The sequence below is a fragment of the Acomys russatus genome, chromosome 21 (assembly GCF_903995435.1).
Source record: "Acomys russatus chromosome 21, mAcoRus1.1, whole genome shotgun sequence".
Taxonomy (NCBI): domain Eukaryota; kingdom Metazoa; phylum Chordata; class Mammalia; order Rodentia; family Muridae; genus Acomys; species Acomys russatus.
Window position 1 is genome coordinate 35,266,887 of NC_067157.1, and position 144,179 is coordinate 35,411,065.

General features: G+C 41.0%; 2 protein-coding genes, 1 non-coding gene and 2 pseudogenes across 3 annotated transcripts in view; 3 read left to right on the forward strand and 2 right to left on the reverse strand.

Annotated features, from left to right (window-relative positions):
* The first annotated feature begins 9,981 nt into the window (after positions 1-9,981).
* On the forward strand, positions 9,982-24,405 carry Abracl (ABRA C-terminal like). Its single transcript, XM_051164473.1, has 3 exons — positions 9,982-10,294; positions 15,095-15,161; positions 24,208-24,405. The coding sequence occupies exons 2-3, from the start codon at positions 15,101-15,103 to the stop codon at positions 24,390-24,392; spliced, it is 246 nt and encodes an 81-aa protein (XP_051020430.1). The 5' UTR covers positions 9,982-10,294; positions 15,095-15,100; the 3' UTR covers positions 24,393-24,405.
* Positions 21,691-21,817, reverse strand: LOC127205409 (small nucleolar RNA SNORA17). The gene has a single exon (XR_007832624.1). It is a non-coding gene; the product is annotated as a small nucleolar RNA SNORA17 (small nucleolar RNA).
* A 9,871-nt stretch (positions 24,406-34,276) lies between the features above and the next one.
* Positions 34,277-49,819, reverse strand: LOC127205156 (histone deacetylase 1-like; annotated as a pseudogene).
* Positions 49,820-54,180: 4,361 nt separating this feature from the next.
* LOC127205233 (60S ribosomal protein L26-like) lies at positions 54,181-54,616 on the forward strand (annotated as a pseudogene).
* A 52,017-nt stretch (positions 54,617-106,633) lies between these two features.
* Positions 106,634-144,179, forward strand: part of Heca (hdc homolog, cell cycle regulator) — a 43,745-nt gene continuing 6,199 nt past the window's right edge. Inside the window, exons 1-2 of the mRNA XM_051164594.1 lie at positions 106,634-107,022; positions 136,279-137,319. Of these exons, the coding sequence (XP_051020551.1) occupies positions 106,752-107,022; positions 136,279-137,319 (1,312 nt within the window). The 5' untranslated portion in view covers positions 106,634-106,751. The remainder of the gene's footprint in view (positions 107,023-136,278; positions 137,320-144,179) is intronic.

Below are 144,179 nucleotides of genomic sequence, written 5' to 3' on the forward strand. Positions count from 1 at the left end.
ACAGTTAAAAATACTATATTTGCTGTCATAGATAGATCCTTAAACTCTATGTTAAGAAAATATCAAGCTGTATTTTTGTTGGGCTTTTTTTCTCTAAAGATTTTCTCAGGAGTGAAGATGTTCCCTCAGAAAGCATTAATATGTATGTATTATGAATGCTTATTAATAACTGAGTATTCAATGGCAAGTTTCTTGAAGAATTTCACATACAATTAATACTTAAAATTCATGTCACATTGTAAATTATTATAGCAATGGAATTTTCATTGCTATAAGTGCCTGCCACTTTAGCCCCTTAAAATACATTCAATTAATTTTTACATGTTGAAGTAGATTATTTCAATTAAATATACTCTAGAGGCAGTAAGGGCACTGATATTAGATTTCAATCTTACAGTAAAAGACAGTGGAAACTAAATACAATGTTCAATATTATAAAGAACAAATACTCTATGCATACTGCTTAGGGACCTCTAGAGTAGGGGCTCTCAACCTGTGGGTTGTGACCCCTTCAGGGTTGGAACAATCCTTTTACAGGGGTTGAATATCAGATATCCTGCATATCAGATAGCAACATTACAATTCATAACAGTATCAAAACTATAGTTATAAGGTAGCAATTAAAATAATTTTATGGGTAGGGTTAACACAACAGGAGGAACTGTAACAAAGAGTCACAGCATTAGGACGAATGAGAACTACTACTCTAGAGGAAATATATATATATTAGAATGGCTTACTGGCTGATTTTTCAGCTAGTCCAACAATGCCCATCTACTAGTGGAAGGCCAAAGAATCCAGTAGTTCAGTGCACAAGCCTGGTTGTCCCCATTGGTCTTCAGTAGATGCCAGAATCCCAGAGAAGGAAGCTTTATGCCGATGAGGGAATGGACTTGCTAGCAAGAACGAGCAGGCGAAGAGTGAAAGTGTCTTTCTTCTATGTCTTTTGTGTTGACTGTCACCGGAAGGTGTGGCCTAGACTAAAGGTGGATCTTCCCACCTCAAAAGGTCAGGATCAAAAGTGGGTCTTCCCAGGTCACATGATTTAATCAAGAAAAAAAATCTCTTAGGTTTTATTTCATTTCAGATGTTGTCAAGTTGACAACCAAGAATCACTAATAATAATAATAATAATAATAATAATAATAATAATTGAGACCAGGTATCGATTGTAGCTCTGCTGTCTTGAAACTCACTATGTAGATCAGGCTGGCCTTTAACTCACAGAGATTCACCTGCCTCTGCCTCTGGAGTAGTGGGATTAAAGGTGTGCCACGACACCTTTTGTATATCAAAAATTTTTTAAATGGTCTCTTCCTTAGAAGCCTGCTTAAGATGACTCAGCAGATTAAACCCCTGGGGACCTGTTTAATGAAAGGAGAGGACTGATTTCTGCACGCTCTCTTCCACATATAAACTATGGCATAGGCTCATATGTGTGCACACAACACACAAATAGATGTGATGTAAAAGAGCTTTTTAAAAATAGAAATTTGTTTAAATTTTAGTGAAGATTTAAAAAGTGATTCTGTATAAAATGGAAATTACATTTTGTCTAGTCTTTCATTTGAAATAGCCTAGAAGAGATAGTTTAAGAGGTTAGATAGCCCATCTTTGATCTGTTCAACTAAGTAATTATGGATAATAATAATTGTAATGGGGTTAAAGGAGTGCACCCATTCCCTGCCAGCGTTAGTGCCAAACTTTGAAAAGAATATTAAGATACTGTCTATCCTGGAAACTTTTATAGTCCACTACGGAGGAATTGCTATGATATAATTTCCAACACAAAGTTAGTTAATGCATTCTTTAAAACAATAAATGTGCTATGCATGGTGACAGCTGCCTATAACTCAACCACTCAGCCACCAGAGGCAGAAGAATCCTGAGTTCACGGTTGGTATAGGCTACAGGGGAGACAGTGTCTCAAAGAACAAAACCACAAAACCAGATGGTATGGACTTCTGTCCTCAAGAGTGTCACTGTGACTCTTATCACTGGGAAAAAACCAGCTGCCGCTAAGCTTACTTGACTGATGGCATCAGTGGTGGAGAGAGACAAGAGAAAAAGAAGAAAATGAAAATAGTTAAAGTTCAACCAGGTCCCCCCAATTACCCTCCACCCCCCAACCCCCAGATAGGGTCTGGCTGTCTGGAACTCACTCTGTAGACCAGGCTGGCCTAGAATTTAGAGACCTGCCTGCCTCTGCCTCCAAGTGCTGTGATTAAAGGTGTGTGCTATCACCACCAGGGCATTTCTTATTCTTTTGTAAATTGTTTGTTCTGTTCTTCTCTAATGTAAGTTGACATTTTGTGTGTGTGTGTGTGTGTGTGTGTGTGTGTGTGTGTGTGTTCTCATATTGTATACCTGTATGTCCATGTGGCAGCACCTGTGGAAACTGAAAAACAATCTCTATGTCATCCCTTAGATACCACCCACACTTTTTAAGACACAGTTCTCACTGGCTCAGAGCTCATTAACTGGAGTAGACTGAGTGGGTGGTGTTATCCTCTCCTATTGTAGAGTCAGACACTTCCATGAGCACAAGTGAAGCTTCAATGGCTTGGACAAGAGTGATCTTCATGTCTTAAAAAAAAAAGTAATCCAGATAAATGTTATCACCATAACCTACATGTCAGAAGTGCTATCTGCAAGAACGCTAGTGGGAGACTAATACTGTGACACTTAGCTACATGACTTCCAAAGTCGGGGATTTTAAAAGTCAACAAAATGTAAGCAGAGCTAAAGTTTATTTAGATTTTTCTCTCAGTCCCAGTAGCTTTTCCAAGAACATGTCTTATCAAGGCTCAAGGCAACATGAGTGTCTGGGTCACTTCTGTTTCATGACAGAGCTGGCACAAAGTTAGCTTTGGATTTCAGTAGGCGAAGACTCAATGGGGCCAAGAACTCAGAGGCAGAGGGGACAATCAGAGCAAAGACAAGAAGACATTAAATAAACATTTACAGACCAAAACTGACCTCCACCCAAAACTAGACTTTGAGGCAGACTCAGGGACAGAGTGTACTAGTCAGTGTGACTGATCTGGGGCTCTCACAGATGGTGCTGGAGGATGAAGAATCTGGACGAGTGGGGAACAAGCTCTAGAAGCTTTTAAAAGGCATAGTGGAAATTTTGCACATTCTTTAATAGAGATGAGATGCTAAAGACTTTGGTGGGGGGTTTCACATGATAAAAACTGTGCTTTCAGCAGGATGCCATTGGAGACTGGTGAAGTGTTGGTGTACTTTTAAAACACTATTTTTATATTGGGCTCCTTGTATCTCTTCATCCCTTTTCCACTGCAGTTTCTCCCAACACCCCAACACCAGGTAGGAGAGAGAGCATAGTTTTCCTTAGCTGCTTCCTGCTGTTCAGGCTTGTCAAGTTCCATGGGGCAAATCCAACCATCATCTCAGTACATCTCCAGCTACTTGTCAAACTGCATCAACAGCAACCAGGAGCATCAGGGGCAGGGACACACCAGCCGCCTTCTTCTTTCTCAGCGCTTCCAGTCTCTCTTTGTGTCTGGTTTTTATCCCCACTGACAAAGACCACACCCTAGCAAGAGGTAGTTCACATCTAACAAACGTCATGTGCCCTCTCAGGAGGCAGTTATCAGCTATGGACAAACTAGAGCAGGCCCCGTATCTCACACCTGGGGTTAAAAAATAAAACATGGTTACATATAATCCAAAACTTCTGCAACAGTGAAGGAAGGCACGGAGCACCTCCAGCTGAAAGTAAAGTGGACTCAGACGCTTTTCCTATGTCTGAAACTGTGTAGTGCTGACACAATCTCTCCCTTTAAGATTCCCATGCTATCCTGTTTTGCTTTCTATTGCTGTAGTGAACACCATAACCAAAGGCAACTTGGAGAGAAAAGGGTTTACTTCACTTCACATGTCCATTATGATGGGAAGCCAGGACCAGAGCTCTAGGAAGGGACCTGGAGGCATCAATGGAAGCCGAGGCCATGGAGGAAAATTGCTTCCTGGCTTGCTCCCCATGGCTAGTTCAGCCTGTTGTTGTTTGGGTTTGTTATTATTTGCTTGATGCTTGATTTTGGGTTGTTTTGTTTTGTTTGAGACAGAGTTTCTCTGTGTAGCCCTGGCTGTCCTGGAACTTGCCCTGCAGACCAGGCTGGCCTCGAACTCAGAAATCCACCTCCCTCTGCATCCCCAGTGCTGGGATTAAAGCTGTGCGTCACCAACTGTCCAGTCAGCCTGTTTCTTATACCACCCAGGACTACCTGCACAGGAGTAAAACAAACCACAGTGGACTGGGCTCTCCTTCATCAATTATTGATCAAGAAAATGACCACACAGACTTGCCCAAAGGTAAATGTAATGCAGATATTTTCTCAGTTGCGGTTCCATCTTCCCAGGTGAGTCTAGTTTATGTTAAGTCGAAAAACAAGAACTAACCAGCACACAGGCATTAGGCTGGAAAGGGCTCAGGGGCCTGATGCTTGCAGCTATAAGTTTTCTTTGTTTAGGGAAAGTAGAGTAATAGAAGAGTAAGCATGGGGTTGCTCTTTGTCTCTCAGCTCTATCTGCAGGACTTCTTTAATTATCACAGAGGGAACCTGTGCACACTAGCTACTAGTCTTTAGTATCCTAACTGGTAACAACAATAAGTCTACCTGTTTTCCCTGTGGTCTTACGCTTTCTGGCTATCTATCTATCTATCTATCTATCTATCTATCTATCTGGGTTTTTTTGTTGTTGTTGTTTTGTTTTGTTTTGAGACAGGGTTTCTATGTGTAGCCATGGCTGTCCTGGAACTCACTCTGTAGACCAGGCTGGCTTTGAACTCATAAAGATCTGCCTGCCTCTGCCTCCTGAGTGCTGGGATTAAAGGCATGTATCCCCCACCCCCATGCTTTTCTGGACATTTTATACAAATAGAATTATACAATGTGTAGCTTTTTGTTCCTAGATTTTTCCCTCTTAGCATAATGTTTTAAGATTCTTCTATACTATAACATGAATCAGTGCCCATTCTTTCATATGAATAATAGCTTATTGCATTAGTTATACCATGTTGTAGCTATCTATTTCTGAGTTGCATTGTTCTCTACTTTAGGCTATTAGGAGTAATGCTGTTGCCAACACTTATGTACTAGTTTTTTTACTCTTAGGGATATAGAAATAGCATTATTCTGTTTATTAAACTGCTTACAGCTCACAAAAGCTGTGCATTTTTACATTCTTATAAGCAATGTGTAAGTGTTCAACTTCCCTACATCCCCACAAACACTTTTTATTTAAGTAACCCTACTGCTGGACATGAAGAGGCATCTTACTACACTTTGGTTCTTGTGGCGGTATTTGAATGCCTGGCCTTGTGTATGCCACTGAGTCACACTTCAGGCCTTCGTGTGTGTGTGTGTGTGTGTGTGTGTGTGTGTGTGTGTGTGTGTATGTATGTGTGTAACTATGTAACTGAGGATGAGCCTGAACATCTGGTTCTCCTCACTCCAATTCCTGAGATTTAGTATTACAGGCTTGTATCACCACACCTGAAGAAAGTCCCTCTTGCCAAATGACTCTAAGTTGTCACAAGCTGTCAAAAAACAAAATGAAACAGAACAACAACAAAACAACCTGATGATTATATTACCAAAAACAATGTGAAGACTTGATATAATCGCTATAAAAATGGAATTAGTTTCATAGCTAGGGAAAAAAAGTCCTAAAAATTCACATGGAGGCACAAGCCCTAAGCAGAAAGAAGAATCCTCTTGCTACATGATTTCAAATGACACCAGGGAATCATCGGGAAACAAAAGATAATCAAACAGCCTAGCATGACATTGGCACAAAGCAGACATATAGACCAATGGAGTAGAATGGAAGACCCATAAATAAATATGCATATTAAAAAAGTACTAAAAACCCCCACTGGAGACTTGCTGGCAATACTCCCATTAAGCCAAGAGTCTGAAGATTCTACCTTTTAGTGTGAAGTTCTATAGAGTGTTAAATTCAGATTTTTCCTGCCTTGCCCCATACCGTTCTGTAAGCTCAGTTTTGAACTTGGTTACAGGCATTCACACTTGAATCTTATGTCCTGATGGCTTATACATAGCTGTAAAAAGAAAAACTTTTCTGATGCTTTGAGCATAGCTTTGGAACATAGTTTGACTTTATTTCCTCCGTCATCTCTTACTGTCACACTATTTTACAACAAGATTTCTGTCATTAAATCATATTGTTTATTATATAACTTTAACAATTAAGTTGATCTATTTAAAATATAAGTATACTTGAGTTAAAAATAAGCTTTTTAAAATGTATTATATTTATAACACATTTACTATAAATAGAATAAAGACATACTATTCACTGTAAAAACAAAACAAAACAAGCAAATAAACAAATAAACAAACAAACACTCACTAGAGAAAAGACAGTCTCTTTAACAAATGGTGCTGGAAAAATGATATTTCCACATACAGAATAGTAAAACTGGATATATGCTTTTTACACTGGATAAAAATCAACTCAGAATGGATTCAAAGACCTTAATGTGAGACCCCAAACTCTAAAGTGCTAGAGGGCAACAGGCAGGAACTTTTCAGGTTATGAGCATAGGCAATGGCTTTCTCAGAAGGACTCTGATAGCTCAGGAAAAATTAACAAATGGGGTTGCATGGAAGTAGAAAGCAAACAAGCCACTGGGCAAAATGTCCTCATTTCTGCTACAGACAGAATTCAGCCTAAAAGTGGGCAAGCTTAAATGCAGGCAGAGTCAATGGCCAATCTCTGCCTAGACAGGCAAAGCAAGTCCTGAGTAGTTCCTGCCTCACAAATATCTGTCAGATATATTGGGCCCGAAGGCTGAAGATGATGTTCCAACATTATAGAGAGTTTTGTGTGACTGATCAGGCAGCTAACTGTCTCTGTCTTTTTTTTTTTTTTTTTTTCATTTTGGAAGCTACTTACCTCCACCTCCAGTTTACTCAGATATTTAAGTTTTATTCCTTCTCAAGTCTCTGATGGGGTTGAAGACCAGATAGTTGAGTTTTACAATCAAGCTTAGTTGTTTAGGGGGTAAGTTATTTTTAGGTCTCGCTAGATGTTTTAAGCTAATAGAGATGAGATATGATAGATATCGATTTACATTCAGAATCTTAGACTCACCAAGATAGGAAAGATGTTTTCTTCAAGGTTGCCAAATACAAATAACCAAAACATTATAAATGTAACATTTATATAATTCTTAATGGTTTTGTGGTTCTTGTTGTATGTAGTGTACTGTATTTATGTTAAAAAAAAACCTTTTTAAAAGCCTCTGTCAGAAAAGGAAGCAGCAAAGTTAAGTACCATTCCAAGACCAGGAGGAAAGTCTTTGCCAGCTATATATCTGACAGGGGATTAAAACCTAAAAACAAAGAAACACCCCAACTCCCAAACATCAAATCATAAGTGGGCAAATGAATTAAATAAAAAGCTCTCAGAAGAAATAAAAACAACCAATGTACATATTAAAAACATTCGAAGCCCTTAGCTACAGGGAAATGCAACCCAAAACTTCACTGAGCTTTGTTTCTCAGTTCAAGTGGCTGTTTGGAGGGTAACAGCTGACTGGCTGCAAAGGTTGCTGAGGACTCGGGGAAGGCGAGCACATCATATGCCACTGGTGGGAATGCAAACTAGTGCAGCTGTTGTATGCAAGTATAGTCTGGTGGCTACCCAAAAAGCTAAAAATAGAACTATAGTATGAACTGTCAATACCACTCATGAGAATCTACCTGAAGGAATCGAAGTCATAATTCCACAGAGATACTTTCTCATTCGCACTTATTGTACCTACTGACAAGAGCCACCTAGACAATCAGTTTTGATGCCTCTCAACAGATGAATGGATAAAGGAAATATGGAACAGATACAATGGAGTTTCATGGGGGCTGTAATGAAGAAGGCAATCACGTTATCTGCAGAGACATAGCTGCAACTGGAGACCATCATGTTTGGTAAAATAAGGCAGGCTCAGAAAGAAAACAATCACACTTTTTCTTATATGCAAAAATCTAGGACAAAAAGTAAACATATATGGCATGTGTCTCAGTTAGAATTTCTATGGCTGCAATAAAACACCATGAGCAAAAGGCAAGGGAGGAAATGGTTTCTTTGTTTTAACACTGCCCCATCATAGTTCATCACCAGAGGAAGTCAGCACCGGAACTCAAGCAGGTCAGGAACCTGGAGGCAAGAACTGACTCAGAGGCCATGGAGGGTGCTGCTTACTGGTTGCTGCCCGTGGCTTGCTCAGCTTGCTTTCTTATAGGACCCAAGAGTAAGAAGGGAGTAAGTTACTTCCTACCTTATTTATATACTTTTTGAGACTGGCTTCCACTTGGCTTGTGCTTGAGATTGACCTTGGATTCCTGATCCTCCTATTTCCTCCTGCCTGCTGCTAGGCTTACATGTGTGTACCACTACACCAGGCTGAGAGTAAGTCATGTTTCAAAGTAACAATTTTTATTACTTAATTAAAATAATCTATTTTATTTTTTCCCTTCATCACAGAGTATTGGGAAATTGCCTCTTAAGAAGTGATTCTACAGTGTAGGTAGCCTTGCAGTGTTGGCCTTGCTTGAGGAATTGATAAATACCGTATTTTTCACTAACAGTAAGTTTTTGCGTTGCATATGCTTTGAGAGACATGAATTATAACTTTTCAGTTTCTATTTCAGAGAGCAAACATAGGCCTTGAAGGATCTTGCACTCACCTCAATCCTCACCTAACATGAGAACTGTAAGTAAGCATTTCCTGGTTTGCCAGACTTTACAGAACGACCCATTCAGGCTCAAGTTCACATGACAGACCTTGACCTTGTAGGGCAAATAGGTCACCGCTTGGGGGAGTGCCTGTAACCAGCACAGCTTCGGGGACCTGCCTACTCCCACAGCCCCGGAAACCGGAAACCGGGCATTTGTGACCTTCGTACTATCACAACCTCAGCTTCTCACAGATTGTCCTTCAACCTCCCCATCTCCCCAACCCCTCCACCCGTCTCCACCCACCTTCCAATCTACCCCCTCCCTCTCCTTTTTTTCTGGTTTCTGCAAGGTTAACTTTCTTGCTTTACGAACGTCCGTACTGGACCTCTGTCTGGACCTGGCCTTTTTCAGCCTTAGCACAGAGGACTCAATCCTCTACGTTTACCATTTTAAATTTCTAAGAGGGACTGGATTGGTCCACGTGACCAAAGTTTCACCAGCGTTGTGGGATAACTGCTAAACGTCCTGTTTGGTGAGAGTTGGCAAAGACTGGGTACATAGCTCTGGCTGTCCTGGAACTCTCAATGTCGTCGACCAGGCTGGCCCCAAGCTCACCAAGATCCGCCTGGCCTGCTTCAATAGCTTAGGTCACCACGCCCAACTCTTGGACACTTTTAACTAATTGGGAGTGGCAAGAGAAATTTCCCTCGTGGTTACATATGCAACTATTATAAAAATAATTTGGTTTGACTTTCTTTTTTGAAGACTCTGGGTAGGTCAAGTACAAGTGATGGAAATAAAGATAATATGCATAATTTGAATTACAAAAGAAATGTAGCAAAGCGAGTCCAGGACAGCCAAGGCCACACAGAGAAAACCTGTCTCGAAAAACCAAAAAAAAGAAAAGAAAAGAAGCATAGGAAGCAATGAAGAGAAACAAATCTGTTCTGACCCAGGATCAAGAACTAGATTACTAGATTTGTCCAATGGTAGTGTTCAGGATAATTAAACTTATTATTATTTTTTTTAAATAAGTGTAGAACAAACTGGCCTTGAAGAACGCAGTTGTTTGCAAATCGAGTCTTTTTTTTTTTTTTTTTTTTTTTTTTTTTTTTTTAGGTTCATACTCTTAACATACAGAAACCATATGAGGCACAGTTTTCCTAGGAGACCCCAGTATTTAGCCCTTTTGCGGGCGCTTTCTTTCTTGGTGGGTAAGATATTCTGGCAGGAAATCAATAGTATCAGAAGCTTTAAGCTACCGGGCCTGACTGAGTAGGATGGAGAGTGGAGATGGTACTTTGTGTCCGCATTCCTAGAAGCCGGGCGTCTGCTCTAGTTTCCTCCCCCTAGGCGTGTCCTGGGAGATTTGGGCCGCCCTTTTCCAGAGAGCACTTAGTCTCACTTGCTCCCCACGCCTCTCCTTTTCCCCACCCTCCTCCACCGGAGCCTTTCTCTTCCCCCCGGGCCACTTCCTTCTTCAGCCTTAGGACGCGGAAGCAGAGAACCCGGTTCAGACCCACTCGGCATCAGCTCTTCAGTGAAGGAAGAAGCAATCGTAGAGGTGAGCAATTCTGGGGAGGAGGTGACGCTGGGGAAAGGTTGGACCCGAAACCTGGGGAGGCTGAGCCCCAGGGGGAGGGCGGGGACCCCAGGGTACCCAGATGCAGCTGGAGGGGCCGTGGGCATTGCGCCCCCTGTACCCCACTCGCGGCCACCCCACTCGGCCTGCACACTTCCGCACGGGGCTCACGTGACGTTTTGCCGGCCGGGGGTGGACCGGGAAAGGCGCTGCCCTAACAGAGGTTTGCAGCGGTGCACTGCACTTGGCGTAGGTTTGAGGGGGTTGGGAGTGGGGTGCGGTTCTGCAGACCTGGATGGGAAAGGGCTGGAGGGGGCTTCCCGGAGGAAGTAGGGTCAGGACAGTGCCTTCTGTAGTGCTGAGGGCGAGTGAGTTAGGGTTCGCCGGAATCGTCGGGCCCCGGAGCAGTGCCCTCCAATGGGCTGGCTATGGGGGACCGTGGGAGGGTGAGTTGCATAGACAAAGGCCTCCCTGACGAAGTCCTTGACTCTGCAGGTCATGGACTCTGCAGCCATGTGCCACCAGTTTAGGGGTGAGTGAGTGGGTGCACACGAGCCCCAGGATTTAGGGACCCGTATTTGGCAAGACCTCACATTGGTAGGAGGGATGACCAAATATGGAGAATGCTCGCTCGAGCCAGCGAATAGTGAGAAAGGTACCGGGGTTAGCCTTTGACCCGCACCAGCTGTTAGTGATAGAATTGGGACTGGAAGTGCGCCCAGCTCGCGTGAAAAGTTGGCTGCCGGTCCCCAGGGGAGGCGACTTCAGTAGACTTTATTTCCTTGGCCTATTGCCTCAAGAATTTTAAAACATAGCTAGAAAACGCTCCTGACCTAGCTTTCCAGACATGTATTGATGGAGCTTTCTAGCCTGTGTCCCAGCTCTTCTCTTTGTGAGTTCCATTCAGACAGCCTAATTAGAGCCTGTGACAGATAGACCGCTTGGCTCACATCTGCCACTCCTATTCTTCCGGCCTGGCAGACAGGCTCTTTTTTTTTTTTTTTTTTTTTCCTTAGGCTTGCTCTGCTTATGACTTCTCATTGTTCTTAATCTCTCTCAGTCCAGTCTAAGGTTTCTCTCCTGCTTTTAGACTGCCACGGATCTTCCAAAGAATGTCTAATGTGAATGTTTTCTCCTCTGTCCTCTCCCATAATAAATGGCTAAAACATGCCAAGTTGTGTATGCAATAGTAAACCTGTTATTCTCCCATCCATAGGGGTCCAGACAGGGAGCTTTTTTTTTTCTTTGTAAATGATCTCTCTTAGTAAGTACTCAGTATATGATATTACATAAGAATTCATTTGCGTAACAGTAAAAGAAGAGGAAGAATTTCATGAATTGGGGTAGCTGGATGGGTCAGTGGGTGGAGGCACTTGCTACCAAGCCTGATGACCAGGTTTTGATCCCTGTGACCCACATGGAAAACCCACAAGTTGTGTCTGGCCTTTACATTCACACCCTCTCAAAATAAATAAATAAATAACAAACGTAAAACAGATTTTTAAAAAGAATTGTGAATTAACTCAGATAAGGAATCTGGTATGTCATTAATTATAAAGAAATGCCCTTTGCCTTCTCTTCTTAAAACTGGATGAGTGCTCATTTCAATGAAAGCAGTTATGCATACTGCGCGTAACAGAGGGCCTTTCTCTTTGTTTCCTGCTGTAGGAATCTAAGGTATCTTCCTGGTGTCATTTAGAAGTAGAGAGTGGGAGAGAATGACATTGAAGAGAGAGATATTCAGGCAGGAGATTAGAGAGGTCCCTAACCTTGGCGTTCTTTTTTTGTTTGTTTGTTTGTTTGTTTACATTCTCACAGAGCTTGACTTCCTGAAACAGGACAGTTTTATAGAGGATTTTTATATGACTCAAATATCTGGTTGTGTCCCCCAACCCCCGAATAATGTGTGGGCATGCCTATGCATGCGTATGCATCTTGAAAGTGTGTGTGTACAGGTGCACATGTAAGTGTACGTGCTTGAGCATGTATGTCCTCAGGTGTCCACCAGAATGCCAGTCCCCTCCTTTAAGAAAGCTTCTCTTAATGGCCTGGCGCTCACTATTAATGGCACTAGACTGGATGGCCATGGAGCAGGATGCCACCTCTCTCTGTCTCCCAAGCTCTGGGATCACAGTCATAAGTGCTACTGCAGCCAACATTTTTTATGCAGGTTCTGGGTCTCAATCTCAGGAACCTCATGCTTGCAAAGCAAATATTTTACCAATGGAACCATCCCCTAGCTTCCCGATCTGCTTTTCTGTTGTATCTGTTCATCTTCACTAACAGAACAATGCCAAACAAGACTAAGACTATGTGGATGTACATTACAAGGGTGCTAACTGTGTTTTATTTGTTTTTAAATAACAGATTATTAAGCTAACTTCTTGGGTCAATAATTCTTTAGCATGCAAGTAACTCATACAAACCACTACACATTATAAACAGGAAAAATATCATTGTTCATAGAACCAGAAGATATAGGATCAGGGACAGGCCGATTTATTTATTTATTTATTAATGCCTAGACTTCCTGTTGGATTTCCTATCTGGGTCTTCCCATAGGGTAACCATTTACATCAGGCTCAAAAACTCACGTCTCAGAACCAGTGGAAAGGATGTTATTAATTAATAGTCTAGCAAAATCCTGAGGCTGAACTTGACTGTTTCGGATGAGAGCACTTGTCCTCAGACCTCAACATGTGTGCACCCCCATGTTTTTTGTTTGTTTTGTTTTGTCTTTTGTTTTTTGAGACAGGGTTTCGCTATGTAGTCTTAGCTGTCCTAGACTAGCCCCAGCTCCCCCTCACCCCACACAGTGCGCTACCACACCCGGCTCTCTTTTTAAACTTAAAAATCAAAGAAGTATTGGAATTGACCCAGATTAGGAGCTTGGTGCCTCTGACCAATCCTGCTGACTCTGGGTCACTTCTGGAGCTGAGGGTAACAGTCTGTCCACATACATGGATTTAGAGTAAAGAGGGAAGTGCTGTCCCCAAACAAAACTCAGACTTCAGGGTGGGAAAACAGTAGTGGGCCCATAAAACAGCAGCTGGCCACCACTGACACGGACGTGCTCACTTCCACCATTATTCTGTATCCTCAGGAGATATTTTTACCGTTTTAGTGCCTTGAAATGACACAATTATGCTTTCACCAACACAAGAGCACCCAATGCAGTTGGAGAGTATAATTTTTGATTAAAAAAAAAAAAAGTCTTAGAGAGCTGCATTTAATTGAAGATTTTGTATTTTGCTGCAACGTCAGCCCCTTCAATTATAAAATGCTCATGCAAATAACAGCAGATGGTCGTGGCCATCTTAATTATTAGCTAATAGAAAATCTGGTGTCCCCCCTCAGTATCACTTAAGCAGGTGGTATATACTCGTAGATGTCACTCTTACCAGGGATTAGTAATAATCCATCTGGATGAAGTTGTTTCTTTCAAGTCATCACCGTAAAGGAAACAGTAACACAGCTCCAGCTCGTGGATTCCAACCGCAGACTTTGTCTTGTGCAAGCAGGTTGAACAGATGCCTCTCCTGCTCAGGTGCTCATACCTGCTAGTCTCCGCTGGTGGTGGTCCATCCACCCCATCAGCCCTTTGTTTTTGTTAGGGTGTGAAACAGCATTTGTTTAACTTCTCCTCCTGGTGACAGCCATGCTAACAAGGAGTATTTAAGTCAGATCCGTGTAGAGAGACATTTACCTTCTAGTGAGGAAAGGCCAGAAATCGGCAGTCCCACCTGAGTGAAATGAAAGAGGCATACAGTGCTATGGGAACACCCAGTAGGGGAGCTCTCCTCAAATTGGGGAATGCTTTCTGAGGATGTTACATCCAAGCTGGCAGCAGCTGGAGCAGAAGAAAGGATGGGAAGGAGGCTGCCTGTGTTGCCGGGGATGGCTAGAAAGACTCAAGTAACCGCAGGTTAGCACTCAAGCGCACATTGGAGGAGACTGGAGCAGAGGTCGGAATCCAGCCTGTGGAAGACTTAGCAAGACTTAGCAGGCTCAGCTCTTACTGTTCTGGACTGTTCTTGATGGGAGCATGAATGGGCCTCACTACAAGCTATGCAAAACCAGTCCGTTTTCATGGGCAGAATGCAGAGAAGGGTGTGATATTCTTGTATGTGAACTGGACGTTATCACTGCACTGACCTGAGGGTGTTCAGGTGGCTTTGGTATGAGTCTGTATAGACCTCAGGCTCCTGCAGAGCAGGGCACATGCTGGTTATCTTGGCACCTCCATCTCTTAGTTCAGGGCCTGTGAACCGTGCCTTGTGCCTCCTCTTTGTCCCCATGATACTCCATTTGCTCTTACCTTTGTATAGAGTGCCCTTTTCCACTTGTCCACTTGATCCACCTTCCCAGCGATCTCCAATGTAATGCCTTAGACCCCACCATCCAGAGAGTCCTCGCCACATTGCAGTTCATTGGAGACTTCTCTCTGCCTTGAGCATGGATCCTGTGACCTTTTACAGTTTTGGTGCTCAGCAGGGATCTGTGACAAGACCTGCATGGAGTAGTACTGTTGTGAGGACGAAGGTTATCTTCTTCCTAGTAGCCATTCTTGGCCCAAGACAGAGGCAACAGACAGAGAAGTTCTATGAGTAGGGGTAGACTCATGGAGATATATTCGTGAGCTAAGCTTCATACACATGGAAAATGGGCACGGTCAATAATGGTGACAAATCCTGCATGAAAAAGAGAAAGGGCCCTTGGATTGGTGTGTGCCTGATAGGGTATAAAAATGTCCGTAACATATAGACGTCTTTTCTCTTTCAGTCAGCAATGAATGTGGATCATGAGGTTAACCTCCTAGTGGAGGAAATTCATCGTCTGGGTTCCAAGAGTAAGTATTTTAATGCAGAGTGTTTCTTCTCAGTGTACCCCGAGACTCTCTTTTCAGAGAAGCAGTTCAGAACTGAGAACAGAGTGACACTCTCAACCCACAGCCTAAGGTGCTGCTCTTAGCCAGCAGGGGATGTTTGGGGCACATGGATGTTTGAGTACCAGGTTTCTGAGGCAGAGAATAGTTGAAATGTTTTATTATTATTTTTCAAGGTAACAAAGAAAATGTGTGATGTTTGTTTCAATTAAGTCTATTTAACAGTAACATATAAATCAACGAAATGAAGCCGGGCGCAGTGACACATGCCTGTAATCCCAGCACTCAGGAGGCAGAGGCAGGTGGATTGCTGTGAGTTCAAGGCAAGCCTGCTTACAAGGCGAGTCTAGGACAGCCATGGCCATGCAGAGAAACCCTGTCTTGAACACTTCCCCCCAATCAGTGAAATAATGTAAAATTTTAATTTTTTGATTTATCTTATATCCTGATTGCAGCTTCCCTTCTGTCCTCTCCTCCCAGTCCCACTCTCTCACCTTGCTTCACCACCTTCCTCCTTTCCTTCCTCCCCTTCTCAGAAAAGAGAAACCTCTGTGGATACCAGCCAGCCTTGTCATATCAAGTTGCAACAAAATTAGGTGTATCTTCTTCTGTTGAGGCTACACAAAGCAGCCCAGTTAAGAGAAAGAGATCCAAAGACAGACAAAGTAGTCAGAGACATCCACTGTTCCCACTTTAGGAGTCCCATAGGAGGACCCAGCTGTACAACTGTCACATATGTGCAGAGGTCCTGAGTCCATCCCATTCCTGCTGTCTGGTTGGCAGTTCAGTCTCTATGAGCCCCTATGGGCCCAGGTTAGTTGATTCTGTGAGTTTTCTTGTTGTGTCCTTAACACTCTGGCTCCTTCAGTCTTTCCACCCCCTCTTCCGCAGGATTCCCCGAAGCTCTACTTAATGCTTGGCTGTGGGTCTCTGTATCAGTTTTCATCAGTTGCTGGGTGAAGCCTCTCTGGTGACATTTATGCTAGGCTCCTGTCTACGAGTATGGCAGAATATCATTAATAGTGTCCAGGGTAGCCTCCCTCTCATGGCATGGGTCCTCAAGCTGGGCAGGTCATTGGTTGGCCCTTCTCTCAAATTCTGCTTCATCTTTTATACCTTGTAGGCAGGACAAATTGTGGGTCTAAGGTTTTGTGGCTGGGTTGGTGTCTTAATCCTTCTGTTGGAAGTCTTGCCTGGTTATAGGAGATGTCAAGTTCAGGCTCCATATACCTCCATTGGTATAAGTCTTAGCTAGGGTCATCCTCATAGACTCCTGGGAATTTCCATTTCCTAGGTTTCTAGCTTGTTCCAAAGATGCCACCAGTCCAGTTGTCTCTCTCTCTCTGCCCTCCTCTTCCCTCATCCCACCTGTAACCCTCCCTACTCCACCCCAAGTTCATTCCTTCCATCCATCGCCCAACCTCATGTCTATTCTATTTCTCCTACTCAGTGAGATTCAAGCATCCCCCTTTGGGTCTTCTCTGTTACTTACCTTTTTTGGGTCTGTGGTTTATAACATGGTTATCCTGTGCTTTATGGCTAGTATCCACTTATGAATACATACCAGGGTTATCTTTCTGGGTCTGGGTTGCCTCACTCAGAATGATGTTTTCTAGCTCTGTCCATTTGCCTCCAGATTGCATGATGTCATTATTTTTAGGGGCTGAGTAATATTCCATTGTGTAAATGTGCCACATTTTCTTTATCCATTCTTCAGTTGAAGGACATCTAGGTTGTTTCCAGTTTCTGACTATTATGAATAAATCTTCTATGAACATAGTGGAGCAAGTGTCCTTGTGGTATGGTGAAGCTTCTTTTAAGTATATGGTCAGGAATGGAATAGCTGGGTCTTGAGGTAGAACTATTCCCAATTTTCTGAGAAACCACCAAATTGATTTCCAAAGAGGTTGTACAAGTTTGCACTCCCATGAACAATGGAGGAGTGTTCCCCTTTCTCCACATTCTTGCCAGCATGTGCTGTCACTTGACTTTTGATGTTAGCTATTCTGATGGTGTAACATAAAATCTCAGAGTTGTTTTGATTTGCATTTCCCTGATGACTAAGGACATTGAGCATTTAAGTGTTTCTTGGCCATTCGACATTCCTCTGTTGAGAATTCTGTTTAGCTCTGTACCCCATTTTAACTGGGTTATTTGGCTTGCTGATCTCTAGTTTCTTGAGTCTTTATAAATTTAGGATGTTAGCCCCGTGTCAGATGTGCAGATGCGTGTGATAAAAGTCTTTTCCCATTCTGTGGGTTGCTGTTTTGACCTTTTGACGATGTCCTTTGCCTTACAGAAATTTTTCAGTTTCATGAGGTGGCATTTATTAATTGTTAATCTTGGTGCCTGGTGGTTGATGTTTAGTTCAGGAAGTTGTCTACTGTGCCAATGCTTTGAAAGCTCTTCCCCACTTTCTCTTCTGTCAGATTTAGTGTATAGGGTTTTGTGTTGAGGTCTTTGATCCATGTGAACTTGAGTTTTGTGTGGGTCATAGATGTGGATCTATTTGCATTCTTCTACATGCAGACATCCAGTTCAGCCAGCATCATTTGTTCAAGATGATTTCTTTTGTCCATTGTGTAGTTTTTGGTTCTTTGTTAAAATTCAAGTCTCAGTAGGTGTGTGGGTTTACTTCTGGTTCTTTGATTCAATTCTATTGATCAACCTGTCTTTTTATACCAGTACCATGTGGTTTTTATTAGCATAGCTCTGTAATACAGTTTGAAATCAGGGATGGTGATACCTCCAGAAGTTCTTTATCTTCCTATGTGCATATGACAGATAGGTTGAGAAAGAACTTAAGGAAGCAACACCCTTCACAATAGCCACAAATAATATAAAAATCTTAGTGCAACTCTAACCAATCAAATCAAAGACCTGTATGACAAGAATTTAAAATCTTTGAAGATCACTTGTGTCCTCCCATTCCTCCCTCCCTCTTTCATCCTACTCCCCTTCCCTAGGTCTGTGACTGAAGACCCATGATATAGCCACAATCTATCATGTCTCATCTTGGTAGCCTGCTTATCCTTTCTTTGAGTGCCACCAGGTGTCCCCACCAAAAGGAAGTGGTCAAAATGGGGCATCAGAGTTCATGTCAGAGTCAGTCCCCACTCTGCACACAACTGTGGAGAATGTGCACCCCATTTTCTAATGTGGGTTTTGGTGATTGAATTCAAGTTCCCATGCTTGTCTGGCAGGTGCTTTATCCATTCAGCTATCTCCTCAGGCCCTGCATGTTTCTTATTCTTATTGTTACCAGCTACTACAGATTTAGCAACGGTAAAGCAAGATTTTTAATACCAGCACACATTTCTGGTCTTATAGTTCAAGCATCCGATGAGGATCTTTCCAGGTTCAGATTCTGGTCCTGGCTGGCTCTAGTCCTTTCTGGAGGAATTTGAGGCGACTGTAGTTCTAGCTTCTAATTCAGTTTATGTTCTGGAGCTGCCTGCATTCCTTGGCGCTTGACTCTCTTTCTCTGTCTTCAAAACCAGCACCAGTGTGGGGAGTTGGGTGGCCTCCCACCGCCCTACTCTGCCTTCCTCTTCCATTCTTAAGAACACTTGATTCCATTAATCAGACCCAGATAATCCAGAATAATGCCCCATTTTAGAGCTTTCACATAATCACATTTGAAAAATTCCTTTTGCCGTGTAAGGTAAGATTTTCACACGTTCTACAGATTAGAACACGGGCATCTCTGGGTGGTAGTATTCTTCCTGCACCCTTTGGTGGTCCTAGGATAGGATTCATGTTCTCAGGTGCTCCATCACTCAGCCACTCCAGCCTCTTCTCCCGTGAGTATTTTCTAGGCACTTTATTTGACATCAGAAATGTTAAAATAGAGACATACGGAAATGCTGTGGAGGTCGTAGCCACATGATCTTAGTCATCTTGTCACTGACTGATGTGGCTCTCCCATATGTGCCAAGCCCTACACAAAGTATAAGTGACATAGGCATGTTCGTTTTCCGTTAGCATCTTCTTACTTAATTGATGAAATAGATTAAAAAAAAAATTGATGAGGCAATTATCAGGGAAAAAAGGCTTGTTATACTGTGAGCTGTTGCCTCTCTAGCTCCAGTAAGGTCCTTTTACTTGGAATTAGTATGTTGTTTAGATTGTTTAGAGCATATTTCTAAAACTTTGTAGGCTGTTCTTATTCATATCAGCCTGTTGTTCATTGGTCAGGTTCGGCTAGCTTTAAAACTCTAACCTTTGCACTCCTGAAGGAGTGTCTGTGTTCTACTTGGGCAATCTGAAGTTCCTCTTCAAAATGAGCAACTTTACAAATTAGAAGACAAGATAACTATCATACTATCCATATGCATGAAAATACTTAAAGCCTCACAGCTTCACCAGGACACCTTGACTTTATTGTTGGCAAACGATGACTTATTGAATTGGAAAGCACATGTGGAACACAGCCATTTTCTGACATGCTATAGTTAATTATTTAACTTGAGCCTGGAGTGATTTTGACTAGTCTATCTATGATGTATGAGCTCTAGCTGGAAACTGATGAAAGTTTATCCGTTTCTTTTAAAATCTAAACCTTTAAAGTCTCATTTTTCATCCAGTTAGAAAAGATGGAATGGAGAATATGACTGCTTGGAGATCTAAATTCTTTCACCCAATAAGGATTCTTGAATTCCTGTTTGGGCTCACATATAGAGATAATAGAAGTTTAAAAAAGAAAGAAAGAAAGAAATTCTCAGTCCTTAATGTCTTCTTGTGGCAGCTGGAAGATGAACAGACTGGAGGTGTCCCGGGAAGAGGTTTAGAGTATGGGCGTGGCTAGTTGTGAAGATTACCTCCCTGTAATCCCAGCCCTTGTTAGCTCAAGGCTATCTTGGATTAATGAGACCTGTCTAAAAACATTTTTTTAACTTAACTTTTTATCTTTTTCTTTTAAATGGATTTCACACCATGCACCGCAATCCCACTCATCTCCTGCTCCACTCCTACCCAGTCTCCACCCTTGAAACCTCCCCCCAACAGAAGAAAAAGGATCTCATTGTGGAAGCTGTAGTGTGTCATAGTGTGTTCCACAGTATATCCTTTTTTCCACACTTCTTTTCTTGCAAATATTGATTGCAATGACTCGTTGGTCTGGTACATGGCCTCTGGCTTCTGTTACTCTATCCATACTGGAACCCCATTGGGACTCCTCTCCGGTATCCTGTTGTTGCCATGTGTCATGGAGACCCTATAGTTTGGGATCTGTATGACCAGCTCCTTTGTGCACTCCTGAAATTGAATCAGAGGGTAGATGTTGGGGTGGACCAATTTAAAGCCCTGGATCTAAGCCTGAGAGGTATCTGAGCTAGTGAGCCCACTAGCTCTCTCACTCTCATATCCTTTGGGCTGTCTCACCAGCAACTCTGAAACCAGGGCCAGCTTGACCCTGTTGCCCAGGCAATATGCCGGGCCCATTCTTCTCAGTGTTGTAGGCGTGAGGGACATGGCTAGTTCTTCCACTCTCATGACTCTGAGGCCAGCTCTCCCACCTGCCATAGAAGGCAAGGGAGAGAAAGAGGGCATCTGTCCCTCATCTGTACCATGATCCAGCAGACAAGAGGCAGGGCCAGCTCTTCTACTCTCATGACCCCAGGACCAGGTCTCCTTCCTGCCGCAGGTAGTTGGGGGTGGGCAAGCTTTCTCTCCCTTGTCCATGCCACCATAGGGAGATAAGTGGAGGGGCCAGCTCTCCCATGCTCATATTCTCAGGGCAGGCTCCTCTACAACTCCTGCAATATGTGGGGCCCGCTCTTCTGAGTACTGCAGCTGGCTAGAGGCAGGGTCAGCTCTCCTGCTCTCATGCCCCCAGGTCCAGGTCTTCCATGATGCCTAGGTAAGGGGTGGGGCCAGTTCTACACAGTCCTTAGACATCAACATGTCCCTGGGCAGCAGCCCAGACCAGAGATGTCTGCCTGGCCTTTGGTGGTAACAGACCCATGCTGCTGCAGGGCCACAGACCCAAACGTGGCCTGAAGTGGCAGCACAGGACAGGACCCCATCACGGTCCCAGATGGCATCACCACCTATTCACATCAGGCTGTTTCTCACTACCCTCAAGTCTCCCGTTCTGCGTCTTTTCATTGTGCCCACATCCTTCTGTATCTCTTTCTCTTCCATTTCACCACCTTACTTGCTCCTTTTAGTGGCATCTGGGGCCTTTGTGTGTCTGGGGTCATCTCAGGGGTGCTATGCCCTGCTTTGTACATTATGGTGCCTGGCAGGGGTCATCTTAGGCATGTCTGCTGAAGGCCTGTGTGGTGCTGGTTTGGTGGTCTTCTCAGGCTCCCTCCTTGACTAGCCCACTCAGTTGGTCCCCACAGGAGGGTTGTCTATCACGGCCTCATTCCCACCTGGGAATGGTCCCAAGTAGGATCCTTCTAGTCTCTGACTTGCTTCGTGTCCTGGGAGCCTGTCTGGGCCTGCCTGGCACTGGACTGGTAGTCTCTCAGGCTTGCTTTTTTCAGGGAATGTTAGCCTACTAATCATTCAGATGTTCATAGATCAGAAAATGAGTGTAGAAATAGCCTCTCACCTCTCTTCCGCCTACTGACATATGACATTGCAGCCACATTTGCAGTGCCTCTAAGGGCAAGTAACTATTATTATTATTATTATTATTATTATTATTATTATTATTACTACTACTACTATTATTTTCAAGACAGGGTTTCTCTGTGTAGCCTTGGCTATTCTGGTCTCTTTTTGTATACCAGGCTGGCCTCAAACTCACAAACATCTACCTGCCTCTGCTGGGATTACAGGTGTGCGCCACCGCGCCTGGCTGTAAAAACATTTTTAAAGAAGGTAAAACAGAAATATGGACTCCTATTAGACTTTCTGAGAATGAATCTTGTTCCCTTCAAACTTGCTGGAGGATCTTGTGTCTTTTATCACATGTTTCTTTTTCTTGGTTTTCCTTATTTGTGTAGTAGTAGTAGTAGTAGTAGTAATAATAATAATAATAATAATAATAATAATAATAATGTTTCAGTAATTTAGACACTTTTTGCATTTTAAAGTCTCTAAAATAGAATGTATCATAATGTTGCTCTGCTTTAACTTGGCAGTTTAATTGGATATAAAGTAATGGTGCTTCTTGAAGCCATTGGTGTCTTTTCTAACATGAAATGAAGACTGGATGCATTTTAATGACTATAAAGTTCACTTAACAGCCTGAGGAACATAGCAAATACTCCGTAAATGTTGGCTATTGTTACTATAGTTTATGGCATGCGCTTTGATAGACACGCCCCCAGTTTAGTTAGAAGAGACAACTAATGATCAAGAGAATTGTGAAGGTGGTCTTAGGAAGGGTACAGTTGACTCTCTTGAGTACAGTATTTCAGTTGGGACCAGGGTCTAGGATGCTGGCCTGATCCCTCAACATAGGTACAGTTACAAAAACCAGATTTCTCATGGCACTTTGGGCAAGAGCAGATAGTTCATTATGACTAATTCCAAACATGGAGTGAAGACCAGGCAAGCACTGGATGCTCTGCCCAGAGGAGCAAAGAGAGGCTGATGCTCTTCACTTTACTTTGAAGGTGATGGGAGTCCATTGAAAGATTAACATAGAATGGTATTTATCAGATTTGCATCTAACAAAATATATTCAGTAGTTTTACTTTGGGGACAAAAATAGGGAAAGGAAGACTGGTGTGGAGTAGACAGTCACAGCCTGATGTCACCTGGGTAAGAAACAGTTAGGGCTTCAACTCAGCAATGCATGCTCATCAGAGATGAGCGGATGGAATTGCAAAGACGCTTTGTAGTTCTGGGCATTTGTCAGACTGAAGGATAAGAGGGAAGTAGGACTCTAGGATCTTAACCAAGTTTCTGCTTTTGGTGCCTCCAAAGGGGGGAAAATGTACTGTAAATTTGGATTTACTATTCTGGGAGCTTTTAACTTTCCTGATATCTGTTAATCCTGGGGACATTCCTGTCAGGCACTTTCATCTTCATTAGCTGCATGTGGTAACAGAAGCCAGCACTAAAAGGCTGCCTACCACCTTTACTTATAGCCAACCATCAACAGTTGCTTAAACAGTAGATCTACTTTTCATATACCTTATTTTTTAAAAATATATATCTTATTGCTTGCTAGCACCCAAGCAAGATAATCTTGTGAAAATAACTTTTGGGCCTCCCTACGGGAACTGAGATTCAGTGGTCATAATAGGTAAAAGAATGTGGCTTGTTTTGAGACTTTCACTGCAACCCTCACAGGCTGAGTGTGTTCAGAGCGTGCTTTTTCCCTTCCATTTGTTGTCCTAATTAATCTAATAACTAGGCTAATTTTACTTTTATTTATTTTTCAGAAAGATTTGCTTGTTTAGTTTTTATTTTTAAATATAAGTTGTATAGATGTTTTGCCAGCATGCATGTCTGTGTGCCTCATATATTCCTCGTGCCCATGGAGGTCAGGAGAGGACATCAGGTCCCCTAGAACTGGAGTAATAAACAGTTATGAGTTCCCAGTGGGCGCTGGGAATCGATCCCTGGCCTGCCTGGAAGAACAGCCAGTGTTCTTCACTGCTGAGCTATCTCTCTAGTCCCACCTAACAATTTTGAAAATGAAAATTGAGAGAATTTTTGTCTATAACCTTAGTGCCATAGCATACTCATTTTAATTTTTTTTAAAACTTTGAGACAGGGTCTCTAGGTGTAGCCCTGGGTGGTTTGAAATTTGCTATGTAGACTGACCTAGCTTTGAACTCACAAAGATTTGCCTGCCTCTGTCTCTTGAGTGCTGGGATTAAAGCCACCACGACAGAAAACATTCACCTTGATTGAGGACTTCTTCTTGTCCTTTCAGACTTTGTCTCGAAAACACACTGTGTCTGTTCTGTTCCTTCAGTGTAGGAAAAGATTAAGTGTTGAGTTTTAACCTTGTTTACCCCCAGGGTAGATGTTTCTGGGAGATGTTCCAAGGTTGCCATCCATTGAGGCAAGGCATTTATTAATGTTGTGTTTCTCTAATTAGATGCTGATGGAAAGCTAAGTGTGAAGTTTGGGGTCCTCTTCCGAGATGACAGATGTGCCAATCTCTTTGAAGCATTGGTTGGGACCCTGAAGGCCGCGAAGCGAAGAAAGATTGTTACGTACACGGGAGAGCTACTTTTGCAAGGTGTTCACGATGAGGTTGACATTGTGTTGCTGCAAGATTAGTGTGATTTGCATGTCTTAGTGTTGGCTGTTAAACTGGAATAATTAAGTCAGTAAACAAACACGAGCTTCCTTATGTATTTTTATAGAACTTTGTAAACAAAAGGGACTCATTGAGAAGTCCTGTTTTTTTTATACCGTCAAAGAAAACATTACACTGTAAAATAAACAAAACCTATTATTTTTCTTAAGAAGGTAATTGGAAAATGTAGGCAATAAAACATTTTTTTTTTTTTGGAGGCGTGAAAGGGTTTTTGTTTTCTTAATTCATTCTTAGACAATTTCTACAGGCGCTTGACATTCCGTCAAAACAAGAAGCAAACTGAAGACCAGCTGCCATGAGGGATGTTATGTTATGTAATAAAAATATGTAACTGCCTTTAAATTTCCTGATGGCTGTGTTTTGTGCATCTTGCAATTGAGTTTTTGTATCATAATTAGGTCACTATAGTAAAAAAGACATCAATTTAGAAAATACTTAAAACCACAAAATTAAACAACTAATGGCTAGTATTCTTATCTGATATGGATGCAAAATTAGCCCTGAGTTAGGGGATAAGCAAAAAATAAAATAAAATAAAATGAAATAAACCTTTTAACCTAGTTAGGACTCAAACAATATGAGGCCATCTATGATTGAATATTACAGCCAGGGTAAACAATTGAAGAAAATGGAGAACAACAACAACAAAAAAAGGTAAAATTAGTGAATATCCAGAGCATGCATCATAGAGGAAGCAAAATATATATTGAGAAGTGATAGAAACTGATTACTTAGAAGGGAACGGTGGGACAAATAAAGTTAATTACCGCAATGGCAAGGGTGTGTGTTAGCAAGGCAGGACCTTGTGAAAAGTAAGCCCTGCCCCTGTTAGGAAAGGACACAGGGAGAGGTATTTCAGAATAGATAATCTCATTGGAAACTCAGAAACCAAAAGATAGGAGTCAACCAAAATTGGAACCAGAAACCAAGCATAGTTGCACATACTTGCAAAATTCAGTAACTGGGGTTTGAGCTAGGAGGATCAAGAATTTGAGGCCAGCCTGGGGTACATAGAGAAACACTGTCTCCAAAAACAAACAAACAAACAAACAAAAACAAAACCAAAAGTTGGAACATGGGCTTCTCATGATGACTGTGATGTTTTTGTGACATGACGGTCAGAGCAGCTGCCCTGGCAAAGGTGGTTAAGCTCATGGTGCAGTATAGGAGGAGTTGGACTGAGAAGAATTACCCAAGCATCCTGTAGAAGGAATGACTAACAGAAGGCAAAGGAGAAATGTCGTCTAAGCATATTTTTTAAGAAAAACTAAACTCTAAAGTGGTTTTCTGTTGTGACAGGACCACAACTCAAACTTGCCATGGCTACTGTTAAGAAAGTTGGCCAACTAGCATTCTTTTTTTAAAAATTATTTTATTTTTGTACACATATATAATTTGTACTTAAATAATTACACATATATACAGCAGATTACCTATGGCAAGAAGAACCGTGTCACAATCAGGAATTAGTGTTTTGGCTATTTCCAACTATCATTCTTTTTTTTTTTTTTTTTTTTTTAAGATTTATTTATTATTTATACAGTATTCTGCCCACACAAGAAAGCACCAGATCTCATTACAAGTGGTTGTAAGCCACTATATGGTTGCTGGGAATTGAACTCAGGACCTTTGGAAGAACAGAGGTGCTCTTAACCTCTGAGCCATCTCTCCAGCTCCTAACTAACATTCTTATATACACTGATACCGACAGTTTCCCTTTAAATTCCTTCCTTCTTTCCTTTTGAGACAGTTATCCTGGAACTCACGCTGTAGACCAGGCTGGCCTTGAACTCACAGAGTTTCAGGCGTCTGCTTCCCTAGTACTAGGGTTAAAGGCATGAGCTGCCACCACGTGGCTGGCCCTTTCTTTCTTTCTTTTTTTTTAACAACTTTATATATCTTAGTTGGATCATTCAGACTTATAAATTTAATTTATTTTTAGTCAGATTTCCAATTAAACACCTTAGTAATATGCTTAGCCCCCCTCTCCTGGGTGGCACCACCCACAGTGTGCTAGGTCTTCCTACATCAGTCACTAACTGAGAACATGCCCCATCTGGGCTTGGTGACCCAGGCCTGTAATCCCAGCACTCAGGGAGGCAGAGGCAGGTGAATCTCTGAGTTCGGAGGCCAGCCTGGCCTACAAAGCAAGTCCAGGACAGCCAAGGCTACACAGAGAAACCTTGTGTAGAAAAACCAACCAACCAACCAACCAACCAACCAACCAACCAACCAACCAACCAACCAAATTCCCCATAGACAAGCCTACATGCTAATCAGCCAATCTGATGTGGGTAATTCCTCAATGGAGAGTTCCTCTTCCCTGGTGACTAGTTTGTGTTAAGTTGCCATCACTAACCAAGCACACAAGGATTCTAGCTGTAGAGTTGTCACTTCATAGAAAGGCATAGAAATCAAGAAACTCGAGGAAAAATGAGTCACTTTCAAGGTTTGCACTGCAAAGGAGGTCTCGACCATTATTTTGAATTCTGTTTGTTTGTTTGTTTGTTTGTTTGTTTTTTGAGACAGGGTTTCTCTGTGTTAACAGTCCTGGCTGTTTGGAAATTCCAGACCAGGCTTGCTTCAAACTTACAGAGATCCGCCTGTCTCTGCCTCGTGAGTGCTGGGATTAAAGGTGTGCACCACCACCCCTGGTGCTGAATTTTTAAGGTATATCAATTCTAAGTTTACTGTCTTTAAAGTGGATCATAAAGAACAGCAAGACACCACTTGATAAGCACCACTAATTATGCAGTAACTTTTTCAAGTTCTACAATAGCATCTTCTTATGTATTGAAATTATACGGCAATCTAATTATAGCTTGTTGTCGAGATGGCCAATGGCTGTTAATTGAATACTGACTAAAGCTGCATATGACTTTTGCATATGCAAATTTCCTTTTGTTCCCATCACAGAAGATCCAACCACGCCTTGGTGTTCTGGAGTCATATTTTAAAAATAAGCTTAAAGAGCTGATTTGAGGGATTTAATTGAACCACTAACATCCAGGTTTTCCTGGTGTCTGGAATATGCCCATGGGTCCAGACAATACGGTGGGGGACCTGAGTTGACAAATTATAAAAGCACATGATAGCACAGGAACAAGCCAGCTTCCCTGTGTGGCCTGGATTATTGGGTTCATCATAGTCCCCTCTAGAGAAAGCCAAGAGAAATGTCACATCTTTAATTTATATATAGGCAAACAATCTTGGGGTTTCCTTTTATTTTAAAAAAAAGTTATAAATAACTCTTCAGAGAAAATCAGCTCCTCAGGAGGCTTTGCTGGTGAGAAATCCGAAACAAACCTGCTTTTCTGGAAGATGACTCAGTGTGAAAACCCCATGCAGTCTTTATCTCTGGCAGCCTCAACAAAATTTCCTTTAAAACATATTTGTTTTTACATGTCTCCTATGAACTGCTACTTATTTAGATACCTGTATTTAGATGGAATGGAAATCCACTTAGCTGTGAAAAGGGGCTAATTCTTAGGGCGGACATGGGACATTTAAGAAGGCAGCAGACCTCACGAAATCCATAAGGCAGCCACTCAGAGGAGGGCTCCCTACCAGAGCGTATCTGAATGGCTTTCGCAGCTTTTACTCCCCTCCCCCCCACCATTTTGTAGTTTTCAACACCTAAATACCCTGGATATTTGATTCTGTAGGTCCAGTTATAGCCCGAGCACTTTTAAGAGTGTGCACGTACCCTTTCACTGCACTGGGGGCTGCCACGTTGACGCCACCCTGCCATTTGCATAGATTCAAGCTTTCTCTTGGCTTAGCCTCCCATTCTCCCATCCTTTCTCTACCTCAGCTTCTGCTTTATCTTGATTTCCCGGTGTTTGAGTCCTTGCTGACAGCCATTTCCTATAGTGTCCAGTGTATGTCTCTATGTCTGAGTTCAAATGCCCGAGAAAAGCGCTGGTCAATGGGCAAAGTGTTGCTATTAGATGGTAAAGATAGTTTCTAATGTTTCTGCTATACAGTGTGTGGCTATAATTAACTGTATCATATTAAGTACTTGAAAATAATGAGAAGAGAGGATTTTAAAAAATGTTTTCACCACAAAGAAATGAGAAGTGGCTGAAGTACTAATCGTCTTGATTTAATAATTACACAATGCATGTATTAAAATATCACAGTGTACCCTATAAATGTGCACTATTATCATCTGCTAATTAAAGCTAAACTAAAACAGATGCTCAATAGATGTTCAGGAGGCTCAGTTTGACCATAACTGACAACTTTTTGTGCCAAGCCACCTTGCGGGTCAGGGCCAGCCAAAGATTGATGGGGCCAGCTGGCTAACCCTGTTCTAATTAGTCATGGCTGTAGATGTGGTGAGGCTAGGCAGATAGTGCAGAATGGTGGTGAGCATAGGCGTCCAATTCAGAGTGTAGCTAGACTTACTAGAGGTCTAGAGTTTCCGCACAGGGTCTCAGTGCCGAGATGGTTAAAAGGCTTGTCGATTTGGCAGGCAGAGCGACTGCATTCTAACAGGCCTTTCCTTATAGTTTCTTTGTGATTTATGACAGTAACTTCTAATGGAGAGGACATGGTCACTCATTTTAAACAACAACAAAAATTATTGCTCCCAAGGTTCTGATAAATTTTATGTATGTATGACTAAGAAACTATACTATAGATAGAATATAAAAATTCAACACCTAGCTTCAGCAGAGGTTTCAAATGAATTTACATCTTAGTCACAAAGACAGAAGTTCTATTTTAAAGACAAGAGTGTGTTATGTAGAAAAGGCATGTTTTTCTTCAGTGTATAGAAAAATGCTGGATCCACACAGTTTCCTGGATCCCTTAAAGTGTCCCTTCACTGCACTGTGGCTTCTCATGGCTGCTTAGCCTACAAGTTAGGAACAGTTTTGTGGTGTAATAGCACATTCCTGGATTAGAGAAGCCACATTTGGGACTGAGGGGTTTGTTCAGTAACTACTTCTTGGAGCTGTTCTAGCTAACATTTCTTCTTTTTTAACCTGGGCAGGTGTCCTGGCTAATTTTGTGTCCTATTGACAGAAGCTAGAGTTATCTGAAAGGAGGCAACCTTAATTGAGAACGTGCCTCCATAATATCTAGCTGTAAGGCATCTTCTTAGTAACTGCCGGTGGGAGGGCCCAGCCCACTGTGGGTGGTGCCATCCCTGGTCTGGTTGTCTTGGGTTCTATAGGAAAGCAGGCTGAGCAACCCTTGAGGAGCAAGCCAGTAAGCAGATGCCCTCCATCATGTCTTCTGCATCAGCTCGTGCCTCTAGGTTCCTGCTCTGTGTGAGTTCCTATCCTGACTTCCTTTGATGATGAACAGTGATATGAAAGTGTAAGCCAAGCCAGCACTTGGGAGGCAGGGGCAGGTAGATTGCTGTGAGTTCGAGGCCAGCTTGGTCTACAAAGCCAGTCCAGGACAGTCAAGAGTACACAGAGAAACCCTGGCTCAAAACAAAACAAAACAAAACAAAACACCAACCAACCAAACAAAACAAAAACAACACCCCCCCCCCAAAAAAAAGCCGGGTGTTGTAGCTCATGCCTCTAATCCCAGCACTCGGGAGGCAGAGGCAGGTGGATCTCTGTGAATTTGAGGCCAGCCTGGTCTACAAAGCAAGTCCAGGACAGCCAAGGCTACACAGAGAAACCCTGTCTCAAAAAAACCAAAACAAAATAAAAAAACAAAAAAAGAAAGAGTAAGCCAAACAAACAAACAAAAAAACTCCAACCCAAACAAAAACAGAAATCCCCTTTCCTCCCTTACTTGCTTTTTGGTCATGGTGTTTCACTGCAATAGAAACCCTAGCCAAGACAGTAAGCTTAAACTACTTTAAAAGAAAAGACTAGAACCATCTAGTGTTTTTTGAGGCTAATTCATAAATAGCTATGGAGTAGCTATGAGGCACATGGAATGGAATGTGGAAAGGCTTTGAGCTGGGTTTGGTAGAGATCATGTCCTTGAACTCCTGGCTTTCTCCCTTTCTCCCCTTTCTTTTGTTCCTCATTTGTTTGCTTTTTATTTTTGTTTTTGTTTTGAGACAGGGTTTCATTTTCACTCCATACCTCAGCCTTGCCTTACACATGCAGTGATCCTCCTGTTGTATCCTCCTAAGTGCTGGGCTCACAGGCCTGCTCCACCACCAGGTTCTATTTCTTCTTTTTAGCTTCTGCAATGTCAGCTTCATTTATTTCTGAGTCTGGTTTTCTTCTTGGTCAAAAAAAAAAAAAAAGCTGCCAACACCATTTAGGGTAATCTGATTCCTTGCATAAAAATGGAGGAGGGGTGGGGGAGGGTTTGGGGAGGGTGGGGGGTAGTGGGGGGGGGAGAAGAAGAGGGAGAGCAGCCCAGCTGGCCAGGAGTCTCTTAAGGATCCGCCCCATTTTCATCTCCTTGGTTTTGGCTTTGCAGACGTGCACTGTCCCACCCACTTTTTTGTGTGGTGCTGGGGATCTGAACCCCGGTCCTCATGTTTGTGTGGCATGCACTTTTCCAACTCAGCTGCCTCTCCAACCCCTTGAGTTTTAATATAATCAGATGACAGGTAAGTTTTCCTCGTGAAGACCTCAAATACCAAAATTGTAGTTTTGTCCCTCGCACCCCTATACTTCCCTGAAGCCCTTCACTTTCTCCTGGAAAGAGCTCAGTCATTATCGACTTTATCTCATGAGTGCTGAGATTCTGGAAGCAATTACGGAAGTGACTGAGGCACTGTTCCAGCCAGTAGACTTTCCCCTTCTGTGTTCAGCCCTGGCCATCACACTTGTCTGATATGCTTGGGGCTCTCTGGTAAGGAACTACTTCCTCTCCAGGTTCTCAGACAACTAGCGTTGTCTGTATAGCGCAGAGGAAGAGTCCTTGTCTACTTCGTTATCAGCTCAGCAGACAGATGACTAACCAACCCCCCTCGTTTCCTTCACACACCCTATTGCTCTCTTAAAGGAATGGCCCAGCTGAGCCTCTCTCCCGCCAGGTAGTCAGAGCTTGATGAACTCCTGCTGGTGTCTTATGCACAGGTGCTCAGGGCATGCTTTCTCAGGGGTTGCTTCTCTGCTATAGACTCTCCAGTCTCTACAAGGTGATTCAGATTGCCTCTTTCATACTCTTTGCCCTTGGGAATTTGTGATTTTTATTTACTGCACTGGAGAATGAGCTCAAGAATATTTTAAAAGTTGATGGCAGCTGGGCAGCGGTGGTGGTGCACGCCTCTAATCTCAGTACTGAGGAAGCAGAGGCAGTCAGATCGCTGTGAGTTCGAGGCCAGCCTGGTCAACAAAGTTAATCCAGGACAGCCAAGGCTACACAGAGAAACCCTGTCTCAGAAAAAATTTTTTAAAAGTTGATGGCTTTACCACTTTGACTGGGAAACCTCCCTTTGTCTTATGTGTGTGTGTGTGTGTGTGTGTGTGTGTGTGTGTGTATGTGTGTGTGTGTGTACATACACACATATATAGTCTTTATCATATATATATATATGATAATTTTTGCTGTACTTGTTGTTTCCCTAAGACTCTCAAATTGTGAATGCTGGAAATCTGGAACTCACTTTAAGCTCTACTGTGCCATCCCGTATGGTGGAGGTAACTGTTAATTATCTCCCCATATGTGATAAACTTGTGGTCTTCTCAAAGTCAGGTTTACTTAACTTGTGTTGTATCTCGGCAGCCTCCAGGCAGAGATGAGGATCAGGGAAGGGGTAGTACACCAGGAAGAAAAAGCCCAGAAGGATCTGTGTCCTGAGGAATATAGGACTCGGGCCCTTGCTAAACACAATCTAGGCTCGTAATTTATTTCACTTGAGTTCTGAAGAAACTAAAGTGTAAGAAGCCAAGGAGAAATCACAGCTTACCAGCCAGAAGTGATAAATCTTACAAAATAAAAATAACACAACAACACAGAAAACAATGTGGGGGTTGATTACAGATTTATTGGTACAACTTTATCTAATTGCTAGGCAATTTAGGAACAATTATGTGCCATCTTAAATAGGTATCAAATTAACTTTGTGAAGTGCACTATTTGATTAGAATAGTAAACAGTCTGTACATGTATTCAATATTTGTCTGTTGATGTTCTAATCAGATGAAAAAAGCTTACTAATTGCTGGATACAAGAGGAGAAAAGAACATCCATAAAGCATCCATGATAAAGGTAAGGTGCTTTGGATCTCAGCTCAGTGACAAATCTGTAGTGACTACAATAACACCAACACACTAATAGGTGCTTAATAACTAACTGTTGGCTAGATGGATATATGGATGGATAGATAGATAGATGATAGATAGATAGATAGATGGTAGATGAATAGGTTGATAAATAGGGAGATGGAAATAAAGGTGGATTCATGGGTAAGTGGGTGGGGTGAATGAATAGGTAGGCGAAGATTTTAATAGAGCTTTGTTGCTCCTATTAACACTAAAATCTCATGTACCTTGATTAATTACAACTTTAAAATAATAGAGGACATAGGCTAGTAATTGCATTTATCTGCTTGGGGAATGAGTTATAGGATTTGTAAAACATCAATATTTTGGCAGCTTTTATCATAAAGTGTTTAGATGACAAATGATTGCTTATGTATTGAGAGGCAACATACAATTTCTGTATTTTATGAAATAAATAGTTTCAAGTGTGGACTTTGAGGTTATGTCTTATATTGAGGGACCAAAACAAGCCTTTGCAAGGTTGTTCTGGAAGTAGAAAATTATGGATGAAGCCACTGTGAGCTAGTCTCAGGTGTCACAGGGGATCAGAGTCCCCGCTCTCCCCCACCCTATAGGAACTGTGTTACAGGAGGGACAACAACAACTGTCTCCCGAGGGCTCTACCGCGGCACAGGCCTGCCTGAGGCGGTTCGCTATTGAGAAGAATGTTCCCGTGTACGTAGAGAGTACGAGCAATGAAGGTAAACTTTGGAGAGGGAGTGGAGAGATGGGTAGTGACAGAGAACTAGAAAGCACAACACAGGATGGGAGTGGAGAGTCGGTGGAGGCTGAGAGAGCAGTGAAGGAGGAAGAAGGCCGCACATGGCCCTACGTAGCGATTTGTCTGACTGTTCTAGACCTATATGATATGATGGTTTTCAAAAAGGGGTCCATGCGCTTTGGCGCTTCAAAACTGAGACTACCACTACCATAATTTTGGAGCCAAATTTGAAGCAAGCTTTATTAATATGCCTACCAGGATGATGGACGCTGACCAGGTTCATACCCAGGATTCCCAGAGAGTGGCTGCAAATTATGTCAGTCTGGTGTTTATAATGGCAAAAACCCAACATGGTTACCTACTTCCTGCCTTTGTCCAACTGGGGGCAAGCGTACACCCTGATGTACTTCCTACCTAAGTGCCTCCCACATACATGTGATCAAGCACGTCTCCCGCAGTTGTGGAAACCAACCTTGTTTACAAGGTTGCTGCCTTACAGGAACAACAGCCCCCAGCATTCCAGGAAATGACCTGTCCTTGCCTACGTAGGGTTTATAGGTTAGAGGCATGCTGCCCCCTCCCCCAAGTATAGAAATGTGCTATTTTATTACGAAGAGTTAAAAAAAAAATGAAAATATCTTTAAAAGGAAGCTAAGCTAACAACCTCCACCTGCAGAATTGGGGAAAGACTGGGAATAAGATTTTCTAATTGCTTGAGACTAGTGGGAAGGTATAAACAGGACCAATCTAAAAATGGCTGATAGTACTTAAGCCTGAATTAAGGGGTCCCGGAAGACCCAGTCACCCCGTCTAGAAAGCTTAATGAAGGTGTCTTAACAGAGCTCCTAAGCAGACACTTGACAGTTCAGGATCTTGTCTTCCTTCTGGTTGTTTTCTTTCCACGTAGACCCTACATTGTTCAAGACTAAAACCCGGGGCAGATGGACCAAACGACATCATAGATGGAATAGCCACCTCCTCCCAGCATTGGCTTAGGCAAGTTGAAACTCTTGATGAACTGCACACATTTGACATGCCCTCTGATGGTCAGATTGAAGCAACCTAACCGGTCCCCAGACAGAGATTCTGCGCCACACTGTAAGACCACCACACTAAGCCGGCCATGGTGGCGCACGCCTTTAATCCCAGCACTTGGGAGGCAGAGGCAGGCAGATCGCTGTGAGTTTGAGGCCAGCCTGGTCTACAAAGCAAGTGCAGGATAGCCAAGGCTACACAGAGAAACCCTGGCTCAAAAAAACAAAACAAAACAAAACAAAACAAAAAAGCCACTGCACTAGGCTGGAATAATTCCATTACTTTGGACATGGCTGGTGTGAAAATGGCTTCATAAGACCCATCATCAATACCATCTCCGAGGGGGTAGTTAACAGCATATGACTTGCTTTTGCCAGCCCCGATATCCCATAGGTCTCCGGTTCCTGGGAAATACTCTCCGTATTTATGAAAAGACACAATCATGACCCGGTCTGAGGTGTAGAAGGCCTCTTCCACGCTGTCATCCGTGGAGCTTTAAGAGTTCCAGGATGACCAGGACGTATCATTAGCGATGTCAATCTGCAGCTTATTAAGTCTCATTGCACTTGCCACAGAGCCAGCAGTAGACAACTGACAAAACTCAAACACCGGTGTGGAATCTCTGCATCTGCTTGCCGTACTCAGGCGTTGTCTGGGCGGTGCGCACTTCGTTGCATGAACTTGCAGAAGCCAGAGGAGGATATTGGACAGCCCACTTTACTGCTCTCCACCCCGTTCCTTGGCACAGGATTTCTCACTGAGCCTGCAGCCTTTAAATTTTAATTAATTAATTAATTTATTTATTGCTAGACTGACAGCTGGCAAGTTTCAGAGATCCACCTATCTCTGCCCCCACAGCATTGACGCTGCAGATGGGTAAATCCACCCAAGCTTTTCACGTTTGGTGTTGGATATTCGAATGCAGTTCTTCATCCCTATGCAGCAAACTTTTATTCATTGAAGTCAGATATTTCTTTGGTGATTTCCACTTACAAAGGGCTAAGAGGGGCTCTACTACTCAGAAAGCTGAGGGTTGCCAGACTTATTTTTATAAGCAAAATTCAACAGTTACCGTTGATGAAAAATCTAGTTCATCTGACATATGAGGTTGGTTTTGGCATAACACTTGTACATGGTACAACTAGCATTACATAGCGCAGGGTGATGGTTGAATTCCCACACATATTTTTTTTTTTAGTTTTGTATTTTAATTTTATTCGCTTTATACTCCTATCTCAGCTCCCTCCCTCTTCTCTCTTTCCTCCCTACCCTTCTCCTCAGAAAAGGGGAGCACTGTCCCACCACCAACCCACCCCAGTACACCAAGTCTCATCAGTACAAAGCATATCTTCTCCCACTGAGGCCAGACAAGGCACCCTAGCTAGGGGACAGCGATCCACAAGCAGGCAACAGAGTCCATGTCAGAGTCAGGCCCCGTTCTAATTGCTAGAGGACCCTCATGAGGACCAAGCTGCCCATCAGCTACATACACGTAGGGGCCCTAAGTCCAGTCAATGCATGCAGTTTGGTTGGTGGTTCAGTCTCTGTGAGCCCCCCCATGGTCCTCAGTTAGTTGACTCTGTTGGTCTTTTCGTGGCGTTCTGGTCCTCTCCGGGTCCCTCTAGCCTTCCCCCAGCTCTTCCACAATACTTTCCAAGTTCTACCTAATATTTGACTGTGGGTCTCTGCATCTGTTTCAATCAGTGGCTGGGTGGAGCCTTTCAGAGGACAGTTATGCCAGTCACCTCTTTGCAAGCATAGCAGGGTATCATTAACAGTGTCAGGGGTTGCTCTCTCCCATGGGCTGGGTCTGAAGTCAGGCCATTCATTGTTTGTCCCTTCCCTCAATCTCTGCTCCATCTTTATCCCTGCATACCTTGTCGGCAGGGTAAATTTTGGGTCAGTCGAAGTGGGTGGGTTGGTATTCTTGTCTCTCCACTGAAAGTTTGGCCTGGCAGCCGAGTGTGGTGGCGCATGCCTTTAATCCCAGCACTCAGGAGGCAGAGGCAGGTGGATCACTGTGAGTTCAAGGCTAGCTTGGTCTACAAAAGCGAGTCCAGGATAGCCAGGACTGTAACACAGAGAAACCCTGTCTCAAAAAACCTAAAAAACAAAAACCAAACAACAGTAACAAAAAAAATCAACAACAACAACAACAAAACTCCCAAAAACAAAAGTCTGGCCTGGCTATAGGAGGTCTCTAATCTTCAGCTACAGTCATCCCCATATGCTCCCACTAGCCTACTCTGTCTTGGGTCTCCAGCTTGTCCCAGAGATGCCCCCTCATCAGTTTCCCTTCTCTTTCCCAGCCCTCTCACCTCCCGCTCTGACTTTCCTCCAACCTGATCCCCACCCTTGCTCTCTTTCCCACCTCCTGTCCCGCCCATTTCTCTTTCATCATCCACTTCCTAGGTCTATTTTATTTCCCCTTCAGAGGGCAATCTAAGCTTCCTCCCTTGGGCCCTGCTTGTTACTTACCTTCTTTAGGTCTGTGGATTGTAGTGTGGTTACCCTGTACTTTATGGCTAATATCTACTTATAAGTGAGTACGTACTCTGTGTGTCTCTCTGGGTCTGCCTTACATCACTCAGGATGATCTTTTCTAGTTCTATCATTTGCCTGCACATTGCATAATTTCCTCTGTTGTTGTTGTTTTTGTTTTTTGAGACAGGGTTTCTCTGTGTAGCCCTGGCTGTCCTAGAACTTTCTTTGTAGACCAAGCTGGCTTCACACTCACAGAGATCCTCCTGCCTCTGCCTCTCTAGTGCTGGGATTAAAAGCATGTGCCACCATACCCAGCATGATTTCCTTGTTTTTAAGAGCTGAGTAGTATTCCATTGTGTAAATGTACCACTGTTTCTTCATCCATTCTTCGGCTTTTCTGGCCTTGTGGTATCGGGGAACATCTTTGAGGTATATGCTCAGGAATGGTATAGCTGGGTCTCGAGGCAGAGCTATTCCTAATTTTCTGAGAAAGCAACAAATTGATTTCCAAAGTGGTTGTGCAAGTTTGCACTTCCACCAACAATATAGGAATATTCCTTTTTCCACATTCTTGTCAGCAAGTGCATCACTTGAGTTTTAGATCTTAGCTCTTATGATATGTGTAAGGTGGAATCTCAGAGTTGTTTTGATTTGCATTTCCCTGATGACTAACAATGTTGAGCATTTCTTTCTTTCTTTTTTTTTAAAGATTTATTTATTTATTTTTATTATGTATACAGTATTCTACCTACATGAACAACATTAGGCCAGAAGAGAGCATCAGATCACATTATAAATGATTGTGAGTCACCATGTGGTTGTTGGGAATTGAACTCAGGACCTCTGGAAGAGTAAGCAGTGCTATTAACCTCTGAGCCATCTCTCCAGCCCTGTTGAGCATTTTTTTAAAAAGTGCTTTTTAGCCATTAGAGAGTCCTCTGATGAAAATTATTGGTTTTTCTCTGTATCCTCTTTTTAAATTGAACTAGTTGGTTTGTTGGTGTTTAATTTCTTGAGGTCTTTATATATTTTGGATATTAGCTCTCTGTCAGATGTAGGGTCAGTTAAGTTTTTTTTCCCAATCTACTGGCTGCCATTTGGTTCTATTGACAGTGTCCTTTGCCTTACGGATGCTTTTCAGTTTCATGAGGTCCCAATTATTAATTGTTAATCTTAGAGCCTGAGCGGTTAGTATTCTGTTCAGGAAGTTGTCTCCTTTGCCAATGCATTCAAGCCTCTTCCTCATTTTCTTTTCTATTCTTTCTATAGATTTAGTGTGTCTGGTTTTAGGTTGAAGTCTTTGATGCACTGGACTTGAGTTTTGTGCAGGGTGATAAATATGGATCTATCTGCATTTTCCTACATGTAGACATCCAGTTAGACCAGCACCATTCGTTGCCTCAGTTTTGGTTTTCTTTATTGTGGTCTATTTCCATTTTCCAGCTCATAAACAATTTTATTCATTTCCTTCTCTTATTTAAGTGTATTTTCCTGTGTTTGTTTGAGGAGTTTATTCATTTCCTCTTTAAAGGTCTCTTCATTTTCATAAGATTAGATTTAAGGTCATTGCTTACTCTCCAGGGCTTGCTGTGGTAGGACAGATGGGCTCTGGTGAGGCCATATTGCACTGGGGTTTGTCGCATGTGGATTTGTTTGTTTGTTTGTTTTTTGTTTTGCTGGCCTTTAGCCATCTGGTTATCCCTGGTGCTGGTAGTTCCTGGTTGCAGTAGGCCTCTGGGATTGCAGGTAGAACTGGTAAACCCTGATGGCTCCAGACCTCTGGTGATCCCTGATGGTTGACTGCCTCTGGTAGTCCCTGGTGCCTGCTTGTCTCTGGGATTTCAGGCAGAGCTGAGGCCTGGGAAATGACGCATGGAGGGCACTGGACAGACCTCACAGCTGCTGGGTTTGCTGGGAGGAACCCAGCAAACAAGAGATTCCCACACATATTTTTAAGGAATTCTTTGAACAGTATATCGTCAGTGTCTTCATGAACGATCTGCGACTTTAAGTTGCTGTGATTCCAGTTATCTAATAATTGTATATTCAGCTTCATTAGTCAAAGTTTGTTGACTGTATAATTAGAATATTTGCAAGTAGTGATATCTGACACTCATTTGTAGCAGTGGCATTTATGATCTGTAGTTTGATCAAATTAGACTTTGAAATACAAACCATTCAGTCTTTTGCTACAGAATTATGCAGAAGGCTATAGTGTTTAGCCAGGCCAGGTGGTATACACCTATTAGCTGCAGCACTCTGAAGGTTGCAACAAGGTGCATTTATTGCTAGTCCTGGGCAAGCCTAGGTTAGACGGGTCTGAGCCTGAATGTCTAAGGCTCGCAATTATTTCTGAATAAGGTTGGATGCTTTGAGTGTGAATGTTACTCTTTGTGTGCTTTGTTTTGTTTTAATTAAGACTCATAGAAGAGGGAGGAGAGAAGGAAAGAGTAGAAAAAGATCCCCCTCTACCAGACAACTCCCTACCCTGTTTTTCTAGGTTAGATATTAAATTCTACACCAGCCTGGACGAAAGTTTCAAAACAAAACAAAACAAAACTCTCAATCAACTAACCATCTAACCAAACACTGAAACTAAGAAGCTATACTTTATCTCTTAGTTCTTTCTCCTACTGGGAAATCAAACCTGTCAATACTTTGTGTGTGTGTGTGTGTGTGTTGTGTGTGTGTGTAGGAGGCTTCTACATATTTAAGTGATCAATAGTCTAAAAATTTTGAGTTGTAATATTTAAAAAATAGCTTGTTAAAACCAAAGGGCAACCATTTCCTGTATTTGAGTGACATTAAGAAAAATATTCTAAAGAGCCAAAATTCACTTGGATCATTAGGTCATGGCAAGAATATCAACTTCTGTTCTAGAATCAAATAGTTGAAAGCAGAAGTATTGTGAAATGGCAAGGTCTGGTGCATGTGCTGACAGACCCTGGGCTGTGGTGGTGGTGGTGGTGGGGGTGGTGGTGGGGGTGGTGGTGGTGGTATGTGCTAGGATGAGGTCACAAACAATGATCAGATAATCCAAGGGCTTGTGAAGTTAAACATTTCTATCACTCCAGGTTTCTCAGAGGTTGTCAAGGTATCTGAATTGGATGGAAAATCCAAGCTGACCCAATCTATACAGTTCAGAGAGGTTGACACTGAGGGATATTAAACATTAATCTAGATTCTTAGAACTTTTTGTTTGTTTATTTTTAGAGACAGGGTTTCTCTGTGTACCCTTGGTTGTCCTGGATTCTGGACCAGGATGGCCTCAAACTCACAGAGATCTGACTGCCTCTACCTCCCTGAGTAGATTGTAGGTGTGAGCCACTGTGCCAGCCTGATCCCTAGATCTTGAACGAGAGAGAAAGCATACATGGCCTAAGATTATTTATAATCCAGGTCTCACTGCACCCCACTGTGTTAGCATGTTTTTGGGGGCTCCCCCAATCCAAAATCTGAAAGGGATACATTAGAAGAACTAGAAAGTGGTCTAGGATGAAGGTCCAAGGCTGGGAGATATTTCTGAATGGGGTTATATGCTTTGAGTATGTTATTTATTTATTTATTTTTGTTATTTACTTTGTTCTGTTTTAATTAAGACATAAAGACTCATGGAAGAAGGAGGAGAAAAGGAAAGACTACAAAAAGATTGCTTCCCCCCACCTCCCCCTCCCCAAACTTCCTTTCCTGTTTTTCTAGATTTGGTCATAGTCCAATACGATTCAAATTATACATTTTGGGCTAGATTTTGATTGCTACTATAATAAGACAGATTGTGAAAGACACAAAGAGAGAAGAGATGTTAATGGGTCCTTTCTTCGTTTTGTTTGTCTTTTTTGGTTGTGATCCTAGCTTTTAAAGGCTGAACTATCTCTATAGCTCTTGTTTTTCTTTTTTCTTTTTGTTGTTGTTGTTTAAAATTTTTTTGTGTGTTGTTTTGGTTTTTTGTTTGTTTATTTTTTGAGACAAAGTTTCTCTGTGTAGCCTCAGCTGTCCTGGATTCATTCTGTAGACCAGGCTGGCTTCGAACTCACAACAATCCACCTACCTCTGCCTCCCCTGGGATTCCATGCATGAGCCACCATGCCCAGTTTCTTCCTTTTGTTTTTCAAGTTAAATATCAAATAGTCAAGCATTAGTCACATGGATTTCCACCTTCTGCCTAATGTGGATGAAACTGTCAGGTTTGTGCCCTAGGGGAGGTGCAGCTCATTAAAAAGGGAGTGAACACAGTAGCTTTCCCACCTCCAGCTGAGACAGGACGATTATGATCTCTGTTATTGTCTCCCCTGGAGCAGAGATCAGTGGCCCACGTGACATTGCATCTGTATTTTTAAAACTTTGAGGTTAAAAACAACAACTGGAGATATTTTTCCCTGTTGTTTATAGAGTCACAAATGCCAAAAGAACAAGTATTTCTTTAAAGAAGTATTAAGCATGATATTATTTATTCAGTTGCACCCTTTCATCGGTGCAGTCTTGTTCCAGAGAGAGTATGACAAAATCTTGGCACACTTCTTTCACTAGCATGGCCACAGCCCATCTGGGAGGAAAAACTCAGTGGGCCACACTGCCAGATACCTCAGGAAGCAGTCAGGTTCTCTAGGGCTCCAGTGTTTTTTCCTGGGGGGTCTAAGCTCTCTCCCCACACATGAGCCTATACAAAGCCAGGAAGAGTCAATTTACTTTAGGAAGATAAAACAGATGTGTATGAGACAGTCTCTCTGCTGCCTTTATCAGACCTTTGTCTTCCATTCAGAGCACAGGAACCACCCAAGGGAAAATGCAGATTCTGGAGTGAGCCACAAAGCACGGCAGATATCATAAACTTATGGGTGATATCTTTAGGACTGGCCCTAGACCATGCCTTGACCAGGTACGGGCTGTCTTCTCTTCCCATGACCTCATGCCAAACACAGCTGTTGTTGGAGACTGTTAAAGCATGCCACCATGTATTCTTGTCACAATCAAGAAAGCAGATACATGTAGTTGGTATATATTATAAAATTATATTTTATTATACCGAGGGCCATCACACAAGATTCCCACTCTGTTCCTAACTATAATTCTAAGCCTGTCTCCCCAAGGTTGCTCACCTGTGCAATATATCTTAGCCAAAGGTCAGGTTCTTCTCACAGCAGTCTGCTGTTCCAGGGTCATGATCCTGGGGGAGACTCTTCAGGCCCAGGGCAGATCAAGGTGGCATTTCTCCAGATGTGCAGAGCAGAACATTGCTCTTGGTCTCTTCTTTTATCCTGTCCAGTGGATGTTGTGATGCTGTAGTCATTTGTTTGGTTATCTTGAGTGAGTGATGTCACTGGGTTCTGGTTCTCAGGTGTAGCGTTGGGTGTAATGGGGGATGGGGTTCCTGAATAAGCTGTTTTTTACTCGTCTAAAAGGCTCATCACAGGTCTTTACCTCTTGTGAGATAACACTTTCCTGGCCATTATCTTTTGGAGAATGCTAAGGATTGAAGCTAGTGCCTGATATGCATTTTGTTGGCACTCTGCCCCTGAGCTATACCCCTAACCCCCGTAAGTTACTCTTCACTTAGGGTTTTTATTAAAGTGGTCTGTTTTTTTAAAAATGGAAATACATTTATTTTAAGTATTATTGATTTTTCTAAAGTGTACGTTTCGAACCCCATAGAATCTTCCATCCACATAAGCATGTGCACGTGCACATTTTGCATTGCAGCCCTCCACCCCTCACAGCTATCTGCAGAGCGAGATGCAAACTGTCTTTGCTGAGCCAGGGGTGGTGGAATGTGCATGTGATCCCAGCTCTCAGGAGGTCAAGCTAGGAGCTCGAGGATAGCCTGCGCAACACTGAAATACCTCATCTGGAAAATTTGTTGCCCCTGGACACAGAATGTTTCCTCATGCCCCTTAGCAGTGAATACCAACTCCCCCAAGTCACCACCATGCTGTTACCTATCACCCACATTCTAGTTTTGCTGCTTAAAATTCCTAAAATTGGAACCACGCATCTCATAGTCTTTTGTATCTGCTCGATTTGTTTATCCCAATGCCTGAAAGGTTCATCCACATTGTTGCACAGAAGAGCATCAGTAATCTACTACTTTTTTTTTTTCTGAGCCAGGGTTTCTCCGTGTAGCCTTCGCTGTCAAGGAATTGCTTTGTAGACCACACTAGCCTTAAACTCAGAGATCTGCCCTAGTGCTGGGATTAAAGGCGTGCGCCACCATGCCTGGCATAGAGATCTGCTCTTTTTAATCAGCATGTAGATTCTATTAACATTCTAAAATTTATTTATGCATTGTATAGCTGATCACAGTTTATGATATCCAAAATTTAATAGCTGTTACTAAAACTTGTGGTTGTGACTGCTATGTGGTGATTATTTACATAGAAGTACATTGCTGGACATATGTAGGTGTGTTTAGCTTTGGACATATGTAGGTGTGTTTAGCTTTGGAACTGTGTTTTTATAAAGCAACTTATATTATGGACCTTTAATATACTAGTTATTTTTCCTAATACATGTTAAAAATAAAAACATTAATCTTCACTATTGTATGACCTAAACATTTTCATATACTACTTCAGGAATAATTGGCATCTATAGAAAAGGCATCAGCTATGGAATGGGACTGATGCAATCGCTACTTTGCCATTCCTGAGTCTCGGATTAAGGAGCTGCAATTTTATGTTAACATTGCAATGAGTCTTACAAAGATAAAGGTTGAGGGTAAGAAACTGGATCCCAGAGTACACATTGTACAATTCCTTTGCTATTGGATTCTCAGGATTGTACATTTCCAAAACTGTAGTGAGTCTATGGGCGACACCGCCCTAAGCACACTCAGCCTCAGTACACTGGACTAACTAGACTCAGGAGAATCTCCTGGGATGCTGGAAATGTTTGTGTCTCATGTATTTATATGTATAAATTACAGTTATGTGCCACATCATGATGTCTCTCTCATGAAGGACTGCATGAGCAACCACAGTAGTGTCATAGTTTAGTTTGTATATCTATGATGTTCATACAAGGATGAAATCATGGTGATGACATGTTTCTTAGGCATCCTTCTTGCTGAGCAGCACACGACTGCACTTACATTCACATACATAAGCTCATGTATATTTACGTATACAATCTCAGCATAATATCCAGGAATAATTTTTTCAGGGTGTTGATTATGTTTCTTGACTCAGGTGCTGACTAAATAAATGTGCCTGCATTGTAAAACTTTATCATGCTATACATACGTGATAAACTGTGCATGTGTGCTTTTGAAAAAAAAATGGATATCTTAATAAATATAATGCCTGCTTCCAAGTTTATTGAAGTAGAAAAGGGGTTACTACTACAAGAATTTCTCTTCAGGAGACACAGTGTTGTAGCACTCTTCATAAGGTCCTGGGGACAAGTTCAAGTATAGTTCTGCCAAAGTTCATCCTGGAGATACAGTGAGGTTTGAGCTATCTTTGGAGGTTAGGGGTTACTGGCAGGAAAGTGGGTGACCCTCCCCGCCTTCCCAACAACTGAAAAGTCTTCACGCGGCATAGATGATGGCTTTCTATAGCTACACAGTCAGTTAAGCCTTTTTCGTTTATGTAAGCTAGCACTTCCACGTAGCCCCAGGATGCCACCTACAGTTAGGGTAGAGTTGCATACAAACATCCTCTGAAGGCGCGTTAACAGTCAACAGGCCCTCTCCTGATGGCCTCCTGATGGGTAGGCACAGCTGACCTGGTGAAGATGGTGTCTGTTTTCTCAGAGGACTGTGGTCTACAGCAGTTGTCAAAGCCTATTTTCCCGAGGTACCACCCACTGTAGACTTAGAACTTGCGGTAGGAAATTAGCTACTTTATGAAGACTTGGCTTTGTCTTGTTCACAGTTTATCAGAGGGAGCCTTCCAGTAAAGAACCAAAGCTTCAGAGTGGAACTAATGAATAGGTAGGAGAGACTACTGACTGGAAGACTCTCCAGACTTGTATATATCCTACCTATGTTTCTGTTGTACATGTGTGGTGTTTGCATACATGTATGCAAAGTATATGCACGACCAGAGGGCATTGGCATCCTTTTCTGTCTTTCTGTCCTGTTCCCTTGAGACAGTCTTTTACTGAACCTGGATAGGCTGGTGGCCAGAAAGCCCAGCAATATTTTCGTCTAACCCTATCCACAGCACCAGGGACGCAGGTGCAGACAGGGTTTGAATTCAAGCCTTCATGCTTGTATAGCAATTGCTCTTACCCATTGTCCTATCTCCTCCATTGTATCTTTTGTTTGTTTGTTTGTTTGAGACAGGGCTTCTCTGTGTAGCCTTGGCTCTCCTAGACTCATTTTGTAGACCAGGCTGGCCTCGAACTGACAGAGATCTGCCTGCCTCTGCCTCCCAAGTGCTGGGATTAAAGGCGTGCGCCACCACTCCTGGCTATCTTTCTTTCTTTCTTTTTTTTTTTTAAATACGGCAAAACCGCTGAATTCTAACAAGTCTTGAGGCAAAATTCTTTCCTCATTCCTTCCTCTTAAGACCTTCAATGATTAGATGAGACCTACACACACACACACTGTAAAAGGTAATCTTTTTTACTTAAAGCTCAGTAGGTGTGTTAGTCACATCAAAATGCCTTCATAGCTGCCTCAAAATGTTTGATGCTCTATAGCCTAATCAAGTTGATGCATAAATTAGACATCATCTTGTTTAAAGCTAGACTTATGCTTAGTTAAAATGACCCTGATTATATGTTCACTGAGAGCCTATTAATCTTTGAAAAGCATTTTCATTTTGCTTCAAGTGATGTGTTATCTTCGGGTTTAGTGTCACATGGGCCACAGACAGTGCTACTAAATCTTGGCTGAAGAATCTTAGTTATAAAGACGATCAGATATCTGTGTTTTATCAGCAGAGCCAGATAGATATATCTTTGGGAAGTATCCAAAATCTCATTAAACATATTCCAAAAAAAGACCTCTCTTATCAAAATACCAGATAAGGTGGTATGCTCCAATCAGCACGGGCTTGAACGTTGTTAGTGAATGTTAGTGAAGCTTGTGCTGTGTTTCCTCCAAATAACGTCCTAAATGGTGGGTGCCCATAACCCTCGATATTATCCAAATTTGTACATTTTAACCATTTCCTTAGACAATTTCATTTCCCAACTGCCTCTTCTACTTTCCTGTACCTCTCAAAATATTTGAAATGAGTGATCGGGTCTTTTTGTTACAGTTAAGTGGCAATGAATTTTTAAAAACTAACTAGAAGATGGACTCATGAATTACGTCTGACTTTACTGAAGTATTTCGTGTTGACCTATGTTTAAATTACAGCATTTAAAAACTGTTTTAAAATGGTGTTTAAAGCTGGGCGTCGTGGCACACGCCTTTAATCCCAGCACTCGGGAGGCAGAGGGAGGTGGATTGCTGTGAGTTTGAGGCCAGTCTGGTCTACAAAGGGAGTCTAAGATAGCCAAGGGCTACACAGAGAAACACTGTCTCAAAAAAACAAAAACAAAAACAAAAAAACAAAACAAAAACAAACCCCCTCAAAAAATAAATAAAATAAAAAGAATGTCAATGTTGCTATGTAAAAAGCAACAAGTTTCCTTTCAAAACACAGGAGTATGTTACTCCTTCCATGTGTGTTGTGGTGGGTGTCCCTGGGCACCTCTCTTTACCTCTTTCTCTCCCTCTGACTTTCTGCACTCTTTGTCCTCATCATCTGTAGTCTGCGTCAACTTCCCTCCCTCGTCAGTGTTGCCCAGCCTGGAGCTCTAACCCAGTAACTTCCTTGGGATCCACTCCTGTCTTCTTAGCTCAGGTTTGGGCTTTTTTCCCTACACCATGAGCTCTTCCCTGTTGTCTTCTGTCCAGCATAAGGTCATAGCCATGTTCAATGCCATCTTGGCCCCATCCATTCCCACCAAGATTCCCTTCTCCTTCTGAGGATCCCAACCTGTCAGCTTCCACCTTGCCTTGGAAGGTTCTCTGAAATGCTAACCCCTTCCCCCCCCCCCAAACATCTGCATTTAAAGGCACCCAAAGTGTCACTTCCTCAGTAAAATTCTGTGCTCTTCTTTCATTAACAATTGAGTTTTTCCCCTTAGCAGGCTCAGAGTTTCAGGCAGGACCCAATCCATAGGGTTTGAGTTGTGTCACCCAGGTAGATGCTAGCACAACCTACCAGAGTTCTAGGACCTTCTGCTACTCCCCACATCACCTCACATGCTTCTGTATACACTTCATTTTGTTTTTTATGGTTTCTGAAGCAATTCAAATTCTTAATTACGTCCTTAAATGAACATAAAAATTGAAGTGCAAGACCTTTAAAAAAAGATTTCTGGCCAGTGGGCAGTGGGTGGTGGTATATGTCTTTAATCCCAGCACTAGGGAGACAGAGGCATGTGGCTCTCTGTAAGTTTGAGGCCAGCCTGGCCTACAGAGGGAGTTCCAGCATAACCAGGGCTGCACAAACAAACCCTGTATTGAAAAACAAAAACAAACAGAAAAGATTTCTAGATTTTCTTAAAATTTAAACCAACCAGAGATCTGGTAATAAATACTAGGGCAGGATTATGCATGACAAACACAGAAAGGAAGAAAGTAATGGTAGTCCCTGGCACCTGTGTCCCAGTTCACAGGGGTGTCTTCCCTGTTGTGCCATCAGCACTGTCCTATAGGTGACATTGTCATTTCTGAAGTATCTCACAGTTGTCCTCTGGCCAAAGCTATGATCCATTGTCTGCCACCTGGGCTTTAAGGCCTTCCTTTCTGTCATCCTATAGCCATGAAGACGACTGTATGGTCCCTGCTCCAAAGGACTTAGGCTGACGAGTACACGAGTGGAGTCCCCCCAATGATTCTCATGGGTTTTGGAGGAGAATGGCCTCATTCCCCTGGGATCAGCTGCCACCTTTCCCTCTCTTCTCTGTCAGTCTCTTGCTTCCTTTCTTCCTCCTTCCTGTTTCTGCTTTTGCTTTGCTTTCCCTTGCTATGCCCTTTCTCTTCTCCCCTTTCTTCTTCATCCCTCCCCATTCTCCCCCTCCTTCCTGTCAGCCTGGCTTCAGGTCTGTCTCCCAGCAAGGAAGGCACAGAGAGCAGGTCTTCAGCTGATGGCGAAATGAAGCTAGGCTGGTCCAGTGTGGTCATGTCTGAAGATGGGGTGGGAGGAAGGGGAATGGAAGCCACTCCCCTTCCTTTTCTAGCCCTTCCATAGTCTTCCAGACCTCCTCTCTTCCCAGAGAGGGTAACCTGGGAGAACCACTTAGCATGAGGATAAGTCTCCCTTTTCTTCTTCTTGCTTCTTCCAGCTTCCTGGAGCAGCTCACTCTGCTTCTCCCTCCTATTGGTTTCCAGCTTCCTAGTAATCTAGTGGTTCTTGTTCCCAGGGTGGAATTGGGAGGGATTGAAAGCAGGGACTGTGCGGAGTGGAGACAGTATGCTGCAGATGGCTCTCTCTGGAAGGCAGGAGGATAAGAAAATTCCACCAGATGCTGAAGAGGAAGTCCTTTCTGACCCAGCCTTTCCAGATGCAGGTTCATACTATTTGTGCCGAGAGTGTGAAGGCAAATGCTTTCAGTTCCCTTGTGTGTCTGCTACCAGATTCTGGCACAGTGTACATTTTTGCAGGTACACCCTAAACAATTGACTAACATGCTAGTTAAAAATAAGAGCCTGGGCTGGAGAGATGGCTCAGTGGTTAAGAGCACCCACCTGTCTTCCAAAGGTCCTGAGATCAATTCCCAGCAACCACATGGTGGTTCACAACCATCTGTAATGTGACCTGATGCCCTCTTCTGGCCTACATGCAGGCAGAATACTGTATACATAATAATAAATAAATCTTAAAAATAAAATAAGAGCCCAATGAAATTAAGGAAGGCGTTCTCAAGATCAGTCTCCTTTAAAGTAGTACATCATGTCAAGTGTTTTAGAAATTAAAGAAAGAATCTTAAATATATATACTAGGGCTAGCAAGATGGCTTGCCTTTAAGATGGGCAGCCTGAGTTAGATCCCAGGACCCATATGGTGGATGGGAGGAACCTACTTCTGAAAGTTTTCATCTGACCTTCATGTGCGAGCTGTGTGATGTATACACAGACATACACACAGACACATATGCATGTAAAAAGCAAAAATTGGGAGAGGATGCAGCTCTGTGGCAGAACACTTACCTAACACACACAAGACACTGGATTTCTCCAGCACTAAAGAGAGGGAGGGGCTGAATACAACCAATAAAATAAAATAAAAAGAGGAAGCTACAGTTGGGATAGATCCCATCCAGCCCATAGCCACACACCCAAGTCATCCTGCTTTCCCCCGATGCCATCTCTGCCCACAGGTAAAACACCAAGTATATATTCTGTGTCCTTGTCAAAAAATGATTTTATGACGTTAAACCGAAAGGGTCTTAGACAAACCAGCTTCAACAAGTCAGCTTCCCTTGCAGGAAAAGTCTTAATGTGCAAGAGCCAATCATGAAAAAGGTCAAACCACTTCCTTGGTTTATAAACAACGTGGTAGTGATGTGTGCTGGGTTCTTACCGGTTTTTGTTTGAGGTCTTTTATTTTGCAGACTAGTGTGTGTGTGTGTGAGAGACGATTAAATTTGTACAATTTTAAATTGTGATGCGGTTTTATTTTTGGGGTCAACAAAGCTACAGAATCCACTCATAATTATACAACCATGAAACTACAGTTTGGGCTACCATTAATATATATGGTGTGATATAAACTGATCGTGAATTCTTCAGAGAGCATTTCCTCAGACTCATCACACAGAAGCTATTACCTGGGTTTTGCCAAGGCTGCGTCTCAAGCAGGCAGCTAAATTTGATTATCTGTAAAAACTCTCCCACGGTTGCTGCTTCAGGTAGCGTGAGAACTGCAGAGTTAAGGGGCTGTGGAGAGTGGCTGGGGCACCGAGAGAAGCTGGGATTTGCTACTGGTGTTTGCACAGCTGCGGTAGCCATGACGTCACAGGGGTAGAGGTGTCACAGGGAAAAGGTGTGTCTTTGTACCAGGAGACAGGGTCAGATTCTCCAAAGAGGGGACAGGAAGACAACGGAGACCCAGTTATACCAGAGATGCCAGGCTTGTAAGATGACCACCAATGGCAGCAAAAGTTGTGGAGTGGAGGAGCTGGAGCTGCCAAAGTCCTGGGAGCCCTCAAGATAATGAGTTTCAGATATTGGACAATGAAGAATATATATATAGTGATAAAGTTTGGTTTTACTTTAATTTGATTGTGACTGTACCAGGTCCTTTTCTATTGGAGTAAGAAAATATTTAACTTGTTTGTTTGTTTTCAGAGCCTACATTTCAGACTTTGGTTGCTAAAAACCTTCAGTATTTTAAAAGGTGAACATTCATGAATTCACAGCACCTATAGTTGCCTGAACAATACGGGCTTGATTTCAACATAGGCGACATTCTACCATGGTGAAGTTCTTCACATTTTTAAACGTATGTTTGGTTTTTTTTTTTTTTTTTTCATTTACTGGTGAATCAAGGATAAGTCATTGTATTTCATATTAAAACATAGGTTACATGTAAATTTTCACTTAGTTATCTTTTATAGATCTCATTTGTCCTATGAAGATACTGTAGTGGGTAAAAATTGTCAATAAGATAAATAGCCATTTTAACATGGAATTATTTTAATCTTGAAATAAATTTAGCAAAATCTTCCTAAAAAAAAAAAAAAGAAATTAAGTTTGGGCTATAATTAATATATATGATATAATATAAACTGATAAAATGAATTCATTCATAAAGTTCATGTGCTACATGATTTATGTATTATTTATTTATTTAGGTTTTTCAAGACAGGGATTCTCTGTATAGCCATGGGTATCCTGGACTCACTTTGTAGACCAGGCTGGCCTCGAACTCACAGAGGTCAGCCTGCCTCTGCCTGCCTGAGGGCTGGGTCTAGAGGTGTGTACCACCATGCCTACCTGAGTTGCTTGATTTATATCAAGAATAAAATGTAATGAAGAACTGGACTGGGTAGAGGTATGCCTTCCACTCTAAGGTGAGAACTGGACTTCCAGAGAGCAGATGTCAGATGCCAAGACTTTCTAAACATGCTGGCTACCTGTCAGGCAGGCCAGTGTGTATGGGGTTTGAGAACTGAGAAACTGAGCTCCTTAAAACAGTGCTCACATGATCCTTGGAATGCTTCAGGAACCCCAGAGTACACAAGTTTGAAAATCACTGCCTCTAAGAGCCAGTTGACCTGTTAGACCCTTAAAGGAACAAAAAGCAGTAACAATTATATTACATATTATACATATTTATATGTAATTATATTACATATAAAATGATCTTTCTATATCCAGGCAAATGTTACCATTTTCATCAATATTTTCTCAAAACTAAAATATTCGTTATTCTATTAAATCCACTGACTGCCTCTCCTTATTTGTTTCCTTGAAGCAGGAGAATCAGAACAGCCTGCAAGAGTTAGACTGGGTGTGACACAGTCACACAGCCACACCTAGGAGGCTAAAGTAGGAGAACAGTGAGCTACAGGTAACTCAGGCTACATAACAAGACCTCGTATCCACAAAACAAAACAAGTGAAGGAACAACAAAAGCAAGCTGGGCCAGGTGGTGTAGACCTGTTTATTGCAGGAAGACGTATGTCTTACATGTTTTATAATATTTTTTTAGAACACAATAAGCTTGTGAATTTTTTTCTTTTTTAAAAAAAATTGAAAATAGATTTTTTTCATGAAATATATTATAATCACATTTTCTCCTCCATCAACTCCTCCCAGATCCTTCCCACCCACTCAAATCCACACCCTTTCTTTCTTATTATGAAACATAGAGACAACAACAACAACTGAATAAGACAAAACAAACAAAAAAGAAAAAAAAAAAAAACGCCAAAGAAAAAGCTTAAAGACACAGACACACATGTTTGCATACATAGGAATCCCAGAAAAACACAAAATCAGAAAATATAATATATAAGCAAAAGACTTCCAAGGTTAACAACAACAACAGCCCAGACAAAGCATTAGGAGACAGAAAGCCTTCAAGAATATCACTGAGTTTGCTTTATGCTGGCCATCTACTGACAGGAAAGGGGCCTGTTCTTAAGTGTGGTTTGTTGTACCCAGTAAGACTTGTTGGAGAAAACGAATTCTTTTCTTTGCAAGGGATTGCTAATTAGAGATAACTTCTGGGCTAGGGATGGGGGGCTCGTGTCTACTTGCCCTCTCAGTTCTGGGAACCTATTTGGCTTAGACCTGTGGTAGTCCAAAGCCACAGGTGTAAAGTTTCCTGGTGGAAATTTTAGGGTCAGTTATGTATAAAATCATAAAGATACTTTGACTTCTTCCTTTCCTATTTGTGTCCTCTTGGTCTTCAGTTGTCTTGTTCTAGCTAAGACTTCAAGTACTGTATTGAATAGTTATGGAGAGAGTGTTTCTGATTTTCATGGACCTGGTTTGAATTTTTCTCCATTTAGTTTGATGTTGGCTATGAATTATTTTTATTATGTTGAGGTATGGCCCTTGTATCCTTAGTCTCTCCAGGACTTTTAGCAGAAAGAAGTATTAGATTTTGTCAAATGTTTTTTTCTACATCTAATGAGATGATCATTTGGTTTTTATCTTTGTATAGGAGTTCTTAAGCTGGGTGAATTTTGCCTCATTGAACTAAACAGTGGTTTGGTTAATGAGGAATGATTATTGTATAGAAAAAGAAGGGCTTTCTATAGGTCATAAGGTGAATGCTAGTTTAATAATCTGGTGCAAGAAATGCAGGCTGAGTAGCAGGTCTTGGTGGAAAGACAGTAAACTTAGGTGTTACTTTGAATGTTACTGAGTCATCCAGTCAAAGCTGAAGAAGCAAGGCTGTGTCTTAGGTTTCTAGCTTGTCTCAGAGATACTGCACCCTCCCCCCCAAATCCAGTCATCTCTCCCAGTAACCTCTCTCCCTCTCCATCCTCCCCCCACCTCATCCCTTCTGTTTCCTTTGCCACACCCTCCCCCACCTAGTCCCCTATGTCTAATCTATTTTCTCTTCTAAGTGAGATTTAAACATCCCCTTTGGGCCTTTTTGTACTTAGCTTATTTGAATCTCTGTTTTGGAGCATGTGGTTTGTAGCCTGATAACCATGGTAGTGTGGGTTTTTGGCTTTTCCATACGAAGTTAAGGATAGTTCTTTCAAGGTCTGTAAAGGATTGTGTTGGAATATTGGTGAGACTTGTGTTGAAACTATAGATTGCTTTTGGTAAGATGGCCATTTTTACTATGTTAATCCTACCGATCCATGAGCATAGAAGGTCTTTCCATCTTCTGAGATCATCTTCAGTTTTTTTTTTTTTTCTTCAAAGATTTGAAGTTCTGGTCATACAGGTCTTGGACTTTCTTGGCTAGACTTGTACCAAGATACTTTATATTATTTGTGGCTATTATGAATGGTGTTGTTTCCCCAATTTTCTTTCTCAGCCCACTTGTCATTTGTATATAGGAGGGCCACTGTTTTTTTTTTTTTAAGTTAATTTTGTATCCAGCCACTATGCTAAAGATGTTTATCAGCTATAGGAGCTCCCTGATAGAATTTTTGGGTCATTTATGTATACTATCATATCATGTGTGAATAGCAGTATTTTGACTTCTTCCTTTTCAATTTATATCCCCTTGTTCTCCTTTAGTTGTCCTTTTGCTCTAGCCCAAACTTCTTCAGTACTATATTAAATAAATATGGAGAGAGTGGGCAGCCTTGTCTTGTCCCTGATTTTAGTGGAATTGCTTTAAATTTCTCTCCTTTGATTTGATGTTGGCTTCTTGGCTTGCTGTATATTTCTTTTATTGTGTTTAGATATATACCTTGTATCCCTGATTTCTTCAAGACTTTTATCATGAAGGGGGTGTTGGATTTTGTCAAAGGCTTTTTTCAGCATCTAATGAGATGATGGGATGGGTTTTCTTCTTCGGTTTTTTTAACATGGTAGATTACATTGATGGATTTTCATATGTTGAACCATCTGTGCATTTTGGAATAAAGTCTACTTGATCATGGTGGATGACGGATTTTGATGTGTTCTTGGATTTGTTTTGTGTGTTTGAGTATTTTTGTATCAATGTTCATAAAGAAAATTGGTCTGAAATTCTGTTTTGATTGAGTCTTTGTGTAGTTTAGGTATCAGGGTGACTGTGGCCTCATAAATGAATTTGGTAGTGTTCCTTCTGTTGTCACTTTTTGAAACAGCTTGAAGAGTATTGGTATTTGCCTTTGAAAGTATGGTAGAATTCTGTGCTAAAACCATATCGCTCTGCCTTTTGAGGACATCAGTGAATTGCAGTCTCCAAAATGAAGTTCAATCCTTTGGTGACTTCTGACCAAAGCAAGAACTGTAAACACCATTTCAATGCACCTTCTCACATTCAGAGGAAGATCATGACTTCTCCCCTTTCCAAAGAGCTGAGACCAAAGTATAATGTTCGTTCCATGCCATTCAAAAGGATAATGAAGTTTAGGTTGTCCAAGGACATGACAAAGGCCAACAGACTGGCAAAGTAGTCCAAGTGAACAGAAAGATATAGGTCATTTACACTGAATGAGTGCAGTGAAAAAGGCTAATGGCACAACTGTCCACATGAGCATCCACCCCAGCAAGGTGGTTATCACCAGACTAAAGCTGGACAAAGACTGTAAGAAGATCCTGGAAAGGAAAGCCAAATCTTGACAAGTAGGAAAGGAGAAGGCAAAACCCAAGGAAGAAACGGTCAAGAAGATGCAGGAGTAGAGGCCTCCCATAGACAACTTTCATTAACGACTGCTTAGGCAGAAAAAAAATCTGGCCCTGGATAGTTGTTGTTGTTGTTGGGAGACTTTTTATTGATGCTTCTATTTCCTTAGGGGTTATAGGTCTATTTAGATGTTTATCTGATCTTGATTTAACTTTAGTAATCATATCTATCAAGAAAATCATCCATTTAGTTTAGATTTTTCAATTTTGTGAAGTACAGGTTATTGAGGTAAGACCAAATGATTGTTTGGATTTACTCAGTATGTGTTGTTATGTCCTCTTTTCATTTCTGATTTTGGTAACTTAGATATTCTCTCTCTGCCTTTTAGTTAGCTTGGCTAAGGGTTAGTCTATCTTGTTGATTTTCTCAAAGAACCAGCTCTTTGTTTTGTTGATTCTTTGTACTGTTGTCTTTGTTTCTAATTTATTGATTTCAACCATCAGTTGGATTATTTTTTGCTGTCTATTCCTCTTGAGTGTGTTTGCTTCTTTTTGTTCTAGAGCTTTCAGGTGTGTTGTTAAGTTGCTAGTATGAGATCTCACTAATTTTTTTAGGAAGGCACTTAGTGTTATGAACTTTCCTCTTAGCACTGCTTTCATTGTGTCCCATAAGTTTGGGTATATCATCCATTCATTTTCATCAAATTCTAGAAACTCTTTGATTTAATTCTTTCTTTCTTCCTTGACCCATTGGACATTGAGTAAAGAGTTATTCAATTACTATGAGTTTGTAGGCTTTCTGTTATTTCTGTTGTTCAAGTCCAGCTTTAATCCATGGTGGTCTGACAAGATACAGGGGGTTATTTCAATTTTCTTGTATTGTTGAGACTTGTGCCTGACTATGTGGTCAATTTTGAAGAAGGTTCCATGAGGTGCTGAGAAGAAGGTATATTCTTTTGTCTTTGGGTGGAATATTCTACAGATATATGTTACGTCCATTTGAGCCATAACATCTTTAGTTCCATTATTTCTCTGTTTAGTTTCTGTTTGGATGACCTGTCCATTGGTGAGAGTGGGATATTGTATTTGGGGCATGGATATTGAGAACTGACATGCCATCTTGGTGCATTTTTCCTTTGAGTATGAAGTATCCTTTTATTTTGGTTTAAAGCCTATTTTTAATAGATATTAGACTGGCTATTCCAGCTTGCATCTTGGATCCATTTGCTTGGAAAACCTTTTTCCAGTGCTTTATTCTGAGGTAATGTTTATCTTTGTTGTTGAGATGTGTTTCTTGTATGAGCAGAACGATGGATCCTGTTTTTGCATCCATTCTGTTAGTCTGTGTCTTTGTTCTTAATTAGGAAATTGTATCCATTTATTTTGAGAGCTATTAATAACCAATGATTGTTAATTCCTACTATTTAAATGGTGGTGTTGGTGGTGGTGGTGGTGGTGGTGTTGGTGGTGGTGGTGGTGGTGTGTGTGTGTGTGTGTGAGTTTTTTGTTTTGTTTTGTTTTTACTAGTGTGGAATTATTTATTCCCTGTGTTTTCTTGGGTGTTGATAGCCTCTTTTTACTGGAGTTTTCCTTCTAATATCTTCTGTAGGTGTAGGGCTGGATAGGTGGATAGATAATGTTTAAATTTGGGTTTGCCATGGAATATCATGTTTTCTCTATCTATGGTGATTGAAGGTTTTGCTGGATATAGTAGTCTGGGAAAGCATATGTGGTCTCTTAGAGACTACATGACATCTACCCAGTCCCTCCTTGCTTTTAGGGTTTGTGCTGAGAAGTTGGGTGAAATTCAATAGGTCTGCCTTTATATGTTACTGGGCTTTTTATGTTAACTTGCAGCTTTTAATATTCTTTCTTTGTTCTGTACATTTAGTGTTTTATTATTATGTGCCAGAAGAATTTTCTTTTTTGATGCAATCTATTTGGTGTTTTGTGAGCTTCTTGTACATTTATAGGCATCTCTTTTGTCAGGATATGGGCATTTTCTTTTATGATGTTGTTGAAAATATTATCTTGTCCTTTGATCTGGGAATATTCTCCTTCTTCTATTTCTATTATCCTTAGTTTTGGTCTTTTAATAGTGTCTCGATTTACTGGATGTCTGTGTCAGTAACTTCTTAGATTTAACATTTTCTTGGACTGATGTGTCAATTTTTATTGTATTTTCCAGACCTAAGATTTTTCTTATCCATCTCTTGAGTTCTGTTAGTGATGCATGTGTCTGTAATTCCTGCTCTCTTACCTAGGTTTTCCATCTCCAGCATTACCTCAGTTTGTGTTTTCTTTATTGCTTCTATTTCCATTTTCAGGTCTTGAACAATTTTATTCCTTCCTTCCCCTGTTTCATTATATTTTCCTGTATTTCCTTAAGGGATTTATTCATTTCCTCTTTAAAGGCCTTTATCATTTTCATAAGATTGACTTTAAGATTATTTTCTTGTGCTTCAGCTGTGTTGGGCTATCCAAGGCTTGTTGTAGTGGAATAGGTAGGCTGTGGTGGTGCCATATTCCCCTGGCTATTGTTGACTGTGTTCTTATGCTGGCCTTTAGCCATCTGGGTTTTAGCACATACAGGGTATTTATTAAATATGTAAGAAAACAGGATCAAACCTTCTCCTGCATATAAGGAACATACCTCAACTTCAAAGTATATTCGTTTCCCAAGCAAATGAAACCATGAAGAGTAGCCATTCTAATATCTAATGAAATAGATTTCCAAACAAAATTAATCAAAAGAGATGGAAAAGGCACTTCATACTCATCAAATGAAAATTCCACCATGATGATGGTCTGAATATCTATGCCTCAAATGCAAGGACACCTATGCTTGTAAAAGAAACTAAAGGTTCCAAGGTAGCATTACTCAAGCAAAACCAGATGCTTATAGATTTAGATGCTGATTTCTGAGTTGATCCTTCTTGGATGGGTGGTTTTGGATGTTTCCCCCCTTGGTTTCTGTTTCCTCTTGTCTTCTGGCCTGACTGGCCTGAGTTTCTAGTGACTAGGGAGTCTTGGGGTCCAGTAAAGTATCTCCCTTGGGGATTTTGTGGCCTGTGAGGCTTCTAGGGTTTTGGGTGCTAAACTTACCTCTAGGGTCCCTAGTTCCAGTGTAGCCTGGTGTCCCTGGTGCTGGCCTAATGGAAAGCAGATGGAGTGATGGGCCAGAAAATGGAGCTCAGGGTGTGGAGTGCAGTTTGAAGGCTGTTGGCTGTGTTTTAAGAGGACTTGGCAGGCCAGGACTTGGGCATGGTCTAACTTGTTTGTCTCTGGTGCTAGCATGCCTTCAGGAAAGCAATCAGAGCTGTGCACTAGAAAATGGAATGCAGGAGACAGGGTACAGTTTGCCCCTGTTGTGTGTGCTTGAGGCAGACTTAGAAAGCAGAGGATTTGTGCGTCAGAGTCTTACCTGGTTGTCTCTGGTGCCAGCAGGCCTCTGGGAAAGCAATCAGAGTTGTGGGCTGGAAAGCAGAGCACAGGGGACACCCGTGCAGTCACCACTGTTGGGTGTGCTTTAAGGGGATTTGTCTATAGTCTGTCTTGACTTTGGCCCTTCAGATATCTGTCTCCATAGTGTATGCTTCATATTTTGTCTTTCAGTGGTTTTTCAAAATATTCCTTAAAATCCACATTAATTTATTTACTTGAATCAGAAATTGAAGGAAGAATTTTCATAAGAATGCAAGCCTGTTATGACTGCCTTTGCTAATTAGATGAAATGGCAAACATTTTCTATGGATTCAGTGAGCTACATTTGCTGTCTTATACCATTTACAATTTGATTTTTAAAAAGGACCCACCTTAAAATAAGATGATAATAAAATGTGTTATAAATCATAAACTGGGCTAGTTGTGACACATGTCTGTGAGCCTATCATTTCAATTCTAAGTCAGTAGGACCATTAGTTCTAGGCCATCCTGATAGTAAGACATTTTACACACACACACACACCTTCCCCTCTACACAGAGCCAAGTGTAGTGGGACATGTAGTGGGAACTGCAAAGCCTGAGGCAGAAGGCTGTCAAGCATTTGAGGCCAACCTTTCCAAAACAGAATTCCAGGCAAGCCATGGACCCTGTCCTACCTCCTGCAAAAGAAACATCTAGTTAGTAGTCAATTGCTAAGTCTTATGTAGTTTCTTAGAAAAAAATCACAAGAGCTCGATAAGAAAACTCACTTGTAAGTCAGGTAGCTTCCAATTCTTCCAACAAAGTTGAAGACAAGCATAATCAAGTTGTCATTTGAGGCAATATGAAAATAATGTTATAACAAACCAATAAGTGATGGATGACACAAAATTTAGGAGAAGCTTAAGAATTGTGTGATTTTTGTCTTAGCAGAAACCTTTTTTATACCTTCACACTTATTATATAAACAAGATTTCTAAGTCTGCATATGAAGCCAAAATCTTCCTTATATTAATCATAAGTAATGTTGGATTTATATTTGAACTAACTTTGACAGTGAAGTATTATTCCTGTTATTAATAACTGTACTTTGAATGGAAAATTTTCTTTTTACTTAATAACATCCAATATTATTATCAGAGGGATAATAGAGAGTACCTTGTACATATATATGAAACTATATAAAATTTAAAAAGCTTAAAACATATTAGCAATACTGATGTTTAGACCAACAGAGTACTTGTGATTATAGAAAATAATAGCAATTAAAACATTTAAAATCATTATAAATACATAATTATGTTGTATATACTACATTTAAATAACCATTCAGATATTATACTTATTAAGTATTCAAACACAGAATGTTAAATTTGAATATACTTATATGGAGGCATTTGCATTGAATTAGCAAGGGAGAAATTAAAATTTCTGACTGTTAAAAATAATTTTGGGTCAGATCTTTAGAACACAGATATTTATAGTTATCAAACTGTTGAGATATTTAAACACCATAAGCTAGTTAAATAAAGAAGCAAACAATGTAAATCTTAATGGATGCATCAATTGGGAACTTATGCCCAACACACAAGTATTTAAACTTACAATAAGTATAGTTTTACAAAGTCTTATGAATTTGTGGGGTAGAACGTAGTTTGAAGATTGCTACCATATCGCGCTGTCACTCATGGAAGCTGGCTCTTTCAGTGATCCGAGGCACCAGACCTCAGCTGGGCATAGTCCACATACATGGTGCTTCTTTGTAGAGCTGGGGTTGGTGCCGGGCTCTACACTTTCCCTAGGAGGGGAGCAGAAGTGTTAATGTGCTTTCTACTGTATGTGGATATTTATGTGGTCTGGTTGGTAGGCTTCACACAGAACACAAACAGGAAACCTACTTCTCTACCCAGCGTACCTGGGATTAGACTAATGGGTGTACATACTTGACTAGCTCTAAGACTGAAGTCCAAGGAACTGACTGTCAGCTAGATCCTACCAGATGTTAAATAAATGACTTACAGGAAGTTGATAAATCTGGACAGAACCTTTCTCATATGAAAATTAATGATAATGCTAGTGCATACCTCACATCATATAAAATGCCCACGAAAATCCCTGGCATGAGGAAAGTGTTAAACACAATTTAATTCTCCATTTATCCAGGTGGCTTCAGAGAAGGGAACAATGGAAAGACCGCAAGGATCTAAAAATACAGAGGAGATAGATGCAAGTAAAGGTACCACAGAAATGCAAGATCCCTGGCTGGGGAAGGTAGCTTAGATGGTACAGTACTTGCCCCAAAAGCATGAAGGCTTGAGTTCGAACCCACATAAAAATGCCAGGCTGTAGGGAAGTGAAGACAAAAAGATCCATGGGCCTACTAGCTAATCTAGCCTTATTGGTGAGCTCCAGATCAAAGATAGATCCTGTCTCAAAGGATTGGATGGCTTTCCTGAAGATTGACACCGACAGTCGTCCTCTGGCCTCCACGTGTACACACATGCATCCTGCCCTTAAAAACACACATTAAAACAAAACAAACAAAAATTCAATGTCCCAAGAGTTTTAATAGCTACAACCAGGAGTTATATGTTTCTATTTTGCTTTTTTTGTTTTGTTTTTTTGTTTTGTTTTTTTCAAGACAGGGTCTCTCTGTGTTAGCCTTGGCTGTCCTGGACTCACTTAGTAGACCAGGCTGGCCTCGAACTCACAGCGAACCACCTGCCTCTGCCTCCTGAGTGCTGGGATTAAAGGCATGCACCACCACACCCAGCTATGTTTCTATTTTTATTGTAGCCAGATTTTGCCTCACTTCAGTTCAGTCATGAGCTTTTCATTTGTTTATGTATTACCAAAGCAAAACGCAAGTGTTAGAAGAGTGCAAGGAAAGTTTTCGTAGCAAAGCTATCTGATGTATACAATAACTCAAGTAAGGGAGCAATGTAGTTCTGCCCAGAATCAGTCAGAGCCAAGACAGAGCTCTGTCATCCTCAGTGACTTTTCCAAAGCTCCAACCTCCCACACAGCAAGACGAGAGATGGCATACGCACCTTCAATGTGGGGCTATCACTCTGTAGAGACAGAATCACTTCTAGTTGCATGTATCCGTGGGCTAAAAGTTAGTAACGTAGCATTAATTGCAAGGGTGTTAAGAGATGCATCTGATATTTTGGCAGCCATATGCTTCCTAGAGTGTGGGAGTTCTAATTCTGTCATTAGAGAGAAGAATGGATTTTAGTGAACTAAAGTTAGTTACAACTTTCCCCTCTGGGTTTCCGAATATAGATAATTTTCTTTCTACAAACCCATTGCATTCATGTCTTCCTTAAAGGATGCAGGTCAAGTAGATTGCCTACTACGATGGACAGTTCAAAGCCTAAGATCTCTGTGATGCACATTGGTCCTCACCAGCAGGACTGTGAATCATTTGCGTTGCTGGCCCATGATGAAAACTATTCTGGCCTGTTTTTCATGCTCAAAATAACAGCAGTAAAAATAGGGTTACCTCGATACCCTGATTTGCCACAGAGAAGACTAAAAAGTATGTGGTAGTCATGAACTAATGTGAATTAATTCCTTCCAGGAGGGAGTAATGTAAATGTAGGCTCTCATGACGAAGCCAAGGCTGACACCATTAAACCTGGATCTGCTCTCTGGAAGGAGCTTTGTTGTCTGCTGCTCTCTATGGCTCCTGCCTTTGTCTTTTGTGGTCTATTAGCCTCAGTGTTTGCATCTGAGGTGGGACTGGAGAGTCCTGCCTGGGGCAGACAACTTGTATAGATGGCAGTGCAGGTTTGAAGGCCCAAGTTACCTCAGGAGTTCAAGAAAAATATAGGTATCATACTCCGAGCAGGTGTCTCCCTGAGATGCTACTACAGATTGTCTGTACAGATGTGTTCTAGTCATCTGGAAGATGGACTCAAGGATGACTCTTGCAATTTCAATTGCCCTCAACTTAGAGGAAACTCTGAACAGACTCATGGGAAAATAATCACCAAAATATTGGCCTAAGCATGGCCTCAAGCTCATTTCTGCTTTCTCCTCCTCTTCCTCTTCCTCGTGAAATTGCATAGGCATGGCAGATGAGCTCATAGGGAGGATCCCAGCAGTAAAGGAGCCTTGGCAAGGTCATTGTTAGAGTTCTTTTCCTTCCAAGTAGAAGGAGAGGTTGTGTGTTGAGTTTGCCAATCCAGAATATCCATCACAAGGTATACAGCAGAGCACCATCACTTTACCTAGAAAGTTTGCTGTCTTGGGGGCTGGGGAGATGACTCTGCCCATATCATCTGTGTATCACAAGCATGAAGATTTGAGTTCATTCCTCAGAACCCACATTAAACCAAACCCAAAATACTGGATGTGGCAGTACTTGTCATCTCAGCATTAGGCAGGCAGAGATAGGCAATGGAGGCTTGTTGGCCATCTAGCCTTGTCTCTTTGGAAAGCTCCAGGCCAACAAGAGATCCTATTTCAAAAACAAAGTGAGGGCTAGTGCTGTAGCTCAGTAGTAGAGCTCTTGCTGGCATGAATGGGGCTGTATGTTAATTCCCAGCACTGCAAAAACAAAACAAAGTGAAGCAAAAAACTAAAAAAAATGCAAGGTGGCTGTCTGCTAAGGAATGACATAAAGGTTGTCTTCTGTCCTCTACACATACACACACACAGACACACACGCACGCACACATGCACACACACAAATACACACAGACACACACGCACACACACACACACATACACAAATACATACACACAGACACACACACGCACACACACACAAATACACACACACACACACATACACAAATAATACACACAGACACACACACGCACACATGCACACACACACAAATACACACACACACACACACACACACACAAGAATTTTTTGCTATTTCAGTACTACTGATTTAGCAGATCTTGCTGTGCTATATAATGTCCAATATAGCAATGTGTGTGTGTGTGAGAGGGGGGAGGGGGAGAGAGAGAGAAGAGAAGAGAGGAGAAAGGAGAAAGGGGAGAGAGAGGGGAAGAAAGGGAGGGAGGGAGAGAGAGAGAAGAGAGGGGTGAGAGAGAAGAGAGGGGAGAGAGAGAGCAAGGGAGGGAAGGAGGGAGGGAAGAGAGAGACAGACAGAGAGAGAGACAGACAGACAGAGAGAGAGAAAGAGAGAGAGAGAGAGAGAGAGAGAGAGAGAGAGAGAGAGAGAGAGCATTTATATCCCCTTTGCATTCTCAAAGGGAACTTTTATGAATGTCAGTGTACAGTAGTTGATGTGTTTAAGACCTCCAGCAAGGAGGTGGATGCAATCTGAAAGGGTCAGTATGAACTAAAGTCAAGGGGATTAACCAGGCTACATTCCCTTACCATCAGGTCGAACAGAAATGAAGGCCTCCTGAATCTTCCTGTTCAGGCTGAGTAGCAGTTGTTTGCTTCATTTTAAATAAGCAGTAAGTCTGCAAAATGAGTGCTCTGTGATCTGGATTTGTCACTCTGACACCCTTTCTACATCCTAAGCACTGTTGTCCTTACCTCTGTTTCTGCAGGCATGACTGACTACTGAGGCTATCATTCACACCCTACTCCACTTTCAAATGAGATCTGCGCAAAGTGGTGCCTATTTGTTGCTCTGGAGTTGCAATACACTAAATGGCAGTTTTGAGAGATGGAAAACCCTAATTTGACTTCCTGGATACCCATCAGTTAACACATGATTTAGACTTAAATATCTGGCTCATTTGCTCCTGACTTCTCGTGGACCACATTTAAATAGCTAAAACCACTTGATGGTCACTCATGTGTCTTGAGACACTTCCTTGTAACCATGTAAAACTATGTAAACAATAGGCTATGTGTAACATAAGTACCAGCATATTTTTAAGATTACCATATATGTTTTGAACCCATAATGAGTATTTTTTTCTCTAAGAACTATTCTGGTGAAAATGTGCAATTTGTTATTATCTGTGTCCAACCAGAGCTCCACCTTGCGTACACATACACACATTTTAATTCTTTTCTAAGTTTGATAGGCAATATGACTTCATGGCTTAATGTTTGAAGTTTGAATCAAACACCACTGTGACCTAGCTCTGGGGCTCTAAAGTTATTTAGCTTCTCTGAGTTTCAACTAGCTCATTGGCAATTACTGTTATATATTAGCCTCTTAGGTCATTAAAGGACTAAGTGAGATAATGTCCTAAAGTGCTTAGCATAGATCATAGCACATAGTAACTGTTCATTAAATGCAAACTATTCCTTTTATTCTTAGCTGCATCATGCATTTTTAATGAACTGAACTTGTGTGTAAATTTTTAAAGAGTTTATTTTGGGGGAAATGACATTTATATAGGCATATGCCAGTATATTATCAGATCACTTATAAATATCTCATGATGAAATAATGGAAAAATAGTGTTTACTATTAGCCCCAAAGTTCAAGTCTACATTTTATAATTTAGCTTAGATGCTTAAGGGGCAGAATGAGCTCTTTTGGTACACTGTAAGTGCATTAAATCTATTAAAAGTTACATGACATAGTCGATATGGTGATAAAAATGCATAGCCTATATGCCAGGGGACAAAACATGATGAAGCAAAATAATTTTTTTTTAGGTAGGGAAAGGATTTTCTGTGGAAAAAGTAGCTAGAAGCCTATTTGAAAGGGTATGTTAAATACATATCTTTCTCTCTTTTTCCCTGAAGCAACAAAAACAGACTTTTTCAAAGGGACCTAGGGAGCGACTACAGAAATGGAGATATCCATTCCCAATGAACTTTATCCTCCTCTTGAAAAACCACAGGAGTGATGGGAAAGGCTCTTCCCAGGGTAGAATAAAAAGAAACTCATGGTTGAGGAAGATGACAGAAGCTTGGGAGCTGAGTGTGTAGTGACCATAGACAGCCAGTCAGCTAGCAGACAGCCATTAAGAAAGGTGAAGAGGGACAGAAAGAAATTGCTGATTTTTGGCCCTATAGATATCCATGGGAGATCTCTTCAGGTCTTTTTGGACAGATAGATAGAAATCATCACTTTGAGATGAACAAAGGTCTCAGGTCAAACCAGGAGTCCTGCTTTTAGAGCCCAACAAAGAATGGTCCTGTTCATAGTCAAGCATTTAATATGGTAAATGAGCACAAATGCCAGTAGTGGTGAGCCACAAGGTAAAAGCACTGATACTGTTTTCCTCACCTGAGGTAAGGCCAAGTGTTCAAGGAAACCTAGTGGGAACTAGTGCCAGCTACCTTTAAAAGAATGATCTAGAGAGGTCAAACCTAGAGCTGGGGAGAAAGCATAGTGTAGGGTCTACACTCACTTTCCTATGCCTGGAGCCATTCTCCATGTCCCTCAGTGAGAAAGCATGTGGGGCCTGTGTGGAAACTGTCCTGAATGTTATTCCTTATTGATAGCAGGAAACAAACAACCTGCTCAAGTTAAAAGCTTGGCACAACCATAGTGTTTCTCTGGATTCCTCTCAATCAATCTCTTTAAACTCTCAATTTCCAAGATGAAGAATTCAAACTGAATGTTACTAAAGAGGAAATTGAATGACAATAACTAATCGACACCCAATGGCCCAGAACACCATTTGCCCCGAAAATAATATATTTAATTGAAATTATAAGAAGACTGCATGTTTTAGAGTCATGCAGAATCCAGTCTGAGACCCATCTCTAGCCCTATTTAAATGATAAGGACTCATTTAAGAATATTTACTTGTACTAATTACTCATGGGTGGGAAAATCACAATGGTGTATAAAAGGTTTACATGTATACAAATGTCAAATGACCCTACCTGTAAAAGTATTTAGTAGTGAGAGTTATATTGGTAGTATATGTTACTCATTTTTCTCATGACTTTGACAATGCCAAAGCACACACCCACATATAAATCTTCCAGGCATGACCAATGGTCAAGTACTATCGACTATCCAGGCTATCAAAGAGTAAACTAAGGTCTCAAATCAGGCTGCCAAGGCTCAGAACTTTTCAGTGTTATGACCTTGGAGGAGTCATTTCTCTTCTCTGTGACTTAGCTCTCTTACAGATCAAAACAGATGGCAATACTCACATCACAGGGTGAAATGAATGCTAACATGCCACAAAGACACTCGGGATGATATGGAAACGGCAGGGCGGAGGTGAGGCCCAGCAGGCAACATTCCAGGCATAAGAACTGATGTTGTTTAGGCACACATTAACTACAAGGCCCTTCCTTGTCATGATGATTATTTTTTGAGGGGGGTGGTTTCAAGACAGGGTTTCTCTGTGTATCCCTGGGTGTCCTAGACTCACTTTGTAGACCAGGATGGCCTCGAACTCACAGTGATCCACCTGCCTCTGCTGGTGGCATTAAAGGCATGCGCCACTAGGCCCAGCTTGTTTTTGAGACAAGATCTTGTTATGTTATAGCAGGACTGTCTGAACTTACATTAGGTAGCCTTGCTTGAATTCGTGATCCTCTTACTTTGGGCACCCAAGTGCCAGGATTATAGGTTTGTATCACCATGTCTGGCTCCTGTAGATGTTCTTTAAACAGGAGTGATATTGGAACCTAAGAATGGCTTCTTCTGCTCCAATATAATGTCATTTAATCTGCTAGTACTAGTAGCATTCCATTATTCCCAAAGTCTGAGTTTGCATGGGTAACCTTTGCTTAAAACTGTTTGTCTTCTCCCTTGATTGTTTTCTGTTTTCTCCACTAACATGTAATTCTCTGAGAATATGGATTTTGAATTTTCTAATTTTCTTGTTTTTGACAGTCTCATACACATATATACATACATGTAGACATGTATATAATGGATGTTAATCTCTCAGCTACCCTATTTCTCCTGCTTACCCCTTTTTATTCCCTACAACTCTTTCTTCTACTTTTGTGTCTGTTCTCATCTGTGCCCACTGATTTTAATTACAGTTGCCTGTATAAAAATGGGTGAAGTGTTATTTACTTGAGCATGAATAACTGATCAGTGATCAAATCACTAAAGAAATGGATAAATACTCCTTCCCTCAAATACCTTTAACCACTAATAGTTCTACAAGAGAAGGGTAGCTCCTCAAGAGCCCTTCCTCATTCTGTGATAAATGTTTTTTTTAAATATATTTTATTAATTTATTCGTATTACATCTCAGTTGTTATCCCATCCTTGTATCCTCCCATTTCTCCCTCCCTCCCATTTTCCCCTTTGTGATAAATGTTGATGGGAGGACTTTGAATATGGCCCAGAATAGAACATGACACAGATTAGATGTGTGGATGCTCCACAGTATCTGCTGAGTTAAGGTCTAGGTACTTGCTGCTGCACATGCAAGGTTACTTCTGCGCTTGCTTCCCAGGAGTTGCAATGATTCCCTTTTGGTGAAAGTGAGAGAAACTAAAAAAGATACAGTCTAAGTAAAAAAGGAAAGTTATTGCTTCGTATAGTCAAGAGATCCAAAGGTGGGATTCATAGTTACAAGCGAGGTTATCAGGATCCTGTGACGCAGTTTTCTTTTATGATGATATTATAGGTCTGCACAGGAAGTTTACCGGGAAGCATTCTCAATATCAGCACAGGAGAGAAGACTAGAGGAAGTGGGACTGGACAGAGGAAAGAGCTGGCTCTGTGAGGAGCTCTAGACCCAGACAATCCCCTAGAGTTGCCTCGCAGGGAAGGTAGGTCTTTTTAAACCTCCATCATCACATCAATTAGTCACCAGTTCAAGTTACAGTGTCTGGCTTAGGATGATGCTTAAGGAGCAACTCAGCTGCGACCATCAGCTGCCAATACTTCAAGCAGAAGGAAAAAGAGCTGTTGCAAGCTTGAAGGAGTAATCTAGGTAAGATGCCATGCATGGCCCGGCATGGTGACGCACGCCTTTAATCCCAGCACTTGGGAGGCAGAGGCAGGTGAATTGCTTTGAGTTCGAGGCCAGTCTGGTCTACAAAGTGAGTCCAAGACAGCCACGGATACACAGAGAAACCTTGTCTCGGGGGAAAAAAAAAAAAAAAAAAGATGCCATGCATAATGTATGGCAGGGTGTATTCTCAAGCAGTATTTTTTTCCTATGCCAGTAAAGATGGCAAAGCAAGTGGCTCACATAATTCTGAGTGCCCATAGTCTTCTCTAGTTCCTGATTGGCTTGAGTCATGAGCTCACCACTAACTTACATGCTCTGATTTGGACTCTGCTTTTCCAAATCTGGATTATACACTTGAAAACGTATTATTTTGTACATATTATACACATTACCTTTTAAATTCTTGGGATTATGATCATAATAATCTTGAGACTCTGAAGCATTTTTATGATTGTATGGCCAGAGGTCCATGCCAAATGCCCTCTTTGTTGATCTCCATCTTATTGTTGGAGACAGAGCTTTTCACTGAAACTGGAGCTCATCATGTAAGCTAGACTGCAGGATTATTGAGTTTTTGGAATTTGCCTGTCTCTACTCATACCCTTCACACCTAGTGATTGAGTTACAGGTGCATTGCTGTGCCTGGCTTTTATGAGGCATTAAGAATCTGGACTTAGGTTGGCTTGATTGCATAACAGATGCTTTAACCCACTGAGACATCATCTCCCAGCACCCACTTCCCTTCCTTCCTTTCATTTTATTTCATGTGGGTGGATGTTTTGCCTGCATGTATGACCTTGTAACCCATGTATGCTTGGTGCATGTAGAATCCAGAAGAGGTGTTGGATCTCCTAAAACTAGAGTTGTAGATAGTTTTGAGCCACCATGTGCTGTTGGGAAGCAAACTTGGATCCTTTGCAAGAGCAGTGGGTGCTCTTAACTGTTGAGCTCTCTCTCCGGCTCAAATGATTGTGAGTGTGTGTGGGAGGTTGGTTGTTATACTAAAGGTTGAACCTAAGACCCTCATATATGATAGGCAATAACTCTATCCCATCCTTTAGTCTTTCTATTTTTTTTTTTAAAGCATGCTATATTTGATAAGGATTGCGTTAAATCTTGTTGTTCAGCATATAGCTGGTGGCCTGGCTTCTGTTTCTGGTGACTGGTCCAGTTGCTGCTTGCAACAGATGGACCTTGAGGTCACTCTGTTTCCTCTCTCAGGAACTGCTAGAGCCCTTTAGGGTGAGGCCTGAGTGCTAGGCCTCTAGGTCAGGGTGTGGAAAGAATCTTGCTCCATGGAGTGTTACAGTTTAGCTCTTTTAGAGTGAGATTGCTGGTATCAGGTGGCAATGGAGACTCAGGAGCTGCACAAGCCCATGATGATACCAAAAGTGTTACAGCTCTTCCATTAACTGCCATGCTAAGCACGGCAGAGGATGCACTCAGGCACCTGAAACCAGCCAGAAGGTAGGCCTGGTGGGTGTTTCCCCAGTGGTCAGCACCAATCTTGCCTCGATGGGGTGGGCTTCAGCAGCTGCCATGGCAGTCCATCATTCGTCTCTTGACCACGTTGACTGGCAGTCAAACTCTGAGTGTCCGGTGGAGATTCTTCACCAGAGTAAATGGAGTCTCAGAAAGTCATGGTGGAGGATGGAAAGCGCAAGCCAGCCAACCTTTCCTTATAAACCTTGGTCAGTGGGGAGGGGTTTGAGGGTGAATGTATCTGATTCATTGGGGGTAGGGATGCTAGGACGCTGGTACAGTACCTTATTTATGTGCAGTAGCACAGAGTCCCAGCACAAGAAGGAAAACACAGTACTTAATTATCCTATGGGTGTGTGTTGGGGTGGGGCGGGGGGAGAACTTCTAGGTATGTTTAGATTAAAGGTCATTTTTTTTTCTGGAGGCTAGGATCTCCTTAGAATAGGGTGGGGTACTTCTAGGCATTCCCAGGTGCTTGCTGAACTGGTTCTATCAGGAGAGGCCTAGGCTTGTAGTCTTCCCTGAGGGCTATGTGACACTCCTTGTAATTATCTGGAGTTCCCTAAATCAGGCAAAGAAGAGAATCCCACTGAGAAAGGGAGTCCACCATTATATACTGAGCTCAGAGACTTTCTGGAAATGTTACACTTCAGCCTTTTTGAGCAAGGTTCCACCAAATCTGAGAACAATCATGGAAAAGAAGAGACACCTTAAAAGGATGGTAAATTATATGTATATATAAATCACCAGATTTTGTTTTCTAAATACTAGTACAGTATAATTTTCTAATTACTAATATGTAGAAATATAATTAGCTTGTATCTTGATCTTTTTATATTTTGTGAAGTAACTTTTATCTTGCCTGATGTAATTGTTGTCTTAGATGCTTACTGCCTAGGCCTTACTGATAGCCTAGGCCTAGTCCTAGAAGCTTCTAGCCTCCGTAAAATCTAATCTAGGCCTAGAATGTTTTCAGCTTCTGAGACTTACTGCTGAATAACCTCACTCTTTCTAGCTCTTTTGCAACTCTCGCTGGCTGGTTCAACTCAACTGTTCTAACTCAAACACTTCTCTTAGCTGACTGACTCAATCTGGCTTCTCTCTCAGCCTCTGACTGAATTGCTCTGCTTGGCCTCATAGTAACTTTGGCAATTTGTTTTAATCTGGCTTCTTCTCATCTTGTGGATCATTATTTCTTCTCCGGTGTCTAGCTTGTTCTCTTTCTGTAGCCTTTCTCTGTAAAACTCTTCTGGTAAAACTGCCTCTGAATTCACGAACTGAACTGCCACCAACTCAACTCCGCTGTGCTGCCTCTCAACTTAGTCTCCACTGACCTGCCTGAACAGCACTGACTAGAACTCAGAGATCTGCATGCCTTGTCTCTAAGTGCTTGGATTAAAAGCATGTACAGCCGCACCTGGACCTAAGCTTTTCTTTACCTGAAACTTCCTCTATACCATGTTGGCGTTGAACTTAGAGATCTGCTTGCCTCTGTCTCCAGGAATTAAAGGCATGTCTGTATTCCAGTCAGACCACATAGACCTAGAAGGTCTTTCGATGTGATCTCTTGGTAGAGCAGCCATGCTCTGAATTAAAATTTTCTACAGTAGTGCTTGTGATACACATAGTTATCATCTTGTTTTTAATAAAAAAAATAATTGATATTTTCCAAAACTCCACAAAAACAAAACTTCATAAGTAGTAATAGAAGTTGTGGAAGTAGTGATGACTACTGGGAAATACTGCTTGCTACAAAGAGGATTTTGGTTCAGGGAGAAAGTGTAATGAAGCTGACAAAGCAAAACCAGAAATTCCTATGACTATCTGTCTAGTATAGGCAGACTAGTATCCACAGACATTATAGTTATCTCTTAAATTCCTTACCTCCACACTCTCAGAATGTGACCATATTTGGAGAGAGGGTCTTTACAGAGACTGTGGAGTTAAGATAAGATCATTGTGATGGGTCATAGTCCAACTTGACTGATATCTTTACTTATTTATTTATTTATTTTGTTGTTGTTTTGTTTTTGGAGACAGGGTTTCTCTGTGTAGCCTTGGCTGTCCTGGACTCACTTTGGAGACCAGGCTGGCCTCGAACTCACAGCGATCCACCTGCCTCTGCCTCCCGAGTGCTGATATCCTTAATTAAAGGTGATATTTGGGGGAAATCAAGTAATAAAATTGGGATCCCAGCATACAGATGACAAGCTGGGTGAGGGCCCTGAAAACTCCTGTGACTGTGATGCAGAGAGATTTAGTCCCCTCTCCCCTAACAAATGTTTTTTAGGGTGCAATTTAGGCACAGCAGTCACCCAGAGAAAATGCCAAGTAAACATAAAAATGGCCATCTATAAACCAGGGAGAAAGGTCTAGAATAGCTCTTCCCTTCATAGGCCTCAGGAAGAACAAATAGGATGTTAATTTTATGAAGACCAGAGACATTCTTTAAAATGACCAAAGGAAATTACCTTGGTTTTTCTTGGCTATACATTGATTTTTCATGACATGTTTTTCTTGGGCAAGCCTAAATATAATTGAATATGTTTTCAAGAGCTGTCAAGTCTAGTTTCTTCATAATAGTTTATTTTCTTTTTTAAAAGCCCTAATCACACGTCTTTTTCCAGATAACATCTGAACTAATTTGAAGATCTTTCATCAATTTTACACTACAGTGGTGATGAGGATTATAGCAAATCTATAATATCAATATATTACCCTCTTTACAGTAATTGAATGTCTTCTCTATTTTATAGGATGCACGGGTCTCTTCTAGTTGTTTCTGTCTTTGACAAAAGTTGGAAGGGCGTCAACATGTCCCTCCTTTGCTTGCCTTAGAGTTACCATCTTATTTTCTTTGCTTTGAATAGCTATCATCTGTAACCATAGGGACTAAAGCTGATCTGAAAAGAAATGGAGAAGCAGGGCAGCTGTACTCTTCTTAGGCTCCAGCCACTGTTTTTATCCTACTGTAGAGACCCGCAGAATCCATAGTTCTGAATACTTCTCACATATACTTCAGAGTTTTCTAGCTTTGCCTCAAAGACTTTGGCTAAGTATTATTTTGACCAACAAGTAGCTGTGGGAGGGCTTGAGCATTACAAGTGCACAACCAGACATCCCCCACCCCCACTGCCTGCTCTTGTTTGATTCTCATCTTCCTCCTCTTACCTCTTCATTTTTGAACTTGAACCATGAGAGGTTTTGGTACCTATGTGATGCCCATTTATGATCCATTCCAATAGTATATAGAAGACAAGTCTCTTTGCTGAAGCTGTTTCTCCATCTGTTAGGAGGTACTAGATAGATGGTCCTAACAGTCAATCACATAGCTCCTGGAGAACAGATACCTTATGAGGCGTGTGCTGCACTACTCTTGTACTCTGTCATTTTTGAAACCAAGTGAGCACTGGCTTTGCAATATATTGTTGTCTTGGCTCTCCTTTCTTTCCTTCTCTACTTTGTCCCATGCCTACTTGGGCTTGTATGCTCTAATTAAATAGTAGCACATACTTTTTGCTGTAGGCTTTGGTTCCTTACAAATCCAATATAACAAAGATTTTGTAAAACAGCTTTGCATCTTTGTAATAATTTATTATTTCCCTCAAGACAGTTCACATAACTTTGTTACTTGCAAACAAAGTATATTATTGTTGTTGTTTTGAGACAAACTTTCTTTCAGGAGCCTTGGATGTCCTGAAACATTCTGTAGACGAGGCTAGCCTCAAACTCAGAGATCTACCTGCCTCTGCCTTCTGAGTGCTGGGATTATAGGCATATGCCACCACTGCCTGTCTCCATCATATTATTTTACTCCTGAATGGAATAGTTAAGAATTTATTTCTGGAGCTGGAAAGATGGTTCAGAGGTTAAGAACACATACCTCTTTTACAAAAGACCCAAGTCCATTTCCCAGCACCTATGTCAGGTGGCCAACTCCAGGAAATCCAATACTCTCTTCTGGCCTTCTACAGGTACCTGCAGATGTCCAAACATAGAATATATATATATTCAAATCTATAAAAATTTTCTGAAATTTTACCCAGGAAGTGTTTTTTTTTTTTTTTTTTTGTATAATCATTTTCCCCTTTTAATTCACATAAAGGCAAACTTAGACCAGAAATAAAAGCCTGATTCAAATGTGACTTTCATTCTCCTGTTTTAAAAGGTAACATATTAATTTGGAGCCACAGATTGCATGCTCACATATACAGGTGTGCTAGGGGTGTCCCTTGGGAAGCTGAAACCAAGAAGGTATTTTGAATATTGCTGCATTTTGTATCTTGAATGCCCCCAAATCCATACACTTAAGACTTGGGCCCCTGAGTAGTGCTATTGTGAACAATAGAACATTTGACCTGGCACCCTTCTTTGGAATTCTTATATCCTTGGGACATGCCTGCAAGGAGGTTGCAGTAGTGGCTTATGATACAAAGCAGTTTTATTCTGTTTTGTGCTTTATCATGACGGACTGAACACTCTACAAATTGTGAGCCAAAATAAAACTTCTCTATAAATTTGTTACCTTAGGTATTTTGTTATAATGATGACAAGCCAACTAACATGAACATAAAATTTTATTTGCATGTAATGCTTGAAAAAATAAAAGGAGTAAATGAATGGTAATGCAAAGCTTTCAGACCACGATACAGATCTGATGTTTATAAAACTGCAGAGAATGGAAATAAACTAGACAGGGAGTGTTCCATATGGCATTGTCCTGTCCAACCCAACAGAGTGCTCTGAAATGAGTTTCCCAGTAGAGCAGTCTCACGATGGGCAGAAACGAACAGTCCGGTGGTGTACTTATTCCTTGGCAAGGGCTCTGCTGCTCTCCTCAGCAGACGACATAGAGCTGAAGATACTAATGGCAGGAAGCTGACCTGTACTCTATGCAGATGAATAAGAAGACCCTTCCTTCTTTCCCTTTCTTCCTTCCTTCCTTCTTTCTGTCCTTCCTTCCTTCCTTCCGTCCTTCCTTCTTTCCTTCTGTCCTTCCTTCCTTCTGTCCTTCCTTCCCTCCTTCTTTCTTTCCTTCCTTCCATCCTTCCTTCCTTCCTTCTGTCCTTCCTTCCTTCCTTCTTTCCTTCCTTCCTTCCTTCTGTCCTTCCTTCCTTCCTTCCTTCTGTCCTTCCCTTTCTTTATTTGATAGTTCAAGTCTATATGATGTAATTCAAATTGTTCTATTTCTTTCTTTTTCTTTTCAGTTTTTCTTTTCTTTCTGAAACAAACTCTTAAAAGTGAAAAATTTTAAATGATTTTATTTATTTAAATTAAAATTTAATTTTTCACATTCTTTCCCCTCCTCCAGATCCTCCACATCCTTCATACTTCCCCTACCCACTCAATATCACGTTATTTATCTCCCTCTGTAAAAATGGAAAACAAACAAACAAAAATGAAAAGAAAACCCTAAGTGCGAAGACAAAAAGCACACACACACACACACACACACACACACACACACACACACACACTGCCATCTGCCATCTACTCCTGGGCATGGGGCCTACCCTGAAGTGTGGTTGATACACTTAGTGACATTTCATTGTAGAAAACTGATTTTCTCCTTTTCAGCGGGTATCAACTGCCAATAGCTTCTTGGTTAAGGGTGGGACTTTGTGTTTCCTTCCCCTTCTCAGTGTTGGGACTTCATACGGCTTGAACCTGTGCAGGTGTTGTGCACGATGTCACAGCCCCTGTAAGCTCACATATGCATCAATCCCGATGTATCTGGAAGACATTGCTTTCTTGGAGTCATGCACTGCCTCCACCTCCTAAAATCTTTTTACCTCTACTTCTCCATAGTCCATGAGACTTGAAGGGAGGAGTTTGATAAAGTATCTCATTTTGGACCAAGTGTTCCAAAGTCTCTCAGTCTCTGCCCATTGTTCAGTTTTAGGCCATGTTCTTAATTACCATCTACCACAAGAAGCAATTTCTCTGATGAGGACTGACCAGTGCTCTGATAGATGGATTTCCTAATCCATTTTACTGCTTCTGTTCCTTTAGCTGAATATTTGTAGGTTTCCCCCTCTCTAGTCTCAGGCTCTTGGCCTCATGAGCTCTGTTAGGCAGAGTTCCACATCATAGAGAAAGCGTCAAACCCATTAAAAAATGACTGGTTACTCATATAACATTTGTGCCATTATTGCGCCAGTATGTGTTACAGGAAGATCTCTGTTGCAGGTCTCAGGGTTTTTAGCTGAGTGATACTATTTTTCTCCTCTGGTAGCATGCAATGTACCTTCTAGCACCACAAATGCTGGTCAGACGGGTGAAGCTTTCAACTGAACACTATCACAATTTCTCAATGTTCAGTTGACTTAAAGAACTGTCTTTGGCTGGAGAGATGGCTCAGTGGTTAAGAATAACCACTGCACAGACAGAATTCTGCCTAAAAATGGATGAGCTTAGATTCAGGTAGAGTTGGCAGCCAAACTCTGACAAGATAGGGTAAGCAAGTCCTCAATGGTTCCTGCCTTGCACATAAGTCTGTCAGAGATATTGGCTTAGTAGGCTGAACATGATGCTCCAACGTTATAGAGAGTGTTGGGTGACTGTTCAGGCAGTAAACTGTCTCAGTCATTTTTTTCAGTTTGGAAGCTGCTAACCTGCACTTCGGTTCACTCAGGTAATTAAGTTTTATCCTTCTCAAGTCTCTGATGGAGTTGAAGCTAAGCTTAAAATTAAGCTTAGTTGGTTAGGGGTTAAGATATTTTTAGATCAAGCTAGATGTTTTAAGTTAATAGAGATGAGATATGATAGATATTGATTTTCATTCAGTAATTTAGACCCAACAAGATAGGAAAGATGCTTCAAGTTTGACAAATACAAATAGTGAAATTGCTATGAACGTAACATTTATATAACTCCTGATTGTCTCATGGTTCTTCCTGCTGCATGTAGTTTATTTTATTCATGTGTAAAATTAATAAAAATTAAATAAAAGGTAAAACAAACAAGCAAACAAAAAAGAACAATGGCTGCTCTTCCGGAGGTTCTAAGTTCAATTCCCAGTAACCACATGGTGGCTCACAACTATCTCTAATGAGATCTGATGTCCACTTGTGGTATGCATGAAGACAGTGTATTCATATACATAAAATAAATAAATCTTAAAAAACACTTCTCTCTTTATTGTAAGGGCCTCACAATCAGTTTATAGAGAGTAGCCAGTAGCCTTGTTAATAGCCTGTGATTTTTGGTTGGCGAATATATATGGGACCATACTGAAATAGCATCTTGCTGTATAACCTAGTCTGGCCTCAAACTCCTAATCCTCCTGCCTCAGTCTCCTAAGTGCTTGGATTACAGGCTAAAATATATCTCTATTTACAAAGGGAATTGTTACTTCTTAAACTGGAGTGGGTTTATTATTAAGAAATAAAATAGTTTTAAACACATTTTAAAAAGATAAAAATTTAAAAATGAATGTTTGAAATATTAATTTCAATATTAATCTCAAAAAGTTAGAAAGAAGCAATATAGTAAACCAAAGAAAATAGGGAGAACATGAGAAATAAAAGCTATGTAGCAGAGAGAAAAAAAAAACAAAACAGAATACAATCTAATTATTTAAAACAGTTAAATTAACTGTTTTTGAGAAGGAGGACTGGTGTCACAAAAATTAAATAAAATCAGCATAACCCACATATGGTAAGTATTTAAAAAATCCTGACAGAACACTAAGTATATGCTGTAATTATGAAAACAGATTAAATGTCAACTTTATGGGAAAAAAAACCACATTGTACCAAAAGTAGTTCAAAAAAGAAATAGAACCCCCTAAGACATTAAAAGAAAGAATCTACCCATTCATGGTATGAGGACTTTGGAACTTTGGCTCTAAGTAGTGACCAAGAACAGAAAACTAGTGGCTAATGTCACCTGGGCACATAGGCAAAAGTGCAATTGGGCATATCATTTGAACATAGCATTTCTAGCAAAGAGCACACGCAGAAATGCTCTACCTTTCTGGTAGTTCACTGTACTAGTTAGTTCACTCAAAGTAGATGAATGTTGGGGTTGTTGGATCAAGTTATGATTTGGAACCACGGAGTCTCTCAGAGTATAGATGGGTAAGTTGACATCTGTTATGGGCTCAGTTGTCCCCTCTACCTCCCCAAATATATTGAAGTCCTAATCGCTATATCTGTGAATGAAACCTTATTTGGAAATAGATGATCAACTTAGAATGAGGTCCTTAGAGTTGTCCTTGAATCAGCATGACTTATGTTCTTGCTAAAAATGGATATGTGGGCACAGATGCAGTCATGTAGGGAAGATGCCATGTGAAGAGGCAGGATTGAATTGACAGGAAGATGCTATGCTTCTGACAATTATGAAACTTGGTAAAATGCAGGGAACAGATTCTTCTTTACTGCGCTGAGAAAGAAGCAACTCCCCAAGCTTTGAGTTTGGAAATATAATTTCCAGGATTATAAGATGACACGTCTGTTTTCTGTTATTCTTCCTATGTGGTTCTTGATTATGGTAGCCATAGAAAGCCAAAAGTGTGCCCATGATCTTTGTTCTGAGGAGAGATGAAATCCCCTTTCGTTATTATATAATCGAACTAAGGCCAAACTGGTTGATGGTGGGCCCTTCCTGAGTTTGTTCTCTGTTAAACTTGGGGACAGAATTGCCTAGACTGTTGTTGCTGTTCTGTATGGTCCTCATTTGGTGGAGATCACAGGGAAGGCAGTGTTGGCCTCGGTGAATGGAGATCTCACCTTGGGCCAACAGGTTTGGCTTGTGCCTGAGCTTTTATTTTCCACTCCTATATAAACCAGTGTAGCTAGAACAGTGAATCTCAGCTGCAGTACATGAAAGAGGAATAAGCGTGCACCACAACCACCATAGCTGCAGAAATTCCAGGATGGACTACAACATACTTTTTTCAAATTATATTAAGCACTTTAATGGCTTTAGTCACGTTCTCTTTACTCCAGACTGTCCTCAAACTGATTATGTACCTGAGGATGACCTTGAATTTTTGATGTCTAACCTTTATATCCTGAGATGAAAGTCATATACCATCATGCCTGGCTATATGTAATCCCAGAGGTTCATGAACGCTAGGAAAGCACATTACCAGTGGAACCACAACCAAACCTAATGTTTGCCCTTGATCTTAGCAAAAATTTGGGAAGCAGTAACAAGGCACTCTACACTTCAATCATTTAAAAAACCATTTTATTATTTTATATGTATGGGTGCTTTGTCAGCATGTAAGTCTGTGCACCACATGTGGGAAGTTACCTTGGAGGTCAGACCAGAGCATCCACTATTCTGGAACTGGAGTTACAAATTGTTGTTAGCTACCATATGATTTGGAAGTATAGTTCCTTTGGAAGAGCAGCCAGTGCTCTTAAGCACTGAGTCATCTCTCCAGTCCTGGTAAGTTTTAATTTTAAAATAATTACTGATGCATAAGAAATTGCTTTATATTTATTCTGAAAATTCAAATTAAATAATTGGAGTTTGTGTTGGTTTTCTCAGGCTCTCATAACAAAGTAGCACAAACTACACCTAAGACAACAGAAATGAGTCGTCTTATAGTTTGGAGGCTAGGAGTCCCAAGTTTAAGGCCGGAGCCAGTTTCATTTCTCCGGAGAAAGATTTTGTTGCTGTTTCCCTGGGTTCTTGTGGTTTGCTAGTTTTGACCATTTCCTACTGGTGGGAGGTTTGTGCTCCTGAGACACACAGTCTTCAATAATAATCTGTATTGCTTTTGTTTAAATTCAAGTTCATAGCTCTGCAGGAGAAAAAAGTGATAGGCTTTATTGAAAATGTAAATTATGCCAGTAATGTGCTTCCCCTCAAAATACAGATATACACCTGCCTAGACCTATGCAGACCTATGACTTTTATATAAGGAACGGCTCAGTCAGCTGAGGAGCTAGGTAAACATAGGCTTCATTTGGCGGGGGTGGGGTGGGGGTGGAAAGGTGTTCTTGGTTCCAATGTCCTGGCACTTGGGAGCTGATGAAAAGAGGTTCTCTACAACCTGGTTGTGCCCTCCATGCTCCGTAGGCTGCTTTTGAACTTTCTGCGTATAGTGCAATCAGTGCTCGGATTCGTCTGACTCTGCCCAGGAACAATGGGGTTAGAGGAAATGAGCAGCTGCGCCTGAGTTTTCATGTAGGATGCAAACTCATGTTTGCGGAGCATGTGCTTTTGCCCACTGAGTTAGCGATCTCCCTAGTTCCTCCATGGAACTCTTAAGACTCATCCTCTATGCTCGGGTAGTCTTATAAGATCTCAAAGTCATTTTTAATGCATAGGGTTACGATAACTTTTAATTTGCTTGGAATAAAAAGCACGAGTTGGTATTGGTATTCGACTGCTCATGCTACTGGGAGGATGGTGTGTAGGGGAAGGGAGAGAGGACAGAATGACCTCTGGGGCTCAGTGTTTCTCAGTGTTGGAAGAAGACCAGGATTAATTAAACAGACACCGGGACAAGTATAAGACTTAGTCTGAGCCACTGATAGGTTTTCTATTAAGATTATTTCTACTTAATTACAATGTAATTTAATTATTATTTATCAAGCACCTAGAGGAGACAAGGTATGGATTATGAATTTCTTGGTACTTTTTAACTGTGCTTGATTAAAAGCTCTGTTCCAGCTCCAAACATGATCCATTCTCTCACTTCTCAGTTCTTGACCTAATCTTGTCTTTTTAAAATTTATGTAATAAAACTATACTGTTTTACAAGGCCTTCACAAAACTGCCCTAGTGCTCTCTAAATGCTCCAAGTCAGTAGTTTTGTTGTTGTTGTTGTTGTTTTTTTGTTTTTTGTCATAGGAAAAAAAAATCCCTGGAAAGGTAAGCATGTGCATGTGCTGTCTGTCTGTCTGTCTGACTCTGTCTCGCTTCCTCTTCCTTTCCTCCTTATCTCCTCTCACTCTTGTCTTTCTTACAAAAGCAAATAAACAGAAAGAGATACAGTGGGAAGGGAGAGGGAGGGAGTTGAGGGGAGAGAGAGGGGCGGGGCGGGAGATATACAATGAGTGTCCTACAGTTTACAAAATTCAGGGCCTGGGCATGCTGGGCAGGCCTCTGGCACTAAGGGATAATTCTAGCTCTGAGAAGTTATTTTGAAAAACTTGAAGATTCAGCTATTTTCCAAGTTCACCAAAGTCACAATTTGATGGTGATGATCGTTAGGTTTAAGGTTATTGTGTAGTTTAAATGCTGATTTTTGCATCCCTCATGTCTGTGCTTTGTTCTGAGCTTTCTCTTAGAGAAAGTTTGTTCTGAGAATTTGCTGTCTAACTATTGTGTGAACTCTGCTCCCCAGTTGTTCCCCTGATATACCAATAAAGCAGCTTATAGCCAGTCAATGAGCAGGGGAGAGAAGAGGGCTGGACTTCCTGCTGGCCAGGGGAGGAGGAGTTAGGAGAGGAAGTAGGGGATTCAGTCAGGGGATTTACAAGTAAAAGGGAGATCAGGAGGAAAGAGCTGGAGTTGAGGAAATCTACAAAGTGCAAGCATTGCTGGGATGCTTGCTGGGAGTAAGACAAAATAACATAGAGGGTTAAGAACAGACTTAAATTGCTCAAGATTGGGTTGTGAAGCTTTGTGTTATAAAAGTTTCAATTATATGTGTGATAACTGGGTTAAAAAATAAGCTAAGAGAAACAAACACTGTTATATAAAAATAACTTCAACAACGGTCCTACGATTTTGTTCTTTTACAAGGTTCTTACTTTTTTTTTTTTTACTAAATATATATTTAAGCCCCCCCCCCCCCCCATCTCTCTCTCTCCGTATTTTCATCCATGGTCAGTCTTGGTCTGAAAATATAGTACAATGTAATACAATAAGGTGGGAGAAAGGAGGGAATGTGAAGAGAGGAGAAAACAGAGAGGTTCATATAATTTTAATTAAAACACTATAATAATGATCTGTTTCATCTTTAATTGTTGATTTTACCAGGTCTACTTTATACATTAAAGGCCAGTCTATGTAGGTATAAATACTAAACATGGTTTTACACACAGTCACTGGGGTCTTGAAATATATGCATTTTTCCTCACTTTGTTTTTTGCTTTCTTTCTGCTTTTTGAGAGCTCACAGAACCAAAGATACATTAGTTATGATTCTCCAGCGAAACAGAGTCAATAGGACACACGTATCTGTTGTCTCTACAAAGGGACTGTAGTTACAGAGAGAAGTCCCATAACCTGAAGGAAAGAAAGTTGGTGGTATGATTCCATCAGCCTGATGGTCAGGGAGTATATATTATTGATGAGTCCCCAACACCTGAATCCAGGCATACTAATTTCCATCAGTAGGAGAAGATTGATGTCCCCAACCAAGCACAAAGCAAATCTGACCTTCCTCTGCTTCTTAAACTGGTTTAGGGTCTCCAGAGTGGTGAGGCCAGGGACATTAGTAAGGCTGATCTGTTCTACCCAGTTGGCAGGGTTAGATGCTAATTCAAATAGAAGCACTTTCTCAGACCAGAAACAACAGTTTACCATCTATCTGAGCAGCTCTGAACCCAGCCAAGCTGACATCATAACATTTACCACCCCAAAGCTGAGGCATAAGGTTAGTTTCCTCTCATTTCTTTGTGCAAACTGGCTGCAAAGGATTCGACTTATCCAGCCCATAGACTGAGAACCATTAAGAAAATGCCTACTTACTAATCTCAAGATGTTTGGAATATCCTAGAAAATAAATGAAAGGCCCTCTTCTTTTATTTTGAATAGAAGATCAAAGCAAGCCCACAGATCATTCAAACATCCGTGATATAATTGCTGTGCCTGTGCTCTGAAGTCTTGGGTAAATATTTAAGAAAGCAAGTGAGACATAATTAGTTTAATTTTCACAAAAGTCAAACCATGAGAACTTTCACTGATTTTTAAAAAGTAAAGAGAAGAACATTGCTTTGTACTTAGATATATTCTTACTCCCTCAGGTCTAATGATTTTTGTTAATTATTTTTATTGTGCATTTGAATGATGACTGTGTGGGTATGTGGGTGCATATGGGCCAATAGCCTGCTTGTGGAAATCAGAGGAAAACTTTTGGGAGCTGGCTGCGCTGTTTCACAGGCTCAAGCTCAGGTGGTCAGGTTTGCAGAGCAAACATTTTTATCACGGAACTATCTCGCTGTTTATATCTTAAGTACCATTTCCCAGTGTCAGGTGGGTAAAGATGGCCATTTGGAGTAACAAATATTTAAGTGTTTTCTTGCATTCATTGCTCATTTCATTACAGCTTTTAAACAATGGAGAGATATGCACACTCTACTGTTATCCTAAAGGAAGTCATCATGTCAGTAAACCATGAACTAATTTCCTAAAGTGAACCATCCATCTTACAAACTCATGTTTAGAAAAACACAGAACAGACAGAGATATGATCAGATGATTTTCTGATCACAGAGGAGAGATGAGAGCTAAAATACAATGGCTGTATGAGCTTTAAACGTACCAGAAAGACGTGTGTGTGTGTGTGTGTGTGTGTGTGTGCGCATGTGTGTATGTGTGTATGTGGGTATGTGCCTGCTGCTTTCTCAGTTGGAGCCAGAAAAAAAAAAAAAAACAATTATCAACCATTTCTCTATTTTATAAGGATAAGTACTTGGACAGCCTATCAAAGTAGAAAAACAAGAGAAGATAAGATCTTAACTATGGTCATGAGAGCAGGCACTTGCTTCTAACCTCAAAAAGAGGAAGTGGTAGACTTTTAAAGTGTTGTTTTCAAAAACTGAAGTTCTACCCAAGGCTGAAACAATGCATACGTCTCCCAAGACTATAAGCAACAATTTTAACAAAAAGTTTATTGGACTAAACATAAAGTCCTGTCCTGTAATCCTTTCAAAAACCTTTTGAGAAAAAAATTTCCATAAGTCTTCTACTCCCAAAGCTATCTGCTTCAAATCTCTCTAGGGAGGTTCCAGGGATGAGATCAACATAGGAAAACAAGTGGTAATAAGTACATGTAATTTGAAAAAAGTGCCACACTGTTTCATATCTTCTGCATATACTAATAAGCTACACAAATCTCATAAATTGCTAGAAAGGTAATTTGCATTTGTGTAGGCTTTTTACCACTGAAACACCTTATAATGAAAGAGTTACTTGGCTCCCAGTTCTAGAGACTTCCGCATGTGACTGGTTCCTTCCATGCCTTTCGGACTGTAGCAAGGCATCAGGTCACGGTGGCCATGTACACTAGAACAAAACTGCTTGCCTCAGGGCCAGGAAGCAAAAAAGATTAAGAAGATGCTGGGTTCCTATTGCCTGCATTGAAGCATACCTCAAATGACCTGGGGACCTCCTGCTAGGCTCCACCTCCAAAAGTTCTACCACCTTTTAATAGCCCAAAGGTTGGAGCTAACATATGGGTATCTGGGGGACAGTTAGATCCAAAAGAACTAGCAGTATCTTATTACACCTCTCTAAATCCCCTACTTTTTAGATCCAGGATATCTAAATCATCATCCTATATATCTAAAGCTTTCTGTAAATTATAACATAGCATCTTCCAGAAAGCAAAACCAGGATCAACTGGTACAAACTAAACTATAAGGATGTAAGATTATCTTTGCCATAAAAAAACCAAACCAAACCAAACCAAAACTTATGCCTGCAGAGGTGGCTCAGTGGTTAAAAGCACTCGCTTCTTTTGAAAAAGACAGATTTAGTTCCCAACAGGGAATTCCCACAGGGGCTCTTATGCATCTAAAACTCCTATTGCAGGGGATCAGTGCTGCCTTCTGGCCCCCGGGGGAATCAGACATGCATGTGGTGCACAAACATACATGCATGCAAAACACTCATATGCAAAAAATAAAAATTAAATTTAAGAGTATTTGTAAAGTAACATTTTTAGAGCTCCCAAATCCTACACTATAGTAGGCTGTCTCATGCAGCGTTAGTTCCGGATAATCAGGCGGGTAAGTTTAAAGTCAAGACAAGACTAAGTGGCTATCTGGTGAGGATGCCTTGAAGGATATTTGGAACTTTATGGGAAATGCCTGCAATGGCCTCTTCACAGAGTAAGACTATAGAACTGAGTAAAACCAACAGCAAGTGATCTTGTTGCTGCTGCCTTTTTGTTTCAGGTGATAGTTCACTAGCACTTTATCAAAAAGGGACTTTCAAGTGAGAGAATAAAGAATTTGAGTGAAAGCCAGGTGGTGGCAGCACAGGGGGATCTCTGTGAGTTTGAGGCTAGCCTGGTCTACAGAGCGAGTTCTAGGACAGTTAGTAAAGGGATGCACAGAGAAACCCTGTCTCCAAACCAAACCAGATCAAAGCAAAACAAAACAAAACTTTAAGTGATTTCTAAACTAGAGCACGCCATCATGCTGGACAGCAGGGTTTTCTTAGGGGACTCTACTAGTGCTTTTGAAAACAGGCTGGGTCTGTCATTCAGTGCTAGCCTGGATGAAATTCCTAAGGCCTTGGGCTTCATTCAAGCACTATACCAAACAAATAAATCTATGTATCACCCTATGTGTGTCTTTGGTTTCCTTTCCCATATGTTCCCATGCTATTCTTTACTTCAAAGTAGCCAACGTGTTTGGGCTAGTTATGTCAATTGTACCAGATTTCAGGGTATTTTTCATGGCAGGTTGATGTCCATTGCAGACCTGAGTGAAGTCACATACATATCGTCTCACTAACAAGCCTTTCGTCTGGATATTCCCTGTTCTTTAATGAAAAATTGCATTGCATGAAACCTATCATATTTCTTTTATCTCATTAAAAATTACTTAAAAACTGAGAGAGAAGTTTATTAACAAAATAGAGGATGCTGCAGATAACCTAGGGTTTGCCTGGGCATGCCCATGTGAGGGTAACGGGGGGGGGGTAGGGGGTGGGGGGGGAGAGAAAGGGGGAAGGGGGTTCTTAGCATATTAATAGCAGTCCATTGTCATTGCTCAGGGCTGGGATCACAGTCTGATACTGTAAGAGCTGAAGAAGTCTGGTCCTTTTGAGTCATTAAGATGAGAAAGTGATCATTTTAGACACATGACATCCTTGCCTTCATGGATTATTTCAGGTGTTCAGAAAGTATAAATCATATAGACAGTGAAATAAACATATGCTGAATGGCCTTCAGACAACTTAGCCCACTTTAGTATCACCTTAATAATAACAGACAAACTGATGATTGTGGGGAAAAATAAAATAGATAAATTGTAGGCTCAATTTTCTTTTTTAAATATATTTTATTAATTTATTCATATTACATATAAATTGTTATCCCATCCCTTGTATCCTCCCATTCCTCCCTCCCTCCCATTTTCCCCTTACTCTCCTCCCCTATGACTGTGAACAATAGGAAAAGAGGACTAAAGAATACAATAACAAAATCGTAAGGATATCAGTTCCAAGGAACGATTTTCCTGGTGTAATCAGCAGGATTTCTTCTGCTGGAACCTGGAGCAACCAGAACCCAGAACCTCAGCAGGAGCCCGGAGTGGTTCTCTCTAGGAGCGTCTCAAAGTGGAGCGAGGAACAGCCAAATTGTCCCAAGTCTCCAAAAGCCCTGTCTCTTGTTTCTGGCTCACTTCTATATCTCCTCTCAGAGTCTGCTCACGGATCTTTTCAGCTGGCAACAATCAAGCTCCTACATGAAGTCCTTCTAGTGGATTAACATCACCTGTTCTCTCACAAGACTGTTCCCCATCCCACACTTGGGATCATAACAAAAACAGGTTTATCTCTCCTTCAATATATGATTAAGAGCAAACTGTGGCTCTAATCATTGGGGTTTGGGGCTTGGGTGACAGTTTGGTTGATAAAGTGCCTGTCAGGCAATCATGAAGACCTAAATTTGGATCTCAGCCCCATGTAAAAGTTGGCTGGTACAGCATGTCTATAAGCCTGGGGCTGGGGAGATAAGACAAATGATTCCCAGGCAGCTTACCCAGTCAGTTAGTCACAGGTTTAGTGGGAGACTCTGTTTCAAATGTGGAGAATGACTGAGAAAGACAGCAATGCTGACACCCCTGGCCCCAACGCATGCATGTGTGCATGCAGCTATGCATGCATTTATGTGAACATGTGTATAAACCATCACTATGCATGGGTACACCCAAAACATTGGTATTTGCATATGTATAAATTCTGTGTGACTTAAGTTCTTAAAGTGTATAGAAGACACTCATTCCAAATGAAACAAGGACCTAACTATGAAACAACTATATAAAACTTATTTCGAAAGGAAATAAAGTTGTCTTGAGGGCCTTTATTTACATTTAAAGATACTATAGAATTTTTTTTAGTCCCTCTTTTTTTTCTTCACTTTTATTATATTCCTTTCTGTTCTTGTTTAGATCCTGTTTTCTCTTTCTCTCAGATGCTTTCATATAAATAAATACACAAAGATGTCCAACACTACAATTTGAGATGTCAAGTCTACAATTAGAGAAGAAAGGAGTATAGCTTATAAATACATCTTTAAACGATTAAAAGATGGCAGTGGAAGTAGAACTCTGTGTGTGTGTGTGTGTGTGTGTGTGTGTGTGCGTGCGTGTGCATGTGCACGTGCACACATGCACACACTCACCACATACACCAATATAGAAGGCCTGTGAAGGCATAATCCACATGATCTGTAAATGCAATGAACAAAACCAGGAATGAGATGGAGGCAAAGAAGCCCATAGCCTTTCAATCATCTTTAGTAGTTTGTCAGTTAAGAATACATACTGGGTAAATATATCTTCCCGCCCTGGGCAGCTTCTTCCACTGCCATTTCACCTATGTGGCCTTGTGAAAACCCCCTGTCCCTCAATGTCCTCACACTTTTATTTTTTTCCCCATTATCCTATTGCCCTCATCCACGTAGATGTTTTCATTATTTGTAAAGATGTAAAAGCAAAGACTCAGTGTGCAGAATTAAATACTATTGATCCTCTAATAAAGTCTGCTCTATGCCAGTGTCTAAAAGTTGTCATATTATCCATGGTTCTCTGTGTGTATGTGGAGCCTACTGGGTGAAAGGTGTTACAGATGTTTTGCTGTGTGAAACATGTCTCTTCATCCAAAGCTGTTTCCTTTTTCCCAGCCCACTCTGCCCACATAAAACTCCAGTTTCTGACCCTTGCTGGCTCCCTCATACCTACCTTTCTACTTTTTTACTTTCTGAAATACCCCTCCTCCTATGCCCTCAGTCATCACTTAATAACCTCAAGTGTCTGTAATACTAACTTTACATCTGCTTTTAGCGAAGGAAAGAACTTTTATGAAAAGATCCACTCTTTCTAGATGGATTTTATGTATTTGATTTTTATTATGGGGAAACACCAAATATTGGCCTTCATATCTAGCTCTCTGTTGATTAAAGATTTTAAACAGTGCTTTATAATCTGAGCAAATATTCCCTTATCACCCCAAAAGAAATGTGAATGTCAGTGTTCATGAAGACTTCATGGGTATCCGAGTAAGATTTGAGATGCCTCCTTCCTGCCCGTCATCTTGTGCTCTGCGTTTCATCTGTAGAAATCTGACATTATCCTTGGCTGTCAAGTGTCAGTCCCAATCACGTCAGTACTGAGCTGCTTTCTGTCGGGCACTCATCCAGCTCATGGAGGCTAGATAACAATCTAGCCTCAATGATGGGAAAGCTAGTTATAGTCTGAAAAGGCTGGGAAGGTCTCTGCCTCACCCCCACCTTTCGTGCCTGGTAGAATCCTGATGAAAAATACTAGCTTCTTAATGTCAGCCTTAGAAATATGCTATATTCTACTTCTATTTAAATCAAACCTTGTTCCTCCACCCCAATTTATTGAATAAGTTAGAGATCTATGGCCTTTTATTGGACATTAGACGTGTAGATTATATTATATTCAGAACATGCTTTTATGTTTTGCTCATGTTTTTCTATTGCTAGGTTTACTCTTTTTAAAAAATTTTCTCTATTTTTATTATTTCTTTTTTCATATACATTTATATTACACATAAGTAAAAATACATACAGCAAGAAAAAACACAAAACAATCAGGAATTATATAAATGTTATATTCATAGTGTTTTGGTTATTTGTATTTGGTAACCTTGAAGAAAGCATCTTTCCTATCTTGGTAAGTCTAAAATTCTGAATGTAAATCAATATCTATCATATCTCATCTCTATCAACTTAAAACATCTATCTCGACCTAAAAACATCCTAACCCCTAAACAACTAAGCTTAACTGTAAGACTAAACTATCTGGTCTTCAACTCCATCAGAGACTTAAAAAGGAATAAAATTAATTACCTGAGTAAACAGGAAGTGCAGGTTAGCAGCTTCCAAAGTGGAAAACAAAATGACAGTTTGGTGCCTGAACAGTCACCCAATATTCTCTATAAAGTTGGAGCATCATCTTCAGCCTTCTGGATCAATATATCTGACAGACATATTTGTGAGGCAGGAACTATGGAGGACACTGTCTTGGCAGAGTTTTGCCACCAACTCTGTTTGCATCCAAGCTTGCCCATTTTTAGGCAGAATTCTGTCTGTGGCAGAAACAAGGACATTTTGCACAGTGGCTGGTTTGCTGCATTTGAAGCCATCTCCATAAGGAGGTTCTTTGATGCTCATCATCTTCTTTGAGGTAGGCTGGGTGTTACCAGGAGTTAACCTGTCTTGTTGTCAATGAATCTTTAAAATAATAAAAACATTTTTAAATGCCATATTCTGCAGGTCTCTGAGGCTTTTGAAGACCTTATCTATTTTACCTTACATATCTGTAATATCATATCTATATGTTAAACCAGCCATTGTACAAAATGTCCTTGTTTCTGCCACAGATAGATTTCTGCCTAAAAATGGGCAAGCCATTGTAGCCAGCCTCCTGCCCAGGCTGCTGGCACTGAATCGGCACTCCCTAAACAACAGAAACTAGCTGGGTCCATTCTGGTGGGCACAACAAGACCTCCCATGATTTAGAGAGCCGTGGGTCGTGCCTGCAGGGCCTAATTGCTGACCTACAGCGAGCGGGGAGTATCCTGGCTGTCACTGGCAGAAAGAGAAGATACAGGGGATTCCAGCCAGCGGTCTGAATCGCCATTGTCTGGGAGTGTCCTGGCTTACAGGGGCGTGGAAATTGCTGCCTCCTTGGATACTGCCAGTGGCCTGAAACCATATTGTCTCTGGCCCACCAGGCACTGATCCTGTAATCTCCAACAGGCAGATCCTAGCTGGGTCAGCTCTTGCAGACCCAGCAAGAACTCCCAAATTCATGGGAGAGGCAGCATGCTCCTACAGAGCAGAGGCAGAGCTAAAAGACAGCTGCAGCCCAGAAGATCTGATCTACCTGGTGTCTTGGCTACAAAGCAACAGGAAGGACAGGCAGCTGGGATCAACCTACACAATCAGAGAGCTTGTGTGCTGACCTTACTCTAGAGCCCAAAACTGCTGGTCTGAATTACAGCAGTAAGGTGAAAAGGCCCAAACAGAAACCTACTTTGCAAGACTCAGCCTGGAGCCTAAGGTGTTGAGAAAAATCTCCAGGAGTAGAACCTGAATCACCTGCCTGGTCCAGGGAAATACTCCTTGATTCCCACAGGCAAGGGCACCCTACCTATAATCAGGCAGAGGAAGAAATTAGGAAAATTACTCCCTTCACGATAGCCACAAGCAATATAAAATATCTAGGAATAACCCTAAGCAAGCAAGTGAAAGACCTATTAGAAAAAAACTTTAAATCTCTGAAGAAAGAGATTGAAAATGACATCAGAAGATCGTGGGATCTACCTTGTTTGTGGATTGGGAGAATTAACATAGTAAAAATGGCCATCTTACCAAAAGCAATTTACAGATTCAATGCAATCCCTATCAGAATACCTACAAAATATTTTGAAGATATTGAAAGAACAACTCTCAACTTCATATGGAGAAACAAAAAGCCCAGAATAGCAAAAACGATCCTATAAAATAAAAGATCCTTGGAAGGAATCTCCATACCTGATCTCAAGCTGTACTATAGAGCAACAGTAATTAAAACAGCACGGTACTGGCACAACAATAGGCCAGTGGATCAATGGAATCGAACTGAAGACCCAGAGATGAATCCACACACATTTGGTCACATGATTTTTGACAAAGAAGCCAAATTCATTCAATGGAAAAACGACAGCATCTTCAACAAATGGTGCTGGTCTAACTGGATGTCTACATGTAGAAAAATGCAATTAGACCCCTATTTGTCACCATGCACAAAACTCAAGTCCAAGTGGATTAAAGACCTCAACCTAAAAACAGAGACATTAATCCAGTTAGAGGAAAAAGTGGGGAAGACTCTGGAACACATAGGCACAGGAGACAACTTCCTGAACAGAACACCAACAGCCCAGGCCTTAACATCAACAATTAATAAATGGGACCTCATGAGGCTGAGAAGCTTCTGTAAGGCAGGTGACACTGTCAAGAGAACAAAGCGACAGCCTACAGACTGGGAAAAGATCTTCACCAACCCTTCATCTGACAAAGGTCTAATATCCAAAATATATAAAGAACTCAAGAAATTAAGCACCACCAAACCAAATAACCCAATAGAGAAATGGGGCTCAGAACTAAACAGAGAATTCTCAACAGAGGAATATCAAATGGCTGAGAAACACTTAAAGAAATGCTCGACCTCCTTAGTCATCAGAGAAATGCAAATCAAAATGACACTGAGATTCCATCTTACACCCATCAGAATGGCTAAGATCAATAACTCAACTGACACCACATGCTGGCGAGGATGTGGAGAAAGAGGAACACTCCTTCATTGCTGGTGGGAATGCAAACTAGTACAACCACTTTGGAAATCTATCTGGCGCTTTCTCAGAAAACTGGGAATAAGGCTTCCTCAAGACCCAGTTATTCCACTCCTTGGAATATACCCAGAAGATGCACTACCACACAACAGGTGCATATGCTCAACCATGTTCATAGCTGCCTTATTCATAATAGCCAGAACATGGAAACAGCCTAAGTGTCCCTCAGTAGAAGAATGGATAAAGAAACTGTGGTACATTTACACTATGGAATATTACTCAGCTATTAAAAACAAGGAATTTCTGAAATTTGTGGACAAATGGATTGAACTAGAAATTATCATAATGAGTGAGTTCACTCTGAAGCAAAAAGAGTTAAATGGTATATACTCACTTATATCGAGACACTAGTCCAAGGGGTACGTCCCCATGGAAAACTTTACCTACCAGGAAAATGGGTCAGAGGGGAGGACATCCTATTGAGACTTTAGGTGTGAGAAGCCTGGGAGAATGAGGAAATAGAAGGATCCAGAGGGTCCTGGAAAACTACAGGTGGGTCTGGGCCCTGGGGTCCTCCTCAAACTATGGCACCAGTCAAGGAAAATATAGGCAGTAAACTTCGAACCCCTACCCAGACTAGCCGATGGACAGGACATTCTTCACCGTTAAGTGTAGAAGGAGATCTGACTTTCACACAAACTCTGGTGCCCCATATTTGACCATGTCCCTTGGATGGAGATGCCTGGTGGCACTCAGAGAAAGGATAATAGGTCATCAAGAAGAGACTCGATACCCTATGAGCATATACAGGGGGAGGAGGTCTCCCTCAGTCACAGACATAGGGGAGGGGAATGGGGGGGAAGCGGGAGGGAGGGAGGAATGGGAGAATACAAGGGATGGGCTAACAACTGAGATGTAATTTGAGTAAATTAATAATAAAAAAGGAAAAAAAAATAAAAATGGGGAAGCTTGAATGCAGACAGAGCTGGTGGTGAAACTCTGTCAATGTGGGGTTATTTATTTACTTTGTTTTCCTGTGTAAAGTTACCCTCCTTGTGTTGGAGTTTTCATTCTAGTATCTTCTGTAGAGATGGATTTGTGGCTAGGTACTGTTTGAATTTTGTTTGTCATGGAATATCTTGTTTTCTCCATCTATGGTGATTGAAATTTTGCTGGGTGTAATAGTCTGGGTTGGCATCTGTGGTCTCTTAGTGTCTGTATGACACCCGTCCAGGCCCTTCTGGCTTTCTTAGTCTCCGTTGAGAATGCAGGTGTAATTCTGGTAGGTTTGCCTTTATATGTGATTTGGCCTCTTTCTCTTGCAGCTTTTAATATTCTTTCTTTGTTCTGTCCATTTAGTGTTTTGATTATTATACGGCGAGAGGATTTTCTTTTTTGGTCCAGTGCATTTGGTGTTCTGTAGGCTTCTTGTGTATTTGTAGGCATTTCTTTCTTTAGATTAGGGAAGTTTTCTTCCATGATTTTGTTGGAAATATTTTCTGGCCCTTGCAGTTGGGAGTCTTCTTTTCTTTTGCTTCTGTCCCTACGATTTTTAGGTCTGGTCTTTTCATAGAGTTCCAGATTTCTTGGATATTCTGTGTCAGAAGCTTTTTCGATTTGATATTTTCTTTGATGGCTATATCCATTTCATCAGTCATATCTTCTATCCCTGGTGTTTTTTCTTCCATCTGCTGAATTCTATTGGAAATGGTTGTGTCTGTAGATCCTGTCCCCTTCTCTAGGTTTTCTGTTTCTAGGACTATCTCAGATTGTGTGTTCTTCATAGCTTCTATCTCCATTTTAAGGTCTTGAAACCTTTTATTCATTTCCTTCTCCTGTTTGATTATAGTTTCTTTAACCAATTTGTTCAATTCTTTCACCCTTTTCTTTGTGTATTCCTGTTCGAGTTTTAGGGATTTATTTTCCTCCTTTAAAGCCTCTATCATTTTCATAACCTCAGATTTGAAATTCTTCTCTTGTGTGTCTGCTGTGATAGTATCTCCAGGGCTTGTTATGGTAGTGGGACTGCTGGATTTGGGTGGCATCAAACAGTCCTGGGGATTGTGTTCTTATGCTGACTTCTTCCCATAGTGATGTGTCTGGTTGGAGCGTGTGCCCAGTGCCTGCTTGGATCTTGAACTTTCTGTGGATTTGCTGGGTGACCTGAGGTCAGATCCAGTTGTGTTCCCGACTGTGGTATCTGCTTGGTGATAGAACGCACAGATACTGGTGTTTTTGCAGGCCCCAGCTGGCTCTGTACCCCAGGGAGTTCAAGAGCTGCCCAGCAGCCAAGGGCGTGGCACTTGTACAGTCGCCTGGTGGCTGCTTGGGTCCCTGGTAGCTTTCTATGGCTTTTTTGGGTGACTCAAGGCCAGATCCACATGTGTTCCCAACTGTGGTGACTTCTCGGTGCTAGAACCCACAAACACTGGTGTTTTTGCAAGCCAAGGGTCACTCTGTGTCCTGGGATTTCAGAAGCTGTCCACTAGCCAGGTATGTGGTGCTAGCCCTCGGAGGCTGTACGCCTGCCTGTTTCCATGGGAACTCAGGACTTCTCTGTGTTTTTTGCAGGGTGTCCAGAATTGGGCTCCACACAATTTGGACCCCTCTCACCTGTAAGTCACCAGTACTGGTGTTTTGTGTTTCTCCGATTGGTCCTTAGGTTCGTGATTAGTCACTGCTTTCCTGCTGATCAAACCAGGTATGTGTTAGGTGTTGACATCTTGGATCTCCCCTGCTAGGTTTACTCTTGAACACATAATTTCTTCAAAAATATAAATCAATATGGAGTCAGAATTAATATTCAAAGAACAACTTGTGGTCTGTGCTATAGGACTTCTGGGGAGATCTACTTGAAATTTGAAGGTCTAAACATACATTCATTCTTTGGACTGCCATCTCTTCTATGGAGGTTTAACTAGGAATGGCTCCCATGGACTCATGTGTTTGAAAGCTTGACCCATAGGGAGCACTATTCCTAGGTGTGGTCTTGTTGGAGGAAGTTGTCACTGTGGCGGCAGGCTTTGAGGTCTCACATGCTCAAGTTATGCACAGTGTAATACAGTTTCCTTCTGCTGCCTGCAGGTCACGATGCAGCACTCTTAGCTCCTTTTCCAGCACCACGCCTGTTTGCACGCCACCATGCTTGTTGCAATGATGATAACAGACTAAACCTCTGAAAGGGCAAGCCAGCCCCAATTAAATGTTTTCCTTTATTAGTGTTGCTGTGGTCACAATGTCTCTTTATAGCAATAGAAGTCCTAAGAACAACACTTTGGTAAAGAGAGTCTACTTTCTTAATTTATTATAATTTATCCAGAATATTAAATATTAAAGGTGAGCCAAGACACATAAGGTATATTTTTTTCTCTGAAAAATAAGGCTTATTATTGAAGGTATACGTTGATTTTTCAATGTTGATACTACCTTTCAAATTGCTTCCATCTATAATAAATAACTTTATCCAAGAGAAATAGGTATTTTCTACTAAACTTGCTTATTTCCTTTGGAAACTGAGTGCAGATCCTCAGAACGTCTCCTCAGCGATGAGTTCTGTGTGTTCCTACTTTGAATGATAAAACTGCAGCCACATCCCATCTGTTGTCACAGCACTCTGCAAACACATTTTCATCCCACACATACTTACTGCAGTGTCACAAGATCATTTGTGTGAGTGCAGCCCTCTAAACTTGCCTTTCCTGCACTGGTTTTGGTGATAATACATCAAACCTTTACTGAGGTATGCCTTAAGTAGCCTCACTACACTTGCTGTAAGAATATTATAAAGGAAGTTCTTCAATACTCATATAGTGTTTTTGTTTATTTGTATATGAGTTTAATTTGGTTGGCCTTGCATCCGGAATAGGTTGGCTCCCCCCCCCCTCCAGGCAATTAGTGTGCTTTTATCTGATAGAATTTGTGAATTGTTTCATTAATGACATTTCTCTCATTTCTGACAAACACCTAAAGCTAAATTCCTGGTGCATTGAAACAGATATGTGGAAATCATCCTTATTTTTCTCTCTGATTGTTATCATTGTCTTTTTTTTTCTTACTCACTTCCAATGGACTTTCTCATGTTGACTTCTTTCTTTTTATTCCCTTCTGAAAGTTATTCTGAATAAAGTCCCAAGTATAAAGATATTTGCCTCCCTCGGCTATCAACACTTTGTGAGTAGAATAGTATTGCTTCTTTATCAATTTGCACGGAGATCTGACAAGGATTTCATTATATGCTTGATAAATATTTATTAAAGTAAACCAAGTAGGCTCACCATTATGTAATTGAAAGGAACCATCTGGTAATTTGAGCAATGTTATTTTTCTCTTCCATGGTAAGGCAAAATTAAAGTTTAAATCCAAGTGTCATCTATAGACAAGAAGGGAGAAGATGCTGCTTATGTGTACTAAAGGAGACTAGATGAACTCAACCAAGTTCCCTACTTTTAAATAAGGATGCTGACTGTAGTCCTTTCATTATATATGCAAATATATATACATGTATATATGTGTTACACACACACACACACACACACACACACACACACACACACACGTATTCTCACACACCCTGAAATGGCCTTGAACTTCTGATTCTTTTGCCTGCCTCTGCCTGGGATTATAGGCATGCACTACCATGCAGGAGGCTTTCATGGCTTATAAATCAAGGAAAATAATGATGCTTAAAAAAAAAAATCTACCATAGACCTTTGGATATAACTGCTACTAAATGCATATTGTTTAATGAGCCTGCCTTTCTAGGTACTCTGTTGAGAAACACTGATTTGGAATGTTTGACAGGGATAGTCTGATTACTTCTGTTTTTCTTAGTATAAAATTTAAAAACATGCCACTGAACTTGGTTGCTCACGTAAACCAAAGTGATTTGGGATATTTGGCAGGGAACACTAGACTTTATTTTTTTTCTCAGACTAAAGTATGAAAATGTGTCAAAAGCCATTACACTCAAGACTGTTGACCCACGCTAGAGCAGTACAAAAAGATATCTGCCTACATGGGCAATGTCTTTCAATGACCAGCTTCCCCTAGCACTTCCAAGTCTTGATTCACCATAAATAAGATACCATGATAACATACTATCAGTTCCTTAAAGGCAACAAACCAACACAGCAAATTCCATGTTCTTTTTTTTTTTTTTTTTTCACCCTCATGGGATTTACTAGGATACAAAATGCTACCAAGTTATTTGTGGGTATTGAAATTTAGGATAAGATGTAAATAAAATAAGATTGTGATAGGATGGCCTTTTATGATTAGTTTTTCCACTTAATTCAGTCCATAATTCTTTCTTCTAAATGTCTTCTACACTTGTAACCTTGTAGCAACACATCCTCATGATCTCATCCAGCAACATAATGCATCTATGGCCAGGCTCCCTGTTTCCACCTTTTATTTTGCATTGATCCCATTAGACTACTTCCAAGTGCTGTTTCCATCACATCTGTTCTTACCTGAGAGAAAGAACTTAGAGACTTAGAGTAACTTCTCTAAGTTGAGCAAATTAACTACAAACTTTGCTTCTCATAATCTCCTCTTTCCTGGTTCCAAGCTTGGCATAGCAGAATGTTTTTTGTTGCACTATTAGTATTCACTGTGGGTGTTGGTATTGATTGCCCTGTTAAGTTATCTGAATTTGCATACAACAGGACATGGATAGATTTAGTTTTGGATGACCCTATACCTGGATACCTGATGGTTACCTGGTTGCAATTTGTTGGCTATTACCTAGTTATGGTTTTGTTACCTAACTATTACTTGGTTACAGTTTTTTTTTTTTTTTTTAAATAAAAAGCCTGCCTTAGAAGCAGGCCAATGGCGGTGGAGAGATGGCTCAGTGGTTAAGAGCACTGATTGCTCTTCCAGAGGTCCTGAGTTCAATTCCCAGCAACCACATGGTGGCTTACAACCATCTATGATGTGATATGATGCCCTCTTCTGGCCTGGCCATTTTGTTGTATGCTGAAAACAATTTAACCTTGACCCACAACCAGTGCTGCTTTTTGTTTGTTCATAATGTTTTGTTTTGAGACAGGATTTCTCTGTGTATCAGCTCTGGCTGTCCTGGAACTTGCTCTGTAAACCAGTCTGGCCTGGAAATCATAAAGCTCCACCTGCCTCTGCCTCTTGAGTGCTAGGATTAAAGGCGTCTGCCCCTACTATCAATTCCTTAAAGGCAAACAAACCAACACAGCAAATTCTATGTTCTTTTTTTTTTTACCCTCATGGGATTTACTAGGATACAAAATGCTACCAAAGAAATAAGATTGTGATAGGATGGCCTTTTATGAATAGTTTTTCCACTTAATTCAGTCCATAATTCTTTCTTCTAAATGTCTTCTACACTTCTAACCTAGAATAATTATTATTACCATTTTATAAGTAGTTTGTCTAAGATCATAAAGCTAGTAAATTAAGATTGAAACCTAGGAAATCTGGCTGCATCCATGGGTTTTTAACCAAAAAGAAAAAACAAAATTACAACAAACAAACAAAACCTAATAATTTGAGATGGAATCTAAAAATCAGTGTTCAGCCTGAAGATCTATAAATGATTGCTCTAGGATAACTTATCAGATTTCATGCATATCAGATATTTACATTATGGTTCATAAAAGTGGCAAATATATAGTTATAAAGTAAAAATGAAAATAATTTTATGGTTGGGGGGTCACCACAACATGAGAAACTGTTTTAAAAAGTCATAGCATTAGCAAGGTTTGTTGTAGTTCAAGAATAGCCACATAAACCATTCAGACACCAATCAGACACCATATCAATGGTTTATTGAACGCACTACTCCAAGACTGACCATGACCAGGGACACTGGACTCTGTGTCATTGGCCGCTGCCTTCTTCTTCTTCTTCTTCTTCTTCTTCTTCTTCTTCTTCTTCTTCTTCTTCTTCTTCTTCAATATTTATTTATTTATTATTATGTATACAGTGCTCTGTCTGTATGTACACCTGCAGGCTGAAGAGGGCAACATATCACATCATAGATGGTTGTGAGCCACCATGTGGTTGCTGGGAATTGAACTCAGGACCTCTGAATAGAGCAGTCAGTGCTCTTAACTGCGGAGCCATCTCTCCACCCCTGTTGGCCTGCTTCTAAAGCAGGCTTTTTATAAGAAAAACTGTAACCAAGTAATAGCTAGGTAACAAAACCATAACTAGGTAACAGCCAACAAAGTGCAACCAGGTAACAATCAAGTATCCAGGTGTAGAAAGCAACATTACATCATTTTGGTTTTTAAAAAAAAAATATATATTATTAATTTATTCATATTACATCTCAATTGTTATTCCATCCCTTGTATCCTCCCATTCCTCCCTCCCTCCCATTTTCCCCTTACTTCCCTGCCCTATGACTATGTATGAGGGGGAACTATTCCCCCTGTATATGCTCATAGGGTATCAAGGCTCTTTTTGGTAGCCTGTTATCCTTCCTCTCATTACATCATTTTGACTAGCTAGACAAAGTGTTTCTAACTGGCCTTCAATTTGATCAGTTCTCTAGTTGGGGGAGTTTACAGAGTATCCAGGAAACAAAGTATACAAAGTTTGAGAAAGAAAACCATAGAGACATCATCATTGGAAAGCAGAGCCTGAAAACTTGAACTTAATTTCACCTTATAATCAAGAGAGAGGCTAAAAAACAAAATGGCTACAATTATGCCATGTTCACGGCTGAAGCAGATCTCAGCAAGTTGAGAACCATTGCTCTAGAAAATAACCAAGACTGTCCAGGATTTATGTACAAGAAGGAATTCCCTGTATTTAGAAAGGATTTTCCCCTCTAAATATAATGATTCTTTAGCCCAAACATGGTAAAGGCAACATGCTACCTAGCTAGCTCCTTCTCAGTTGATCCCTCTCACAAAGAAACCATTCATTTCATCAATACACATTTGAAAGTGTTACAGAATTAGCGAGGGGTGGAGTCTTTGCTATGATCCTCTTGGGATTTCTCTGTGTAGCCCAAGCTATCCTGGAACTCACTCTATAGACCAGGCTGGCCTGGAACTCAGAGAGCTTTACCTGCCTCTGCCTCCCAAGTCCTAGGATTAAAGGTATGAGCCACCACTGCCTGGTTCAAACTTGAAGATTTTAATGGTATAAAATAATGACCCAAGCCAAAAGGACCACGAAAACAATCAATGTCTTATCATTTAAAAGGGAAGCTTCGAACAGAAATGCTGTCACATTTACAAATAGAGAACTGACCAGAAGCTCAACATAAAACAGAAAATATTCAGGCCTAGTGTTTCAAGTGTAAAGCAACATTATATCTAGGTTCTTCTATATGTTATCTAGTACAGTGAAACTTCCTCCCAAAGCCTCATGAGAGCCAACAGTAACACCTGTACTGCACCTGGATTGAATGGCGCCCTTATGTTGCTAGGCTAGTATTAGCCACAATAAGAATACATACCATGGCTAGCTAGGAATGCTATTAATCAGGGGCCCTGATTAATATATAAGGCATATTGTGACTCTTAAAATATACAGATCTCTTAGCTTTATTTAGGCACATAAAAAGACCCATCTCCTCTATTATAAATATCCCTTAGCTACTCTTTGTAGAAGTAGTTACAAATGGAAACAAAGAAGGATAAATGTTCTTCACAATTAATTCTAGTCATGTCAATAAAATAAATCCCAGAACAAGTACTGTAGCATCCTTAGTACTTAAGAAAATGGGCATCCTTGGAGCAGACCTTCAGCCCCAACACTGAAGAACACTGTGATTATTCTGAAAGTCAATAGTGTTTTGAACATAGGTTTAAAAAACTTCAGGCAAAGATGTTTTGTAACAGTTAATAATTCTTGAGATTTAATTATCTCAAACCATCAATGATTAGTTTGCTGAAGCAACAATTTAAGAAGTTATAGGTAGAATAACTTCTTACCACTTTCCTCTCCAAACTAAACTTAAATCCTTGGGAATTAGTGTATTATTCAGCTTTCTATTGCCATGATAAAATACCTGAGAAAATCAATTTAAAAGAGGGTATTTTATTTTGCCTCACAGTTGCAAGGGTAGCTGTTTATAGTGTTACTTTGTTTTGTTGATTTGAAGTCTGTGGTTATGTAGCACATCATGGCAAGGATACTGTGTTGTGGGCAGTGTTCATCTTGTAGGGTGAGGAAGGAAAGAGAGAGAGAGAGAGAGAGAGAGAGAGAGAGAGAGAGAGAGAGAGAGAGAGAGAGAGAGAAGGATATTTTTCCTGCAGGGGCACACCACTACTAACTTCCATCAGGTAGATTCCATACCCTAATGTTTAACTACCTCCAGAGCCACAAGTTCATGACCAAAATTTTTTAGCATATGAGCCACTGGTGGGCCTGAATCTTAAAAAGTACAATTTAGCGTATGGGTAGTCTTTTAGGCATTTTATGGTAGATAGCTTCTAAGATGAGACTTAATGGTCTACATTCCTTAGTACTTAGTCCTTCTAATAATGTGCCTTTGAACTTGGGCTAAACCTAATGACGTGCTTTGGAAAAGTAAACTAATGAAAAAACAATAGCTACTACTCCCAACATTAGGTTACATAAAAGATTGACGTTTGGGCCAGTGAGGTATCTTAGCAGGCAAAGGTGCTTGCCACCAAGCCTGAAGACCCAAGTTTACTCAATCCCTAGGACTCAACTTGTGCTCTACCATACATATGATGCTCCGCAATAAGTATAATTTAAAAATAAAATAAACGTGTTTTGTACAAAGGCTGACTTGTCCTCACCTACTCTCTTGCTTATGCACTGTGGATCAGGTGGCAAGGATTTGAAGAAATCCATGACCAGAACCTCTTGAGGGGTTGAATCCACTGTCTTTAGAATCAGTATGGAGTGATTGTTACCTAGTTGACATCAGTATAGCCTGTGGAGAGACCTTTAGAGAGCCCATATAAGCCATGCCTAGGTGGCTGATTACTAGAAACTGTGATAACATATTCATTTTCACATAGTGAGGTGTGGGGCCCTTTCTTAGGTATCAATAGATAGACTACTGAAGTATTCAGAAGTGTTCAGAGAAAGCCAACAATGTCTTGTCTAAGGAATGACTGAAACACTAACGTGAAACCATGCACAGAATGTGACGTTACAAAGACAGTTTTTTTTTTTAAATAATGTATTTACTTTTATTGTATGTACATTGGTGTTCTGCCTGCATGTCTGTCTGTGTGAGGGTATCTGATCTTGGAGTTACAGTTTAATTGTGACAAAACACAGCTCTTTCATATCAAATGTAGGTGACAAAATTCAAATTTTCATTGCCACTTTAAAAGTAGATGACCAACATTTAAGCTGTGGAAAAACTGATGCTTTCATGGTCATTGCAATAGGCCTAACTGTGAGTTATGACTTAGCGAGTGATTTCAACTGCTTTGAAATAAAAAGCAGCCTCCAGATTTTTAAAAACTGTTGGAGCAACATTATCATAGTGACCATATAGTAGAGGAATTATGAATAGCAAAGCTAAAGGAATCTATTAGCTAGCTATAAGGCCTCTAAAACTGATGAGTCAAGTAAGTAATAAAAAACATGTGAAGCCAGGGGTTGTTTTTTGTTTTGTTTTGTGTTTTAGGTTTCCCTTCAGTTTCCAATGTATATATTAACAGTGTATATTTGCATATGTAGGTATAACCTAGATTTGACTTTCGGTTTTTCTTTTAGGTTTTTCGAGACAGGGTTTCTCTGTGTAACAGTCCTGGCTGTCCTGGACATGCTTTTTTAGACCAGGCTGGCCTCGAACTCACAGAGATCTGCCTGCGTCTGCCTCCCGAGTGCTGGGATTAAAGGCATGCACCACCATGTCTGGCTATAACCTAGATTTTATAATACTAATTTTCACAAAAAATTCTGCATGCAAAACACTACATATAGAGTAGATATTTTCTGTTTTGGTTTTCAAAAAACAGTGATAAGAATCCTATAAATTGACACCTTGCCAACAAAAATGACCCAGAGTTTAGAACACATTAGGGAAGCCAAGTGTGTGTGTGGGGGGTGGGGTGGGGTGGGGTGGTGGTTTGTCATGAGGGAGAGGAAGTAGAGTGACAGTACAGTGTCCAGGGCAGACTATCTTGGAATAGATTATTCAATAATCTGTTTCATGAAGAAAGTATCATCTTGGGATTACTGAGGTTTAAGGCAAGTCCAAAGCCAAGGTAAAACAACACTATGAACAAAGACAGCTCAGGAGTAAACTTAAACATACTTTTATATAGTCTAACTCTAGCCCAAATTTGGCTAATGTAAAGAACTCAATAGACAGGCATAAAAAGTCGAACCAACAAAATTACAACGTGGAAACAATGACCTTTCATTCCCCCCTAGTCCTCAAGATTTGTTCATTCTTTTTCTCAAAGGTATAAATTGCTTATCTTCAAAGGCCTTGGTTTATTGCTGTTTTTAAAAAACTCTGCAGAGAACTGTATGATAGGCCCATGGTGTTCAAGGGGAAAGAAAACTGAGTGGAATAGAGTTGTAGTTTTTTGAAGTGTATTTCAGAGCACATGAATTGATCAGAGAAGTTAAAGATTAAAATGTCACATGAGATATTTACAGCCCAGCAAGCTCAGTATCTTCAGTCTTAGTTTCTTTTTCTGTAAGTTTCAAAAAGGACAGATTTGCCCCCATTCCCTTCCTCCCCCTACCCCCGCCCTCTCTCTCTCTCTCTGTGTGTGTGTATGTGTGTGCAGTCTCCACTCCTAGACATGGTGGGAGATGGGAAGAGGTTGTGATGTCAGGATTCTGGTGACAGTCCATAGAGACAGAATACAGAAAAGAATGTCTTTTATTGTCACTTGAATTTTGTTTCTAATATCTTGATCTTAGAGTCTTGCCTTTGTACCAATAAAACCGGAACTATAGCCTCTGTGTTAAATTTGACTAGGACTAAAATTAGATATGAGGGTTGAAAAATGGCCCAGCTTCTCCTTTTCATTTTGCTGCAGTTTGAATGAAGAGAAGTTGGCTCAAACAATTAACTAGAACTGCAACTGTCTGGATGGCGGTGTACTTTGAGCCAACTCTGGTTCAGTGGGAAGGTTATCCAGTTCTTAAGTCTCACTTATGTAGAGGTGAGAGGCAGCTGGTGTAGATACCTGTCTGCAGGGTTGTGTGTGCTAACTCTGACCAACATGGCATGGCAGCAGAGTGCTTATTCAAAAAAATAATTATCTCAATTTTCTTGTAGTCTAGCCTAAAACTTCATCTTCACCAATTAAAAAAAAACAAACAACTTAAAACAGGCCAAATGTAATATCAAAATATCTTGAACTCTCTCTCTCTCATGAGGCATAGCAGTAATGAAGTTAGTCAAGTTATAAGTAGACTATATTTACGTATTATCGTCATGGAACTATGGAGTTCCGCTGTCCTCCTCCTCCATTTAATTAGTCACTCTCATAATTTCTTTCAGTTTTCAGATGGTCTGGATCATACTCCTTAATCCCCCAATTTTAAGTGGATACCAAATCTTCCTGTGTCTACCTCCAAGTCATCTATCCTTTCACTCATTTATTGTTCTTGTAATGTACTTAGTACCCTAATGTACAATACCCTGTGGTAAGCATACTGTACTTAGTAAGACAGACACAGTTACTGCCATCATAGGGAAGTCCAAACAAGAGGTAAGTGAGTAAACAATTTCATAGTACGTATGTAAGCCATTCTGGTGATGAAGGTGAGGGTAGTCCATGGAGGCAATTCTAACTTTGGTTACGGAGAAGACTTAGTAGGTTCTTAATGGGCTAGTGGACATATTAAAGTTCAGAAAAAAATATAGGCAGAAGAGTGTCCTTTAGGTATATTTCACACAATTTTACAATTAGTATTTCATACTTTTTTTTTTTTTTTTACTAAACAGGCCTGTGGAGAAGGTTTTTATATTAGATTGCAGTTAGAAACACTCACGCTCTGCCCTGCTCTACGGTGTGTGTGTGTGTGTGTGTGTGTGTGTGTGTGTGTATGTGTGTGTGTGATATGTGAATGTATGACATCAAAACACAAGCACAAAATATCTATTCTCTAGCTGCGGAGATAGCCGAATTGGCAACGTGCTTGTACCAGCATAAGAATCTGAATTCATCTCTGGCATCCATGTAAAAATTGGGCACAGAGGCACCTATCTCTAGTCCCAGGGCTGGGGAGACAAAGATGCCTGGAGCTCTCTGGCCGGTCAGCCAACCTATCAGTGAACTCCAGGTTCAATAAGAGACTCTGTCTGAAAAATAAGGTGGAAAGGAATAAAGGAAGACACCTCTGGCATATACATCCCTCCTCCACTTCTCTGTCTGTCTGTCTGTCTGTCCCTGCCCTCTTCTGTCTCTCTCCCTACCTACCTACCATCCATCTTAGCTATCATTTGGGTCTTCTGAAGGATTACTTTCATGTAACATATAGTGTATTGAGGACTAAAAAGGTCCATAATTTTTCCCACTAAAAAAGTCCAACTAGCAACTGCTCTCAAGTATACAGTGCTATCCCTGTTGCTCCATGTTCTGCCCACCAGAGTCCTGACTAGGAAACTAGGCAGATGGCCCTTCTCTGAGCACTTCCTTGGCTGTCTCTCCCATCTTCTCAACACAGCCACAGTGCCTTGACTCAACAGCTGAGTTAATTAAAGATCACACTATAGGAAAAGGACACTGTAAAACCGAGTTAAAATAGTCTTTCTTTGTAGTCATAGATCAAGAACCCTATTTATACCTTCACCAAGTTCATGTCAGTGGCTTTTTACAGCACCCAAGACAAAAACATGGCGGTTTCATGTGAGGGAGATGGACAGGAAATACTTAAACATCCACATTGCCAACATAATCAGAGGTAGACAATAAATACCAACTGGGATACTCTGACAGCCTTTCTGGGAAGGTGACTTCATGGGATCACTCTGAAGGAAGGGATCTGAGACCCGAAGCACAGAAAGGAGCTGGTCTGTGAAAAGGGCAGAAGAGAGTTGCAGAAAAGGAGACTACATCAAACTCTTCCCAGGAGCCTCATGCCCTCACATCTTGTTCTTCCTATTTTTCTTGTATTGAAAATAGATTTTTTAGCCGGCTGATGGTGGTGCACAGAGGCAGGTGGATGTCTGTGAGTTCGAGGCCAGCCTGGTCTACAGAGTGATTTCCAGGACAGCCAAGGCTACACAGAGAAACCCTGCCTTAAAAGAAGAAGAAGGAGAAGGAGAAGGAGAAGGAGAAGGAGAAGGAGAAGGAGAAGAAAATAGGTTTTTTTCATACAATAGATTCTGATATGGTTTCCGCTCTCCAGCTCTTCCAGCTCTCCCTCACGACCTTCCTCACCAGCCAACTCCAAACTCTGGCTGTCTCTCCTTAGAAAACAAACATGCATCTAAACAATAATAAAACAGATACGATGGAGGATAGGACAAAAGAAACAGAAGAGCAAACAAAGCACCAGAAACACATCTAGACAGGGGACACACACACACACATACAAAAACACAGAGCTCTTACAGTGAGGAACTCCATAAAAACAAAAAACCGGGGGAGGAGGTCCCCCTCAGTCTCAGTCATAGGGGAGGGGAGTAAGGGGAAAATGGGAGGGAGGGAGGAATAGGAGGATACAAGGGATGAGATAACCATTGAGATGTAATATGAATAAATTAATAAAATATATTTAAAAAAACAGAAAACCGGAAGCCATGGTATGTATACAAAAGACCTGTAAGAAAAAGAAAACAAACAGCCTAGACAAAACATCATGAAACAGAGACCCTCCAAAGTTCCAACTGAGTTCCTTTTGTGTTGGCCATCTCCTGCTGAGCATGGCCCTGCCCTCACCTCTTCACCTATACTGTCTTCCTCACAGCGGGGCCACTCTCTCCAGACAACTCAGGTCTTGTTTGTGGGGCCTGGCTCCTCCAGGCTTCCTCCATTTCTGACAGAACACTTGTGTCTCAGGTTGGTAGGTCTGGGTTAAATGAGCTTCCAGCACAAGACTGAAGAAGTCCCATGCCGGAGCTCATCTGCACTGTCCAGGCACCCCTGTTTTTGTATCATCACTGAGCCGCAGAGTCATTGAACGAATTATTAATCCAAAACCCTTTGTTTTCCTTACCTGTTCTATCCACCTGTTTATTTTTCCAGACCATGTTGTAAGCCTTATAGTTCCCGTAAGGTCAGAAGGTCAGCTAACTTCGCGAACACTCCACCTGCGGCTCAGACACGCCTGTCAGCACACTCCGGTAGCCCCGGGAGACACCCACCTACCCCAACCGCAAGCAGAAGGCGCCTGGATGACGTCACCAGGGTCTGCGGACGGTGCGCGAGCGTGATGTCACGAGGGCTGGCGGACCTGTCGTGAGGTCACCTCGTGGGCGGGGCCGGGCTCAAGTCCCGGTGTCGTCACGGGCGGGGGCGGGCCTCAAGCGTGTCAGCGCAGCCGAATCAAAACAAGCCCGAGACCCGCCTTTTCCCTCAGGCTCCCTAGCGTCTCGCTCAGCTCGCGGGCCCGTTGCGCCCGCGCGGCTGCGAGCCTCGGGTGGCCGCGCGTGGCCGCGCCGGCTTGTGCCGGGGAGGGCGCGGCGGCCGGGATGGCGCTGCGCGGGCCGCGCGGCGGGGCGGTCGCCTGAGGAGAGCGGCCGGCCCGCGCTCTCCGTGGCCGCCCCGGTGCCGCGGGGAGCCGACTTCGTGGGCGCCGGGCACGGGACACCCGTGAGCGGGCCGGGGAGATGCCCAACCCCAAGAACAGCAAGGGCGGCCGCAAAAACAAGCGCGCCAACAGCAGCGGAGACGAGCAGGAAAATGGAGCCGGGGCCTTGGCGGCGGCGGGTGCGACAGGCGCGGCGGCCGGAGGGGCCCTGGTGGCGGCCGCGGGCTGCGGGGCGGTGTCGCCGGGCGCGGTGGGCACCGGCGGCGCGGCGGGCCCGGGAGGTTCGGGTACGGGCGCCGCCAACGCCACCGTCTCTGCGGGGGCTGCAGCTGCGGGAGACGCCAAGAACGGTAAGACGACAGCGGCGGGGCGAGCGCCAACTTCCTCCCCGACGGGCGGGCGCGGTGGCGGGGCCCTGGGTGGCGCGGGCGGCGCGTGGACAATGCGAGTCAGGAAGTGCTCGCCCCGCCTCACCGCCCCGCCGTGGCTTTCCCTTCGCGGTCCCCACGCGGAGTGGCGTGGAACTGGGCTGCGGGCCCAGCCGGGCTCGGGACTCGGAGGGGCGCCCGGGCTTGCTTGTGCGGCGGCGGCTCTCCGGTGGTGGCTACCTGCTACCAAGGGTGCCAGAGCAGGCTGAGTCTGGAGTGTCCCAGGCTAGTGGGAGCTAGCCAGCCAGCTAGCAAGCAGAGGTGCTAAGTTAGAGCAATCTGGCTGAAAACTTCTCTGCTCACCCCTGACCCACCCACCTTTGCCCCTAATGAGGAAAAGCTTCCATTTCCAGCAGATGTAGGCCTGCTGCCCTGATTGCCACAGGTGGAGAGGACAGAGATTGAGAGGGGTGCTCTGTGTGTGTGTGTGTGTGTGTGTGTGTGTGTGTGTGTGTGTTTGGGTGTGTATTCTTTTAATTCTGTGTCTCACTTGAGGAAGGAAGAGAATCTGAACTTGACTTCCGTTCCCAGCTTAGAGTTTTTTGTTTTTGTTTTTGTTTTTAAACCTCCTGTATAATGGTTTCACATTTGTTTTTCCGACAGAAGCCTGGTAATCTTATGATCACCTGCATGATCCTTGGTGGTGGTGATGGTGTGTGTGTGGGGGGGCATGTAATAGCTAAGGTATGTCAGGATTTTTTTTTTTTTTTTATTGTGGAGACACGATTTTCATGATTGGATGCTTAACATTTATGTGGACAGTTTTTAAAGTTTTTCTTGTCAGGCAATTTTCCTAGGGAAAGAATGTATATTTTAATCTAAGTAGATGAGACTAGTTATAATAGTTACATTTACTTTTTAACACAATTTTCATTTTTTTAAGCCATTCTCCATGTAGACAATCTCCCTTTAAGAAGGGTACAACACTTTAACTCCAGTGCTTCCATAGGAGATAGACTACAGGCTGTTGGATACACAGGCCCCGCTGGCTGAGCCCCTGCAATTTTGAAATAGGGAGCCTTATTTATCACCAGGCACAAACTTCCTCGTTTGTGAGTATTTGATAATACTCTTGGCTAGCCTGTGCATGTTCTTGCTTTCTTAGTTCTTCCTTCTGATATGAATGGGGTAGGGAAGAAGATACTTAGAACCAGTTTCCTCCTGTACAAACTTGATGGGAGCATGCAGAGCTGTACTGGTCCCTTAGAGGAGTCCTTTACTTTGAGGAAGGCTTAGAGTGGCCCTTTACCATCAACTTCCCAGTTCTTTTTATTTTAAAGGCTTATTATGTAAAGGCCAAATAAAAGCCCATTGCAAATAATAGCTGATTGACGAATAATAGCTATTATTCATTTAAAATATTAATCAAAATGATTATTAAATTATTGTTATTTAATATTAAATACTAACATTAATTTTAAGCAAACAACTTTTAATATGTAGTGTTAATAGTACTGTATTAGATAGGGACTGTGTTGGTGGTTATACATTAGGGCATCCTTGGTTCTCATGAAGCCCGCGTTGCTGTACTGTTTTACCATTGAGAAGGTTTTTCTTTGGCAAGTGGTACCTCCTAGATTGAAAAAATTAAGCCAGCTATGATGTCTCTGCTATTCTTTTGAAGAAGAAAACTAGTAGATTTAGCAATATTGTATATACCTGTGTAAAGCTATGTATTTCTGATAAGGACTTTATTTTATTAGACATGGACAAAGAAACAATGGGTCCCTACACTGCTATAACCACAATCTCAGAAGTGTCAGATTCAAGAGCAGTGAGCTGAATTTTATGGAGCCCATTATTGGTGTTGCATTTGGTGACTGGCTTGCCATAACTAGAAGAGTTGCTTTGTGTTTCTGAAGACAGTGTTAATGTGGATCTGAGCCCTACACAAAATGAATAAGGAAACTGTGTGTGTGTGTGTACACACACACACACACACACACACACATATAGTGTAGATGTGAGGGAAAGGTGATACTGGTGAGTTTTTATAGGAAGGAACAATCATGACAACAAAGGTTCACTTTTTCTTTTCTATGTAACTGTTGTGTTTGTGCAAACAGCATACTTTCTGAGGTCAGAAAACATCTTTCAGGAGTTCTCCCCTCCTTCCATGTGGATTTTGGGTATTGAATTCAGGTTGTAAGTCTTAGTGGTAAGTGCTCTTTCCCACTGAGCCATCCTACTTGGCTCAAGACTCAATTATTTTTAAATTTTACATTGATTGGACTGCTTTACAATTTCTAAGTGTATTTCAAGTTTTGCTTGTCATAGTAGATCCAGGATTATAAATTTTTAAAAAGATAACTAAATATTGACAGTCTTTTGTTGCTGTTGAGACATCTTAGCGATATAGCCTTCTGGCAGATGTTAAACATGTTTCACATCTGTTAAAATTTTAATGGTTTGTTCTGATCAAGTCAGTTTTTAATCTGTATTTGCATGGAAACTTAATGACCAGTTAAAACTAGTAGTTGTTTCAGGTTTATAGAGTGGTTTTATGTGCTGTAGGTGTGGGCCATTGTAGTTAGCAGAGCAGGGTACTATTAGCTCTTCGATGTTCATTGTAAGTATAAATAATTCCTTGCTATAAAGAAGATTGCTAGCCAGGTGAAGTTTGGGGAAACCATAGTGTGGTTGGAGATGAGGAAGTTGAACTGGTTGGTATTCTACATTTGAATAAGAATGCAAAGAATATTGTACCTCTAGTTTTTAGACACTAATTTATGAAGCCTGCAAGATTGGAGGAAACAAGCAATGTGAGGAAGTGTTACCATCTTCCTACATAGTAAACATCTGTGTGCACATACTGGAACATTATGATTGTAGGTGGACAAGATTTGTCATTCATTATTTTTAGAGTCCAGTAATCAAGCAGATTACAACTGGTTTCATTCTAAATTTCTGGCTCCATTAGGCCTTTGCTTGTTTTTCTTCAGCTCTAAAAATATTTGAAACCTTGATTATGGTATATCTAGTTTTCAGTGGTCCTGAATTGCACATACTTTTATAAATTCCTGTGTTTGTGGCTGAGCAGCGTTCACCATGATTCATTCCCAGCACAGCCTTTGAGCTAATTCTGCCTTAAGTCATTTAACAGCTCTGTGAGATGTAGTTAGTGTTTGCCTTGCATTTTAGGACCCATTTTAAATTAGTTCCTCAGATTTCCTTGGGTAAGTTATTTAAGTTCTCTGAGTCTAGTTTCTGCATTTGTAAAATGAGATTATGGTACCTACCTAAATATGAAGCAAGATCGCTATTATATATTAAACAGAGTATATTAGAACAGTTCCAAAGGAATTTTTAGCGTTATTTATATATGTTCGATCCTGGAAAATAGTCTCTTGAAAGAGATTAATGGGCTCTGCATTAGTGGGAGAGGGAAGGAGGCAGGTTTGGGTAGAGGGGAGGTGTTGATCTGTGCCGTAGACACACCAGAGACAGGATGGCTTTTCAGTATTATTTAAACCTTGACATGTGAGAGATGTGAGGGCAGCCCCTCCCCCCTCACACTCATACTCAGCATTGATAGTCATTTGGACTTAAATTGCTCCCCTAGAAGATGGTAGACCTAGGGTGGTCTCTCTGCTGGAGAACTTAAGTAAAGAAGAACTCGTTTTCCTGGCCTTTACCAGGTTCTTTCTTTAGACTACCAGTGCTCACCGGAACCAGTATGGGATACATAGACATCTTATTAACTGCTAAATAGTGAGGGCTAACCTGAGGGCTAACCACTATTTAACATTATTTTGATAGAAAGGTAAGTTATGAATGTATCAGTTCATAAATTTTTGAGTACCACCTTAGTACTATCTATGAACAGGATTTGTATTTTGTTTTATTTTTGGATCAGTAAGAAAACACTTTGTAACCAGGTTTGCAGTATACTTTAAATGGATTGTCCCTTTTAGACATGTACTTTATTCATACATTTACAAATTACTTATATGAATCAGAAGTAAAATAAAGAGTATTTGCCTGCTTTTCCTTCCTTCCTTCCTTATTTGTGTGTGTGTGTGTGTGTGTGTGTGTGTGTGTGTGTGTGTGTGTGTGTGAAGGGTGGTCCTGGCTTCTTTCAATTGTGATTTCCTTGCTTCAGCCTCCTGAGTGCTTGGGCAACACCCATGTTCACAGAACCCAGCTGCTGGACATTGTCTTTTTTTTTTTTTTTTTTTGAGACAGGGTTTCTTTGTGTAGCCTAGCCTTGGCTGTTCTGGAACTTACTCTGTAGACCAGGCTGGCCTTGAACCCACAGTGATCTGCCTGTCGCTGCCTCCCAAGAGCTGGGATTAAAGCTGTTCACCACCACCACCTGGCTGGACATGGTCTCTTGAATCTTTGCAGTGGGGATTGGTGGAAATCCTGCCTCCTACATCAGATTACTCCTCTTTACTTCTTACAGGATTAGTGATTAAATTGTAGAAATTAAACTTGCAGTGTCAGATTTACCTTAGGTCTAAGAATATAAAATATTCCTCAGAGAATTGAGATAGACATATGATAAGTACATTTCAGCACTCCTAATACGAAGGAGAATGGACAAATTCCAGGCCAGCCTGAGCTACACAGGAGTCTGCCCCTAAGCCATAAACCAAATAAAAAGCCAGGTAGCAAAACTGGTAGCCATTTTGGAGCTTAGCCTCCTTATGAGTTCACTTCAAGCTTTTAGCTCTGCTAAATTTTAATTAATTTGGTTAAAGAACTTGAAGGTAACCATAGGAATATGTTAAGAGAAGGGGGAAAATCTGTCTTGAGAATTTGGTGACTACTTCTCATACATTCTGAAGAGATTTATTTAAAACAGTGGTTCTCATCCTTCCTGATGCTGTGTGACCTTTAATACAGTTCCTTATGTTGTGGTGACCCCAACCATAACGTTATTTTCATTGCTACTTCATAACTGTAATGTTGCTACTGTTATAAGTCGTAATGTAATATCTATTAATGCAGAATATCTGATATGTGACCTCTATGAAAGGGGCATTCTACCCCTGAAAGGGGACCCACAGGCTGAGAACCACTGATTTGAAATACTATGTTGGCTTGGAGATATAGTTCAGTGATAGAGCACTTGCCTAGCCTATGTATGAGGCTCTGGCATCAATTTTCAGCATTGGGATTCAGGGAGAGGAGAAAGAGAAGAGGGACTGGAAAGATGGCTCAGTGGTTAAGAGCTCTTCTTGCTCTTGCAAAGGATCTGGGTTTGATTCTCAGCACCCATATTGTGGCTCACAGCTGTCTGGAACTCCAGTACCAGGATATGATACCCTGTTCTGGTCTCTGTGGACACTGCATGCATGTGGTATACAGGTATATGTGCCAGCAAAACACTCATATACATGAACTAAAAATACATAAATCCAAAAAAAATTAAGAAAGAAAAACTTGTGATATGCCAAATTCTTTTCACATTTCTAATCAAACATATAATTCCATCACTGAGAGATCACAAAAGTTTATATTTTGACATACGTTCAGGCTTAAAGTTTATTTTGTATTTTTTTCATAGACCTTTTCCCTAAGAAGAGCTTCCGTAGGAACTTTTTTCTCTTAAAAATTTCTGTCTGTCTGTCTGTCTATGTATGTATCCTAGAACTTGCTCTATAGACCAGGCTAGCCTCAAATGCTGAGATCACCTGTCTCTGCCTCCTGAGTGCTGGGGAAGCATGCGCTACCATTGCCCAGCTCTTCAAAAAACATTTTAATTTCATATCTGAGAAAGTACAATAGTAAGACTCAGGTGAAAAGAAATTTTAATCTAGCAACATGGCTGCTTTGGCAAGGGATCACATACAAAAACCTAGGTCTGTGGGATTCAGCGGGAATACAGACACACCTTTAATTCCTCTGCCTGGAATACACACCCTTAACCCCTCTGGAATTTAGTATATACCTTTAATCCCAAACAATGATGTCTAATTGAGAGGCAGACAAAGTGACAAATCAGAGAAAGATTTGGCAAAAAGAGTTATGAGGACAGACAGGAAAGAGAAGCTATTTAAGAGCAGTGCAGACAGAGGGGGTGGGGGAGGCGGCGTGCGCAGTGGGGGGTGCGGGTGGTGGGGAGAAAGCACTCCCAAGGGAGTTGGTGGAGACAGTACAGTAGAGTTCAAGAGTACAGTTCAGTTCAGTTCAGTTGAATGCAGCTGTGTTTGTGCAGTTCAGCACATGGAGTTCAGAGACAGTTTTTCCAAATGGAGCAATTCAGTGAGAAGCCAGTTTGAATCAGTCAGCTTGGAGAGGAGTTTTGAGCCAGAATAGCTGAGTTGAATAAGTCAGCCAGAGTTCAGAAAGAATTAGAAAGATTGAGTTTATTCAGCAATAAATCTTGGAAGGAGATAGCATTCTAGGCCTATGTTAGCAGACAGAAGTTGGAAGCTAAAGCTTTCAAGGTGTGGGCTTGCAGAGACACCCCCCACCCTGCTCCCAGTACCAGTGGACCCACATGAAATAGCTACATCTACGAACAGGGATTACAGGCGTGTGCCACCATGCCCACGTCAATAAGCCTATTTTTAAAAAATGAATTTTAACATAGAGATTGTGCCATAGAAAAGCCGTACCAGTTTTCTGTTGCTCTGCACAGTACCCCTTTTCCATGGCCTTTCTAGTCCCTAGTTCTTAGTTTTACAAGCATGCTAGAGGATTTCTGGTACCCATGAAGGTCTCAGCAACAGGAAAGTGCTGTTTGGATTCAGTGCTTAGAGCAGATGCTATTGCGCTTAGGGGAGGTTAGTGATTTGGTAGCTCATGGAGATTCAACAAATTATGTAGTAATGGCAGATAATGAATTAGTAGATGGTGATAGTGAAGGCACAAGAATAGATGATGAAATTCTGTCTGCACCATCTAATGTTAACATTGAAGATGACTTTGACATTAAATTGAGGTTTTACTTAAGCAGTGCTTTGATAATAAATAATTTTTCCTTCCTCCATCATTTCTCTCCAGCTTAATTGGAAACAAATTATATAGAAAAAAATAAATAAAACAAGGTATGAAATAGTTATATCTTCCTTATACAAAAATAAACACAAGTGTGTTGCTGCATGTGCTGTTGGTGCAGCTGTGAAATACAGAGCAGGAGTGTGTGTGTATGCAGTGTAGCAGTGCTCGGTAGCTACAGGCACTGGAGGGAGAGACGGAGAGGTGAAAAGAGCATGTGGAGGTGAAGATTATCTATTTAAGCAACAACCAGAGTTCATTCTGTTAGTATGTTCATTGTTTTGTTTCATGCATTTATCCATGTACTAGACATTTATTATGTGCTTATTGTATTCTGTGAAGGGAAGTATAATCTTAAATTATACTTGGGAGCACCAGGATCCACATTAAACATGTTCCAAGTAGGAGGAAGTGAGAAAGGCCTTGAGTTTTGGTTGCTGTCAGCATGATGTGATTGCAATAGCATGGCGTTGAGTAGTCACTTTGATTGTTTGGTAGCCAGGGAACTATCCACCATCTAGCAAAGATTTTAACCAAGGTCCGCTGCAGAAGTCTGTAACCACAGGGCATTGATAAGCATGTTGAGTAATTGTCTGTTTTAACAAGATGGTTATCTTTGGATACAGCAAATTGGGATTTAGAAGTCAAATCTGCCACAGCCCTTCGATTATGATTTTCCAGAATGGTAGTAGGTATTTGTCATCCTGTGTTCTCTTATCCAAGCATGAAAGGTTAGCTAATTGAGGTTAATGTCAGACTTAAATGTCAAGGGCAGGGGCCTAGGACCTTCTTAACAGAAAGGCATTTGTTTCCCAGAGGAGGGGCTTGTCCTTTTGGTGTATTTTTTCTCACCTTCATCAGAGGTGGCCCCTGTTCATTGTTGGACTAATTTGTCATTTTTATTATCATCTTGTTATTTTTAAAATAGTAAATTTTGGTGACAGGCAGTGCTACCATTTGTAAAAAGTGATTTTGCATACGTGTATGTATTTATTTTAACTTTATTTCAGAAAGTGTCCAAATCTTAGTGTTTGATAGAATAGAAACTTGCCTTATTTCATGAATACTATACTTTAACTTGGTTATTCTTGAGTGCTTTTTTAAAACGGTAAAATAGTGAGTAGTATTTCTAATACTTATAAATTATGTTGTAATTTATCAGCTATGGAAAGGGGAAGCAAGTTATTTGTACTTATGAAGATAAACCTTGAGTTATACTTAGGAAGATAAATCATGAGAACAATCTAAGAAAATATACTAAGAGGGAGCTTTAAGAAAGAAGATGACCTAGTGAGGAAGGGTTAAATGTTAATCATCTAAGCAGTGAGCTTAGACTCAATTGATAAGTTAGCTTGGTTCTCAGATACACTCAGTACAGTGAAGTTCATGCTGAAATTATCAGGAAGGAAATGCATCTCCTCTATCTTCTGAGGTTCAGACTTTGAGGCACTGCAGATTAGATTATCACAGAAATACGTGGAACAGCTAGAATTTGAGACCAATGTAATGATAAGGAATAAGTGGAGAAGGGGCCTTCTGGGGAAAGTCAACTTTGTGGAACGATAAATTAGCTCATATAATATTTGGAAGATAGCAAAGATTTGTGATGGTGTGTGTCTCTTTTGTGTAGTATGGAGACTTCTCACTTCTAGTAGTAAGGATCAGTCTCAGTAAGGGAATTTTTGGTGGTTGAAGAGGGAATAGGGGATTGCTCTGCTTTTAGGCAGATAAGAGATTTTCAAAAGTGAAAGCTCTCAAATAAAAATACTTTTGTAAAGAAAATTATTTGACCATAATGACATATTTTTGACTCATAATATTTTGACACTCGATTTATACCACTGCCCCAAGCACAATTAGAGATAATAAAATGTAACTCACATTTCAGAATTTAGAATTTCTGTTTATTTCATTTCATTGACCATTCACTTGGTATAGAATGCGTTAAGGTATAAGCTTGTATAAAACTAATCAAGAGGATGCATTCTGGCAAAAATTAACAGAACATCAGATTACTACTGTAAATTAAGGAGGCCATACTTTAATGTATATCTTCCCCTGGGGTAAGCATAGGTTTGGTTATACTTGAGATCATTTCCCTTCACGTTATAAAAACATGTCAGGAAAGCCTTTCTGGTGTTGGGATAGAATCACAAGCTCTGTTTGACGTTACTGAGCACTTCTGAGTATGAGGATCATTTCACCATGATGTTCCCTAGAATTCTGTTATATCAAAACTTACTACGACTTGTTAGGACTAACACGGTGTCTGGATAGAAATGGAAACTGGGCAGTGCACAGAATTAAGTTCTAGCTGTTTTTTATTGGCCACACATGTAGGCTGTAATCTGAGAGACTGAGCCTGGGATAGTTGGCAGCAGTTGTTAATGCACAAATATGGTCAGCCTGGAGCAGTGATAGCAGAAGTCATGGCATTGAGAACTGCAAGTGTCCTTCAGTGGTTAAAGAAGTGTGCATATCTAACATATGGGGCAGCACAAAGACCTCTTCCAAAGGGCTCTTAGCTTCTTCCTCTATGTGTTCTTACCCTGTAGTGCTTATGGTAAAGTAGCAATAGAGGCCATTAAGAGAAAGCTTCTCGTCAGGAATCTCTTGCCCTTTCCCCCCCATTCTACTCTCCTTTCTTCCCTTCCTTGTTGGGAATTCAACCCAATGCCTCTGCATACTTGCAAGAAAAGCATACTATCACTAAGCTAGACCCTAGCCCGTGGGATATTTATTTCTTCATATTGTCTGGCATGAATTTTGAACACCGTTTTTTTTTTTTTTTTTTTTTTTTTTTTTAATCTTTGACAGTCACATAATTGAAAAAAATGACATAATTTGCATTTGGAAGATTCTCAGTGAGTAAACATATTATCTGTATATTGGTCATTTTATTTATCCTATCTTAGTTTTTGTGTTTTATTGATTTGCAGTCTTTAGATATTCAGGTTTTTTTTTTTTTGCATTTGTTTGTTTAATTTTACTATTTGTCTTTCAGCTTTAAGTTGGTCTATATTAGCTGGAAATGTTTTGTATGATTATAAACTATTGACATAGAAACAGAGCCTCCAGAAAAGCAGGGGAAATTTTGGAAGTTTGTGCGTCACATAAAGTTAATGACACTTAAGACCATTGAATACCAGTTGCACAGTAATGCTGTTAAGCTTATGGACTTCTGAATACTTCGGGTTTGTCTACTGATCTGACAGCAGTTCCTGCTGCCCTCCTCTGTGACTCTCTTCATCCCTGGCCTCTACAGTAGTGGACACTCACCATCAGCCTCTCAGATTTTTTGCAGTTTTTAATGCCATCTAAGTAGCATGTTGCTGCTGGTAGATAAAGGTTCCTGTTCCCTCTTCTCATGAACCAGGTTGCAAACTGAGGCCTCTTAAGGCCAAATTGCCTATTCCTAGTTATGGTAACAAACTTAAATTCAGACTAAGAAGAAAGGTTTCGTTTTTCTCCTTCAGGCACTTGAACTGACATGGTGTGTGTATGTTAATAAGAACATGTGCGCAGGCCAGGCGAGGTGGTGCACACCTGTAATCCCAGCACTCAGGGAAGCAGAGGCAGGTGGAGCTTGGTGAGGCCAGCCCTGTCTAGAAAGCGAGTCCAGGACAGCCAAGGCTACCCAGAGAAACCCTGTCTTGGGCGGGGGCGGGGGTGGGGGTGGAAAGAATATGTGCTCTGTTGAATCAAGAGTTTATTCATACACTGTGCATGATGCTGATCCAGACAGACTGACACCTGCTTAAGTGTCAACTACTTCAAAAAGGCGCCTAGACTCACTGGTTATTCTAAAGAGTGAGACAGAGAGGCACAGGTTACAATTGTACATTGGTGTTGCCATTTTGCAAGATTGTTGAACCTTGCCAAGGCTTGTTTTTAAAGTAGTGCACATGTGTCTGCTTGTGTGTATGCCTGTGTGTGTGTATGTTTTCTGATGTGGTATATAGTGTGTTGTGGGTTGTGCCATAGTACACAGGTGGAAGTTCGTGGAGTGGATTCTACCCTTGTGTGGTTTCCTGGGATCAAACTCAGGTTGGGTGGCAATCTCCTTTATTCATTAATCCATTTCTCTGGCCCTAAGCTCAAGTTTTATCTAGAGAACCTGGGGGAACATGATATTACTTGTGTGAACCTTCTACAAACCATAAAGCTGTTTGAAAAAGCAATTAGTTGTGCCATGATCTGGGGGTTTTAGTGCTTTCTGGATGAGTTTTTGCTTCTCAGTTTGTGAAGGAAGGTGGCTGCTTTCCAACTAGTGATGAATGCATACCCTGATTTGTTGGAAGAATCTAGGACAGACCTTGGCCTTCCTCCAAGGAGTTCACAGCGAATGCTAATTTTCCAAAATTCATGCATTGCTTTTGTAGGGGGGAGGGGGGCTTTTGTTTCTCTACAGATTTGGATATGAGAGCTCTTACTGTGTAGATTTCCCTAGAGAACCTTCCTCTTGGTCTCAGAAAAAAACAGGTTATTTGAGTTAGTCTTTCTAGACTTTGTACAAAAGGCTTTATGATACAATTTAATTTCTAGAATTTTTGTTAGTTTATATATGATACTTTATTTTTTCCTTTAACTTTGAAATGAATAATTTTGAATCTTAGAGAATGGCTGTAGTACAAAACTGTGTCTGTGCTCCACAAAACTTAGAAAATGAATGTTTAGTTATAGTGGCGTCCCTAGCTAAAACAATCAGTGGGAGTTTGTTAGTTGCCACTTATTAGTTTTCCTTAGAACATTTTATGCAGTACCCTTAAAGGGTTGTATCATAGCTGGCCACAATTTGTGTGAATATATGTGGTAAATTGCTAGACTCAGAGGACAATAGTCATGATTCACGCTTGGGTTGCTTTCATTGTCACTGAAGTATGTATAAGATTTAGTACAAGCCTTTCCTTGTTGTAACATGTTTTTTTATTATTTGCTGGTTGCTGATAGAGCATTTGAGAAGTATTCTTTTGAGTTTGGCAAAGACTTGCCTCCCTATATCCTAGTAGAATGAATGTTAGGGTGATAGCTAGAAAGCATTTTTCAGGTTATTTTGAAGGGAAAATGGCAGTAAAAAGCATATTATTTTGGAGATTTCAGCTCAGCAAAATAAATAAGTAAATACATTTTTTTTTTTAAACTTTAGGATATGGGTATAGGGTAGAGGAAAAACATTAGCTATATTGTGATGAGATTTTATTGGTTTAAAGTCAAATCATCTTTACAGTTTGTGTATTAATCCAACATAATATACCTGAAAGAGGCTGAACGGGGACTCAGTGCCCAGTGCTTTTTCTGCTGTCTAGTTTGATATTCTCCATACCAACAGAATGGTGTTCCTTGACTTTCTTTCCAAGGAAAACTGCTTTTCTCCCTCTATTGAGTGACAAGTAAGCTTTTGTTATGACTTTCCCCTTTTCTTTTGAACTTAGCGGCTCTGTTAACTAGAGTAGATTTATTTCCTTTGTTTTTTTGTTGATGTCAAGTGAAAGGATAGGGTCAGGAAGCCTTTATGCTGTAATTGGGTTTGAATATTTCTTTAATGTGGTTTAACATAGAAAGTTAGTATGAGTATTGTAAGCATTCTGTTCTTAGTTCAGAACTTTATGTGCCATAGTCTATCTGGTTACTCAAAATTATTGGTCACTATCTATGTGCTCTTTTTTAAGTGGTGCTGGGGATTCAAACCAGGGCCATGAACATGATAGACAAGTATTTTGCCCCTGAGCCACATCCCTAGCCCAGCTCTATCCTCTTACTAATGTGTGTGCTGATGGGTGGGGATGGAAGAAGGAAGGTCACTGCGAAACTAAATGCTTTTGAGTTTATGACTAAAGGATCCTCAGGAAGCATTTGTAGGTTTTGCATGAGGGGATTTACTTATTTCTAGTCTGTGGAACTATGATATTTTTAAAGAAACTTTCAGAAAAAAGCATGGATCATTTTCTCTATTGTGAAAATCAAACTGAAGCAGCCATATTTTGGGTCTATATCCATTTGGTTCTTTACATGGCTTATGTTAGAAAATGAAAATAGGAATGTTCAGGCTTAGGGAGGTTATCGATGTGTCTTACTGATATCAGCGTGTTGGGAATTTAAAAATGGGTAAAATATCTTTCTGTGTTTAGTTTGAATCTGAAGTGAGGTTAGCTTTTAGGTATTTAATTTAAGGAAAGAGTAGGTCTAGGAGAATAGAATGGATATGCTGAAATAACAAAAGGTCTATGATGTTAAATATAGAAGATATGTTTGGAGTGAGGCTTCTTATATTTGTTTATTTGGTATGTGAAGCTTCTATGTTTATTTGTATACAGTAGCTTACTTTAATAACATCGTGTGAATCCAAGCATAAAACATGGTTATCAGAACATAATTTTATATGTTCAATTTGCTACCTACTTTGGTAGCAGTTTCTCATTAAAATAGCATAAGAGAGGCTGAAGCTAAACTCAAACCAGAGGCTAAAACTCTTAGTTTAAGTGGTCTTATTGTAGTCCCTGCAACTATTTGAAACAAGTTAGCAAAAACAGTTTTGGAAGTACTAGTTTTCCACTATGTGTACAATTTAGTATTTTTAAGTGGAGAAAAATTACTCAAACCTATTTTTTAAAAATGTAAATCTTGGGACTGGAGAGATGGCTCAGAAGTTAAGAGACTGACTGAGAGGTTAAGAACTGAATTGTTCTTCCAAAGGTCGGGAGTTCAATTCCCAGCAACCACATGGTGGGTGGCTCACAACCATCTATAAGAAGATCTGGTGCCCTCTTCTGGCCTGCAGGCATATGTGTAGGCAAAACACTGATACATAATAAATAAATAAATCTTTTAAAAAACCAATTAAACCTTTATTTTTCTTTCTTTCTTTTCTTTTTTCTTTTTTGTTTGTTTTTTGTTTTTTTCAAGACAGGATTTCGCTTTTGTAACCTTGGCTGTCCTGGACTCACTTTGTAGACCAGGCTGTCCTAAAACTCAGATATCTGCCTGCCTCTGCCTCCCTGAGTGCTGGGATTACAGGCACGTGGCACTTCTCTTGGGTAAATGTAAATCTTTTTAAAGTTTCATTTCAAAAAAAGTGTACTGGTTAATAATTGAGGAATCCTTAAGCACCAAGTAGCTGAGGTGTGGCATGGGCATCAGGGAGGCCTGTGTCCGTTCTTTTCCATGTTCATATAGTTGTTACAGTGACGTCTCAGGAGGGGCTAAAGCAGAAGCAGAGGCTTTGCTTGTGACCTGGTAGGTGATCTGACAAATAGGAAAGACAGGCAAGCAGGCAAGTGCTTCTGCAGTTGTTTGCATGTGGTCTGAGGACTTCTGGTTTTGGTCTGCGCTTCTCAGTTTTCTAAATGTGTGTAAGACATGATCATAGCCTTTTCAGAATGCTGATATGAAAACAGTAATCGAACTTTAGCTGTTTATATCTCTGTGCATTTTAGGTAGTCATACCCAGTTTTTGAAAGGTTTGAATAGGCGAGAGAACAGTTTCTAGTTCAATGTAAGCATTGTCATTTTTATTTGATAACTAGCTACTTAAAATAGTTGATGGTGATCAATATGGACACTTCTGACTGTTGGAAGAGCGGAGAATACGTGACTGTGGGATGTCCAGGCATAAACGGGTCGTCTGTATCATTCATACCTCTTATCCAGAGCTCTGAGACTTCCACAAAAGAGGGCCAGAAAGATTCTAAGAGCCAGAGATCATGGAGGATTGGAGCAGAACTGTGTCTTCTGGATATGACAGGACTCCTGCACTCATGAATGTAGAGCAGCCATGGTTGCTTGCACAAGATCAAGTCAGCCTACATTCTAGCATGGAGTGGAATCCTTTCATGAGGCCTTACTCTTAACTGAGGTTAGTTTGCAATGAGAATAATAGCAAAATTGTCAAAATGAAGTGTTCATTCAAGCTCTCAAAATTAACCAAAGGTTTTTATTTAATTCTAAGAATGCTTTTTCAGTGTAAGAAGTTGGATCAGAATAATGGGATTTGTGGTGTTTTACATCCATATGAAGATAGCTTTCAAAACTTGTAGTTTGGTAATCATGGAAGGTGAGATAGGTTTGAAGTTTGCCTAAAAATCCTAGTCCTCCTGAATTGTCACTGTTTAATCTGTCTAGCTGTCTGGTAGGGCATGTACCGTCGACTTGCTCAGAGTTCATCCATTAGTGCAAAGCCTTGTTTTGAGATGTCTTTTGAAAACAGTTGCCCGCAGTTACTATTATTGCAGCATCCAGAGGTGGCAACAACAACACCAACAGGAGCAGGAGTAGGAGGTGGTGGGGCCAACAAAAGGTGGCTCATGAAACTTTAGAAAAAATTGGGGATGAAATGTCCTTAGGGCTCTTAAAATCTCAGATATAATCCCGAAACTCTTGCACATTATGCCGAGGCACAGGGCAGTATGTATACTTTGAAAACCTGTAAAATAAGACAGTGGCTAACTTCCAGATTCCACAGGACTAGAAAGTAAAGCCTAATAGGGAGGTTTTTTTTTTTTTTTTTTTTTTTTTGGTTTTTTGAGACAGGGTTTCTCTGTGTAGCCTTGACCATCCTGGACTCACTTTGTAGACCAGGCTGGCCTCGAACTCACAGCCATGCCGCCATTAGAAGGCATGACCCAACATATGTACACATAGCCTTTCTGCAAAGGATATTAGATATATTCAAGTTCCTTAAGGAATTCTGTGCAGGTACTAACACTAAGTTAGCTGAACAGAGACTTTAGTGACTACACAGGACAGAAATCTTTACCATAATTACTTTAAGAATATTAGCTAACCTGTATAGCAATAAATAACAATAACAAGTTTCAGAAGAAAAGGAAATCAACATTTGAGTTACTGCTTAAATTAAGCATCCAGTTTTTAATTAAAAAACTAAGAACAAAGCAGGCAAAAGGAAAATATGACTTACTATTATTTTTCACTATGTTAACCCCTCCCTATAAAAAACTCTACACTGGCCATATAACAATTATTTAAGATATTTTTGAATTGGCCTACATCTTCAGCAACAGTTAGGAATTAGAGTATTTTCAGAGACTTCATGTATTTTCTTTCTTTTACAGTTTGGTAGTCAGTTGTTGTCACTGTAACAAATACTTGAGCTAATAAAAGGTTGTTGGGTGTGGTACTGCATGATTTTAATCCCACCACTCAGAAGGCAGAGGCAGCTTGATCTCTGAATTTAAGGCCAGATTGGTTTGTATAGTGTGTTGCAGTTTCAGGCTACATAGAGAGACCTATCTCATAAAAGAAAAGTTTATTTTCTCATATGATTTTAGAAGATTCAGCTAATTGGCTCTATTGTGTCTACTGTAGATGTACATAATCAGCACATGGTAGACCTTTGTATTATGGCTGGAAAGTGAGAAAGAGTAAACAGCTGGTAACCAATAGTCCCCACTGAGACACTCCCATTAGGCCTCCATTTTTCAAAGTTTACCACATCCTGTTAACCAAGCCCAGAATCAAGCCTTTAACACAGAGAGGGTCTTGGATTCCAGATTGAAAAACACAACGTATACTGCAGTATCTGACCCTAAGGTGAACCGGGTGATTTTATTTTATCTTTTAGAAGAGGGTCCTTTGTAAGTGCTGCCTATCCAAAACACCCCTGTCTATACATCTGTCCATTAGTACTCACTAACATGGCCGTTAGTTTTAATTACCAATCTAGAATCTCCTGAACAATATGCTCAGTGAGATTAGTTTGGCTGTGGCCATGTCTATGGGGGAATTATCTTGATTCATAGGAAGATTTGCCCTTTGTGAATGGCAACAAGAAACAAAACTAAAGCAGTTAGGAAGACTCAGTGATTACTATATAAAGTTTACAGTTTGAGTATTAAGACACTTTGGGAGTTTGTTGTGCTTTTCTGAATATATCCTTGCATTAGTTACTTTCCTTGATACTATGACCAAATACAAGCTTACAGATTTATTTTGCTTCACAGGACAGAGGAGTACAGTCCTCCTGGTGGGGAAGTCATGCAAGGAATGTGGGTTGGTTTACAGTGCTGACCAAAAGTTGAGAAAGGGGAATGCCATTGCTTAGTTGGTAGGGCCCAAGACCATGAGAAAAAATGGTTGTCTTTTCTCTGACAAACCTCTGTGGAACACTCCTAGACTTGCCTGAAGGTGTGCTTTAATGCCATGGGTGTTCATTAATCCAGTCAAGCTGCCATCTCAGTCCTTATCTGTAGTGACTTCTACTGCCAGGTACTCAGGTCATTCTGAATTTTACTTATTTTCATTTTCTTTTCTCCTTTCCCTTCTGCCTTCATCCTTTACCCTTACTTTTCATTTACTTTTTTGCTGGGGAAACTCAGGATATGACACTGAACTCTACTTTCACCTGTTTTTGGGGGGAGAGGACAGAAGAGATAGTTTCTCACTGTGTAGCACAGGTTGGCCTTGAACTCAAAATCTTTGATCCTCCTGTCATAGCCTCCCAAATTCTGGGATTACAACTGTGTGCCACCATGCGTGGCTCCTTTATCACAGTTAGACTTTTTTTGTTTGTTTTCAGTCTGATATCAAAAGTTGATTGTTGACTATACTTACTAGCATATACTTAATTAAAAAGAAATTTGACTTTATATCCATAATATTTTTAAGTGACTAACTTGAATATAGCCATAATCAGCTATGATGCGTAAGATTCAGGTTGTCATTTTATTGTGTTCCGTTCACTCTAGAAGTAGAAAAGGGGAGGTGGGTAGTGCTGGTGTCAGCATATTAGCACAAACATACGACCAGTATTTCCCAAGAGTCATTTGTGTTTATTTTCTGTCTTCCATACTACTATTTTGCTTCAAAAATAAATAAATAAATTTACTGGGCTGTCAGGGTTTGAAGTTACGTGTTACAGCAAAGGAAAGGATGCTCACTGTATTTGCACTGAGGCCAGCCAGGTGGCACCCTTCTCTGGCTGGCTTTGAAAAATGGGAGCTAGAACTTTGGCACCTAACAAGTACAGATTTCAACTCATATTTGGTAAAACTGAATTGCAAGTTATGAAAGCAGGTGATGAAGATACTTTTGTTTTAGTTATTACTTCTTTTCCACAATTAAACTGTCTTTCAAAAATATACATAATATAAGGTAAATAATCACAGAGAGTATTAATATTAGGGACTTACTTAATAGGTAAGATGCTTAGCCTATGCCATTAGAAGAGTTAGGTCACAAATTTAGTTTTAGTTCTAGCACAAACAGAAGTAGTGGTGTGCTCAGTCTTTAGTACATTAAAAAAAAAAGAAACCAAAAAACTGGCCATGTAACTATTGGCATTGTAAAAGCAAACAATGTTAAGGACAGCATCTTTTTTTATAAATAAACCACATTTATTTTTTTTTCTGCTCTCATTATTACAAGAAGTTTGTCCAAGGGATGAAACAGTGAGACCCAGTAATCAGATCTTAGCCATTTGTCTTGAGAAGTCTATTTTATTTTTGCATAGGAGTCCCACACTTTAATGTCCCCAGTGTCACATCCTGTAACAAAAACCCAGGACTGATTTAAAACGTCACACTGGGGAAAAAAAAAAAAAAAAAAAAGATGTCACACTGTAGGGCAGACTGCCTATTAGAGAAGTGTGAGGGCTCTATGCATTTATCTCTGACAGACTTGTTAAGTATTTCCTGTGTGACGTTTACAGTGTGATTTTTTTTTTTTTTTTTTTGGTTTTTCAAGATAGAGTTTCTCTGTGTAGCCTTGGCTGTCTTGGACTCGCTTTGTAGACCAGGTTGGCCTCGAACTGACAGTGATCCACCTGCTGGGATTAAAGGTGTGTACCAGCACGCCTGGCTACAGTTCGAATTTTAAAGCGTTGTGCTGGCTATATTTTTTTGTCAACTTGTCACAAGCTATAGAGTCATTTGAGAACAGGGAACCTTAATTGAGAAAATGCCTCCAACAGATTGGCTTGTAGGCAAACCTGTGGGATTTTTTTTTTTTTTTTTTGATTAGTGATCGTGTGGGAGAGCCTAGCTCATTGTAGGTGGTGCCATCTTTCGGCAGGTGGTCCTAGGCTGCACTGAGAAAGCAGGCTGAGCAAGCACTGAGCCAGTAAGCAGGGTTCTCCAGAACCTCTGCGTCAGTTCTTGCATTCAAGTTCCTGCCTTAAGTTACTGCTCTGACTTCCCTCAGTGGAGGAATGTGACCTGAAAGTTATAAGCTCAAACAAACTTGTTCCTCCCCAAGTTGCTTTGGGTCATGGTATTTTTTTAGTCACAGTAATAAATACCCAAGCTAAGACAAGTATTTTGGGAATATATTATGCTTTTTTTCCATAGTCCCTTGTTTTAGTTACTGTGATTATCATATCTATGGAATATGAATTAAAATTGCTTCTCAGTTGAGCTTTTAGAAGATACTAAATAGTAATGAATATTGATTGTATTTTGTGAGAGGAAGCTGGTATTTACTGCTTACACTACCAGATAATAATACAGTCAACAGCTTTATCTCTTGGACAGCCTAGGCAAGAGGTAAAGCCTTTTTGCATCTTCAGCCGTTGGAATTCCTGAGGTAGGGTGTTGTTCTAAAGAAACTAAAATACCAAATTATTCTGTTTTGTTTTGTTTTTTTCAAATGAAGACTCAGGAGCCAGAGGCCAATGTGAAAAAACTTGCTAGCTCAGAGAGGCAGAGAGAGCACCCAGCTGACCTTCCTACTCAGCTCACATCTCAGAAGGAAAAGGCCAAAAGTTAAAAGTCCAAGGCCAAAAGGGCTCCCCTCTTCCTCTTCTTCCTCCTTCTACTTCCTTCTTCTTCCTCCTCCTTTCTTCCTCCTCCTTTTTTCTTCATAGCTCCCAGGACAGCTTTGAAGAAAGCTTCCAATCCCCCAATTGGTCCAGCATTTCAGACTATCCCACAGAGGACTCCTATTAAGTCTGGAATTTCTCATCATTTAGAAATGGGACCACGAATGCTTAACCATTTCCCCCAATTTTATTTGGGCCCCTACAAAGGTATTATTCATCCAAAATAAGCTGAAAAAAACCTTAAGAGAATAGCACCTCATTTCCCGTAAGTGGGGTTGGGTAGGTTTTTGGTTGCTTTTTTGGGCTATAGATGCTTGTTTTCATTGGGAGTTGGTTATAAGTTATATTCAGAAAGAAAATGAAGATGCTACACTCTCTGTGAGTCTAGGCAGTATGCCTATGTGGAAAGAAGGTTGATACCTCGTGGATTTGTGCTATGAACTCAATTTTCTTGATTTTTTTTTTACAGCATGTTGCAAAATAATATGAATTTTTAGCAGTATTGCTTAAAGTGAAATGAATAGGTATTAAGCTCTATTTGAACTACTTCAGTAACGTTTATTACTCATAGAGACCCTTTGATATAGGCCTTGTTGTCTCTGCCATTTTATGGGTAAGGAAACAGTGGTATGAGGCAGTTAAGTGTCTTGGCCATGGCCTGAAAACTGATGAATCGAAAGCTGCACAGGCTGACTCCAACATCTGAAGCTAGAAACTGAAGGCAGTTACCAGGGATTTCATGCTGTGAGAGAGACTACTTTGACATGGAGTTGTTCAAAAATCCTGAAATTCATATTTGATATTATGAGCACAGAATGCTGGGCACATAGTTGTTGTTTGAGGAATTGAGGTGACAAAGAAAAGGAAGGAAGGAAGGAAGGAAGGAAGGAAGGAAGGAAGGACAGACTGGGTATGCCTGCTTCCTCTGTCTCTGTTTACCAGCACATCATCTGCTCCAAAGTGCTACATCTGCTTGGTCCATTTCTTCCATCAACAAAAATATTTATTACATACCTACTAAATTTCCTAGTCACAGGGTTACAAGGTGACATAAGACCTTTTCCCCACCACAGATTTTGAAGGTCTAGAAAGCCTTTATAACGTCAGATGATCTTCCTGACCTAGCCCCACCTAGCTTTCAATATGCTTGGGATGCTTGAAATTGTTTTAAGAGGGGTAGAGAGAACTCAGTTTTACAGTTAAAATCCTGAAAACAGCCGTGTCTTATTTGTGGTAAAGTTAGCATGACTGGGGGCTTTAAGACTTTTTTAGATGGGGTTTATAGGTGAGCAGTAAATGACTACTCTTTATTGTTTTTTTTCCTTTATTATATTTCTTTTTTTACGTATACATTTATATTATTACACATAAATAAAATAAACTATATACAGCAGGAAGACCATGAAACAATCAGGAATTATATAAATGTTACATTCATAGTGATTTGCTTATTTGTATTTGGCAACCTTGAAGAAAACATCTTTCTATCTTGGTGAGTCTAAAATTCTGAATGTAAACTAATATCTATTATATCTCATTTCTATTAACTTAAAATGTCTATCTAGACCTAAAAACATCTTAACCTCTGAGCAACTAAGCTTAATTGTAAGACTAAACTATCTGAGCTTCAACTCCATCAGAGACTTTAGAAGGAGTAAAACTTAATTAACAGCTTCTAAAATGAAATTTAGAATTTTTTGAGGATTTCATATATGAGTACTTTGTCATTTCTACCCCTGTCTCCCTCCCCTCCAACTCCTCCTGTGTACCCCTACTTCTCTCAAATTCATGACCACCTCTTTAATTTATACACACACACACACACACACACACACGTTTATGTGACATGTACACACATACAACAGCTTAGTCCATTTAGTGTTACTCTTCTATATATGTACTTAGGGATGACTACGTGATTTAGATAAATCTGTTAGGAGGATTGTGCCTGGAGAAGACTGATTTCTCCTCCTAGCAGCTGTTGATTGCCTGTAGCCCTTCATTTAAGGGCGGGGCCTTGTGCGATATCCCTCATCCATACTGACATGTCAGCTAGTGTTGACATTATGTAAGTTTTATTTAGGTGCCAATATTGTTGAGATTTAATGGGTGTAGCCTCCCTGCTAAGAATAGAAGGCACAGTCTTGCAGCAGATGCCCTGGTCCATTGCTGTTCTGCCATTTGTCCCCATGGTGCTCCCTTAGATGCAGGAGTTGTGTGGTCGATGTGTCAGTTTGGGGAGGGCGTCCCCTAAGCAGTTGTTTCTGTGTTTGCAGTTTACCAGACCCTCTAAAAGGTTGTTAGGCTTGAAGAAGAGGCAGTGTATAGGATGAGGGCCTTGGAGAGAGAAAACAGATTGCCAAGTAACCTTAGCCCTATTACTATGATGTAGAAACTTGAAACTTCTGGAATTTTCCCAAAATGACATGGGCAAGATTGCATAAGAAAAAAATTGTATGTTTTCTCTTGAGCAGGGAGAAATAGAAGCTGGGTCCTGAGTACTAAACGATGAATTGTGAAAACAGGCACAGGAAGATTTACACACATGTCTGGAGGGAGAGGATATATGTGCTGTGTGTGGAAGGTGTGTGTGGTCCATGCGTATACATGTTTGTGTGTATATACCTGTGTGCATGTGGAAGTCAGAAGTTGACCATGGGAATTTGTATCAGTATCCACTTTATTTTTCAAGTTAGTACTCCACTAAACACAGGCCTGATTGGCTGGATTGGCTAGCCAGCAAGCTCTAAGGATTGCCTGCCTACCTTCTCCCTCCTGTACTGGTGTTACAGATTAGGACCACTGCACCTGGCTTTTATGATGGTACTGGGGGCTCAAACTCATGTATACTTGTGAGTGAAAGCAAGTGCCGTACTAGTTCCTTAGCTCTATAGACGTATGTATTGTTTAACATTGTTGACAATGTACAAGAATATTTTCAGTATCACTTGTTAGATTATTATGGTTATGAAACATGATCTCACTGAATGTGGATTTTCTCTTCTTTACTAAAGGGTTTTAGCTGTGCTTGGTTAGTTCATCCCATTTATATGGTTGTGGGACTGCTGTTCTCTTACAAATTAGGGATTGTAGGTGGCACATGCCTTTAATCTCAGCATCTGCAGAAGCAGGCTGATCTCTTGAGTTTGAGGCCTGCCATGGTCTATGTAGCCAGTTCCAGGACAGCCTGGGCTACATAGTGAGACCCTGTTTCAAAACAAGAAAAGAGTTAGGGATTTTAAAAATACAACTAAAATGATTTGGAATGCTATTGGTGCTGTTTTGTTTTTTGTTTATAAGAGTCAATCTTTTCCTAGGTGTTTTGGTTAGGAAGTGGAGAAGAGTGTGGTATCACTTAATTTCTAAGCACTTATTTGTATCCCCAAAACAAAACATAGGAAATAAAATGGGGCAGTTTGCATTTAGTTGGGGAGCTAGGCACACAGTATAAAATTATGATAGAAGTAGTTGAAAACAATATATAATATAATGGTGCTTTGTAGTTTATAAAATAATACATACCTCTGAGATGAGTATTTTTATTTTGCAGATGATGAATGGCTTGGTGTAGGTCAGCAGCAGAATTAGCTCACTTACCCCATCTTCCTTGCTCTTCTGCTGCCTGCTCATGGGGACAGGGGGAGGGGAGATGGCATAGAGATGAGGGTGCAAACAAAAGTTCCTGGCTTGTTCCCAGTGTGGTGTGCGCTTCCTTTTACCATTTCTAAGCACGCTATTGCTTAATCTCCTGCTTCTTCCCATCCTCACTCTGGGGTTGGAAGTTTGTCACAGAGTGAGGAATATGCAGCATTTATTACTCAATATTAAGCAGGCTCTTGACTTTGTATTTGTTTTTGTAGCCTAGCTACAAGGTCACATTACAGTGGCTGATGTGTAAACATGCAGGACTGACAAGGTGGAGTAATGACGTATATTAGTCAGCTTTTTATTGCTATAGTGAAATACATGAGGCAGGCTACTTACAAAGAAGATTCTATTTATTTAACTCTTTTATTTAACTTTTATTTATCTACCTCTTAGGTTTGGAGGTATGGTACCTACATAGGTCCAGTTCTGTGTAGGGTCCTTCTGGCTATCTCACATTAGGCTGTATGGTAATGGCAAAAATACTACATGAACAGGACATCAGTCAGCCAGTACTGTGATTAAATTTTAGAGGTATTACTGAGGACAAAAGCAAGAAAGACAGCAACCCAGTGATCATACTATTGCTCCAAGAGATAAGAATTTCCTTCCAAGAGCACAGTTCCCATTAGGCCCCACCCCCTAAATATCCCATACCCTCTCACATTACCACAGTGGGGACAAATGTGAATATATGAGGAGCATCCAGCTGTGTACACACATAGGCACTGAAAGGCAGGGCCTTTCAATGTAGAAACTTGGAGGCAGAAAGCAGCTGAGACTGGCAGTGATGAGTGCTGCTAAAGGGACAGGGACGTGGGGTAGAGCTCTGGACTTCCTGTGTGTTCCTTCCTTATATTTGTATTAGAGCTCTTAGTACAATTTGCTGACTCTTCAGCTTCAAAGGTCTGTTCTGTAGGAGGTGCTTGGTATTCAGATTTAAGTATATCTGCTGTGCTTTGGGAAATGATCTAAATAGAATTTCTCCTTATTAGTCTACCTTAGTCTGTCTTGTTTAAGGCAAATGAACTCAGGGTTTGCATTCTGAATATTGGGAATGAAGAGATTAGCAGCCTCCTTTAATTAATTCTGGGCTCATATGTCTTGGTGATCATTACATTTCAGAGGTTTGCTGTGTAAGGCTGTCCCTCTGAAGAGCTGAAGACTAAAGCAACTGAACTTTGTTTAATTGACTAACATTTTAAAGGACACAGTCCAGGGGCCTATAGTTAGTTTACTCAGTATAAACCATTCTTATACTTTTTTTTTTAGTGTGCTTTAGTATGTTTGAGTCTTTTTTCATTTAGGATTACAGCTCTTTCTTCCTTCTGCTTTTGTCATGTGTGACTTTTACATGACAGTGTCTTTTAGTGCAATTTTATTCAGCTCCTGATTGAAAAAGGCCTGGGCCTGGTGGTGCAGTTGGTGTCTGGAGGTGGGCCTTGAAGCAGTAGGCAGGAAGAGCTAACTAAGGTTTAGTAGATATCACACCCTATCTGTCCTAAGCACCATGTGTATATGCATACACTTGTCATCATTAACAACTAAGGTTTTTTTTTTTTATCTACATTTTTCCATAGAAGAAACTTACAAGAAAAGAAGTAACATGTCCAAGGGAACCTAGCTTGTAAATCTGTGAGTTGAAACCCCCTTGGGGGTTGAACAATCCTTTCATGGGGGTCGCCTAAGACCATCAGAAAATACATACTTAAACTACAGTTCATAACAGTAGAAAAATTATAGTTATGAAGTAGCAATGAAAATAATTTTATGGTTGGGGGTCACTACTACGGAAAGAACTTTATTAAAAGGTTGTACCATTGGGAAGGAGGAACACTTTTGTAAATGGTACTGGTATGCAGGCATTCTGATGGCAGAATTAATACTTTATGAATTACTCTCTTGTACAAAACGGGATTTGGACAAATGAAGATTAAGGACGTAAACTCCTAGGAGCAGATGGAGAAGCCACAGTGGTCATTTAGGGCTGTTTTGCTGAGGCCCTGGCATCTCACTATGAAGGATATAATTAGAATACCGGAGTAATAGCTAGTATTTGCACAGATTTTTAAGGGTATGTCCACCTGTGCTGTTGGATTTGATGGGATGCTGTATTAGTTATCCATTGGGCAGTGGTGAGGTGGTGGTTTCTGAGGAAACTAGAGATCACTTGTTTGTTCCCTGTATTGTGTTTTCAAGCCTTTTGAGTTGTCCTACAGTCCTGAAAATGCTCTGGTCTAAGCCTTCGCTGTGCCCTGTTCCATTCCTATTGGCCTTTCTTCCCTTTGTGGTTACACTCAAGTTTCCCAGAGAGTTATCTGCACATATTTGCTACCTTTTTAATCTCACCCACCATTTGTTCACCATTGCCTCTTTAACATCCCTTAATTGCACCACAAGAACAGCCCTAATAGAGATGGCAGTGCTTGATTCACTCCTCGTTCTGTGAGCTTTTTGGCCTTAGCTTACTAGTGGTTCTCTACCAGTCATTTTGCCTACAGAGACTATCTGGAAGTCTCTGTAGTCATTTTGGACATGGCAATGCTATGGGGTGGAAGGCAAGGATGTAGCTAAACATCTTGTGAAGCACAGAGTAGCTCCTACCTCAGGAATACTCTAATCCCCAAATTGCCAGTAGTGTTCAAGTATATAACACTAACCTCCATGCTTAAATATGTCCAAGTTGACGTATTTTCTTGTTTTCCAGTGAATTTTCTTACTACTTTACTGTTCTCTGTAGAGGACTTTTGTATTGTCCTTGGTGTTAGTACTTACTTCCCACAGTTGTTTTCCCAATCTCATGTTTATGTTCATGTTTCATATTCTCCTTGCATGTCTCTTGGGTCCCAGGGATTTAAGCAGGATCTCTGGATGTGTGATTCCATCTGTACTCTACATTTGAACTCTCTTGAGCTGCGGTCATAGTCACCTTGTCCATCACGTAGGTACTTCCTGCTCATCAGGTCCCAAACAAGGATGCCAATCAGATCATTGTTCATCTGTGTTCCATACACTGACAGATATCTGACAATTACTCTCTCAGTTCAGGCTCTCACAGTTCCATCTGACCCATGAACTCCTCTCCTGCCTGTCTGAAGTTTCACAGTGATACCACCATGGGTATGGAATCTGAAACAACTTTTAAGTCTCAGAGTGCTTCTTTAGAATCTCATTTACAGCAGGTGTGTTCTAAATGCCTGTGTGCGGTACTTGGAACCTTCGTGATCAAGCCCAAAGGTTCCCAGTTAGACCTGGGAGTGCAGCACAGCAGTAGAACAGTTAGTTTCCTAGCATGGACCAAGACCTGGGGTCAAGCCAGAGTACTCCACCCCCAAATCATAGGAAGTTGAGGTGGATGGGGTTATATAGGTTCAATGCTGAGCATCCAGTCATGCTAACTTCCTGTAATGTGCTAGATAGTCATACTCCACAAAGAATTGTCCAAATGCCGGTAGTTCCCTTATTAAGGAATAGCAAATCTTGCTATTAGTTTCTTTTTAAGGAAGTCAAGAGAGAAATGCTAAGCACTAGTCCTTTGGAGGAACAGGAGGCAAAAGGGGAACAACATGGAAATGCAGAATGGAATTTAGGGGAGTAATGGATTACATTGAAAATTGTAGGAGTGCAAAGAAACCAGTTGTGGAAGCCTGTTTCTGGTCTTGTTTGTTTTTTCTTTTTTGTGACAGGGTTTCTCTGTATAGCCTTGGCTATCCTGGACTCACTTTGTAGACCAGGCTGGCTTCAATCACAGACATCCCTGCTTCTGTCTCCTGAGTGCTGCAAATGCTGGTCTTTTCTGAACAGGTAGTCATACTTACTTCCTTGCCCATATAACTAGCAGTTGCTACTTTTGGCCAAAGCAGTGTCTGCTCTGCTCCAGCCAGGCTCTTAATTTTACAGTGTGAATACACGTTTTACAATCTCATGTTAGCCCCTTCAGCTATTACCATGCAAAGCTTCTTTAACAAATAATAGTGCCATAAGCTATATAGTAAGGATTCCAGTAATGATAAGAACAACATTAATAAGCCTGTTATACTAGGTACTGTGAACTCTATGCATGTATTTTTCTTTTCTCTCTCTTTCTCTCTCTCTTTCTCTCTTTCTCTCCCTTCCTTCCTTCCTTCCTTCCTTCCTTCCTTCCTTCCTTCCTTCCTTCCTTCTTCCCAGACAGGTTTCTCTGTGTAGCCTTAGCTGACTTTGGACTTGGGTTGTAGACCAGGCTAGCCTCAAATTCACAGACATCTGCCTGCCTTTGGCTCCCTAAGTGAATGGATTAGAGGCGTAGGCCACAGTACCTGACTAAGCATATATTTTCAGATGTGTGTATTTCTTACTAACAATTATAACCTACCAATTATTTAAATGTAAATATACACATTGTATACATTTATACAAATGAAATAATCAGCCTACTCTCTCAGGGCTAGTATTCCTTGGAATTAAAACTTACTTATCTTCCTCTTCCTCTACTTAAAAAATATTTATTTTTAGAGCAGGTTGGAGAAAAATTGAAAGTATGCTGAATTTGTGTGTAACCCCCTATTCCACTCCAAATGGAGCCACTCACGCCTTTGTCAGTACGTTCTGTATAAATTGGGTCTTGAACCTATGTTGATAGATAATAGCACTGAATTCTATAGCTAACCTTTAGGGTTCACTGCTGGTGTTTATGTGCTATGGATTTTGACAAGTGTGTAATGATATGCAACTTCTCATAGTATCCTGCAGAGTAGCTACACTGTCATAGAAACACTTTGATCCTTCTCTTCTACCCTTCCTGGTACCCACCGATGGTGTTGAATGCTTTTATCACAGGTCTTCCTGACATTTGTAGAACACACGTTCTAAGCCCAGGTGCTAGATTAATGTTGAGAAGCTATAAAAATCTGGTAACCATTGGTCCCCATGCATATAATTTACCTTTTCAGAAGCGGGCCTCCTTGGTGCTATTATGTTTTCTGCATTTCTGGGGATCTGCTTAGCTGTTTGGACCCTGCATGGGTAACATGTAAGACTGAAGAAATACCTCTTTGTTGCTTTCTGTTTCTATGCTTCAGGAGAATGGTGGTTTTCTTCATAACTGGAGCTATGTGTAGGCCAACAGTTAGTTTGACCAGACATCCTGGCATTAATATCGGATGACTGTAGAAGAAAAGTTGAGAAGAAGCTGGTCTATTTTCTCAATGATGTTTTGCTGTTCAGGACAACCTAAAAGGCCTGGTGATAAAGCATTTTGAGGGCCCTTTTGAAGATACCACCAGAACTGGTTGATTTAGTAGCTTCATATTACTTCCTAGTTGCCCTGCATTGACAAATTGTGAAAGGAGCTCTGGTACTGTCTGTTGTCACATTACAGCTTGAGAAAACGTTATCCTGTACTGTCATGAGGCCTGGCACACGATTGAACTATGAAAGATTTGGGCTTCTGGAAACTTACCAGTATGTTTTTCAGGAGATAATTAATAATAGAAAATAAGTTTCTTTGTTTGCTTGGTTTTTTTCGAGACAGGGTTTCTATGAGTTCTGGCTGTCCTGGAACTTGCTCTGTAGACGAGGCTGGCCTCGAACTCACAAAGGTCCTCCTGCTTCTGCCTCCCAAGTGCTGGGATTAAAGGCGTGCGCCACCACCACCTGAAAATAAGTTTCTTTGGAGCAGCATCATATCAGAAGAAAATAATGAATGTTTGTAAATCTGCCTGGCCTTTGTTCCAGTGGGGGGTGTAACTGGCCTGAATGACCAGCAGGCATGGATTGATGCCCTTTGGAGCCCTTGTGTCCTGTGTACTGAGTCTCTCTTTCTGTTCTTCTTTCAGAAGCTCCTTGTGCAACGCCCCTCATCTGCAGCTTTGGGAGGCCAGTGGACCTGGAGAAGGATGACTACCAAAAGGTGGTGTGCAACAACGAGCACTGCCCCTGCAGCACCTGGATGCATCTGCAGTGCTTCTATGAGTGGGAGAGCAGCATCCTGGTGCAGTTCAACTGCATTGGCAGGGCCCGCAGCTGGAATGAGAAGCAGTGTCGCCAGAACATGTGGACCAAGAAGGGCTATGACCTCGCCTTCCGCTTCTGTTCCTGCCGCTGTGGGCAGGGTCACTTAAAAAAGGACACAGACTGGTACCAGGTAAAGCGGATGCAAGATGAAAAAAAGAAGAAGTCTGGGTCAGAGAAGAACACAGCGAGGCCTCCAGGGGAAGCTGGGGAGGAGACAAAAAAATGCAGGCCCCTGAACAAGCCCCAGAAAGGCCTGAACCATGACCTTCCAAGGCGGCATTCCATGGACAGGCAGAACTCCCAGGAAAAGGCAGTCAGTGCAGCGGCCTATGGGGCCCGCTCCCCCTGTGGCTCCCCTGGCCAGTCCCCACCCACTGGCTACTCTGTCCTCTCCCCAGCCCACTTTAGTGGCCCCCGTTCCTCCAGATACCTTGGGGAGTTCTTAAAGAATGCCATTCATCTTGAGCCTCACAGAAAGGCCATGCCCGGGGGTCACATGTTCAGAAACGCCCACTTTGATTACAGTTCGGCTGGTCTGTCTGTGCACAGGGCAGGGCACTTTGACACTCCTGTACAGTTCCTGCGGCGACTGGACCTCTCTGAACTCCTCACTCACATCCCCAGGCATAAGCTGAACACTTTCCATGTGCGGATGGAAGACGATGCCCAAGTGGGCCAAGGGGAGGATCTACGGAAGTTCATTCTCGCAGCCCTCAGTGCCAGTCACAGAAATGTTGTAAACTGTGCTTTGTGCCATCGGGCACTCCCTGTGTTTGAACAGTTTCCGCTGGTGGATGGAACTCTGTTCTTAAGCCCCTCAAGACATGATGAGATCGAATACGATGTTCCATGTCACCTTCAAGGTAGAGGTGTTGATTCACCTTGCCTCTTTTCTGTTTGTTAAACCCCCAAAGCAAACAAAGTGGAATTGCACTGTTTTTTATTTAATCATAACTGATGTGTTTTTGTTCCGGCCAGGGGCTAGGTAGCATGAGCATTTCAGTTTATCCCAGTGTCTGGTGGTTTTTGTACTCTGATGTCACTGTACTGGGTACAATTGGCCCGGATGATAATTTTATGTTCTTGTTCTGTGCTAATTTGAAGAAAGGATAACTGATGTTTAGCTTTCACAACCAGGTGAAAATTTAGAGAAGGAATTACATTATTCTCTTTGCTGTGAAATAGAATGAAATCTTTAATGTGCCCAGCAGGCTGTAATCCTTGTAAACAGGGAAAGCAGGAAATAAGAAATCCAATATGACTACGTATTAGTTGAATACTTTTAAAATTGTGAAGGACATGGCTGTTGATAACATCAAAAGGAAAAGGGTGGATGAATTGAAAGCCCAGGCATGTCCTTGGTTAGGGGACAGTAGTGGTCAGCTTATATGTATGACAAAGACATACACTTTAGCTATAACTTGACTGTCAAGGAATTGGGAAGTATAGGCATGGAATTAAAACTGCTGAACTTCTAAAGAAGAGATGCATAACAGTTCATAACTTTAACAGTATGCTACAGTGTCAAAAATGACTACTGTCATCTTCTCACTAAACCCTGCTATCTTCACCCCCAGAGTTAAACATTTTAAAATACTAAGTGATTCCTTAAGGTTTTTGACATCAGGATTTTAAATACAGTTGTCTTTAGTCACCAGTTTTTGATACTATCTTTTGATAAGACTGGTGTTTAAGATGGATTGACTACATCTCTCTCTCCTTTAATGATGAATCCCTAGTATTTCTGTGGCATGTATTGAACCAAAATATTTATTCTCATAATAGGGACAGTCTTACAGGGGTGCTTTTTAAAATTAGAGTTCATTTCTTCATCTTTCCATTGCCTCGGATATTTTTTGGTTTTTGGAGGCTTGGTGCAGAATCACAGTCTTGTGAAGACTGATTATTGAGAACTGACTGTTGGTTTAGCATCTGAAGGTTCAAGTGCCTGAGAGTGGTGTATTTATTTTTGTTTTAACTGGGTGGTTGCTCTCATCTAGCAGCTTTGTAAATCACTTTTTAAGAGCATTTCTACACACTCAAGTTTCTTCTTCTTCTTCTTCTTCTTCTTCTTCTTCTTCTTCTTCTTCTTCTTCTTCTTCTTCTTCCTTCTTCCTTCTTCCTTCTTCCTTCTTCCTTCTTCTTTCTTCCTCCTTCTTCTCTCTTCTGACAGCTTTCATCCCCATACTCTGTTCTGCCCTGGAGAACTCAGAACCTGCTGGACTTGAAGGAACCTTTGTGTACTTCCCATGCTTTAAGTAGTGTTGTCTTTTCTCTCTCTCTCTCTCTCTCTCTCTCTCTCTCTCTCTCTCTCTCTCTTTTCCCCTCACAAGCTGAGACATTGGAAGTTTGAGAATGCCTTCATTCATTCTTAAGACTTGATTGTTACCTAGCTGCGTAATACAGTCCTTTAAATTACAAATGTTTTCTTTTGGGAACTTAGGAAGTGTTTCTTCATTATCTCCTATCTTAGGTTGTTACTGTCTTGAGTCTGATATTCTTATTCTCCCTCCTCCATCTTTATCCTCTAAAGAGTTTGATTTTTCTCTTACTATCTCTAGTGTTCTGAAATCCCACATTATGTGTTTCTTAGCCCCTCTCCCTTCATTGGGCTGTCTTAGATCATTGAATATATAAACTTAGATCCTTTGAGAAAAGTTGCTTTTGTATTATTTCTTTAATAAATTCCTCTCTTTTCACTTACTGGAGCTCCTGTTCATGTGACATTGTACCTCGTAGATTGACATTCCCGACCCCTGTTTTGGTGGGAGAGAAAGTCCTTGTGTTTATCTGTTATTTGTCCCTGTTACCTTGTTATGCTTTTCTGGATATGAAACATTTCCTTGGATTTCTCTTCTAATGTTTTGAATGTTCAGGGATTTTATTTTATTTTTTGAGACACTCAACTATGTTATTCAGGCTGGTCTGGAAGAGATATTCCTGCCTTTGCCTCCCAAATGCTGAGATTAAAAGCAAGTACCACCAGGGGCTTTTAAAAATAATACCACATTCTTGTTTTTCAGATGTGATTTCTTTTATTATCTTTCCAAGTAAGAAAAAAGAGCTGAAGTTAGGGAGTAGTCTTGTTTGGGTGTTTTGCCTGTTCTCTGACTTAGTTTTTGTGATAAGGTGGAACACTCCAAAGTCTATTGTCCTCATGGGATTTAAAGTGCTCTCACAGATCCATGGCAGACTTGGTTAGGATAGTTTCTTATATCTATCCAACAGTGATAGAATGGTTGGTGTCTCATGCCCCAGCTGGAATGGGTAATAATCTATATCCACCTTCATCCTGTTTTAATTGAAACACAATTGTATATATTTATAGATTGTAGCATAATGTTTTGATGCCTATTTATATTATGTGTTGATAAGATGAAGGCACTGAAGATACCATTCACCTCATATTTATAATCTATGTCATAAGAACATTCAAGACCCTAGTTATTTTGAAAAACATATAATGTTAACTATAGTTACTACAGCACAACAACACAGTAGAACTTTTACTCCTAACTGGACAGTCATTTGTCCATCAGCCTCTTCCCACCCACCCCACCCTCTCTTCCTTCCTGAGCTCTAGGGTAACCTTTGTACTTACTCTGTACTTCTACACTGCACAACTATGTGATCACATGGTATTAATCTTTCTGTGCCTGGCTTATTTCTTATTGTCCTTTGGGTTTATCCATTTAATGGCAGTATGATTAAATTTCTTTTGTGGCTGAATATGTATGTATGTGTATATACATAAAATATTTTCTCTGTCCATTCACCTTTTTATGGACTCTTAGTTTGATTCCATAGCTATTGTGAGCAATGCTGCAGTGAGTATGGTGGTATAAGTACTCCTGACACACTGATTTCATTCCCGTTAGCTATATACTCAGTAGTATATATACTGGATCGATCATATGGTGATCCTAATTAAGTTTTATACAGGTCATCACATGTTCTGTTATTAATAAGTAATTCATAACTTTTGTTTATGTTTTCATTTTTGAAGCAGGGTCTGCTTTGTATCAGGTTGTCTCAATTTCAGAGATCCAGCCTGGCTCTGCCTCTAGAGTGCTGGGATTAAAGGTATGAGTCACCATCCTGGCTTAATTTTTAATTTTTTGAGGGAACTCTGTGCTGTTTTTTCTAATGGCTCTGCTACATGCCATTGGCAGTGGGTGAGAATTCATCTTGAACTTATTCAAATGGATAAAGCTGGAGTATATAAGTATTAAATGAAATAAGCCAGGCCCAGAAAGACAAATGCTGTATGACTGTATTCAGTTGCAGAGTCAACAGCAACTGACCTCTGAAGTATAGAATGGAATATGCTCAGCTAAAGCTGGCAAGCGTAGAGAACACCCTTCCTTCCCAGGCTAAGAAACAGAATGGCTAATGGCAGAAATACAGTTAGATGGGAGTTAGGTTTCTTCCTGTTTCTTAGAGGTGGAATTTGTGGTTTTGTTTCTTATTTCGCATAACTGCTAGTAATTTTAGAGGGAAGTGGGTAGAAACATTTTTATTCTTCCCCCTTAAAGCTTGCACCATACTTTATGGAAATGAATTAGGGTACTTGTGATGGACACCTTTATTTTTATGTCCATCATTAGTATTCATTAGCCAAACTTTGCGCATGTGCTAGGTGGGGGGTCATCAGTGCATAATCTTAGTATATAAAAACAAGGCTGTGAACAATAGCATTATGCATGGAATTAGTAAGTAATATGTATGCATTATGTATATCTTGCACATCGAGCATTCTAAGATTTCCTAGGGAAAAAGTGTCAGTTTTGGGGTTTGGTTCTTCACAAGGAAAGAAGGCAGTATGAATGATGATTGTTAAGAGAAAACCAACGAGACTGTGACCGGGACATGAGCAGAACCATTTGTTTAGGAGTATTATAGAGTAAAAAATGAGTAGATGTTGAGAGCAGATTGGGGGGATTTTTTTTAAACCAAAGAAACCCTTTGCCACATTCTTTTTGTTTTAATTAATTTATTTATTCACTTTACATTCCAGTTGTAGCCCCCTTTCTCTTCTCCTCCTGGTCCCATTCTTTCTCCTTCTTCCCTATTCCTCAGAAAAGGGGAACCCCCCTCACCCTCCCTAGCTCATCAGGTCCCATCAGGACTGAGCTCATCCTGTTCCCCTGAGGCCTACTGAGACAGCCCTGCCAGCTGAGTGATCAAAAAGCAGTCGACAGAGTCCATATCAGAGATAGCCTCTGCTCCCTTTACTAAGGGACCCACATGAAGCCTGAGCTGCCCATAGGCTACATCTGTGTAGAGGACCTAGGTCTAGTCTATGCATGGTCCTTGGTTGGTACTTCAGTCTCTGCAAGCCCCCTCTGGACCCTAGTTAGTTGGCACTGTTGGTCTTGTGCAGCTCTTATCACCTCCAGGTCCTTCTATCCTTCCCCCACTTTTCCACAAGGTTCCCTACACTTTGTCCAATGTTTAGCTGTAAGTCTCAGCATCTGTTTCAATCCATTCCTGGGTGGAGCTTCTCAGAGGACAGCTATATTAGGCTCCCATCTGCAAGCATGGCAGAATATCGCTAGTGGTGACAGGTTGGCTCTCTTCCACAGGGTGGATCTCAGGTTAGGCCAGGCATTGGTTGGACATTCCCTCAATCTCTGCTCTATGTTTATCCCTGTGCATCTTGTAGGCAGGGCAGATTTTGGGTCAAAGTTTTTCTGGGTGGGTTGGTGTTCCCTCCCTCCACTAGGAGTCTTATCTAGTTGGAAGGTGTCCTTTTCAGTCTTCATGACCCCTGCTACTAGGAGTCTTAGCTAGAGTTACCCCTTTGTCCTCCCAGAAACCTACCCTGTCTTAGGTCTCCAGCTTGTCACAGAGATGCCCTTGCACATGCTTTCTCTTCTCTCTGTAGACCCTCTGTCCTACCCCTACCCCCACCCCACCTCGCTCTTCCCAGGTGTGGTCTACACCCTCATTTCGCTCTGTGTTCCCTCCTCTGTAATCAGTTCTGCTATCTATTCTGCTCCCCCTTCTCAGTAAGATTTAAGCATATCCACCCTGCCCCCTCCCCCCTCCTCCTTGCTACTTATCTTCTTTGGGTCGGTGAATTGGAGTATGTTTATCCTGTACTATATGGCTAAAATCTGCTCATAACTGAGTATATATCATGTGTATCTTTCTGAGTCTGGGCTACCTCACTGAGGATGATCTTTTCTAGATCCATCCATTTGCCTGAAATTTTCATGATTTTCTTGTTTTTAATAGCTGAGTATTATTCCACTGTGCAAATGTACCACAATTTCTTTATCCATTCTTCAGTTGAGGGACATCTAGATTGTTTTCAGATTCTGGCTAATATGAATCAAGCTGCTATGAACATAGTTCAGCAAGTGTCCTTGTTATATAGTAGAGCTGTCATGTTCTTATGAGTATAAATTTAGAAGTTTTACTGCATTTAAAAAAAAAACAAAAAAACTAATATACCCAGAAAGTTGCTTGAAAGGTTTTGGATCGAGAGACAGAGTTGAAGCTTTGTCACATCTGAATGCAGAAGATAAGAAACTACTGTGTGAAGATAGTGGGAACTAAAAAGAAGCAATATCTGTGGGAGACTTAAGGAAATTTACAGATTTTGAGACTCTGACTGTAAAAATAAAGGGTCTTCTTTAGTTCATCTTGATTCTAAACCAGATAAATGGTGTTTTTAATAGGCTTGAGTAGACAAGGTTGGGAAAATCCCCAATTTTAAAGGAAAGATGGTAAGGTAATTTGTATATGTTTAGTTAACTTTCTGTGGACGTATCTCACAAGCAGAGTTAGAAATAAGCATTGGGATGAACATGTGGGAGCTATTTTTTAACATTGGTGGCTAAATCTTGGAAATAAAAAGCTCTTAAATGAAAAGAGAAGAGGAAGCAGCTGTGATAGAGCTCAAGACTAAATCTTGAAGGTGTTGATCAGGGAGAGTAGAGAAAGGCAAAAATTAGATAGGCTTGGATTACTTGTATTCTTGCATGCACGTGCGCGCGCGCACGCGCGCGCACACACACACACACACACACACACACACACACACGTAATTGCGCAAGCATACACACCTTTGCCAGATTTACCAAGAACTAACTGCTGGTTTTAGAATCTGTGGTAAGGGGTTTAATGAATACTAGAGATGTCACTAGTACCACAAATAATGCATTAGTCATGGGCCAGTGTTTCTATTGCTATACCGCAGAAATCTGAGTGATCTTATTTATAGCAAGCTCTTATCCCAACCATACTTTTAAATCATTTCCAATTCCAGCAGGATGGCCACATTCTAGGCCATGGGATTGCGCAGATCACAGTTGATTATATGTTGCTGAGATGTTTACTGTGCTCATTAGATTGCTATTCCCTTGCTGTACCCTCCTCAGCTCTGCCTCCAGACCCTGCTCTCTGATTCAGAAAATGGTTTTGTTTAGTCTTCATAAGTAAGATTGGTCTAGTTAAGAGGGACTTGTTGGACTTTGTTACTATTGTGTATCATGTGATTGTGCTATTAGGACTGTGTTTGCAGACTCTGTATAGGACATTGTGGGATAGTAAAACAAATCTAGAAACTAAATTTGGACTTGGGCTTCCCATAGTTTGTTTGCATACAAAGTTAAGAGTCAAGATAGACATGAATTGAGTCTGGTTTTGGCTCCTTATTTTCTTTGTAAGCTCACAAAGGTACCTAGGCTGTTTAAGTTTCTGTCCTTCCTGTTTG

Coding starts and splice junctions, on each gene's coding strand:
- Abracl (XM_051164473.1), top strand. CDS start 15,101: ATGAATGTGGATCATGAGGTTAACCTCCTAGTGGAGGAAATTCATCGT. Junction 15,162..24,207: donor TCATCGTCTGGGTTCCAAGA/GTAAGTATTTTA, acceptor TTCTCTAATTAG/ATGCTGATGGAAAGCTAAGT.